The sequence below is a fragment of the Numenius arquata genome, chromosome 7 (assembly GCF_964106895.1).
Source record: "Numenius arquata chromosome 7, bNumArq3.hap1.1, whole genome shotgun sequence".
Lineage (NCBI taxonomy): Eukaryota > Metazoa > Chordata > Aves > Charadriiformes > Scolopacidae > Numenius > Numenius arquata.
In genome coordinates this window covers 13,553,778-13,697,956 of record NC_133582.1, presented here as the reverse complement: position 1 = coordinate 13,697,956, position 144,179 = coordinate 13,553,778, and the positions used below count along the sequence as shown (strand labels likewise).

At 40.4% G+C, this 144,179-nt stretch overlaps 1 protein-coding gene across 1 annotated transcript; it reads left to right on the top strand.

Annotated features, from left to right (window-relative positions):
- The first annotated feature begins 48,154 nt into the window (after window positions 1-48,154).
- Window positions 48,155-137,860, top strand: PREP (prolyl endopeptidase). The gene is made up of 15 exons (XM_074150427.1): window positions 48,155-48,384; window positions 49,687-49,761; window positions 57,250-57,383; window positions 60,338-60,468; window positions 63,220-63,429; window positions 64,665-64,786; window positions 76,433-76,538; window positions 90,128-90,319; window positions 98,528-98,725; window positions 102,363-102,466; window positions 120,951-121,087; window positions 127,026-127,120; window positions 130,098-130,229; window positions 134,743-134,899; window positions 135,952-137,860. The coding sequence occupies exons 1-15, from the start codon at window positions 48,166-48,168 to the stop codon at window positions 136,244-136,246; spliced, it is 2,307 nt and encodes a 768-aa protein (XP_074006528.1). The 5' UTR covers window positions 48,155-48,165; the 3' UTR covers window positions 136,247-137,860.
- Window positions 137,861-144,179: the final 6,319 nt, after the last annotated feature.

Genomic DNA, 144,179 nt, shown 5'->3' with positions numbered 1-144,179 from the left:
GATGCAATCTCGTCTAATCATTTTCGCACAGCCATACATTGCAGCTTGTGTTTCCTGAGTCCCATGATCACGTCTCCCCTTCCTTTTTTATCTCCTTCTTTCTCCCCCTTGCTTCCTTTTCCCATTCAACTAACTCCTCTGCAACATTACCATATCCCCCTGTTCTCCCAGACGCATATTCATCAGCAGGGGTAAATCAGCATCGGTGCACTGATGTCAAAGGGAGCTATGTCAGCTAAAAACCTGGCTGACAACACTTGTTTGAAATGCAGAAATTCAGTCTTGCACCCCTGTCCCTCCCGACTGTGAGCGCTTTGCCTCTGCGCTGGACGTCAGCCCCTCCTCACCACCTCATGCCTTTAAAGCGTGAACCATTCGCAGGGCTCTCTCTCTGATAGCAGGAGTTAAGGTTCTGGGGCTGACATCCCAGGAAGAATAACTTTGTGGTGCTGCAATATTGCTGCTAGGGAATAACAACAACTGAGGCTGTTGTTCTGGAGTGGCAGAGTGGCTACAGCAGGGACTTTAACCCCTCACCACTACTCAGCAAGATGCCCAAGCTCTCAGTAGTTTTGCTAGCCTGGCTATAATTTTTGAAGTCCCTGGCAGGCCTCTTTACGCATGCGCATCAAGCACTGATTGCAGGTTGGCAGTCTTGTCGTGTTAAGAAAACAATGGCTTAGGTCCAAGCTACAGTGTTTTTCTTTCTGTGGGATGATCAAAGGGCTATAAACAAAGGCACAGAGAAGGTCTCGCAAGCAAGTTTCTGCAGTGATTGTACTGAGGTTGCAGACAATGGGCAAAGTACAGAAAAGTCAGTGAAAGTGAAAAAGGACTGCCAGGGAAAACGATGTTTTTCAGAGGCTCAGAGAACACAGTCGGCTGATGAAAAGGTGATTTAGTTATGTGTAACTGGCCGCCTCTGATTTCTGATTAACTCAGTGACAGGCTGCATCAAGAGAGTTTGGGTTAGCCTGTTTCATTTTGATTTTTTTATCTCTTTTACCTTATGACACTATTGTTCCAGTCCATGGCCCCAGAGGGAGCCCATTCGCTCCCCCCTGAAACATTATAAGAAGAATGGTGGATCCAAGGGTGTTGGAAAAGCCTGCAGCATTGTTTTGCTGTCATGCAAACCTGGCTACATTATCATTATTATCATAGACTGACATCTTTCATTGCCTTTTCTGTTTTCCAAGACAAAAGAGCCAGCTGAGACTGGAACAAAGGAGAATACAGGGAAAAGGAGAGAATATGTCAAGCAAGAATAGCTTGGAAAGGGCCAAAAGTGGAAAAGGAAGTCTAATTCTAGCCTCATCCAGGGGAAAAAAGTTTTTTGAGAAATGTAAACAAATCAGGAAATCCTGGCACTTACTCCAGTTCCGATTTGGCGAAACACACCAGCCCTTTCCCTGTGTGTGAGCTGCTGTTTGTGAATGAAATCCAGATTAGGTTATTCATTGAGCCCTGCCAGTCCCACAGTTTCCAGGTTTCCTTTTGCCTATGGCATAGCTTAAACCTTAAAATAATAATAATAAAAAAAACATATGCATGTTATTAACTCTCCATATTCAAATGGAAATACAATGCTATCATAAATCTCTTTTTTTTCTAATGTAAATTCCTTTCTCCAGCATGAAGCTGCAGGAAAGCCATTGTATCTGCACAATCTAAACTTGAAAGGGAATTTTTGTTAAACTAGTTATGATAGGGGAAACATGTTTTTCACTGAGTTGAAAGATTAAAGTTGGCCATAAAAAGGGGTGGAGGGGCTGGGGGAGGATTATTGGTTGCTCAACTAATGATTAGATACAGGACTTCAAGGACAAATTAAGGAGCACAAAAAGAAAGATTTCTGAAGATAAGTGAAACCAGTTCCAATAATATCAAATAAAAGATGCCTTGTTTATCACGGATTTTAATCTTCCCCCGTTCTATTCTACCCCTATTAGTCTAATTAGACAAAGAGAGTGTAAACCCCAAAAGAGACAACCAATCTTTTGTAGACCTTGAAGTCTGCCCAGCATATCTGTCTTCCAACTTGCCCTTCTTTTGCCCGTCTCCCAGTGTGGGTAATTTCCCTCTCTCTTGTGATTCCAGCTTAAACGGCTTCTTTGTAACATTTTTTTTCTCCCCTTGATATTATTTTTGATTCCTTACAGAAATACGACACCGGTTGCCAAAATTCCCTTTTTCCTGATTCAAAACGGTTTCTGGCTCATTACCGCTGTCTGTTTGGGGCAGGGAGGGGGAGCAGGAAGAGGAGAAGGGATTGAATATGGCTGCTCCTACCCCAGGCAGGGTTTATCTGTGCTGCCGTACGGGGACTGTCGGGGGCTAAACCAAAAGATACGTCAGAAGCCATAGAAATAAAGTACCTGGGAGAGGTGAAATTCTTCGGGTAGCTCTAAATGGCCAAAACCTGGAAGTGTACCTTGAGAAAAATGAGAAAAAGAGTTTCAGAAATGCCAAGTGGTAGCAATGAGGAGCTCTCAGTAAAAGTCTGTCTGCACAGTGAATCACAAGGAGTCAAAGAAAAAATCCCAATCTACCCCCAATGATTTGGGCTTTGCGGGTGGCTTTGGCTAAGGACTGAGGAAGCCAGGAGCCATTTCAGCCCTGCTCTGAGATGGGCACACATGGAAAGATGAGTTGGGGCCGGTTCTCTTCAACATCTTTATCAATGATCTGGACGAGGGGATTGAATGCACCCTCAGCAAATTTGCAGATGACACTAAGTTGGGTGGGAGTGTTGATCTGCTGGAGGGTAGAGAGGCTTTGCAGAGGGATCTGGGCAGGCTGGATGGATGGGCTGAGACCAACGGGATGAGGTTCAACAAGGCCAAGTGCCGGGTCCTGCACTTGGGTCACAACAACCCCAGGCAGCGCTACAGGCTTGGGGCAGAGTGGCTGGAGAGCTGCCTGGCAGAAAAGGACCTGGGGGTGTTGGTCGACTGTCGGCTGAACATGAGCCAGCAGTGTGCCCAGGTGGCCAAAAAGGCCAACAGCATCCTGGCCTGTATCAGGAATAGCGTGGTGAGTAGGACCCGAGAAGTGATTGTCCCCCTGTACTCGGCACTGGTGAGACCCCACCTCGAGTACTGTGTCCAGTTTTGGGCCCCCTACCACAAGAAGGACATTGAGGTGCTGGAGCAGGTCCAGAGAAGGGCAACGAAGCTGGTGAGGGGTCTGGAGAATAAGTCTTACGAGGAGAGGCTGAGGGAGCTGGGGTTGTTCAGTCTGGGGAAGAGGAGACTGAGGGGAGACCTTATCGCTCTCTACAAGTACCTGAAAGGAGGCTGTAGAGAGGCGGGGGTCGGTCTCTTCTCCCAAGTTACAGATGATAGGACAAGGGGCAATGGCTTCAAGTTACGCCAGGGGAGGTTCAGGTTAGATATTAGGAAATATTTCTTTACTGAAAGGGTTGTCAGACATTGGAATGGGCTGCCCAGGAAAGTGGTTGAGGCACCATCCCTGGAGGTATTCAAGAGAGGAGTTGACATGGTGCTCAGGGATATGGATTAGTGTTGGGTGGTGTTTTGTGTGTGTTTTTTTGTTTGGTTTTTTTGTTGGGTTTGGTGGTTGGTTTTTTTGGTTTTTTTTTTTTGTTTTTGTTTGTTTGTTTGTTTGTTTAATCGGTTGGACTAGATGATCTTAAAAGGTCCCTTCCAACCTAGGTGATTCTGTGAGATGTTGCCTCTGTACTTTGTATGCTCTTGCTCAAATCCTTGTGAAATTAAATCATCGGAAGAGCTGCTTGAATTGCTGAGGATCTGGAGCTGTTCTTGTTTCCAGCAGGAGCCTTGCTTGCACATTTATTTCTCTGTGTGTGTGTGTGCTCATGTGTGGGCATGTGCACTGTTTGAGAGAGAAAACACAGGGAAGGTAGTATTTGCGCAATCTTCTTTACTACATAAAAATGGTTGCATTTTCTACCTGGAGATAATCAATGGCTGCGAGCCATCCTGAGCTAAAATCACAGTGAAAGCAAGGTGTCTTCATTTTACTGTGATATTACCACAGCATAATGAGCCTCTTTTCCTTGTGGAAGCTGGACCTTACTGTGATTCACGTGGTGGTAAAACAAAAGTGACACTGTTTGGGTTTGGTTTCTTTTTTCAGGTAGATGTAATGTCTTAGTGGTAGGAGCTAGGGCACTACTTTTAAAAGTAATGTGGCCTAAAATACAATTCTGTAAAGTTTTTCAGATTTTACTTTTCTGTCAGTTTTTTTCAAATACTTACATTTTCTTAGCATAAATATTTCTGTGGCTAGAAACTTGAAAATGTTGCTACCTAACCAGATTTCCTTAAATTTAGAAAAAAAAAAAGATGCTATAAAGCAGTTGGTGTTTTTATGTTCTCCATTGGTTTAAAACCTGTTGTATTTCTTCATTTAAAGACTGACTACAGTCTACAGCACAGCATGAATGGGGGTTACAGCTGCTGTGTCAGACACAGTCCTCCAGCCTGCGAAAAATCTGTCCTTTCTGTATGGTTTGTCACCCACCTGGACCCACAAAGGCTGCAACCAAGTGCCTGCTCTTCTTCCCTCGCTGAAGGGCACTGTTTTTGGGGAGCAGGAGGCGGGAAAAGGCAGAGCTGAGGCTGGGAAGGGCTTGTTACACACCAGTGTGCTGGAGCCTGGAGTTCCCAGCTGAGCTCCTGCCTCCCAATCATGCAAGCCGCGGGGACTGTCAGACAGAGAAAGGAGAGCTTATTGAGGGTTATCATTTTGGGGATCTTTCTGGTAGGATTACTACTGCCTTTCAGTATAGGTAGGATCCCGCCCCCTTTCACATCGGTAGAGAGCTTTCCATCACCTGCAGAGGCAGTACTAGTGAGGTAACTATCCTGAGCACGATTCTGTAACTGCATTTCTGCATCCAAAAGAGACATTTTGTAGAAACTGTAAAAATAGATATAAAGTACATACTAATTTTTTGGATTAACTGTACTGCCATCAGGGCTATAAAAACCACCTTTTTGTTGGTGCCAAGGCATGGTTAATGACAAATATAATAATGTGGAGAGAAATGAAGTTACAGACCCATCTCTGATTGCCTTCTGCTGCTCTGGAAAAAAATAATAATCCAGCACATGTGTATGAGCACTCGGAGGAGTGCTTGCAAAAGCCGTAGATGGTACATCTCTGTTACCCTGTCAAGGGAAAACTGCAGCAGCGCTATTAATTTCAGGCTGTTTCTGCAGCCTGCATAGTGCTGTATTCTCCAGTGCAGAAAAGAAGGGAAACAGGTGCTCCATCTCCTCAGCATCTGGTTTGGATGACCACAATACTCCAAACACCTGCACTTTGCAGTCCCGCCAAGCCTTGCCTGCTATTGTATTAGGCAGGACTGGCTGCCTATAGCAATAAAATACATTGTTTATCAGTTTTACCAGAGGAACATGGGTTTTGAGGAAGGGATAGAACAAACAAACCTGAAAAAAAACACCTAATAGGAAAGAAAATCTGTTCTGTAGCTTGAAAGCTTTTGACCATGAGAGGTCTTTTCCTTTTTTTTTTTTTTTTTTTTGTTCAGACTGGAAAAGGGAGATCAGCCTTGTAGCAGGTTTTCCTGTCTGAACAGACAGTTGGCACTTGTGTTAAGAGGGTGATAGTTTTTTAGTATCAGGTATCAGGTTTTAGGACTTGAAGAGGAACTGTAGTTTCACATTTTAATAGAGAATTGTTTTTACAGACTGTGCCGAGTTTTATCTCTATAGCTCTGACTATAAACATGATGATTCACATCTTACTAAGAAGGGATTTAGAGCTATTTAGGATTTAGGGCTATTTAGGATTAAAACTGAAACTTTGCCCAGAACCCTAGATGCTGCAGTTTATTCTATTTTAGGTTTCCTCTTCAGGGCTGGCAAAGCCATCTCCCTGAATGTGAACAACTGATACGTTCAGAAAACCAAGTCGGGGCAACACATTTTAGAAGATGCCGTAATGTGAGCTGTCCCAGTGAAGTCAATGGTATCACTTACACCTTTAAAATCACACACAGATTTTAGGACCGTTTTAAGATGACAAATTATTCTGTACAAAAACAAAAGGATTGGCAGATGGTCTACCTAGATCCTGTTTTGGAAACCTGTAATAGTCTTATATTTTCTGCCCTTTGTGAAAGCTGCTTTATTTGGGGGCATTTTGCTTTTACTTGCCTGTCAAACCAAGATGGTAATGGTGAGAATCATAGAATGGTTTAGGTTGGAAGAAACCTTAAAGATCACCTAGTTCTAAACCCCCTGCCACAGCCAGGGACACCTCCCACTAGACCAAGTTGCTCAAATCCCCATCCAGCCTGGCCTTGAAATTTCCAGGGATGGGGCATTCACAGCTTCCCTGGACAACCTGTTCCAGTGCCTCACCACCCTCACAGTAAAGAGTTTCTTCCTGATACCTAATCTAAATGTACACTCTACCAGTTTGAAGCCATTACCTCTCATCCTATCACTACATGCCCTTGTAAAAAGTCCCCCCCCAGCTTTCTTGTAGGCATCTTTCAGATACTGGAAGGCTGCTATAAGGTGTCCCTGGAGTCTTCTCTTCTCCAGGCTGAACAACCCCAACTCTCTGAGCCTGTCCTCATAGGAGACGTGCTCCAGCCCTCTGATCATCTTCATGGCCCTCCTCTGGACTCGCTCCAACAGGTCTATGTCCTTCTTATGTTGGGGGCTCCAGAGCTGGATGCGGTACTCCCGGTAGACGGGGACTATCACCAGGTTAGCTGGCTCCTATGTTTGCTTGGTTTTGTGGGAGGCTCACAGAACCTTTGAGCTCCTCAAAAGAAATTCTTTCCAGAAGCGGGGATGCAGCACCAGTAACCCGCTGCTGCCCGGCGGGGAGGCCGAGGCCGGGACGGGCACTCCCCGGGACGGGCATCCCCCGGGACGGGCATCCCCCGGGACGGGCATCCCCCGGGACGAGGACGCCCGGGGCCGGGCTCGTCCCTTTGCCGTGAGCCCCAACTAGCGACGGACCCGCGGAACAGCAGCAGAGCGGCCGAAGCGAACGCCGCTATCGTCAGGCAAAGTCATTTGTGGGGAGGAAAAAGCCTGCCTTGCCCCCTTGAACTGCGGCTGTTCCACTGGCCTTAAAATATCCGTGACGTCGGACTTACATCCCAAGGCAGATGAACATCTTGCCTCTCGGCTTTTTGAAAAACGTTGCAGGATGTTCATACTTCGCAACGATGGCTTTGCTGAGAAAAAGCTCTCCTCGGACTGGCACGAGGAGCAATTCCCTGGCAGGAAATACTTTTGTGGAGTGGTGGACATGACGATATAAACAGGTAAAGAAAATCTGACAGTGCTTATGCAAAAAGTAGAGCCATTAAGTACTCAGCTTGAGAACATAAAGGGACACCTGCAAGACAACATATGGAGCACTGGATTTTGTTAGATAACAGCTTTTTTCTTTTTGTCTGCAATGATCCATCTAACTTCCCAGTTTACTACATCTCACACATAAATGCCAGTGTTTAAGATCCGCAGCTACTCGTTCAGATGAATGATGGCGTAAGATATAAAGCTGAAATAGGCTAAAACACAGAGTGGGAAAATGCGAATAGATGGGAACTATCATAATACTCGTCAAAGGGTTGGTACATGGCACATACACGCACCCACTGCTGCACTCCACAGACATGGTTAAAGAGATAAACTCATGCTCAGAGAACTTGGGTGTTGCTACACTAGTGAAATTACATGAGAAAGAAAGTAATTCCAGTTCCTTGGGACTTTTTTGTTTCTGTCTAAGCAGATGCATCTTCTCAGATTCACTCTGGTATTACAGTAACCGCTATGACTAACTGCATATTTGGATAAAGAATGGGGAATCTTATTTCCAGCATATGAAGTGTGGTAATTAGCCATTGCTGAATTCAGTCCCAATCCTGGATTAAGTTATGCTCTTGATGGCCCCTATGTACAAACTATGAAATTTAAGGCTAAGAAGATATATATCCATACATTATACATGGAGAGAGACGGAGAGAAAGAAAGATACAAGAAGATGTACATTTAAGTGGTAGGAGCTCGGATTTTAAGCTCAGCAGCTTGCAGAATGCTGCTGATAATAAAGTTGTGATTGGAGGCTGATAAATCTGCAGCATCATTTTTCAAATTGGTTAAATGATTCAGTTGCGCTCAAAAAAGTTGTTAAACGAAATTCTGATCCCTGGGGATTGAGTACACTGACTGTCACTTGTGCAGCCGGGAAAATTCAGTTCTTATTCCTGGTAATGATTAAATAGGTTCCACAAGATCATTTGAAAAGTGGTTTGTTTAAATACCATTCGTTTGAAGGCCATTAAGTCTCTGGAGTTCAAGGGTAGCAAGGGAGATAATGTCAAGGCAATGATATCACATCTCCATTTTATGACACCACCTGCACCATAGATCATACTTTGTACATGATTTAGGTGTGGAGAAAAGCTATTCTATTAATCCATCTTATCCTTCACCTTCTATCAAGACAGTTCATATTAAGAAGGGAGGTTGGGAGGATAAGGAAGTTAGGACATTAGCCGTAAGCAGTCTCTTTGTCAAAGGCTGCAGTCACTGCACTGCAAAAGCTTCTCTGCAGAGTGCACTTTCTTGTCACAGTGCCATTATATCACACACCCTTGATTCACCATCTCCTAAAAAACAATTTTGTGTATTTCCTTAAAATCAGTCACTGTTGTCTGGCGATATGTGGATGCTCTTTCAAGGCTCTCTCCAGATACGCTGTTCTTAGAGGTACCACAACTTGTTTCTTTAGTAAAAAGCAGAACGGGTGGAAGCCCGGCTCCGCGGAAATGGGTGGCAGAGCTCCAGTTGAATGAATGGAGGCCAGGATTTTTTTCCCATAATGTTCCCATAAAGTGAATTAAAAAAAAAAGTAATGTGAAAGTAGGATGCAGCAGAGCTCTCCATGATCATAAATTTGCACCATATCCTGCCATTCATACACAGGCACCAATGCCTTTGAAATCACTGAGTCAACGGGAGACTCGCCTGACAAAGAATTACAGGATTACATCCTCAAATTGTTGAAGTTTCATGTGCGTAACTGAACAGAATTTCCTTTGAAATGAAGACAAAAACCCTTGTAAGGTTAAAAAGTGAATCTGAATTTTGTATTTTTCTGAGTCTGTATTTCTTGCCTTGGGTCTCATTTCTGGAAACACAGACTTGGATGTGACCCAGAACTTTTTCAGCACCTCATCATTATTAACTCAGTGTTTCTGCTTGAATGTAAATTTTCCAGTCCTCACTGACTAGACAGGCAGACAAAGCAAAATCAGTCAGGGCATGCGTGACACATCCACTACAGCAAAGGAAGAACTGGACATCAAAACACAACGTAGTTATAAGGAATGCCCTCACCCTACCAGGGCAGCATCAGGGAACTGATTATAATGATGCCTGATAAGAAGTCTATAGGAAGCAGCAGTGAAAATAAGACATTTAAAAGCAATGGGATTTACTATAAAACAGCGCTTGAGTTTACCAGAAGCCATGTGAACTAAACCAGCTGCAATGTACGAGAATGATACTCATCTAAATAGATGGTTTACCATGGGGTTCCTTAGCTTGCCAGGATTTTAGTGTGTTTATTGTTTCTCTGTGGTGGCCATATCATTTCTGACCAGAGCATCATACAGAGTCAACTTTAATCCCCACAAAAAGATATTCACCACCAGCTACCTATTTCTGGCATGCTGACTCAGCCAGGCGTAAATCAGCATCTGTTTCTCTTTCACCTCCGTGTCTTGCCCGTGTCTTGAGCTTGGTGGACCAAGGCACAAAGAGGTCTGGCAACTTAGGCAATTGCACAGCGAGTCGTTAGTTTAGGTGGGATTATGGCCTGAAACTCTCCTGGTTCCCACCAGTTTGTTGCAACCACCAGGTTTTACAGCCTGCCCTTGGGACGAGGTGTATGGAACTGAGCAGGGAGCGGGAGCAGCAGCTAGTGAAAAACCCAACAGCTGCCTTTCAACACTTACTCTCCTTTTTTCAACTCTTGCCACTTAGACTTCCATCTGCTTAAAGATGCCTTTATCTGAGAAGAAAACAAAGCCTTACATGTCCATAAGGAAAGGTCTTCTGTGCTTGTTATGTTCCAGCTCTGGTAAGAACGTGTTTCCTATCAGAGAAACAACCCCTGCCCCAGCCCAATCCTCGTACCTATTGGGTAGCCACAGGCTTGCCCATGAATGCGTGTGAACACACACTGCCTGCATTCAGCCAGTGAACTTCGTTTGGGGACTACCGTTTACCTCTTCCAGGCGTGTTTTTATACTGAAGGCTCACTGCCGGCTGACAGAAGGCAGCCCTGCTGCTGGAGGAAGCCACTGAGCTCCCTTGCTGCCCCAGACCACTGTCCATGCCCTGGGCCTGCCCCCTTCCTTCTGTTGGCACAGGCATTTGGGGGGGGAAACTGGTTCAGGGAGCTGGATCATGTCGTAATTGATCTGGCCCACTCAACAGCTTTTTTTAACTAATTTTTTCAAGACAAGTCAGCTCTCTGCTGTGGTCCCACAAACACCTCCAGGGTGGGAAGGAATGATTGGGGCACATGCACAACCAATCTAAACCAAATACGTTAGCTGCAGAGAGGTCTAAAAGGATGTGGAGGAGGGATTAAAGAAAAGAGAGCCTATTTTTGCCAGTTCCAAGAAATCAGTGCAGCATGAGTTCACACTTTGTGAAGCATCAGAGAATTCACGTGGGAGACAGCAATAGTGAATGAATGCTCCTCTTGCATGTAAAGCTTCAAGCAAAACTCACACCTTCTTAGACATCAGACATCCCAACCACAAGACACAATTCCTCGCAGGCCAGGCTCCATTGGCTCTGCTCTTCACAGACCTACTCATTTCTTTTTACTCTTTGATAAGATCTGGTGGTTCGCTGCAGTCTAACCTCTGTGCAGCGGATGACTGAAAAGGAACCAGGTGATCGGAGTATTTTCTGCTCTTGAGTAATGAAGTGCAGTAATTCCTGTAGAGATGTCAGGACTGGTAACCCTAGCTGTCAGGCTGCCACATCAGCAGTTTAGGAAAGATCCTGATAGCACCTCCTACCTTTGTTTTCCCCTATTTCTAACCTGTGTCAGGTTTGCAGTGCTGGTTCCTTGCTTCATTTTGAAAGCAAAATGAGCTCTTTATGAGAGGAGACATTTGGACTCGATGATCTTAACAGTCTTTTCCAGCCTAAATGATTCTATGATTCTATGAAATTTCATGAAAGAAATAAACCAGGTTGATCTTGAAAATCAGTATTTTGAAGATGCAGGGTTGCCCTGGGGTCTGATGTTTAGTCAGATCTAATCAAAATGACAGTATTTTTTCACAAAATCCAGTGGGATCCACAGGGAATTGTGGATCTTACTGTCAAGAGATTTTCCTGCTTATTTCTTCCTTTTTTTGACATACATATTTGCACTACCTAAAGTTCTCAATTATTAGAAATGGTGCTGCTATAAAAATATATTACTGCCTCTAATCTGTAAATCTCTCGTAAATTAATTCTTTGAGTTTGATCCAACTGCAGTATATATTTTTGGTTACCAGAGAAAGGAGCTACTTCAATGACATCTGTCTGTGCCCTATGGACAAAAATTGTGTTGGTCCTTTCTTGTGACCCTATTGTTGCAAAATTGTGTTTAACATTTTGTCCATAAGAGCTGGCCAAAAGTGGTAGCAGTGCTTAACGGCAACTTTGGGGAAGGCTCTTCTCCTTTCCATCTCTTGCCTTTTTTCTAAAAAAGAAGATAGAAAGGGAAGAAAATTTGTGGAGTGACTTAGTTGTAGTGTTGTTGCCCTTGCCTACCTCAGAGGGTCTCAGTCCAGAAACTGATACTAGAGTCTTCTTTTTCTCCACAGTTGTAGTTACTAAACCAAATCAATTTTACCTCTACAGCCTCTTTAAAACTAATTTATTATTCTCCATGCTCACTAAGAAAACCTTTCACAAGCCCAGACTATTTTTCTCCCTAGTTTCTACAGTCCTCTCCTTCCAGATCTGCCTGACAGTCACCTTGGCTTGTTTCAAATTTCCCAAAATACATCCAGAGGACACATCAAAAAGTACATGGGGAATTGAAAAGCTAATTATAAGTATGAAAAGTTTACTTAATACTACCTGAAAATGACAGGTTCCTGTTCAAATTGGCAAGAGAGATGACAGATATGTTAATCAGGGTGCTAGAAAACTGGTGGAGAAGTAAGCAAAACTGATGCTGGCCTGCCTCATGAAACAGGCTAAAGCCAACACTGCCTTGAGTCCTTCTTCAGTTAGTGAGAGGTTTGGGCCATTTCAATTAAGCCTCAACTATACAACTAAAATGCAAAAAAGTTATTCTTTGGGCCTGCTGAGTTCAATAGATGCATTTGGATTATGTGTCTATTAAAACACCCGTTGTGACTGCCGATTCCCATTATGTTCTCCAGAACCTGGCTGTCAATCTGGGGAAGGAACTTAGTTCAACCCTGCCTGCTTTTTGGTATTGGAGTTGTCAGTCACAGGCTGGGAGATTTCCAAGGAGGACCTGTAGCTACTGTAAAATTTGCTCATGTCATTTTTCCCTCCTGTCTGCACCTACATCGTGGGCTAGTGTGGGGTCAGAAGCAGCTCTTCTGCTGGAGCTTGCACTGCCCTGACCATCTCTGACAGTAAAAACTACCAGAACGTTTTGTGCAAAACATAGATGTCAGCCAAGATTCCCAGCCAGAGGCTTACTTCACTTCGTAAATACTCTATTCCCCTTCTTTCTGGTTATTCCTCCTGCCCTTTCATTTCAATTATTGACAGAGGGGGAAAAAAAGAAAAAACCCAAACCACAAAATCAAAACACCTACAGTCCCCAGGAGAAATGCAGCAGACCACATAAGCACTGCCTGACTCACAACATTATCCACCAGTATCTTCTAGCAAAAGCAGGGGTTAGGGAAAAACGCAACCAGACAGGAGAGCTCTGGGCCAGCCGCCTTCTGCACCCTTTCCCCAGGGCTGTCTGTGCCTCTGCCCAGCAGCCCACGGAGGACACAGCAGCCAGACTCCACCTACACAAAGTTGGCCTGCCTGGTTGTCTACATGCACTGAGGAAGCTTCTCCCCTTTCTTCCCTCCAGGATTTTGGAGCCAGGATGCAGGCCATATGAAATGAATGAGCATGGACTCTCTTTCGGCATCAGCCCTCGCTGGGACTGGGCACATCTTGGCATGAGGGGAATTGTGACTTGTCCTTTCCCACGTCACCAAGTCGAGAGACAAGACGCAGGTCAGCAATGTGACATAGCCTCACAACCCGGAGGCAAAGCATGTTATTACTGCCTGGAATAAAACACACGTGTTCTCCCAAGTCATGCGGGCTGTGAGCAATGAACCGGCTTTGTAGCCTGTTCCCATGGGACAGGACGTTTGTGAGTGATGCCTTGCAGTCCTCCAGGATTCATATAAACACTCAGAAACAGGGAGGCTGCCCTCAGCTCCCAGGACCCTCACGGAAGAGCTCCATGGAGGACATGCATTTGCAAGGGAAACTGTTCTGCACACTATCCCAACTGTGTCACAGCATTTAATCTACTCTTTCCTTTCAGGACAGCCTTCAAATCAGGGCTGGCAACTTAGCCAACAGAGCTGGAAAAAAATGTGTTAGGCAATGCATCTTTGAATAGGAGATCCCTCTTCCAAAATAGCATCCCTGTGCCCTCCCTGTGACCCATGTTGTTGGACCTGCTCTCTTGACCGGCTCAAGCTCCTACCCCATTGAAGAACTGGGGTGTGCAAAGAAACTCGCTTTGCAGATGGTCTGAGGCAGCTCCGGAAACATCTCAGACACACTGCAGAACAAAATCGGTAATCATTTAAATTATTCCCAGAGCAACATTTGTTCCAAATACAAGAAGCAATGGCAGAAGGGATGCGACTCCCAGTCTGTTGCCTGGGCTCAGGCTCTCCCTCTCTAAGACAACTTCCCAAGGCATCTCTCAGGGTGTCTCCCAAAAAACGTTTATTAGAAACCTTCTCTTGCCAACACAGCAGCCTGAGTGGTGCTAAGTTTAGAGGCCCTGGGACAGGGCAATTCAGATGAAGGTATTAGTAACAGGCATCTGGGGAGTGTTTTGGCTGTAATTTTAAGAAGTGGAAGAAGTGGCGAGAAAGGTGAGGCCAGCAAGAGAGCAAAAAATAGGGCTGGACCAACTGCCTACAAAGGTCACAGCACTTCTGGAGCCTATTTCTCAGTCTTTTTAGATCCTCCCCATGCTCTGAGCACCAGGTGTGTGCCCCAGCATGCTAGTCCTGGGAGTTTCTAGGAGGAGCTGAGACCAGCCTCACCATGCTGGCGGCAGGAGGCCAGCCAGCTTGTGGCTCACCTCTTTCAGATGAGTCTCATATCTGCTTCAGCCCCAGCAGGGCCTTTCCAGAAATATCAGCATCACTTTTGCCTCCTCAAGACCTTCCAGCCTTGGCAAGGCAGATACCTGTGCTATGCCTACCCAGGTGCAAGCAGTGCAAGCTGGGAGCCACCTGCAGCGCCCTGCCCCACTCCCTGGAAGATGTTCTCCTGTCCAGCCCACCATCTCTCTGCAGCGCAAGACAGCCAGCTTCACAGCCTCCTTTTCCCTAAGCAGTGGGCTCTGTCTGAACTGAGACAACCAGGCAGGAGGCAGGAAGGGGGAACTGCTTCCTAAGAACATTTGACAGGACCTGGGGGAAAAGGAGGAGTGCAAAGGTCCTGTGCTGTCTGGCAAGGAGTGATGGTGTCAGGTTTGGTGACTCTGGCATGTGTTTGTGATGAATAGTTGACCTCAGGAGCTGAATAGTCAGGCTGGAGCATGCGTGTGTGGCCACACATTGTCTCACCCCCTCCATCCCATCTTGCTGCCTCTCTGGGGGTGAGCTGGAGGGAAGGCAACCAGCAAGTCAGGACACCACATGTCCCGAAATGTGTGCCTCATGGGGAGTATTTTGCATCCAAAGAAAGACCACACCTATTCATGCATTTTGTTTGCTGCCTGCCTGCTTGCACATGGTGGCTGTAGACAGTGCTTTTTCCTATTCAAAACACCAGGCTGATGTGACCAGCATCTGCTGGCATGTGAGCAGCACCAGTCCATGGGCACCCTTCAAGGAATCGCCTTTGTCTCCATCCTGATGTGGCCAGTTACTCATCAAACATGGGGAGCCTGGCACCCATGCAGAAGGGTGGCAGGGTGTCTTTGCCGCGACAGAGTCCAGGAGCTGTGCAGGTTCCACTGAACGTCGGTAGGGGTGAGGAGAGCTCTGCCCCTAAACTCAGGTTGCTTTTGGGATGTGGCTGAGGGTGCAAGAAGTAAAGGGGGCTCTCGGGGTGAGAGTGGTTTCTGGGATGCTGACAGGGACTCTGTAACAGGACAACATGGACAACATCTGTATGGATGAAAATAGCCAATGGTGGGCATGAGCTCAATAGCATCTTGGCCATGAATTCACAACAAATAAATCTCCTTTCACTCAAGGGAGAAGCTCTTTTGTTTTCAGCCTCTGGCTGAAAATCTATCTATAGCTAAGGCCAAGTAAATATGCATTGACTTTCTGCTTTTTAAAAAGATATTTCAAAAATCATGTTTGAAAGTACCCAAGAACTTGTGCCAAGAAATTTCCATGGGAAAAAAAATTACTTCGCTCATTCTTTCAAATTCTAATAAGAAATGTGCCATAAATTTAATTTATGAATACAACTGATGAACATAAACATAAAATGATGTGAACTTTGGCATATGTCTGTTGGCGAGCTGGAATTTAGTTCCTCGTGCTAGGGATGAGCGGATTGGTAAAACATTTAGGAACATCCCTTCTTATTACTTCACACCATTACAGAACTTCTGCCTGGATTACCAGCTAATAGAATACTCTAATTGCTCTGATGACTGTTGGGGGAGAGAACAGAAGCTGACAACTGACTCATCTCCTGAGATCCCTTTTCTAGGTAAGTATTTATCTTGTTCTCCAGTGACTAATTGCCCACTGAGATCAGGCTCTGAAAATAGTAGATCCAAGTGTAACAGCGCTGTTTCATTTTTGTGTGGATATACTGAGGTCAGGAAAGCCTCTGTGCATCCACCAGAGCTCCCCACTACCCCTCCTGGCAACAGCTGAGCCCAGTCTGGCCTTTGACCAAAGACAGAGCAAACAGTTCCCAGCATTCTGGACCAAAAAGGAAGGCTAAAGTCATGAAATAATTGGCTGATAACGCTTCATGTTGACCTTGCCCTGACTTGAGACCTAAAAAGGCTTTTTGAACAGGGAGGGGTCTAAATCCACTTTGGTGCCCAAGCTCAACCAAATGTTTTGATGACAGCAAGGGGTTCCCGTGAGAGCCCCAAGCAAACCCATGCTGGGAGGCAGAGGAGGCTGCACCTCCTCTGCCCCCCCTTGCAGCAAGGAAGGTCTCAACACAAGCGAGGCCAATCAAGCTCAGGTGGGTCCCAGAGTGCCCTATAGCACTATCAAACAACCCTGCTTGGGCAAGCCAGCATGTGTGCTCCTTGCTGAAAAGGCCCATGAAAAGCCAGATCCTCTGGGGAAGGCAGGGCGCCTGGATGCTAAGCTTCCCTGAGAACAATGTGGGTGCCTGACACCCACACCTTGGCATCCCAAGGCCCAATATGTAGCCTTTAATCATCCCCTGACCTGCATCTCACCTTGCAGCATGCATTTACCTAGAGAAAATTTGGTTTGATCGGCTAGGACATACTATACCTGGCTAAACAACTGGTGTCAAAATAAATGCAAACTCTTCTGAAGGATTTGGGGAAATCAGGGGTGAAATTTGTTGCCAACCTGTCAAACAAAGAGTAAACACTAGCTTATTTGTATGTATCTGGATCAAAAATTTGTTAGTTTAGCCCCCGAGGTTTGTGGCTAACTGTTCTTTCAAAGCAGGGTGAGCAAATCTCTGAAGGTTAGAAATTGCCCATATGGATCCGAACTGGGAGGTTATGGACAGTCTGAAGAACAGTACAGAGAGTTATACCATCTTAAATGACATGAAGTTGTACTCTTTGACTTATGTATCCCTATTTTTAGCAATCCCTCCAACATTTACTTGCCACACTGATGAAAAGGTTTTCAACAACCACAAGACTTAAAGCTGTGATATGAAAAAGTTGAGTATGTCCAGGGACATACATGAAGTGGCCTTAGGAGGGAGAATCAATGAAGGGAAAAAAATGTCTCTGGTATAGAAGAGGAAATAGTTTCTGACAAGCAGCCTGTGGTGAAGGTGTAGATGTTGCATCTGGAGCTTAGAGTCCTTCTTGCTATGCATTGCCAGTCTGAAAAGCCTGGGGTGTTTAATAATGTTATCCCTCTTCAGCAGGAAAATAATCTGTCGTTTCCATTGAAAGGCTGAACTTGTGAGAGTTTTGAAAAGTCCTTCTGCAGGGAAATGAAATAAATCATAGATGGAGGCCGGCTGCTGATTTGGATTCAATTACTTTTATGTGCACATACTTTGGTGGTAGTAATCCAGGAAGCCAAAGACAGGAGAGGCTGTAGATTAATACACCTCATTCAAATGTATTTGAATAACCTTCTTTGACCTCTATATATTTGTAATGAGAGAGATTCCTTAAGCAGACTTCAGCACTGACAAAGAAAAAAATATATTTGAAATATGCTGGCTATCAGGATTATCTGGTCACCAGTAAGCATGAAAAATTAAACACGAGACCTCCATTTTCCATGTAAAGGGAAATAGGAGGTGCCTTTATGACATGAAGGTTGATCTAAAAATCAAATATGCACCAGGGGGCATATGGTTGCTGCTGGCACCTTATAAACCCACCTATTTGCTCATTTCTGTGCAGCCGAGATATGTTAAAGGTATTTCTTCAAAATAAAATAAACCCCTCTTTCAGCAGGTTTAGTCCTTAAGGGTGCACCAGGTTAACTTGTCTGAGCCATTGCCGAAACCTGCTGCAGATCAAATACATTTACTTAACAGGGTGTTTCACAGAAGAGTTGTGCTAATTACCAGATCAGACATAGGGAACTATGCTGTGTGAACAGATTTTTTTTAATGTTTTTCTTTCAAACTCGTTGAGAAGTGTCTGACGCACCACAATCGGTTTATTCATTTGGAAGACTTAAGTCTCATGCTGGACGGCTGCTGAAAACCAAAAATGCTTTTCTTAACCTAAGACTGGGCTGGCCATTTTCATGCAAATGATCTGATTAAGTAAGACACATTGGACGCAGACACAACCATCCTCCATTGCCTTGGAGCTTCAAGCAGGAAGGAGATCTTGATGTCTAAGACCTCTTCATCATAAGGAAGATACTTTGGTTTTGCCATTTAGGAGGAATTGAACACCATTGGCTTGTTCAATACCACGTCAGTGTACGCTGGTTCAGCCTGACCACTTTTAGCATATAAGCGTAAAGCAAACAAGTTGTCCTGGTTTGAGGTAAAACAGAACCAGTTTTCTGTTCAGTAATTTTACTTTTTAGCTAAGCCTCTTCTAACTAACTAAACTCTCTGAAATTAACATCATATTGTGGAGACACTGTTTGTTCCCAGAGTGATAAAACCTGATTATTTGTAATATATGCCAAGGAATGGGATGCAGAGAGGCTCTTGCTTATACTTACTGCTATAACAACCAAGGCCAGCTAACTTTATTATTTGCTCCATTGGAGAAAAGCATAGAGGGGTCTCAACTTCACAGACAGTGTCTTTTAAAGGCCACTTAGCCAGCTTAATGTCCCTCATTGTTTTTCAAGTTTGTTCAGAGATACTCTTAGGTGGGAAAGCATTGCATTACCTTCCTGGTTGTTCTCCCAGCAGCCCCCAATAAATTAGCACAGTAGAGGCATACAGCAAATACTAGACAACTTAAATTATTTGATCTGTCTCCAAAATCAAGATTTTGCAGTGGTGTCCTACAAAGTGTTAGGCTTTACTATCCATAGGCACACATCTCCACTTCATAGGGTGGCCATGGCTCCATGTGGCACTCCGTTCATTAACATGCTATAGCATCTCATTGTTACTTAAACCAGCACAGCCTCTGTGTATTATCCAGCCCAAGCTGCACCCATTAATGAAGGTGATTGGAAATCACCCCACCTAAGTTTACACACTTGCATACGTAATTCCTCTGTCCTATTTTAGACACGTACCTCCAAATGAGACGAATTGAACCCCAGGTGTGCCCATTTCTCTTCACAGCTTCTAAAAAGAGCCTTGAGAGCTAACTCAGACATAGACACCTACATGATAGACATCCAATTTTGGACCAGAAGTCCAGAGTATAGCAATGCAGCAGATTCCTTCATGGCTCCACTCTGAGCTAGCCGGGCATACATAGACCAGGTCCACTCCGAAAGCCATGTAGCTGTGCTATCATGGCAGCAAGCCCTGGCGAAAAAACCATATTGCTGGAGGAGTATGTGGCAATAATAAAGTGGCTACCTGACTTCTAGAAAGGAGTGAGCTAGGTAGGGTACAGTCTGCTGTAATTATAAACAGAGTGAAAAGGCAGCTGTCTGCACTTGTTTGTGTACCTTTTCTGCATTGTTTAGTCTTTATAAAAACTTGTGATTGGCACTGGATCTGTTCTGGATTCCGGATTTTGATTCAAGCCTCTGAATCAAATGCCTTCCCAAATGTGCTCATTAGGTAAATTCTACTGTATCACATTAGTACAGAGCAAGTCAAGAAACTTAGACCTTGCCAACTAAAATGTTATCCAGCCTACAACTTAATAACTCCTAAAAGTCTTGCCAGCTTTGCTATGAAGTGTGAAGAATTCACCTGAAGCACGTAGTCATGCCAAAAGAACTCTAATGTAGATATAATTATATCAGCAAAAATATCCTTCAGCTAGTGTAGTTTATTTACATTAATAAAAATTATGGTTGCTTATAGCTATATTTAATATGAATCCTTGTGTATGCAGACAGACTTTTATATATTGTGCATATACCAGCTGCTATCGAATAGGTAGACATACAGCGAACTATCATTAGTGAATACAAAGACTCTGCTGGAGGAAGATTTCTGAGTATGCTTTTTGTGATGTTTGAAATGTACACTGTGTCTGTGGAAAGATTGTACATTTTTCCCATTCTTTCTTAACAGGATATAGGTATAGTGTTCCCAGGGTAGGTTTTTAACTTGTTGGGGGAGTTTTATACAAACTAATTTGGTTAAATTTTCCTAAATTAAGAGATGTAAGCTATTCATAGCTTTTCTAGTAAACTTAGAATGAAAACAAAGTATGGTTTGAGACTCAACATACAACAATTTAAGTATCTGAGTTTATTGGTTTGCCCAAGGCTAATTAGGGCCTGATCCAAAGCCCATTCGAAGACAGTGGGAGTCTTTCCATTGGCTTTAGTAGATTTTGGATTAGACTTGGAGGGCTATAGAAAAAAAAAAAAAGAGAATGTTGTCACAATTCAGCCAAATAAATGAAAGCATCTGTCACTTATCATGATTTGAAACTAATTGCATGGAAAATTAGATTTATGCCCCTAGAGATCAGATGGAATCTGGATTCAAGCACTTTCTTTCTCTTGTATTTTAAAATATTTCATTTTCACTTTGTTAGCTCATTTTCAAGAAATTATCTCAGCCCCTTCCTGTAGAAAGAATAGCTCCATCCTATAACAGCCAAAACCAGAGCTGATATTCATGGTTTCCCAGAAAAGAAATTCAATTTCAGCTTTGTTATTGTGATAATTGCAAGCTTGGTTTTGTGCGTGAAAAGAGAGAGAGCGAGAGCTGAGTAAACGATAAACACGGATGGGCTTTTGCTGCTTTTGGGTGCAAAGTGCTGGCCCTTCTGGCCACCTGCATATGTACCCCCTGCTCCCTCCCCGTGCAGGGCTTGAGGTGCTGCAGGCAGGGACCCCTCTGGCCCTGGGACCCGCTGCTGCTCCCCACTAGCTGGGAGCCCCCAGTTCCAGTGCTGCCTACAGCCCTGGCGCTCGGAGGGCACAGGGGAAAGTACTCCCTCCTTACGTCTCAAACCCCAGCGCCCCGGCTCTGCTCTTACTTACACTGTTTAAATGACTTGCTAAGTAAATAAAATACATTTTTGAGCCAGCTTGGAAGTGATTTTTGAAGAAAATAAAGGGATTTCACATGCCTTTCTTAGGCAGCCTTAAGAAATAGTTTATAAAAAGCAAGAAAGTGAAAAGGAAGGACTCCTTTCTATCTTGTTTTTTTGCTTAAGCAAACAAAGCTTTATTTGGTTGTTTGGAACAGATTTTCAACTTGGGCCAAGCAGATTTGCTGACTAGTCTATTCACTACCCTAAAAAATTACTCCACTTAAGCAATCAACAAGACTCATCCTGCCATTTCCATGTGCTCACTATCAAAGGAGGAGAGCTGAAAAGCCCTGTATACAAGATGCATGTGGGGGATCCAGGGTGTCCTTTCTAACAAACTGTGTTACGACAGGCTTTTTGGTACACGGCCACATTCCAGCGTTTCCCTTATGAAAGGGAGACATGCAGCAGCACATCCTCCTGCACACTAACCCGGGAGCTGCAGTGAGCTGCTCGTCAGGGCCCTAACCAAGGGATGGGTGAAATTGTTTTGTCTAATTTCCAACCCACTTGAATGTCATGGGTTTTAAAGTTCATCAGCCTTGAATGGTTATTTGGTTTGCATTCCTCCGAGGTGAGGCTGCAAAGGGTGGGGAGAAGCAGAGAGAGGTCCTGGATGAAAAATGGGGCAGAGGAGACAAACAAAAACAGAGAGACAATGAAAACAGGAGCAGAGAGGAGGAAGGAAAACAGTTAAAAAAATGAAGCGTGGCCTATAGGTATCCTCTGTAGGGCATCTTATTGTACGGGACTGACGTGTGCTTCAAAGCCAAATGCAGTTGTATTTATGTTTATAAGAACCAGGGCCTTAGGGCCACTTAGGGGGTGAGAGAGGGTAAGAAGAGGGGAAAGAGTTGGACTTTGTAGAAACATGGAATAATGGGCTTTCCCCACCTCAACAGATTTTTTTTTAGTGTATGTAAACAAACTAGAGATGGGGTAAGGGAAAATCAAAACATTTAAAGCTGGGAGAGTAGTGATTAATTGAGATGGGAGTTTTGTTCTTGGGATGGGATTTAATTAGGAAGAGATTAGTTACATGAAATGACAAGGAAGGGAGAGGAATCACAGGAGAAACTCCAATGGCAAAAAAAAAGAAGGGGAGGGAAGAAAGAGGGGAGGTGAAAATAGTGAGGGTACAGGCTGGAAGAACCTGCGGTGAATTGCCTGCCAGTCATTACAGTGTCCCCATTTCTCCTGCAAATTCTGCTCTCATGTAAAAGCATTGCCAGCTTGGGGGTATCATAAGGAGTCTTCCATGGAAGCTTTTTCCCTCTAAATCCCCGTCTTCCTCAGGAGGAACAAAAGCTTGTGCTTAACTAGATGGACAAACAAGGTCAATCTGTGCTTGCAGAAATGTGTTTTCAAATTCTAGAAAAGGAAAGCTCTAAATCAGTCTCTTGAATGAGTCCCAAAAACTAGCTCCTGGTGGCTCTTTTTCCCCCCCACCATGACCTGAATTCTCCAGGGAGCACCCCTTGGAGAGCAGCAAAATGACTTACTGCTGTTCCCTGGGGACTCCCGCAGACCCCAAGGGAGGAAGGCAGAGACAGGGAGACGGCAGAGCCATCCTTCTGTCGTCTTCCCCTTCAACTTTACAGTAGGGCAGCCCAGTGCGGTGGGAGCGAGGTGACATAGCTGCAGATCCTGCTGGGTCTCTGGCAGCTGCTGGAGGATCTTGCCCTCTCCTGTCTCCCTTCCCTGAGCTGCCCCAGGGCCAGCGTAGCTCCGCACCACCCTGGTTGCCAGCCTGTATTTAAAGAGTACATTGAGTTCCTAGCTATTAAAGAAGGGCCTGGAGGTGTTGTGTGTGCTGTGGGACACGTGCATCGTGCTAGATCACTTTTCAATAGAAGGAGTGCCACTAGCAGCTGAACGGGTGGTGTGAGGTAATGAAACATTGAAAGAGCGTACACTTTTTTGGCAGGGTCCCAGCAGAGCTCTTGCATCACTGGCAGCGTTTGCCCAGAAGGGCGGATCGGGTACCTTGCTGCTCTCTGTAGCCTCAACGGCAGCTTGCGCTATCCCTGGGCGTATGACTACCCTGGCTGCCATCGAGCCGCCGGCACCTTTCTTCTCCTCTACGCTTCTTGTGCTACAGTTACCAGCCAGTCTGTAGCTTTCTGGTAGGATGCTGATGTGAAATGACAGCAAAGTGGGTGCAGTAACAGAACAAATGTGAATGGGATAATATCCTATTTTCATTATCTCCACCTGCCTTCTATATTCGTTTACCTTCAGAGATAATCCCTGGCATTTAATTTAATGAGCTTTTGTGTAGGCTTGCTAGCAGAATGCTTTCAATTGTGCTTTTAAAGCAGAAAAGCACAGGCAGGATTTTTCAGTTTCTTGCAACTGCAATTAAAATGTTTGCAGAAAAAAAATGGAATAACTACGTGGTAAGTTTCTGATGACATGCTTGTGGTCTGCATTGTGTTCTGGATTCAAAAAACCCACCACTCTCGCCTCACGTGATAAAACCTGACAGACAAGAGGATCTACACATGAGGCCTTCCACAAATTCTCCAGACCAGAGGTTTGAAAGCACTTCATGGTTTTTTTATTTAGCCTTCTGAATGAAAGTTTTTATATTACCTTCACTTACTAGAAACTTTTTGGGAGGGCGGAAAAAAATGACACTGCAAAGAAACTCTCCCCTTTCTTTGTCCCACTTGATTAATGGATATTTGCATAATATATCAGTTGGCCTCTTGGCGCTTTCCGTTTCTGACATTTCTGTGCCTTCAACAAAGAACACCACTTTTTTTTTTTTTTAATCACTAACTTTTAATTAGAAATCAGAGAGCCTGGCTAATGTCTGTCATTAAAAATGAAACAATGATTATTGCACAGATGTATAGTTTGATAGATAAATGCATTAACTAGCAGTAAGGCAGATGGACTCAGGGGTCTCTCTTTGTTATTGTTACAGTAGCCTGAAATCTGGTATCGCCGTTTCACGCGCAGTACCTACACCCAACACTTTGACATCTTAAAAGCAGCCCTGAGGAATCCTGAAGGTTATCTGATGGTGATTTCTGCAGCGCCTGGTACCTCCTGGAGTTATTTTTTGACTGAAGGCCTTGCCTCAGACAACCCAGGGAGACAAAAGTGCTCGCTGCTCGGCTCCTCAAAGGAGCAGCCGTCGCTTACTGCTGCCCCCTCTGCCCGCTTCCTATTTCTCACAGCAGTCGCCGAGGATCGCTCCTGACCCGTCAGGATGTGTCTGTGGCGTCGTTCCAGGCAAGTAAACAACACTGGACAGTTTAGGAATACCAGACCGGGAAGGGTTTAGAAACACCATCGTGGGCTGTCTCCTTCATTGTGTTAGCGACTGAACCACCCAGTGCTTGTTTCCTCCAAATAGCAGCCCTGTAATTGTTTCCTCTTGTCTAGTTCATTTTTAGAACTGTTTTAATTTCGCCTATTGTTGACCCTGCTAGTTTAGTCTATTAAGCTTTACGTACACATGGAAAAAAATAACAGCACCTAACTTCCTGCCTTCCATTACCCTCCAGAGTAACTCTCAGGGCAATGCACATAAGGAACCGGGAAAGATATATTTTAAGCTGTGATACTACCACTGCAGCAATTCAGAAGGTTAAGCTGGGCAGGATTTAAGGTATGAAAGGGTAGCTCATCCCGTGCGTTGTTCACTCTTGTTGTGTACTCTGCAGGGCAATGAGCCTGGGCTCACGAGCTGCAGTTTGAGATGCTGCCCAAGGACTGGCTTGTTGCACCATTATATTACAGATATATTAATTTCCTCTGGTTTTATTTCACACTTCCTTTTTCCCACAGACAAAAAAATCCAGGGTCTTTGTGCAATTATTGGGAGATGCTGCCTATTTCAAGATGTTATAATATTTAATATTTTGATCTAAACTCTCTGATAATTTCCCTTAATATATGTTCTTATCTCTATGTTTAGTGTAGTGTAGTGTCTCCACCCCAAGCCATTTCAAAAGAATTTCATCTGATTTCCCAACAATCTTCATGCTAGTGTGTTATAAAATTTTAACAATGTACTGGCTTAATGTTGCTTTCTAGTAGCTGGCCTGTGCTGGAAAGAAGAGCTAATTTTTTTCACACAGATAATGGAGTCGCTCCTTCACATGGAAATACAGCAATTTCTGGTTTGACTCCTTTAAGCTGTGGACTGGGTCCTGGTTACTGAAGATCTGAGAGTCTTTCACCAGAGCTCTGTGGCCATCTGCATTCATACCTGGACTCATCCATACTCGGACTCATCCATACCCAAGTGCCTTCCCAGGTGACCTCCTGGTGACCTTCAGCACTTGATGGCATGTGTTGTCCACAACAGAACAAGAATGTACTGAAGCAGCTGGCTCACACCAACCCTAAGCATCTGTTACTTAAACAGTGTTAAGGCCAAGGTGCCAGAAGGAATGTCAGCCTTGCAATAACCCACACCACAGGCTGGAACACCTGGCTGGGGAGAGGGACTTAATAATGCTGGGTGAGGTACCTAGGAGGCTGAATGGAAGGAGGTGAGCCCCCAGGAATGAATTCCCAGCCGAGTGCTCTACTCAGCATGACAGGACTTCCAAATCAAACTATGATAAGCACTGAAAAAAGAGGAGTCAGGAATATTTTTCTCTTGCTTGGATTTGGCACCCTTGTGAAACTGGGCTTCAGAGCCTCAAATGCTTGTCTGTGCCCAGGGAAGCAATGTTCTACCCTGTATTTCCTTAAGCTTGGGTGAAGAAGAAAGTACCCATGCTCACCTTGTCCATGATGCCATAGTCCCCTCATCCAGGAAGCAGGAAATCTGGCTTGTATCATCAGCCTCAGAGGGCTTGACTCCATAATTCCCGCATCCCAGAAGAGCCCTGTAACCATCAGATCGGTTCTTCTGAGAGAGATAAACCTCCACCCTTCCTGCTGGAGATGAGTCAGAGTGAGCTACGACAGGTCAAGCCGGAGGTCCAAAAGGAGAGTAAATAAGAAAACACCCGACGCTATGCTCTCCCGAAGAGGGCATGCAGCAGGGGAGATGGGCTATTTCCATCTGCCAAAGAGCTTCAGGTACAGGGTCCTGCAGCAGAGCGCCCCGGCAGCGGAGGGTTACTGAGAGCCTTCCTTCTCTGCTCAGAGAACTGACTCCAGAGATGAAGCGTTTCAGTTGCAAACACTGTAGAGGGTTTTGTTTTCTTTTTCCAAGTAAAATCTGTTTTCCGTTAACTTTACATACAAATCCTGGAAGAAGCTGTAAATTTTAGGGGTTTATTATACTTAGACGAGCAAGCGATAATATATAGACAGAAAGAGCGGGAGATGATATATGATACATTTATATACTCAACTCTTTTGTTGACAAAGCAATTTTATCATCAAGAAGAACTGTCATGACTCGTAACCTTAATGACTTTCCCTTGTATACAGTAGGGTGACAAGAAATACACACAAACCCCTGTCTTTGGCTTTCGATACATATTTCTCTTTTCATCTTTTCATGTCTTGTTGCTTTCCCAAAACCAGAAAGCGAGCTGAAGTCTCCGGTTCTTTTCAACCACATTTTCCTGATTCCAATTTAATTTCTATTTCTGCATTTAAAAAGCAACATAAAAAAAGGACCATGAGCGTCTAAAAATAATTGAGGTCAAACAGCTCTGTGAGCAAAGGCACAGGTGGAAAAGAGGGATCCATGTCTCTTCCATCAAATGCCCCTACAGCTGGAAGCGTGGTTCAGTTGCAGTGGGAAGGAGGCTTAGCACTGGTGGCTGGGAACACAGAAAAGATTGTGTCACTGGTTTGATTAGAAAGGCGGCAAGTTTCATTCATGCCTCTATAGGCTAGCTGGCACTCTTTGGTTTGCTGCAGCTACAAGCTGTACAGTATTTTCAAAACACAGTTACAAAAATATCCCCGTGGAAGACAAAAGGGCACTTCTTTCATGTGTGCCAGTGGCACTGTTGCCAAGCTCTGATTCAACAGTAATGGATGCACATTTCTGAGAACTGGAGACTTACTTATTTCTATTTCAGGGTGCCGCATTAACTTATCATAAATATGAATCATACAACACCAACATTTACTTGAAATACAGGACAAAATCTCATAGTTCTCAATTGTATTGAGCTATCCTCTCCTTTTTTTCCCCGTGTTTATCTCACAAAACACTTCTAAATACTACTCTATACTTCTTCTAGTATTTGTACTGGAATGAAACATAGTGCTCAATATAGCAATGAAGTTTAAGTCAACTCTGAACATAGATTTTGCTGTTATCAAACAATACACTAGCAACAACAGCAGAGTGTCCCAACAATGAAACAAAAGTCTGGAAGCTTTCAAGCATTTTGAAAGCAAATTCATGAGGCCTCATATTAAAATAGGGACATATGGTTTCTCTGCTCACCAGGCACGCTTTTACCTTCACTGTAACTGCTTTAAGAAAACAAGGCCCCTTGAGCTCTTCATAAAGAGAATTGATAATAGGTAGATATTCTAGCTGTTTGAAAAATTGTGTTAACTGAACTGCAACTCCTAAAGCACTCCTGAAACTCCAGTTCTTTATCTATTATCCTGAACAATGTGAGTGATGTATCACGTAGAACAGAGTGATAGTGTTTGCTAACATTCCCATTTGTAGAAAGCAAGAGGAAACCTGATCCTAAAGGGATCCTGAGAACATTAGTTGCCAGACTTCTTAATTTTCAAGGAAGGGGGAGCCACTGGGTGTTAAATTACATATGCCTGCATGCTGCTGCTTAGAGAGTAATGAATAAGAGAAAATTCGTTTATCAAGACTCTGATTGCATGTTAGTGTGGCCTAAAAGTAAATACATGACAGCTTCTCTCTGTGCTCTGTGCCAGTTGGTGTGGCTACAATACTGTTTACCCATCTGCACGTGGCTCAGCGTGTTATATAGCCTATGCCATGATATCATAGCTAGTGCTGTGTCACTTGAATGCCTTTCAGTGCATTCAATGACACAATGAAATGAAGCAGAAAGGCTGATGTGATATTTCTCAATAGGAAGTGTTTATCTCTGTTCCATCAGTGTTTAATTGACTTGCAAACCACTCAGGACTCTACAAACATTAAGTGAAGAGATCTTCAGCAGACAGTAACACTTTACACTAAGTGTCTTTAAGTACACTTGTTCATAGTATAAATGCTCAATAGATAACATGTTTTAGATACACACACTGTGAATATTTACAATGATGCGTACCTTTGAGTTCCCCTATCTATATAATTTAAGGAAATTTATGCTTAGCATGCTGAAAATATTTATGATGATACACAGTGAAATCTCCACTTGCCTGTATTACTTTGCCTTACTTTATTCCAGTCTGTGCTTTAGAGTCTTACAGCTCAATCATCGGAATTTTGCAAGTAATTGTCATTAATGCATTAAGTAGCACGATTAGTGACTAGCATATGCTGTTTGTTTTCTTGTCCTCTCCCCAAGAGGAGAGGCATGCAGTGCGGTTTTTGGTTTTGGTACACAGTTCTGGACTTTTTTGGCCTTGCACTTGTAATTTTAATATACACTTTGCTAAGACTATCCCACAGACTGGGATATGGACAAATGGCTTAAAAGGATGCTGAGCACGTGTATTCCACGTCTCCATCTACCACAGGTTGTATATTTCCCAGCATGCCACCGAAAAAAGATTTGTGAAGATTCTTGCAGGACGATGTAGTGCCACAAGAAGGGAGCAAGAGAAATCAAGATCACTGACAAGGTCCTGTTTGTGTTTGCTGTTTGGCTTGCTCACAGCGACATAGGAAACAATTTATTTGCCCCTCTGTAAAGAAGCCCCTACTGCCTCCCAAATACCGATGGGCCTCACCAATTTGGCATGAGAGAAAATGTGTTCCTGATCCCAAATCTGGTGATTACTTTATGCACCCAATACAGCAGGTTGGAGCCCCAGCACATCCTGCATGACATCCTTGGTCTTACTGTAGATAATGTTTATTGCTGCAGAAGGCAGGAGGAAGAAATTATTTTAAAAACCAAACAAATTCGAAGTCAAGTTTAATAACAAAGAAGTGAAAAAAAATATCTTTTGTCTCTACGGGCGGCAGGCAGAAACATGAGGCGTTACATTAATGTGACACAATTCACATCTACTTTCAATGCTGATCGGAAGGTCCAAATATGAAACAGCCAAAGACTGATGGCTCAAACATTAATCTGTATGCTGGGTTCATCGTATCTTGCCATACAGTCTCATCCATAAATTTATCTTAGAAGTAATTTTGGATTCTTTCTCCCACTATTCTGTTAGGAAGGCTATTTCAGAACCCACTGTTTCAATGATTGAAAAATGTTTTCTAATTTCTGTTCTCAATATAAGTGATTACTGTAGGGCAGGCAAGGTAACCTACATGCTGCAGTGTCCTGTGCCTTTTGAAGTTTCTTCAGCATCAAGAGCCTGTGCACATCACATTGCTGTACCCCAGCAAAAGGACATAAATAGGCAAAGCCTATTTATCATCTACTGAGATTAGATGAAAACTCTTCACTGGCCAGAGATGACAGAAAAGTGACTGTGTTGTCATTTAGGATGAGCAGGACTTCAACAATATTTCTAGATCACAGTCCAAATCAACCTATCAAAGCCAAGAAAATTATTCACTATGAATACAAAGTCATCAAATTACTTTCCACCATCCACTCACACAATTTCTGTCATTTCAGATCAACCACTCTTTACTCATAACTTGACCTGTCCAATTAATAGGCTATTCTGGTAGTAATAGTGTAAAAGAAAGGTGGAAAAGATGTAAAGATTAGGAATTCCTCCAGTGAGATATCAGTTTAATTCATTGACCTGAAATCCTACCACTTCTCTCACTGGAGACAACAATGTCTTGGTCATAATTTTTAAATGCTAAACACAGGGTCTGGGGGACAGAAATGCATGTATGTCCCTATAAACACACCTATTCACTGGAACTATAGAATAATCCATAATTTTAACAAATTACCATTTGAAAAAGTAGGGGTTTATGGATTTTTAGGATTTCTAAAATATTACTTTCAAGTAGATGAATTTGTAAATGGCATATAATTCCTCCAGATTTGCAAGTGGGGTGTTTATCTAATGATATTTGACTGTGGTATAGCGAGATGTCTATGCATTTATTACGGGCAAGGAATACTTGTTCTCTGAGTGAAACATTGGCAATTTCAGTGAGAGTTCCCTCAGAGGAACTTTCATTCACAAATCAGGAAAGACACACCATGTCTGTAAGTCTTGAGCCGAGATTTGCTTTGGGTGTTAGGAGCTTCAAAAGTAAATTAAAGAACAAGCAATGCAAATGAATTGCTGATTAATTAGTACCAGGCTGTTTGAGAGGGCAACTTGCATATGTATAGTATTTTTTACAAAGATGCTTAATATTTGTTCAGAGCACTCCTTAAATGCTCAGTCCTGCAGCAGGCTGCGGGTACAGGGCTGAGAAAGGTGCTTCTATAGGATTTGGTATTTTCAGTAGAGTGGATATAAGAATGCTCCTAAATTGTAATGTAGCTGTCTGTACAGCTTACATGTCTTTTTGGATTCATGAACAGCATTGTGGCAAATTGCATGCAAGTTTTTAGAAATAATGTCAGTCCTAGAAACATTTTCCAGCTATGTTACTACAATTACCTTCCTTTCAAGTAGGCGCTACTGTCTTCTTTGTTTGAACTAATCATAACTGAATTTCCTTTGAGACTGTGGTCAAATAGTTCAGCAGGCACTGGGGAACGGTTAATGACAAAGTCTGTAAAACTCTGTGCACTGCTATTCATATTGCTATTATGTTAATAATCTTCACCTGGCTTGCTTTTTTTTCAAATATGAAATATTCTTTGCGTAGGCACGTGGTTTGGGTGCCACAGATTTTTCCCTGTGTTTGTGCTGAATTGCAATTAACAAAACAATTTAGAAAAGCAAGGGAGAGAAGAGGTTGTTATTACACCTCAACAACATCAGTGTGGTGGTGTGACAGTGCACATGGGGCACTTGCTGCTACATGCACAGTTGAGACAAGGAACTCAGTTCTGACCCCAACACGTGTATCCCTCTGCAGACGGTCATTTAATGACTGTGGCCTCAGGTAGAGCTCTTGCAGCAGGGACACCTTTCTCATTTTTGAAGGGAATTTGAGCAGAATTTTATGTCCTAAAAGCATGTAGTGAATTGTTCTTCTACCCTAAGTTCCAGTTCCAGGTTAGTGAAGTTTCTTAGTACAGTACGTATTTTTTCATACCTGATAAACCACATAATAGCATCTTATAACAGCAATGTGAACTCTCATTCTATCAGCTATGCAGGACCTTCTGAAATAAGTTGCACTTCAAACATAAACAGTTACTTTTTTATTACTTAAAACACCCCTTTCAACTTTCATTGTCACCAAGACAAAATGGCTTCAAACAAAAAAATCCCTCTAAAACAAACAAACGAATGAAGGGTCACGAATCCTCAAAAATAACAATGCCACAGGTCTATTTTGGTAGTTCTCTTGGCAGAGCAATATGGAAGCTTCTCTCAAATGAACTGCTTCCAAGTTTCAAGGGAACAGGTCATAAATAGACCATTCAGGAAATTCACAAAGTTTGGATACGATAATGAGAAAGCAGCTGATTTAAGGCAAATTTTGAATTTGCCTATCTGACTAAGTTACAGCAGCAGTGGATTTGTCCCCCAAACAGGGCACCAGCTGTTTTTTGTTTTTTTTTTTCTAAATTAAATCTCCATCCTTTTCTTAGCAGAGACTTTATCTCTGGAGCCAGAGATAGCCTTTGAGGCAGGCAAGGAGAGGACACAGTACAATAAAGGACATAGAGGTCTTTGTGATGACAACAGGAAAAGCTCAAGGAAGAAAAGAGAGTGGCGCTGAAGGATGTGTGCCAGAGAGGGACTAGGGAGGGAGGGGATGCTGGGGCCAGAGAGGGAAGAAGGTGAAGGAGTCCTGGAAGTCGCTGTTATTTCAAGAGATGGCACAGATAGGCAGAGAGCAAACTACAGAGCGCGGCCGCTGACCTTTCACGAGCTTCATGTTACAGCAGCCGTCGGCTGCAAGCACCGACAGAGCTGGTCCATCTTCAGCAGTACCCCGAGACATCCCCTCCCTGCGACTCCTCTCTCCCTTACGGACAATACTTGCTTTCCACAACTTCCTATTTTAAACCCCTGTGAACCTCCCCATTATTCAAGCAGGCTGCGTTCGCTCAGCGTAGAGTTGGCAAAAGTTTGACACGGCAGGATGGGGAAGGAAAGGACGTTTTGATTTCTTCACCAAAGCACACCAGTCAATCTGTAATCATTGTGAAAGAAATCAAAATGGAAGGCTGAAGCATTTCCAACTTTCATTTTCTTACCAAGGGGAAAATATATATAGGAATGATTCCATCATCAGCAAATAACTTAAAAGGGACAGAGAATATGTAGGAATACTTTGTCTTCCTTTTCAAAATCTTTTTTTCTACTGAAGAAAATAAGTCTACAGATTTTAAATTTTTTTTTTTGTAAAAATATGGAAAAATAGGCATTTCTCAGTTATTCTTCTATTGTACATTTTATCTGAGTAAGAAAGATTAACTTTCTTCTGGTCATCTCTCCCTATATATGTATATTAAACCGGGAAAAGATGCGAAATGATTGGCATTGTAAAGATTTTACATTAGTCATAAGAAGAAAACGGCACATTCAAACTTGCCACATTATTAAAAGGAAAAAATTTATATTAACCAGGATGCTTTCTCCCAAATGATCCTAAAGCATGTTAGAAAAAAATTTAAAGGATACAGTGATGTATTATTGACAGTCAGTCACTCTTCTGTTGAAGAAGCAATACTACCCAGTTATTTAAGACAGGAAGTGAGATGTATTTCATTTAATTGCAGGAATAATGTATGTGGCTAGAGTAATACTTTGATTTGGTATTTGGTCACGTCACACATTTAATAGCTGTGTTATTGTGACAAGTGCTATGCAATTCTCCACAGCCCAAGTGGTCAATGTCATTTCATCTGAATGATGGCATCTTCAACAGTGTGGCACTACCCTAAACATCAGTTGGGACACTGATTCAGTGCTGACTCAGAGGGGATACACTAACATGCTAAATTACAAACAACATTCTCTACACAGTGTGTTACCTGGGCATTTTTCCCCTCAAAGCAGGATCCTTGTTAAACTAACTACTTTTGAGAACTGAAGAAGAGGTCGCACGTAGAGTATTAAACCCTCCTCCAGAGAACTGGAGTTACTATTCATACTTAGTTTGCTATTCTGATCTAGGAAGGCTGCAAAACAAAAACAAAATAGAAAAAGGGTGCAAGTTCTGTGAGATCTCAGCACACATTTTATTGTAGTCTGGATATATCCTCAAAATAACTTTCACTCTGTTTTCCAGAAAAAATTTTACAGAGCTTGCTTTCTTTAAAAGTGGGATAAATAGCAAGTTAAATCTGGCAGCTAGACGTGTTCAAACTTGTTTGTGACTGATCATTTCCAGTGAATACACGCACGGGCACCACAGAAAGTATCACATCAAGAAGGTGCAAGACAGCTTCTTGTGATCTCAATCAAAAGCCTGTTGTGCTTGTTGTTTGGAAGCTTTTTCTATCTTTTGGCCGTCCCCTTGTCCCGGAACTGTTTTCTGAGGTATGTGAAGAAGTATGGCCTCTTAGTTACCTCTCCCTAGCCCGTTTTGTGAGAGTAAGACAAGTTAATTGTGCTTGACGATATGGATGACCCTTTCAAGTCATGTAAAATGATACTGCTCTGCTTATCACAGGTAGATAACCATTAATATTGCCCGTACTCTCTATGGGAAGAGAAAGGGTCTTGTTTGTTTTGGATGTTTTCAAAGGTAGGAAACAAAGGGTCCTGTGGGGACACCAGCACATGGCAGACAGTGCAGCCATACAAATCAAAGTTAAAAGACAGGAACCTGCAATAAAAATGGGTGAAAGACAAAAAGCTGGCTGTTTCTTTATAATAAGGCTAAGCTATTTCACTGAGGTGTACAGCAGTATAGAAGTAGAATAATGTCCTATTTAACTCAAGCAGAGCTCCTGGCCAGAGCTCCTTCTTGGTCAGTCACTATTTTTACTGAATGAAATCCTCAATTCTTACTCATTTTTAACTGGCTTCATGTGTGTTCATAAAATCTCTTAAAGTAATGGGCATCTCTCAGAATCTGGGCCAGAAATATTTTGTTCAGACAAGACCCAAAGAAAAGAGGGTCTACAGCCTGAAACCTTTGAATTATTGTAACATTAATCCTTACAGCTCAGGAGCACAGATCACAGTCCTTGTAACTCTAACTATAAATAACATTATCTCAGTACAAGTGCAACCACGGGCACCACTCAGCTTATATTCAATAGAGGGGCAAGGCAGGATGAGGAGGAAACTAGTTGGCTGGGTAAGCGATGGGAGGGTTTATGAGCTTGATTTTATCTTGGTGAAATATTTAATATCCACAGAACAGAATTTTCAGCTTGATTCAGCCTTCTGAGACCAGTGGACTTTGGAGCCAGTCTTTAAACTGCTTGTTTAAAAAAACCAACAAAACCACACCACAACTCCCTAAAAAGCCTGAAAGCAAAACGCACCTATTTCTTTCTAACATGCAACATGCATTGCACTCCAAGAAATCACATTTCTAAGTCAGTGGAAAATGTCTCATTAGCTTGAGCTGGCTTTGGATCAAGCTCCTGAAGGTTTTGAAGAGACATTGCCAGTGTCTGACAGCTTCAGCCAGCCTCATTTTTGGAAGCAGAATAAAATAGTTTCTAGTGCTCTTTTAAAATTGTATAGCATGCACTGGGTCATTTGTGGTAAAACAATATGATAACAAATATCAAGTTTATATCTCACTTGACAGATGTAAAGTATAGAATTGCTGGGCAGGCGAAGGGCTGATTGAGGAAAGGGATCTCTCAACAGAGCTCAGTGGAAACACCCTGTTTCAGAGAATAATGAAGATCCCAGATCCCCAGTGCCTCAGTCATTTGGAATAATTAGGGGTTCACTTACTAAGGGTCAGATCATCTTGTTGACCTCTAAACTTTCTGATCTCTAGGAGCCTCCTCAAAACAGGCAAAAATCAAAAAAGAAGGTAGTATCTACCTTTTTAAGTGAGTATTCAGGAAACTAAAAATATATGATTTCTCTGAAGTTAATTAAAACATTCTGAAGCTTTAGTTTCCGAAGCCTTTCAAAAAGGCAACTGTGGCCTTGGCTAAGTGAAAACATAACATATTTCTTACATCCTACAGAGAAGAAATGCATTTTTAAAATTATTCTAAAGGAAAACTGCCATTGGTAGTTATAAAATAACACTTTTATATGACAAATATTTTTACATTTTAACATTTGTTTTTTATTGTGAAAAGCTGTCAATTTGAAATTTCTTGGAAAAACAGAAATTTGGGGGGAAGCAATCAGAGTCATGGCATTGATTTGGTCTGAAAATACTGCTGAAATATCACAGTATTAGTTATTAGATAGATTTGAAAGAGGAGGCACTTATAAATATAAAATGTATGGTTAATAAAATATGCCATGTAATGAAAATTAATTATGATGATGAAGCGGGAACAAATGGGTGAGTCAAAAGATTCAGTACAACATTTGTCTTGAAAATACAGTCATTGAAGTGCTTTGAATCCTTTTCATTTCAACAAAAGACCTATCATTCTTTTTTACCAATAATAGAAAATCTCAACCTCATGGTGTTTGAAACACTTTCATAGCATGTCTGTGAACAGAAAGACATAAAAAATAAATGTTGAAAATGAATGTTTCTTTAATGCTACAAATGCAGAAATAAAATTATTTGTTAATGAACACTATGTGTTCACTTGATTTACATAAGGTTGCAAAAAAACTATCACAAAGGATTTACAGGGCAATAGAATTCAATATGATACTGCTGTGTTGCATTTGAGTGATAACTTATTATATAAGGGCTACATGATTTTAGTTCACTTGTAGCATGAGACACTAAGCATTTTAACTTGAAAGAAAGTTATACCATTGTATGCTTATATTTTTCCCTCTGTTTTACAGAACAATGGATCTTCTGACTTGGACAATACTGATACTACCATGAAACATCTTTTTTAAATGTTGCATGAGAGCTTTCTTCTTTAAAAAAAAAATACCGTTGGAAGAATTGCTGTAACAGTGTTTACCTTCTTCTGCTAATAAAATAGAATAATAAACTAGCAACTTCAGAGAAATTAACAATTTCTCTGCTACTCTGAGAAAGTTTCTCTCAAAAACAAGAAGTGCCAGAAACATCATGAAGTCCCCTTGACCTTGCAACTGCTCTTTATTTATGTAGAGGTCACTAAGATTTCATGCACCCAATCTCTTTGAAATCAAGCTACTTGTTAGGTACTTAAATACCTTGAAGTAATTAAGCTTTACACTACAGTGACAGGCTGTAGCGTGCAATTCTTAGGCAGACAGCAGTGCTCTTCCAAATTCATTTTGCAACAGTAATAGGAATACTTGATCACTTTAGTATTCTGAAGTAAAACTCCTCTTTAAAGCAGTTTTCATGTAAAGCTTAATTTTATCTAGATGAAAATCCTCAGATATTTTGCTGAATCCTTTAGAAAAGAGTCTGTTGACCTAGATGGAAAATAATTTGTAAGAAAACACTGTGAGCATAAATTTTAGAGCTCTCATAAAACATTATGCATGGGACAAGTGAGACCATATTACGTAGAAAAACGGACTCTGTCCATAGAGTTATCAGTTAGGTTAGTGGTTAATATGTAATCTTCAATCTACAAACCCTGAAAAATGAACTCTCCGCACTCTGTATCACCTCAAAAAATGTGTGGGTATAGTCACTTTCCATGATCTCATAAATTTATCACGGTTTTTGCTAACTCCACACTATTAAGCTGAATAAAAATTCTCCTTCCATTTTTCTGCCATACAGAATCTTTTCGTGCTAAAAAGCTACTTTAATAGTTCTACTGTTACATGAAGTTTTATTATAGCATTTTACCTAGACAGAGCATTGAAACTATTTTATGTTTTCCTAAATTATATGATCCAAAACCATAACACAGAAGTATATGAACATCTAGAAGATGTATTTTATTTAGCTTATTCGAGGATCTAATTTACCATCTTACATAAAATCCTTACCATTTTAACAAAATCGATCAAGCAAGGTGCCACTAACTTTAAAATTTGGTATTGATTTTTTTAGTTAATATCTTTTTTAAAAGCTAAGCTCTATTACATCAGCCAAGCCTCTATGCCAAGCCTGATTTAAACATTGAGATTTTTTTACTGCATTCTCTTCTCCTCACAAACTATGGGATAGATACATGTAGTGCAGAGTTATGCAGATACCTTTATAACTTTTTTGTTCGTTGCTACTGAACACTAGAAGTCCCACAGAAATATTATTTTTGCTAGGCATGAGTGGATTTGGCTACGCTATTTTCCTTTAGTATCATCCATACCCAGAGGAAACTGTTACTCAAATAGAAATGAGACACATACTCCAAGATTCATGGGGACATTGTGTTCCCTAAAAACCCTAAATAAAGACCTTTTCCCTAAATTAAGACCCTATTCCCTAAATAAAGACCCAACAAATCCTGCCTAAGAAACTACGGAAGTGACTGAACTTTTATTGAACCTCAAACTTTTGGCTTATCTCTTGGGCAATGGCTGGGCTGGTTCTTATTTATATCCCTATTTAAAACAAGCAGATTAATTCTTGGGTTTGCTTTCAAATTTAGTCACACACGGAATGTCTTAATTGTTTGTTAAAGGAACAGCAGGTAGTGGTCAGGGTCAAATGCCCCTGTGCTCAACAGATTTTAACTTTGCATAGTACTAACTCTTTGAGACTATGATAAGCAAGAAAAGCAAACCTAGAGGAAGATCTTCATGCTGTATGTGAGGGAAGCGCTGAGTGTGCAGGTATGCAAGGGCAGGGGAAAGGGAGGAGGGGATCTGAGTTCATGGGACTGGACATTCTTTACCATACTGGACAGCATAGTATGTACTGGTAAATGGGCTTTGCGTGCGTGTCGGGGAGTAGAGGATTCTGCAAAATTAGTAGCAAAACAATGCAAGATGTCTCCACTGCAGAATTAATGTGGATGTTGGCAGAAGGGTTTGGGTATATGGGCTGGAAACTTGGTTCTGTGTTCGCTCCTGCTAGTACCTCGTCACCTGCTTTGTAGGTGCAGGCTGGACCACAGACCTGCTGATGGTTCTCCAGTGGTGACATTCCAGAATTCCTTGTTTTCTTGGACCAGGTGGGGTCCTCCCTGAATCACTGGAGAAAGATCTTCAAGTAGTTTACTCTAACACAGCATAAGGTATCATGATATTTCTGCTCACATATGGTGAAGATGTCCTTCACATGTACGTGAGGAAAGGTGAGGGCTTGGTGGACTGACAAAACCATGAGGTACCACAGAAGATCTGCTTGTAGGCATGAGCCCACTAGTTGGACTAGTGCAGTCATGAGAGCCATGGGTTGGGTTGGATGGTTTCTAAGGCAGACTCCCAGGAAGCTAGGGAATGAAGGTTGTCCTCATCACTTCCTCACTGTCCTTCCAAACCTGATTTGCCCATTCAGGGAGAGTTTATGAGGGGGATTGGAGGGGTTGGATGGCAATGGGGAAGATATGGAAGATACTCCTTTATGTGACCTGTGAAGTGTCAAGCTCGGGTGTAGTGCTTCCTGTGATCACTTGAGTCCCTCTCCCTGCTGGTGAGCAGGTCCTCCTGAAAAGGAGAAGTTGGCAGGAATAAACAAGGGAGGCTTGACCTCCCCCAGCTGCGGTGGGCCGGAGGAAGTGGATGGCTCAGCAGGCAAACTGCCTGTTCCAGCCCAGTGGTTGGCACAGCGTCTTACTTGCATATCAGGCAGCCTGCAGGGAAGTAAAAAGGGTTATTTTAACTCAGTCAAACACAGTTTCAGCTCTGTGCTCTTCTGCAAGGAGAAAAGGGAGGGCTTTCCTGTGTTTGGGACCAAGGGACTAGTTCTGTTTGGTTTCCCTTGGAGAAGATCGATTGCCAATTTTTCCACTCACTCCCTGGAACGAAGTGGGCTGGCTTCATTTATTTTCAGCACCCTCCAGGAAATGAGGCCGTTAGGTTTATTATCCTGAAGCTAGAAGGCCAGTTCAGTTTCTTTAGTAGGTGTAGGGGCACAGTTACTAAATTTACTGCGCTTTTTCCAAAGGGCTGAGCCTTGGAGCAAGTCTGTTATTCCCACCAATTACCCGATGCCCCGATGTGTCTTTGGCTGAAATGCCAGCTTGAATTGTGACCTGCCAGCACAAGCAAAGACCTTTCATAGGCAGCAACCTGAAGTTAGCTCTGGTAAAAGAGAAATCCTAAAAGCTGTGTAGAAATGTGTCTATTTCCATGCGCCTGCAGTTGTGTGTGTATGATACCGACTGCAGTGGTGGTATCGGTTAAGGGCAGTGAGTGCGCCAGTGATTAAGAAGGCTGGTTTACAGCAACATGCCAGTCTCCTACAAGACAATAAGAAAATCCAGGTAGCATTACACAAGAGAAAGGTACATTTCTTTCTCTGATCTCTTTAGTGCTTACAAGATTTAGATAACGTGCTTATCATGAAGCAAAAGGAGATATTTTGCAAGTTTTACTTGGTGTGGTAACAACTATTACCCTTTATACCTTTGTAAATACCCTGAAGTTTGCAAGAGTAAGGGCATAAATAAAGTGAACAAACACAGCCTAACTCCAAATACCTCTTGGCTTTTCACATACATCTCTAATTAAATGATGAGGATGAATGTTTTTGTGAGGTTGTAATAAAATACAATTATTTATATAGATATCTGAACAAAATAGTCATACGGCCAGAATAAACTACCATCATACTTTTAATTACTGAAGTAAGTTTTGGTGGGAGGGAATGAATAATATTAAAAGATTTAATTAGTGAATTCAGAGAGGGGTTATTTACAGCACTAACATCAACAACATAACATCTAACATAATTAGGGATCAAAAAAACCCTACTACAACACTAACATCTAACATAATTAGAGATCAAAGAAAGTCTACCAGGCAAGCAAGACCCTTCATGCAGAAGAAGATGTGGTCTCCCAGTCTTTAATTCTTGCTTTTCTCTCCTTTAAGCTTCTTTCCCAAGTACTTTTATTTCCTCTAGAATATTTAGCCATAGATAATTAAATAATTTTTGTAAGGGATCAAATAACCTGCAGCGGTAGCCTGTTGGTTCTACAGAAACTAGAAGTCAGAAATAGCTGCTGAATACAATACCACTACGTACGAGAGGAACGGGGCAAAGGGAAGCAAGACACATCACTCTTATTTAGCAAAAATGCTGATTTAAATTTTTTCACAAGATGCATAAAGGGTCCTTCTGACTTGGGTAATTTCAGCAGTGCTTTGGAATAGTAGGTCTATAATGTTATAGGGTTCTGCCCTGCTCTCCTTGTTCTACCTTGGCCTTGTCCTGTGCTTTTTGACGACTCTCAGGCATGGGCAAGGTTTAGACGCCAGGAGGTAAAAATGAATTAGATTAATTGGATTAAATGAATTAGAGGAAAGTTCGTGAGGATTTTTTTGCAGATTTTTTTTCCATCCAAATGTGTCATACTTGTTTCTGCAATTTCTTTGACTTGCCCCATGGTTGTGCTCAAAAAAACAGTTCCAGCCAGTGAAAAGGATGCCTCCTCTGCCTATACTGAAGGCAAAGGGAGAACATCTAATAAAAATGTTCAGGTAGAGGAATTTATTTTCACAAAATTAGTCTCAGTTTCTCCTTCCCCTCATTTTCTGTCAGAATTCAAAACCTTATGCATAGAAATGTAAAAAAAAAAAAAAAAGACTGCAAAAATTTCATTAAAATTTCAAGGTAAAGAAAAATGTTAAACTTGTTCTAATATCTATTTGATCTTTAAGATTTCTTTTCCTTTGAAATTCCTGCACACTCCTCCAGGAGAAGGAAATAAGAAAATACATAAAAGGCATTCATTTTCAGTAATATTGTTGTGAACTGAGAAACTTAAAATTGATCTCCAAAAGTGACTATTGACTCAGTAAACCATGTAGGGCTTCTGTACCAGCTCTACACTACATTAGAATTTGTGTCTTTAAAAGTTTTGATACTGGGATTTAAAAGCTCTTATTATCATCAAATCACATGCCGAAACAGGAGAATAATATGCCCTTGTTTTTCTCCAGCTTTCTGTGGGCTCCAAAGGGCTCTGCCCTTGGTCACCTTTCCTCCTCTCTCTGGAGAGGGCACCTCCTCTCCAGGGAGGTTCGTCTGTAAACACAAACCCAACTGCTCACACTGGTGACTCAAATCCACCCATATGCTCCCTTCTGTCCAAGCCCAAAGCTCAGCCTGCTTCTCTCTGAATGTCTCGCCATCAGCTCAAGCTCAGTATGGCTCACTAGGGCTCTTAATCTCTCTTCTAAGCTCTCTCTGCTGTTGCTTTTTCCAGTCACTGTGGCTAACATCACCGGCCCGTCTGCTGCTTGGACCTTGAACTTGTCAGCACCTTCAGACTGACTTTCTCTGCCTTGGCTTTTCATATCAAGGCTCTGTGTAAAATCTTGATACATAAAACTTCAAAGCTATGACCTTCCTCATACTTCCATACAACTAAAATTACCAGTCTGGCTTTCATCCTTTTGTCACAAGATGCTTCTCCCTGGTTTTAACTGCATGTTTCCCGCTCTCTCCTCTGTGCCCAGAGCTGTAAATGGGTTTCCTCTCTTGTCCCATCTTCCTACCAGCTCCCCAACATCAAGCAGAATGTACTTCTCCATGCAGATTGCAGCTCCACTGCCATCTCCGACAATCCATGGCACAAGCTGTCATCACACATTTCTAAACCTTTCCCACCAGCAATGTCCTCTTCCTACACTGCCCTGCCAGCCTGGGAGGAGCTCTCTGTAAAAATACACAGCACTCTGCCATTATGCACCTTCAGAATTTCCCTGGGAGCTTTCCTTTTTCACATTGTCTGCAAAAAACAGGTTGCTGGCCAGCTGCAAGTGTTACATGCACGATGAACAGTAACGTCATATTATTTTCCTCCATGTCCCTGAATGTAGCTGCCTGTTGTTTCATGTCCTTTACTTTGATTGTAAAGGTTAGATCATAAATGCTAGATCATAAATGCATCGAGCGCCTCTACCACTTGGGCGTGTGTGGAAAAGGGCACAGCAAAGCCCTGGGCCACATCAGAATTGCACTGATGCTGCAGTACTAGAAATACAGCGATTTATCATTCAACTACATAAATGTTGGGAATGTGTTATTCAGTTACAGGATTAGGTTTAACTCATACTCCTTTGGAGAAGAAGCTGAAGTTATCTCTGATGTTTAGAAAAAAAAAAAAAAAAGAAAAAAGAAAAAGAAAAAGAAAGGATTCTTTACAAATACAATTATTTAGCATCTAACAAAGTTCGGCGCCTTTCTTAAAAGGCACTTCTGGAATTGAAATCTTTTCTTTCTTCTTATTTTTGTCTCTATTGTGAAATTGTAGCGGCAGTATTTTAAATGAGGGAAGGCTAGAGCACTACTGCGTGTGATAACCTTGTACATTGTCCAATGTTGTTTGAATTTCAAATTCGGTGGTCACTAAATTGCATACAGTTTTCTTTCTTTCTTTTTCCCATGTATCAAGAGGTTCTTCTCAAAAGCATGTGCAAGTCTCTCTGGAATCACATTTCTGGTGCTCTCACTCTAAAGTTTATTTTTTGTGCAGGGATCTATAGTTTCTACAGTGTTATAACCCAAACCAAATGTTTTCTGAGGCACAACAGAAAGCTCTATTTCTAAGCTGTTTGAACACATGCATTCAAAATGTATTAAACATGGGTAGACGATGACTGCAGAAGAAGATATCTCTAGATGTGGAGTCTTTTAAAAGGAGCTAAAACTCTTCCTTCCAAGAAAAATATATCAATTTCCCTATGTTGAGCATATTTCAAATTCTGTCAACAAGTCACAAGCTGCTAACAGGAAGCTGCCTTCTGTTTTGCTCACTGCCAAGTGAGCCAAGATTAGGGGTGACATTCCTACCCTCTTGAAATCAGTGACAGAACTTCCGTTGACTTCAATAGGGAAAAGATTTCATCCAAAACAAGAAAATTATTATCCTTGCATTTTCAGAACTGAAAAGAATAAAAAGCCTCCTTCCAATTCATAGCTTTCTTCATTTTCAGATACTGCCATATAAGAATTATTTATACTGTCAATATAAAGATTATCTGAGTTGGTTTTGATGCTCGAAGACATGAATTAGCTTATAAAGTATTTTTGCAGCATACAACAACAACAACAAAGAATAGTTCAGACAGGCAAAAGCAAACACATAAAAATAAGCCCTTCTCTCTCCATTTTATTAATATGGATTTGCTATCTTTCCACACAAAAGAATTAATATCATTGCATTAGACAGAAAATGTTGCTTATAAAGATAGTTCATTTTTCAGAGTGATGTTTGGTGGGATGAGATGGAGAAAGGGTTAATTCAAAGATCAGTGAAATAGGTTGGGGAAAAAGTAGACAGAAAACTTCTAGTGACTGTGTTGGGCTTTATGTCACACCCTTGTCTCCTGTTAAATGCTGCGTAGCAAGCAAAGTTCAAACCCTTCTAACTTTTCTGCAAGAGCCTTCTTAAGAAGAAGAGCAAAATACATGAACCATGGAGTCCCAGCTGAATTGTATAAGATAGGGATACATTTCCAGAAATGCTGAAGTAAGTATAATCTAGGTGTCAGGAATAAGCAGTGATCTGGTGCATAAGTAGACAGTACCTAACCTTGCAAACACTGCATGTCTCCCTGATAACTTATTAAAAGACCCAAACACACTGAACTCAGTGAAAGCTGAGTATTGACTATCTATGCAGGGACACAAGGGCTCAGATTTTCCTACGTGATCTCTGATATTTGGCAAATCCTTCTTTTAGTGGCCAACTGTTATCAGTTAAAAAATGAAGAATAAGAACAAAGCATCAATTAAAAAAATTTCCTCATCAGCCCCTTTTAGTATTAGAATTTTCTTCTTCACTTCACAGAGAAGGTCGCTGCAGAAAGAAAAGGTGAGCCTAAAACACCTTAACTTTCATCTGTCTGAAAAAATTCCTTCAAAGAAAAGTTATTTTTAATTGGGTGTATTTATACTATGATCTGCATGTTGATACTCATACGTCAGTTTAGATATGTTCATCATGCCATAATCATGGTTTAGATTGCCTACCTGATGAAATGCTTTGAAATACCACTTTGTAATTGCTGTTCCATACTAACTCCCCATGTGGACATTCCTGCATTTCTTAATTGACTTCACAGCACCAGTAGTGTAAGTACACCAATGCACAACCCCAGGGCAAGCTAGAGTATGATTCTGCGTCACGCCACGGACTTCAGTGCACCCATCCTATCCCACGGTGCACAGAGCAGTTTAGCACAACGAAATATGCTTTGCTTCATTGTACTTTGAAATATCAACCAGACCTACAGCATGTATGAATTTCTGTAACTGAGATAAGAAAACCGTATTTTGTTACATAAGCTACTTCATAATTCATCTCACAAAACAAGCAACCCTTCAATTATCCATAAACAATACACAATTTTCATAATTAATAAGTACAGTAGATGAACATAATTTAGGAATCAAAGATTCACTGAAAATCAACAGGACTTAGGCTCTTGAGTCAGTGCTTCCAAAATAGAAATCCAGCAGGGCAGACACTTTCAGTCACATTCCTCTGAAACTCGAGTTATTTATTACAGCTTAGCACAGGCTCAAGACAGTGAAAGACTGAGGTTCTGCTGACACCTGTTGATAAATGTCTGAACAGCGGAACTGCTGTCTTACAAGCAGGTAAATGAAATATAAAAATATTTAAGAAAGCAGGAGTAAAGGAACATATCTGCCTTCTTTCTGTAGCAGAAAAGTTTCCCGTCATTGCTAAATCATAATGGTGGAGTGAGGTTGGGGGAAAGACGAAAAGGAAAGGTAAAAACAAAATTTACTGCTAGATTTTTTTTTGTCAGATCTTCCCTGACAAGGATGATGAGGTCACTTCCTACTGAGTCAATACACTACTTGCAGTGAGTCATTGTGGAGATGCTGACTAAGCTGAAAGAGATTTGCTAATGACTAGATGATCAGCAGAAGTATAATTAATATCAGCAGAGACCAGTATCTCTTTTTCAAATGATCAGATTCATCCTAACATGGGAGTGTGATGACAAATACTATCAAGAGATTTAAAATTTTTATTTATTTTTTTTCATATAGGAAGATAATTTTTTGCTTACTCAGCAGCTTATCCTCAAAACTCAGCAAATATCACATCTGAACACTGCTGGGGTTGGTTAGGCCGGAGAAAAGTAAAATTTTAACAGAATTTTACTTGTTACAACAGTAAACGATTAAGATAGGCTTCGAATTTTCAGTTACGGTACAGTCCTAACACTAATCACTTTTAACTTTGTGTTAAGCAAACATGCGGAAAAAGGGACAAGATTGCTACACCTTTCATAATAAGTATTTCTGTTAACAGACTGCACACAGCACTCCCTTTCATTTGTACAGAGAGTGCATAGTCCCTGGCAAGAAAAACATGTTTGGGGCAGCGTTTTAGACACTATGTAACCTATGTTAACTGCTTTTCTGATAAGAAAAGTTGAGACAGTGTAGATTTGCTCCTTTTGCTGTTGTGCACGTGTGATCCTTCCCTCCCCACCCCCCTAAAGAAACAAAGGAGAAATTTACAGTAAAGAGAAAATTCACTTTCTGTCCGTGTTGCTCACCTTTGAAAGAAAATTACTGCTTGTAAAATACAGGCCCAAAGATCTTATCTTGGACAACCATGTACTTGGGTTTCTTTGTATATTCCCGCCTTCTCTGTATCCAGGATGAATTGGAAGGTATTGTAATGGATAATTACTGTGATTACTGGATGCTTGCCAGCCCATTCAGGAATTACCATGCCCTGGATTGAAAAGATGATTGCCGAAGACTGAAACAAATACAGGCGCCTGCACAGTGGCGTGCAGTCAGGCTGCCCTCTCCCGGCAGCTCACATCTCTTCGTGGGTGTAAAGCACATCGGCCCAAAAGCTACACCGCAGCTTGGCTGCCTTTACAGCATGAACCTGACCTACGGACAGGTTGCAGAAATACCCAGGAAATATTTGGATGTGCAGCTGCTCAGTCAAAGCTGCTTGCAAGTCTGATCGAGCTGCTAAACATTCAGAAACTGTGGATAAATCTGCAATACATTCATCCAGGGAAATATCTCCAGGCTGAAAAAGGTGAATTTTCTAATTTTCTTCAGGTGAATTGCAGCTCTGAATAAGATGCAAGGCCTCTGCTGTGTATGAAGTGAATTTGCAGTTGAGACTACTCAAAACTCTCAGACATACAGTACACACACAGCAAGTTTGTGTAGCACACAGCCAAGCCGAATGCTTTACAGAGGTATTGAGCTAATTCTCCATATGATACCAATTCATGTATATATGTACTTCTGTCTGGGAAGCTCTAGACAGAAACATGGCAGCCTTTGCCTGCCAGTATTTACCTGAGCAAGTTGCTCAGACAATTAGCAAGCTTTTATCAGCATTGGACATGTCAAGGCATTGCCTTTAACCACTTTGCTGGTCGCAAGTTCTCAAGTCCTGTAACAAAAAGTGTAGTCGGCAGCTGTGCTCCAGCCTTGCAAAGGGAGATTAATAGAGAAACAAGGTAAGAAGGAAAAATGACCCAAAGAGAAAGGACAAGAGAGAAGAAGCTTCATAGGTGTTGTTTAGGATGTAAATGAAGCTGATGAATGCAGTTACGTCAGTTAGTAACAGTGATCATTATGGGGTTGGCTTATTTCCTCATACGCACACAACCCTCAGCCTCCCCACAGGATGCCCAATTAGAGATGGCAACTCTTCATTAAGCATAAGCAATCAAGGCATATTTCTGAACTGGTAACTATAAATGTTTTATGCCATTTCTGAAATGTTTTAGATCATTGTCATTCCAGGTGGTTACTTTATTAGCAACTGTGAACGCTCTTTGGGCTGATCGAACCTTAAAACACTGCCACATGCAAACCTCCTTGTCTCCAGCTGGTGCCACACACCAGACGTGCACACTGGTTTACCTCAGATAAGCTGTGGTGATGTCCCCCTCAGGCTGACAGGATGGCTTGGTGAGGGCTGCTAGCGGCAGCGCTGAAGCGACAACTGTTTGGAAGAAAAACAGTTCAGCCACGTTGCTAGCCAAAGGGCAACCCATCCTCTGCGTGTTGCCAGCACTTGCATGATATAGGGGCCCACTGGGTCACTACCTGGAAGGAAAAATGGTTGTAAAGTTTTCTGACCCAGGCAACCCTGTTGTAAAATAAACACCTGGCTGATGAGCCCGAGGTCACCCACCTGAAACACCTTTGGTGGGTGTGCTTTCACCCAGCCTGGCCGCATGGGCGGTGCGGGACCGGAGCCCCTGAGGCCGATGATGAGCAAGAGGAGCGCCAGCCAGCCAGGCCAGCACGCTGGAATGGCCGTCCTCACCGGGCCTCGTTGGCCAACGTGGCCTTCACTTTTCGGGTGAAGGGGAGTATCTGGCAGATTGTGGAGAAGCAGGTTTGATGTATATCGCACTAAAGGTTTGGGTAGGCCCAGCCTCGAGACACCGCCAGCCCCGACCCCCGCAACAGCTGCTGTTTTCCAGTCAGGGCTGAGGGGAGCTCGGGCCCGAGCCTCTCCCCACATCCTGTGTCCAGGCAGGGGAGCCGAGGGAAAAAAAAAAAAAGAATAAAACCCACGATTTTTTTTTTCTTTTAACGTTTACTATAAAGAGGATGAAACCCCTTGGCCAGGTGATGAGAGAAAAACAACCCCTCCGCCGGAGCATGGTGCGCCCGGAGGGGCGAGCGTAGCCGCCTGGTCCCCCCCACCCGACTCGGCCAGCCGGCGCCTGTGCCGGCGGCTCCCTGCAGGGGGCGCTGTGGGGCTCGGCCCGCCGCCGCCGGCCCGCTCTTGGCTGGGGGCGGGTCTTATGGCGGCGCCGCTCCGCCTGGGCCGCGCTGCACGCCTGCTGCCGGCTGCTGCTGCTGCTACGGCCCCGACCCCAGCCCCAGCCCCAGCCCCAGCCCCGCGGCCGCCTCCGCGCCTCTCTTTATCCTCCTCCTCCTCCTTCTCCTCTTCCCGCTGCTCTCCGCCGCCGCCCGCCATGCAGGCCTTCCAGTACCCCGAGGTGTACCGCGACGAGACGGCCGTGAGTACGGCCCTCGCCGGGGCGGCCCGCCGGTTTGTGGCGGCCGCCGGGCCCCGCCGCGGGGGCAGCCCCTCTCGCCAGCCCCCTCGGTGCTGCGGGCGGCCGCCTCGGCGCGGGGTGGGGGGGCGTTATTGCTTTCTCTGCTTTCAGGGCTTTGTTCGGCTCCGGCCGTTAAACGTGCTCCGATTAAAGGGTCTCGGGTTGTTAACGTCCGTGGGCCGCGGCGGCGGCTGGGGGCTTGTTAGAAGCCGGGTTTGTGGCCGTCGTGCCTGTGGGCAAGTCCCGGGGCTGCTGCCGGCTGGCTGAGGCGGGGGGCGGCCGGGGGAAGAGCGGGTTGTCGCCGCCGTGCCGGGTCGGGGGCGCAAACCCCGGAGCTGCCGGTACCGCTGCGTGTCTGCGGGAAATCCAGGCCTCCGCCGGGGCTGGGGCAGCGGGCAGGGGAACAAGCAGTCGTATTTTTACGTGGTGGCACATCTGTAAGATCCTCTCCTTCCAACCGTAAATTGATAGGCAAGGATCGCTGTGTAAATTTGGCTAAAACGGGTTCGGTTTTTCTTCTCCTTCCCCAAAGGACTGCGCTTTAGGCGCCAGCCCAGGAATTATTTACAGAACTAAACATCACTTTTAAACCAAAACGTTTGCAGACATGAGCCAACGCTGGGAAAGGTGTTTTTTTTTTATTTGCTTTCATAGTTGAGTGAAAAGCTGAACTATGCAACTCCTAACAGCAGGTTATTTGTGTACTGGAGGAAGGAAGCGGATAAATTCAGCCACGTGGGTTAGTCTTTTGTGTGTTGTTTTTTTTTAAATTTATATATGTACTGTACACACATGTTTGTGAGCAGCAATAGTAGGGAGGGTTAAACCGGTTTTGTAGCCAGAAACTATATTTGGGGTGCATCCAGTAATTGGGTTTGTGATTTGACAGGACCACCTGGACTTGGAAGAGGTTGGGGTTATTTGGGGGTGATTGGGTTTTGTTTTGTTGGGGGCTTTATTATTACTTTTACTAATCTATCTTGTAGAAGGAATTTATGTTCATGTTCTGCATTTCTCTGGTGCTTTGGTTTTTTTTCTGAGGACACCTCTGCTGCCTTGGTTCCCTCACCAAAGAGTGGTAATATTAGCAACTCACCTGGGAGCAAGGTGCTGCTTTCCTCTTCCTTTGCTTTTTACCACTGTATGCTTTTGTGAAGTTCCAAATACCCTTCATCTTGATGACTATCATTCCTTGATGAATAGAGTTTGCTTGTGTGCATATCTTTTTTTCTTCTTTTAAAGTATTGTCTTTTTTAAATTCAGGTGTTGGATTACCATGGGTGTAAAATCAGTGACCCATACTGTTGGCTTGAAGATCCCGACAGCGAACAGACGAAGGTAACCTTTCTTTGTACAGGAATGGCTGTTTTGACATGGTTCTCTTTCGTAGACTGGGTGCATGGATGCTCTGTTTTTGAAGTACCTGCCGATACTTTTTAAAAACTTACATAGTGAATGTAGGCGTAGTTGACGTGATATCTTATGGTGCCAACAGCAATGCCATTATTTTGTATCTTTGTGTTAATGGGGGAAAGACTGGAACACTTGGTGTAACCTAGATGACAGAATTTGGAAAACTAAGGCCTCGTTTATCTTGCACCCATTTTTCTTAGAGAATTCGAATGCTCAAGGTGGTGGTGTCACGCTGAAGAGAACCACTCGGACTTTGGAGCACTTTTTCTGCTGCCCTAAGTACATCTAAAATTGACATAATAAAATAAAGAGGGGTAGAAAGGAGACTCCTTTGGCTTGCTTTCTTTATACAGTGACAAAGTGAGTGAATGCAACTTTTTGGAGGGGGGGACACCCCTTTTTTAAAAAACACAAACCCAATTTCCTCCTGAAGTTAGGCTTTCTTAGTTACTCTTATTACAGCTTGCGGATGTTGCAGTGTTTTCAGCCTGCTGTGTGGTATAGTTAGACTGTTCTGCTTGAACTGATCTTTCGCTCGGAGAGAATCCTGAAAAATAATAAAGTATAACTGTGAGCCAGTTCCTCTGGTACTTATGGCATAGGGAGGTGCAGGGGTGATGACCAGAAAGTGGTAGGTGGCAGTGTGGAGGGGGTTTCCTCTATAATGGCTAGTAAATAATAACTTTGTGATAACTGTAGTTCCAGATCTAGAACACTGGCATCTATCTAGTATGCGTGATTGTGTCAGAAAGATGATGGAGGGCAGGATCTCCATTTAAAAATGTCCTGCAGGGTGGCTTTCCATTAGTGAGATTCTTTCTAGGTTCTCTCATGTATGTGCTTATGTCATACATGTTGATGAGCTAGAGGATGGTCGAATAGAACTTACTGTAATTGTCAAGAGGAAAATAAAATGTGTACAGTTAGGATCCCATTCTCCGCTTACAAATCTATCAGCGTATATAAAGGTACTTGTGGATTTAAAAGGTTCATTTGGGATCAGGTTTTAGTGAAAAACTCTGCCATGGATGTTAACGCTGAAAATCAGGTATTTAGCAAGTTGGGAGTGTTTTGATTTTTTTGATTCTGTCATCTGTAAGAAACAGTACACATAGGATAGTTTTGTGCCAAATTCAGAGGCATATATGAGTGGGGAGGTATGGTCATGGCTTTCTTTTATAGAGGCCTTACAAATACCTATTAAAGTGGTTTTAGGGATCCTTCAGAAGTGTTGGGATTGAGAAAATGCCAACACCTGACTTTGTGTCCCTGTGTTCAATGCTCTTGCCACATACTGTGAATAGGTTGTGTGGGAACAGTTGAAGGAGGGTGAATCTCATTCTCCAGAGATTGTAGGCAAAATAAGGAATGGAGGATTAGAAAATCCTCATAAAAATGCAGCAGCCCAGACACAAGATGTTACATTGGTGGAATGAAAATACTGTTAAATCTTAACTTGCCTACACTTGTAAAAAACACATGCCTTGGCAGAATCTTGCAGTGCAGTAGTAATACGATGCAAAGAGTGGAGAGAGTTCCTATGTGTGTAGCTGTATGAGTGTGTCATCTTTTCCAAAGTTCCAGGAGTTACTGAACAAAGGGAATCAAAGTATTTTGCTGTTTTACCTCTTTAGTAGAAGAGGCCAGAAAAAAATAGTCTTGAAGTGTTAAACTCCTTTTGTCTGCTTTATCACTCACTTTTGTGTTCCACAGCAAAGGTTGCTAATGGCCACTCTTTCTTGCTAGCTTTTCTTATTATTTTTATCTCGAAGTTCTTGAGATAGTTTGCAGGACTCCTGCAGAATAGCCATTCTGCACCTACTAGATCAAAGAGTAACCAGACGCTGGTATAGAGGCAATTGAATGACTGCGCAGGGTTCAGAGAGAACTTGGAGTGTGCTTTGTAGACTTTTCAAGTCTTCAAGTCACTAGTCTTGAGACTTGTGTCCTTCCCAAGTCGCTTCCTCCAAGTCGCTCGCTCTTTATGTACTCCTTAATATCCCAAACCTCCATTTGTTTGCAGAAAAGTTAAAATATCCTGTGTACACCTCCAACAATAGACTATCTTTAATTTTCTACTTACTAAGTACAGAACTAGAATTCTTTGGACATCCATGCTCATCTGTAGTGAAAGAGCCCCTCTTTGGTTCTTGTTTACAACATGCTTGCTTGGTTTGAGTAGGTGTAACAGTGAAGATTCTGGTTTATGCCAAGAGCGAAGACTGAACATCATTCATTTATTAAGTTAGGAATCTTTTCTCACATGGAAACAGTCAAAATAATTTGGTGTGTGCTGTTGAATAGATACACAGATATGTTGGAATTCTACCTTTCTAGACATAGCAGAAATAGTCATGTCAAACATTGGTGTGGCCACAGAAAATAAATGGGTAGGCCTCACTGTTTTTATGTTTACATGAGTCAGTGAAACATCAAGTTTACTATTTCTTGAAGCATGGATAAAGAAGTACAGGCAAATGTGATTGGTTTTAACTCTGGAGTTTTCATGCTAGTTTCACCTGATGTCCACTGTAGAATTAGCAGGACTGGGACTGAAAAAATTACCCACAACAGCTATGAGTATAAAGAATTGTACTTGTTTTTCCTGTGGCTAGTCCAAGTGATCTTGTGGGTTCTGATAGCAGCTTACAAACAAATGAATGTAGAAGGGTGGGATTATTTTTTTTTTAATTGACTTAATTGGGTATTTTTGCAGTGATAGTAGAGTGCAGATGGTACTGTACCTGATCCACAGTAGTTTGCAAGTTTCTGTTAAGTCAGGTGGTTCTGTGGTTTCCCTCTGCCCTCCCTCCCCTTCTTGCACTGACCTGAATGCTTCTGTCCCTCCCTTTGCATGGGTGTAGTCATCACAAGGTGATGTTCTGGGAGAGAAGCCTTTGGATTCGTTTTATATTGGCACACATGCTTAATCTAGGTCACCCCAAGGCCACATGATAGTTGGATCTAAGATGGTTCAAGAATGGGATCTTTCCTTTTCTAGCAGCCCACAGCCTAGTTTTAATTAGGTGATAGTCAAATAGGTCTAGAAATTTTTCAGCCGTGTGACCAAGATGATCTTATTCTGTATGCAGTGTATGTATCTGCTGTAAAAAGGAGGGTAGTGAAATCTGCAGGTAGCTGAGCAGGACTGTTTCCTGTCAGATAGGCAGTCTTAGAGATGATTAAGCCAATCATCAAGCCACATGCTCAGTCTCATGTGGGAAAAGCTGCTGTTCAAGAAGTATGTGCTTACATGTTCATGATCTATGTGCTTTACTATATCGCTTTTTCCCTGCGTGTTGCTTGGTAATGCACAACTATAAGCAAACAAAACTCCCTTCTCCAAGTATGTAAATAAAAACTGAGCCCCTGGTCAGATGGGGAAGTTCCTACCTCACTGTGGAGAGAGGGAGTGCAGAAGGTGGCTCTGCTACTGCTTGGCCATTGACCTTTAAGACAGACTGAGGAAGCATCCCTGGCATAACTGAAATGTGCTACACCAGTGAAACATGTCCGGTGATGACATGGACCGGAACTGCAAAACCACACTTTTACTGAGATCTTGGGTTTGGCTTGGTTGGACTTTTCAACTTCTTGGTTTGTTTTTTTCACTTTGTGGGAGATGAGCTCTTTTTTAGACTGCAGCAAAGTCTTTTGCTACTAAGTATGTCAGTACCTTAACTCACAGCGTAGGCAGTAATGTGTAACTGGTTTCAGAGTGAGGGATGGACAAGGCATGAAAGAGCAGGGTTCATGTAGCATTCACAGTTCAGTTGAGGTATTATGAATAGGTGTATGTTTGGATTAAGGCTAGAACTGAAACCCTCAAAACTGGAGTCAAATGGATTTGTAGTTATAATAGACCAGTGTTTCACTCGCATGTTTTGATAAATTTCCAATTGCACTTTGAATCTTGCTTTGCTAAATACTAAGGTAGATGTCAAGAGACAAGGCACCAGAAGTCTGCTTCAATTTATTTTGTAATACTTAAAAAAAAAAAAAAAAGGTATATACCCTTTCATACGAGTTGCACTGAAATACCTGAGAATACTGAGAAGATATATATGAAGATTTAGGGGGTAACCATTAAGCAAACTGTAAGTATTTTACAAATTAATAGTAAAGACTGGTAACATTGAAACAATTTATATCCTAGGACTTTTACTTGGAAAGTATGCTGTGAGTGAAAATCATTATCTTGAGAGAATAGCTTAGTGGCATGTAGAAAGCTGCTATGTTGTAACAAAGCATGGTTAAAAAATTTTGTGGAATGGGTGTGTTAGGTGGAATTTAGTTATACTTCTTTTTAAAATAGCAATTGGCCTGCTCAAGTGATGGCCAAACACTTCAGCCTTGAGTAGAACATCTCTACTCTTAGTACAACACTTGAGAAATTCTTTTGCTTTTCAAATTGCCTTATTTTCTGAGATACCCACGAGCATATGTCTTACTTGGACCCATATTCTATCCGTTCTTCTGCTAGCAAATTCTGTCCTGGTTCAAGTCTTATGATAGATTGTCATGTGCAGATTTCTACAGGTAAAATAAGAGTCTTTCTCTATAGGCTCATGAAGATCTACAGAGTTACTGTTAGTCCTGTAGCCTGGGTGGCATCTGTTCAGCTCAGCGTGGTGGATGGGGGTTGTTTACTGTGAGAGTTTCTGCTGACATCTGTTCCTGTACTTTACCTAGAGCAATATTTCAATTATGTATTGCTTTTTGAAGATGAATGTAACCTCGTGCTCAAAAGTGTAAGAACAGAGAGTTTCCAAACTGAACTGGGTTCTCCTCAGCGGAACTCTTTCAAAAGCCTGTAATTCCTACCTGCTTTTTCGGATAGCAATGGCATGCCCTTTTACAAATAGTCTTGGAATCTTTGGTGCATACTAAGTGGAAATGGGAAAAATTTATTAAGTTGCTGTAAAAGCAAAATTACTAGTGTTTCAGTTGTGAGTGCAATAATTAGTATGTAAGCATGCTCTTGTGCAACAGAAAAGTTTGTGTCTCCTCTTTGGATACCAGTAATGAAAGCAGATGTGGTAAGATGTGACTGTGCAGTTAAAAGTGAATAATGCACAGTTCAGTTCCCTTGCAGCAATGTTACCATTTTGGTCCTGTTGTTGGTAGCTGAAACAAAGATATGTGCCAGTTTCTGTCCAGTAAATGCAACTGAAACGTGCTTTTGCTCCTCCAGTACAATGGATGGTTTTATGCATGTTTTTATAAGACCTCTTTTCTCTGAAAATGTCACAGGGCTTTGAGTAGTTAGTTTATTTGTGTAGCGTGCGCTGTCTAGATTTTTGTGTAGGTAGTCTTTAAAATTCCTGTATTTCCATTTGGAAAAAATAAATTCAGATATACATAATTCTTGGGTAGATTTGATTAAGTTCTTTCATCATCTGATGAGGAGAATGGCTGTAGTGGTACGATGTGGAGGCTTCATGCCATTTTGACTTACCATTGGGATGTGCTGTGCTGGGTGTTGAAGCTTTCTGTGCCAGTATGATCGTCAAAGGGGAAACAGAAGCAAAAATCGGCCTTCCCTTGGCAATGCATTCACCTCTCTCCTTTTTTTTTCAGGTGATGGTTTCCTGACTATGTATCCTTTCTGATACATAGAGTCTAATTTTGAGTAAAGATCCAGAAGTCATCGTTGTTAGCCTTCTGTAGCTGTTCCTTTTCAGTGCTGTAGTGCTTGCTTTCTTGTGTCATCCTTGAGTGGTGACTTGTGTGTAACCAGCCCATGTGTTCTTAAACTAGTATGTTTCAGCACTTAGCCAAGTGCTCTTAGGGCGTTACTGATTTTGCACTCACAGGTTTAAAGCTTATCAGTTTCTGGATGGTTTGTTAGGCACGAACAAATATCCCTCAAGTGGAGACTGACCATAATGTGCTTTCTCCTTTACTTTTTGGCCCAAGAAGTCTCTGAAAACACAGTTTAGCATGTAATGCAGCTCTTGGCTATGCGCTGCTGTGGCAGTGACACAAATGGGAGGGAGAGTGTCTCCCTACTTGCCCCACATGCTCACTTCTCACCACATGAAATATCTGTAAAATGCTACTGAAAGAGTTTTATGTTCTATTATTTCCTCTTTTTCACCTGAAGAATTAATAAATGAGTCAATATTGATAGCAGTTGGTAAACGTGTGCCAGGTGTTCTGTTTGTACAGCAGCTGGCTTTTCTGAAAGTTGTGAAATAATGGATTGTAGCCCTGCCTTTCCTGTGGATCATGCCCTGCCGTGAAGTGTAGCTCGGATGTTATCACGTGTTGATCTGCTTGCTGTGTGACAGATTCAGGACAGGTAGAAACAATAGCCCCTTTCAAAGCAACTGGGAAAAGAGACCTGGGTAAGCAAGAGATGAGTGGGCAGGGTTTCAAGTTGGAGGCAGAGACTGGGGTCTGAGAGTGATGCTGCAGTTATCACTGCAACAGCTGGCTGTGAGTTACAGTCACACACACAGTGTCCTGTCCTTCCTGCTCCTTGTTAGAGAAAGAAAAGCCTGCATGTCTTCTTCTTAGCAGCTGTTGTTCACCTTGAGACACTTAGGTATTAATTTTATGTTAATATACCATGCTATAAATAGGGATGGTGAAACACCAACAGAGCACTGTATTTTCTATGCATGTCATGGGAGTGGCAGCCGCTGACAAACAGCTGGAGTGGGAATGGTTTTGGCCACTGTTCTTAAGTGTTTGTGACTAGGAGGTGGAGTGTTTTAAAGAAACCAGACTCCTCAAAGTTCTCTTCTCAAGGATTAGGTATTTTTTCCCTTTGTAACTAAGAACTGATCTGTGGACAGTTCTTTGGGCTTTCCAACAAATACTGTCTGGGACTAATCCTATGTGTTATGTTAATAGGATCAACAGATGGTGCACGTGATGTTTTGCATCATCTTCCAGCCCTTCACAGCACCTGAAATAATCGTGCTGTCTGTGGGCAAAAGGGACTCTGTTCTTTATCCATTTCCTATTCTATTTATCATAGAGTATTGGGGTATCATGTATTTATGGTGAAGTAAAGGAAGATGGTAATTCCTAGGTATGTACTGTAAGTTAGCTTTTCTATGCCATTTAGGCAAATATAAGGAGAGGTTTTTAAAAGCATGAGGCTTGGTTATTGGGTTTTGGGTTTTTTTTTAAAGGGGAATGGCAGGAATCTTGCTTGTCTTTGGCCAAACCACTGGTTATCCCAATGCCCTGGACAGACTTTATTCAAGATACATCAGTCTTACTACAGAATTGTGGCATAATGCAAATAAGTATGTAAGACTATTCAGGTGTGATACTACACAACCTATATGGGGGGAAATATGTCTGTGATGCATTGCTTCAGAAAATAGTGCGTCCTGTAGGAAATACGCATTCCTGCTTGAGTTCATGACTTTTTTGGGGGGTATTGTTTTCTTTCAGGCATTTGTGGAGGCTCAGAACAAGCTTACAGTACCCTTTCTCGAGCAGTGTCCTGTCAGAGGACTGTTCAAAGAACGAATGACTGAACTCTACGATTATCCAAAGTACAGTTGCCACTTCAAGAAAGGAAAAAGGTATGTGTGGAATGTCTTTGTAGGTGGTGATGAATGTGAAGCAAGTAAAAAGCAACTACTAGTTAGGAAAACAAATTATAAGTGATATTTGTATTTATTCCTGTATAGTTGGGAAGCAGGAAGAGTAAGCTGATGTTACTGTATATGGTTACATGATGCAGAGCACAAGATGCTTGACTGTCTCCAGTTCCCAGTCACATTATCTTCTTGTTCTTTTGTTGTCTTTTTTTTTTTTTTTTTATAGGAAGAATTGTGAGTTTATCAAAACTCAGACAACTTTTGTAGAATAACTGTTGTAAAAGTAAAACTTTGGGGAGTTCCTTTCAGGGTTGGTCACAGTCTATATAGCTAAAGGCACCTCATCCTGAAAATAGCACAAGTCTGTCATGTATATGTCGTTCTAAATATTTACTAAAATATTGCTGTTATGTTGGTCATACTTTGAGCAGCTGGTGGGATTTTTGTTTAGTCATAGCCAGTGAAAAGCAGTGGGAATTCACTGGTGAAAAACAGCTCCTGTGTCTGCACGGGATGGGGGAAATATCATTTGGTGGACTTAGGGCAACTGATGCAAAAAGATTTGTCTTCTAAGAAATAAAGAAATCCTGATGTATGCCAATGCCTAGATTGTTTTAATTCTTTAGCTAGGTAAAGAGATGGTGGTTCTGCAGCTTACCCAATGTCTGGAGACTGCAGGTGCTACTCAGTTTTATGTGACCTCTTTCAGAAACTGTAGCCATCTCCTAGAGAGAGGGAGTAAAGGGATGAAACTGCTGGTTAACTTAGTAACATCTAAAGATTATTTGAGCAGTTGAAAAAGAGAGTGCAAACAACCAGCCATTCTTAATCATGGGAAACACAAATTGTCTTTTTCAGTATTTTCAATTTGTTTGATCCTTATGGAGTGGGCACCCAGATATGCCAGGTATGTTTTTCACTGTCATCTATAGGAAAGAACAGAAGATTTCTGCCCTAAGATATTGAGGGGCATCTGCTACTCTTTAGCTACCTGTCCTGTGCTGTGAGGAGGGTGTGCATAGTTGTTACTAAGGGGGGGAAAGTCTGTACTATGTGGGTTTTTACAAAAGTATATTGTGGGGAGTGAGCCCCAAGCTGATGTTGATTTAAATTGTCACTGATGCACAGCACATCAATGTATAGAGGTGCGAAGTTTAAGCCCAGAAGCAGTGGAACTGTGTAGGATGGTGCTGCATTTGGGGAAGTAAGTGTTGTTGAGCGATTCAGGCTTATTAGTTTGTATGTGATGTTCATGCAGACGTAGCTGTGCTGAATCTGGTTCTGGAGCAGGCTTTGTCAGTGACTGCTGTGGATTCTCTGACCCATTCTCCCTGTGCAAACTTGCCTGGGTGTGGTTATCTTCAATGCTGATAAGGATTGATGTTGCAGAAGTGCTCGTGGCACTCATAGTCTCCACCAAAGATAAAAAGTCTTAATTTGATGCAGCTGACTGTTCTCCAGGAAGGATATTTAAGCCAGGAGCTTAATGTGCTTTAACTTGTGACACTGATTTTTTTTTTATAGATGTCTCTTCAGCTTTTCTGAGTGTTACTCTATTTCTTGGCATGTGTTGAACTTAAATCACAGTGGTTTAAAAATCATACCAGAAAAACATTATGGTGTTTGAGGAGATCAAGAAGGCTCTACCAACTAAAGTAACACTTAGTAAGGGGTGGAGGGAGGAATTATTCTATCTAAACTTCCCATAACACTTAGAAATTCTTGAGTTTAATTACTCCAGTTTTCTGCCAAAGAGTAGCTGCTAAAGGACAGTGTCTGAAGAGCTGTTCTGTAGAATCTGCAGAAAGGAAGAGTGCCCAGGGAGGTGCTGCATCCATCGCATTGTTTGACCTTTGCTTCCCAGCTTATTGCCCAGCATTGCAGAGGTGAAATTGGCTAGAAAATGTGTGGTCAAATGGAAAATTACATAACTTTTTCTTCTCTTTGAATCTTTTGATTTTGTCACTCATGGAACATTTTTGTTAATATTTGAACATACTGCTACTTCAGATTGTTAGCTAGGCCTCTGTGAGTATAGTTCCCCATTCTGGGTTTACCAGGTTCTCGTGCTCGTATCCAATATTGGGAATTCTTAGGGAATATGTGAACTTGTGTTTAGGTTTGAACATTACCTCATAAATTCCCCTCTTTCCCCAGGTGAAGCTGCTATTTGATTTGTTAAGTCACGGGTTTGTGTAATAAAACTTAGAAGTCCTATGAAGGATTATGAATTGTGTAGAACACAGTTCCTAATTTATTTGAACTCTGTAGTGTCTTATGATGTTAAGAGTATCCCTTGCTAATGAGAATTCTGTAATTCTATGTTCCTATAATGTTTTCAAAACACATAGTTTTAGGGACATTGGGAAATACAGATGAAACCATTTGAGTTCTGTTTCATTTGAAAATCTGTTAACCGCCTGATACAGATTGAAAGCAGCTTTATGAATTACGAAGTTTAGAGCATAAAGGATGGGAACCTGTGCCAATACTTGTAACAGAGAAATGCTAAGGTTGCCAGAGCTGTTTAACATTGACAGTTACGTAGAGTTAGTAGTATACTTAGCTTTGTTTGAAATGCACTGTGGCAAATGCAGCTTTTATGTTTAAAAGATGTTTTGGATGCATTCTACAGTGTCTTCTATAAAATCTATATGACATTGGGATGAGATTCCTCTGGTTTTTAGAGGCCTAGAAATTGATATCTGGGCTTCCTCTGTAGTAAGGGGGAGAGAAAGACACCTACAGAGGATGGTTAAATCCCTAATGGCCACAGAGGAAGCCATGATTCCTTGCTCTAATGTCAAGCTTGTGTTTCCCTTATGTATTTATCTGTCTTTTATTCACTTCATGACAATCCTGTACAAGTTCTTCTTGCTTGTCTAACTGAAAATCTGAGTTCTTCCTACTTATTTTTCCCTCTTGTGTTTTTTTAGGTATTTTCACTTCTACAATACAGGACTGCAGAACCAGCGAGTTTTATATGTACAAGATTCCTTGGATGCCGATGCCAAAGTTTTTCTTGATCCAAATAAGCTTTCTGATGATGGCACTGTGGCTTTACGAGGTTAGTGAGACAGCAGTTACTGCTGAATAAGTCTGGTCTTCAGCAGAAGCTAGAAGTGGTTTTCAACTCTTCACCTGTAAAAGTATGGCTACAGTGGCTTCTTTTAATCAAAGTAGTCACAATAGCCATACGTGGATCTGTATAGTGTTTCAGAAGAACACTTCTAAATCTACATTGTATTCACAATTAACTTGGTTTGGTTTCTCAGTGTCTTTTTTCACAACTCTGTAACAGGTTTCTGCTGAAATATGAGCAGATCTTGAGGCTGTCCATAGCAAAGATACATACAAATTCTCTCAAAATTGTATTTTGCATCTTTAACACAAGCCAGCAAGTTAGAGACTGTGAAGAATGTATTGTTAGCTTTTATGAGAATCACAAAGTTACTTGTGTTCACTAGGGCTTTGACACGTGTTAGCGTCCATTTTCCCACTCTCTATCAGCTTATTGTAGAGGCAAGACTCTTGGACCTGAAAGTGCTTTAAGTCTGTTCAAGGCCAGTTAATAAAAGCAGAGGACAGAATTAATGAATGCTTCTTTAAGTGTGACCTAGTTGACAAGAATCAATATGGCTTTTTTTTAGTGAGAAGTCCTGCCTTAAACTGTGGATAAAAGCAATTTGGTTCATATAATCTCTTTGCGTTTCTAAAAAGCTTGACAAAGTCTCTTTCTAAATGCACTTAGGAAAACAACAGCCATGGAACAAGAGGGAAAACACCTGATGTTAATAAATAATTGATTTAAAGGCAGGGACAGGAATAACTGGCTGTCAAAATGGAAATCACCAATAGAGTTCTGTGTGGGACTGTGCTAGGACTTGCACTGTTCAGTATGTTCAGTATATTAGAAAAAGGAGTGAGCAGTGAGGTAGCAGAGTTTGGTGATGATACAAAGGCATTCTACGTAAAGGCTGAAGGGTAACTGACGAGCTGCAGGAAGACCTTAGTGATAGTGAGTGAGCATTAAATTAACAGGTGAAAGTCTCTGTGCAGATAATTTAAGTGATGCAGAGGGGACAAGCACTCCTAACCTCATTTGTAGAGGAACAGATGGAATGGTCTCTGAGCTGACCATGACCACTTGGGAACAATTCTTAGGCTGTGATAGGTAGTTCCGTGAAAATGTCAGCCTGGTTCTTGGTAGCAGCCAAAAAAGCACATCAAATACCTGAAATGATTAAGGAGAAAATAGAGAACTAAACAAAAAACAGGATTACATTAGCAACCCAGGGGTTTATACAGTAGCAATGAATACTAAATATAGTTCCAGTCCCCTCAGCTGAAAAGGGGCTCTGAAGTACAGTTCAGAGGAGGGCAGTGGCAACAATGAAGGGTATGACGCAGAGGTCAGAAACAACTGAGTGTGCCTGGATCAATCGGCTTGGAAAAGGGACAATTTAGCAGAGGTATAATAGAGGTCTACAGAATCATTTGTGGCATGCAGCCCCACATGCAGTAGTAGTAGGGGCTGCTTAGTCATCATTTTTTTCTATTGCAAGAATGGGGGGATATCAAATGAAGGCAGTGGGAGCCAAGTCCAAAGCAAACCAAAGAAGGTGATGGTTCATGCCTCAAGAAGTAGGTCTGTAGAACCCCTTATCAATGGATGTTGGTGGTGCAAAAAACACTTACTGTTTAAAGGCAAGCTGGACAAGATCAAGGAGGAGGGAAGCATTGACGATTATTAACGAACTACTTCATGGAAAAGAAGGCTCCTAGGCTAAAAATGGTCAGATGTTGTAGGGAGTACTTGAGGGAACTACTACATGTGCTTGTTCTTATTCGTGTAGGCATCTTGTTATGGTTACTTCTGAGGACAGATAGGTGTAATCTTGTTCTGAATCAGAATGGCCACTCGTGTTCTTATAGGGGAGAGCATGTTAGGGTGGCATAGAGGTGCATCTCAAACCTGCTATTTCTATGAAATGCAACTTTTTTGTATTTTTTTTTTTTTCTGTACTTACTTTCAGGCCTATGATAATCCAGTCTATTCCTTGAATTGATTTGCAAAAGTGAAACTGATCTTATCAACTGTGATGGAGGCTCTTCTGAATTTTTTCCAGAATCATGTTTTCCTCACAGTTTGGATAAAGTGACATAAATACCCGAGGTCTTAGCTGAGAATACTAGCGACTAATCCATTTGTGTGATAGTGGCAAATTTGCCTAGTTACTTCAGTTTTCATGGCTTTGCAGGGTCTAGTTTCAGTGACTCCAATATTGAAGTGGTACTTGCTTTATTTCAGGATGCATTGCTTGCATCTCAATTTCTGTTGACTTCTTTGGTACTATTTCTCTCTTAAAATCTCACTTTTAAGTTCTCTACCTGTGTGCATTGTCAGTCTCCACCTCTTCCCCCCAAACTCGGGGAAGTAGAAGAATTATTACTCAAATCATAATTCAGATGCTGGGCATAAGCGATGTTACTGAACATACTTCCTGAGTATACATGCCTAAACTCACATCTGTGAACTACTTGAGACGTCCACAGAGACTGGAAAAGTGCTGTGAATCCCAAATGATAGCACATGTAGTTGCTTGCACTGTCTTTTAGAAAATAAACCCTCTTCTCTCAGTGTTCAGTGAACACAGTTCTTCTAACTGCTTTCCCAATTTCACCTCTGTTTTGTTGGGATTTGGCTAGTGTGTAGTAGATAATAAAAAGCTGTGTGGCAAAATAACAAACACTTTTTGGAAAATATTGATTCCTTGTGCTGGTTCTTACTTCATCTTGTTTGGTTCCAATTTCCTAGGTTATGCATTCAGTGAAGATGGTGAATACTTTGCATATGGCCTGAGTTCTAGTGGCTCTGATTGGGTTACTATCAAGTTTATGAAAGTAGAAGGTCCTGAGGATCTTCCAGATACGCTGGAGAGAGTTAAATTCAGTTGCATGGCATGGACCCATGATGGAAAAGGCATGTTCTATAATTGCTATCCAAAACAGGATGGGAAAAGTGATGGTAAGTATGACTGTACTAATTGTGTGCCTTGTGGAAGCGAAATGACCTTTAAGTAAATTGGTGCAACAAATAATTAGCTCTACTAGTTTATACTGAAATAACTAGCTATTCTAGTTTATACAATTGGATACCAGATTATGTCTTGTATGACCACAGCCTATATTCAGTGCGAGTATCCTCTTGTCTGCCTGTCCCTGTCTTTCCCTTAAAAGTTTGCTGCTCCTTTTCTTTTTCTCTGTGATGATTTACTCAGCTTTCATACGGGGTGTTATTGGCTGAAATTTGATGTCTGATGACAGCTTACTTAGATCTCTTCCCGTTTTGCATTTGTGTGGGCAGAGGTGAACTGGCTTGGGAGGTTGACCTGATGAATAGCAATCTGGGGCATGTGGTTTTTGTTATTCAACCAGATTAATTCATCTGTGGTTCACAGCACAGCAACACAAAATGTTTATGCTAGCAAAACGCAAGGAGCAGCACACAAAGTGGAATAAATTGCTGAGGAGCATCAATAGGGAAGGAATTTAGCAGCTCTCAGTATAAGGCAGTGCTACTGAGAAGTTTATTCTGTGGCTATGCTCTTTGTTAAACCTTGGAGCCTGAATTTTGCTTCTGTAGTGACTTTTGCAGTCTGTCATTTTGCCAGACTTGCAAGTTAGATACACACCTTGTGTTTTTTACCTTTAAACATGTTTGTAGGTCAGAAGCTGAAGTGTTGGAAAATGTTGAAAGAGCAAAATTTTTTAAAAAATAAAAATTAAGTAGCACCTCATGTGATGCTTTAAAATACTTCTTTTTTTATTTTTCAGCAAATGAAAGTATGAAGGTTTCTAGGAATGATAATTAGCAATAAATCTCCCCTTAGTTGCCCAGGGTGAAGGAGGAGTAAAACATCATTAGAGGGTGGCAGGGTTTGTTGTTTTTCTCTGCTTGCTTAGTATTTCTAGAAAGCAAAGCTTGGAATGATAAGTTTTCACATTTGAAGAATGTATTATCAGCAATAAAAGGAAAGGGTAACTGAACAGGTTTGCAGTGTGGTTTGAAGTTTTATTTTGTTTTGGCAGGGGGTGTGTGTTTGGAGGGGAATGGTTGTATACTCAGACCATCCTAATTTGCTCTGCTGAATTACTCTTCTCTTTTATATGCAAAGGGGTATAGAAGTTTCTGCAGGTTTTATTTGGTTATTGTTGGATTTCTTTGAGAACTAATTACTTTAAATATCCGCATTTCACTAGGTACTGAGACCTCCACTAATCTGCACCAAAAGCTGCATTATCACGTGTTAGGAACTGACCAGTCAGAAGATATCTTGTGTGCTGAATTTCCCGATGAACCAAAATGGATGGGTGGAGCTGAGGTACAGTAAACACCCTGAAGCTTGTCATCATTATGTTCAGTTTTTCAGATTCTTACAACTGATAGTAGGTATATCGTTAAAAGAACGCTTTTTAGTAGTGTTGCAGAGTTGACCATTGAACTAGGAGTCATTGATTAAGAAACGCTGAAAATCAGGCTGTTTCGTTTGCTTTAAATCAATCCTTAAGACTGTAATGACACAATTGCATGTCATTTTTCTTCACTGAGGGCATTCTGCCTGATACGCATTCCAGGACAGAGAAGGATCATTTGATAGACAATGCGTCATTGTTCTTGTTTCTTCTTAGTCAGTGTTGAGCCCCAGCCTTCACTTCTGTGCAAAAACCTTATTCCAATAATCAGCATGTCTGGATATTCCCTGCCATGTATATATTTTGTTCATATTTATTTTTGTGATTTCTTTCTCAAACATAAAATACGTCTATTCTACTTACATGAAGAGTGGAGACATGCAGGTTAAAATCTGTTAATACTGTGTGCACAGTTGGAGACTTAAGTTTCCCTACAACAAGCTTTATTAGAACAAGTATGGTGTGGACTGTGGTATTGGAGATGGAACAAGTGACTGCCAGAATTGCTTTCTTAAGCTTATTTTGTTGAACGACTACTACTATATTGTGCAAAGTCCCAGTGAACCAAAATGATAGGTAACCATGGTCTGTTCTTCCTTACATGAATGGTTCAAAAGACCCTAAGTTTTGTAATTAATGTGTGTTTTATTCTTCATGTTAGATTTAACAATGCTTGATTGAGTGCACTGTTGTAAGTGCTGTTGGACTGTAGTGGTGGTCGCTCTGTTTATCAGGGAAGTGATGTTTTTCCAGTGGATAAAAACCTGTTGTAGTTCTTTGTACTCTCCAATCTGCTGTGTTTAGTCAGTACCTCTTGTTTCTATACAGAGTCTCTTTTTTTACAGCTCAAAAACGAGTCAGTTCTGTTGAGTTTAACTGGCAATAAAATGGAATCGTTATCCTTATTTTTCCCTAGTTCCGTAAATAAATGGGCTTTCTGTTGGTGACAGATGTCTTACAGTGATGTATCCACTGATTCACGAGTGATGCATATTATTATTATTATTGCTTTGCAGTGTCATGAGCTAAACTACACATGTTGTTGTGAAGACAAATTCATTTTTCGTGAGGGAAGGCTGTTGCATTCTGATTCATCGGACTATACAGTTTTTAGGCTAGTGAAAGTTTGCAATCTCAGATACCATTTCCAGGGGATTTAATATTATCTTCTGTATTAGGCGTAGAGATACGCTTGTTTTATAGGTAGCAAAACCTTCTTTGAGATAATAGCACACTAACAGAGCCTTTTCTTATCTAAATTGAAGAAACAGGGCTGGAGCATTTCAAGATCAGAAATACAGAACCGAATATGAGGGGGACCATGGAAGGTTATTCATAGTATGATGCTTGTAGTGAGCACCAAAGAGTTTGCCTGGCTAGGGTGCAGAGAAGCAGCCATCCTGCATCTCCTGGCTCTTCTATTGTGAAAGTAAAGCTTGAGGCAGCCTTAAATGTAAAAAATATCTTTTTTTTTTTTTTTTTTTTCTGATGCCAAATGTCTCAGGTAATTTTTGTTATTGATGAGAATATATAACTCTTCTATCAAATGATCAAAAGGTCTTTGGGGTGTGAAGAGGGGAATGGTAGTAGTAACTCTTGCTGTAGAATAGGAAGGCAATAGAATGTAGCGCAGCTGCCAGCTCTGAAGCCACTGGAATTGAAACAGCCCCATAAGTATCAGGAAAACAGGGAAGGGGGTGAATAGAGAAACACCCCACTACTGTGGGTTCTTGTTTAATAAATTTATATGGCTGCTTATGACTTTTTTTCTTGACCTCTAGGAGGCATAAACTTCCAGAAATGTTGATATTTAAGAAGTGCTATTTTAAGGAGGAGTGGTAAAGCAGAGATCCACCTTAGATAAGCTCATGATTACTTACCAAGTGAAAGTACTTTAAAGCAGCTGATATTCTGGGGTTGTGCTGTGAGCTCCAGCTGTAAAATGTGGCTCTGTCATCCTGACACTAATGAAAAATGGTTTTTAATCGTTGGGGAAAAATACAAATTCTGCAATTAAAAAGCCAAAATAAAACAATGCAATTGCAAAATGTGGTTTCTTCCTTGTGCAATAGGTCAAAAATCATCTTTCAGGCCATTCAGACAAGTTTTCTAGTCAATTTTTTTTGAAATATGTGTTTGATAAAGTGGAAGACCACAAAGTAATGAGGGAAAAATTAAAATATATTTAATAAATAATCAAATTTTATGGCTTATTGGCGCTGTCCTGAATAGTCTTACTTAGTGCTAATACACTGCCACAGATTTTAAAATACAGCTTTGCACAGCTCAATGTTTTATGGAAGTCTACTTTCATGCATTCCCGTCATTAATAAAGAAATTTTTTTAATTTACAGGGCCTTGCTTGGCCAAATAGGTAGAGACATTTGGGTTCTCTTATGTTTTACACAAGCTCCAGTGAAGACAGTTGGATTATGGTGTGAGTGGTCTAGTCTCAACTACAAAACCTTTCTCTGTAGTGGGGGCAGAACTTGAACTTCCATGCTCAGGTTTAGAGCAGAATTTGCAGATCTCACAAGCGTTGGGTTGAGGGAGAGAAATACCTTGCTTGCGAGTGAAAAGCAAGGAGATCCCTCAGAGACTGCAAAAGTAGTAATGTTGCCATGATACTTCAAAAAAAAAAAGAGTAATCTCGGGTGCACAGTAGGGAGTCAATGTGGTATGTATTTTCAGTGGAGAGAAGAAACTAGGTCACTGATTAGGACAAAAGAGGGTTGTGTAAAATTTTGTCAGCTTAATACATTTACAAGACAATATGCAAGAAAATAGCTTCAGGGTTTGTCTTTTTTTCGCTCATTACACATTCAACACCAGCCCCAAGTATGCTTGATTTAAACAAAATCTGTGGTGCTGAAAATGGTGTTGGCATAGAAATATAGATGCATTTCCAACTTCCTGCTTGAATGGATTGCTTGTGAGGAAAAAAAATTTGTTTATTGTTAGTCAAATATATACGTTTTGAAAAAGAGGCTATCGAATCTTTTCATTAGTCTAGAAAAAGCATACGTATTTCTGATGCAGATTCTAGGACGGTGGGGGAGTTGGGAAGAGCAGGGATGGAGTTTATTTGAATAACATCCCAGTAGAGGGCAGTCTGGTATGAAGGTTTTTAAAACCGTGGCAATGTCCTAGGCACGCTTGGAAAGGAGGAGCTTCCTGTGCTTCTCTGTTTAAATGGCATGTTCTTGCTTCCTCTCCGGACTCACAGAGCATATCTGTCTCTCGCAGCCAGACTGTTGTTCTCGAAGTTAAACAATAAGTTACATAAAAGCCTTTCACAGTTGGTGGTGTTAAAAGTCCCTACGGTACCTGCGGGAAAGTAAACAGGAGAGAAAGGAAAGGGTGAGAGGAACCCTCCCATCCCAGTTCTGCCAGCAGTAAAACTGCACAGTCCCTGAATTGACAATTTTTTAAATTTTTTTTTTTTTTTTTTTTAATGTTTAGAGCTGTCAGTTAACATCAGTGGTTCTCAGCCAGGGAGTTGATCTTGCAAATGAAATTCAGAGCACAGAGGAGTAAGCTGTGCCAGATGTGTGCTGGCTATGGTGTGTTTTCACTGTGGGAACGTGGAAGTGCAGCATCCACAGTGAGCAGCATGAGGGGGAAGGGCTCTAAACATTGTCAGTTTGCTCAAGTGAGACTTGCTGCTGGATAAAACAGGGCTGTAAGAATTTTTCTGAAGCCTAACTCTTATCTTTGTCAAGGCGGAATCTGGAATAGAAGCCTACTATGTATATCTTCCTACAGCCCTGCCAATAGGTCTGGAGAATTTTACCATTAAGGAACAGGCAGGCAATCCTTCTGGCTGCACATGGGGCTACGGTAGATGGCAAACTAGTTCCTGATGCTTTGGTGCTTTTATTGCACTCAAAAGCAAGCTGAAACCTACGGGAAAAATCATGTGTATGATGTTTGTCTGTCACGTCAGAAGCTACTAATTTTATTCTGTGGTAAATTTAAGAAAGCGAATGCATGTACCTATTGCTGTGTTCCTCTTCTGAACAAGGCTGTCTGGTGTCCTGTTGCAATTGAAGCAGTCATAAGCACAATGTTCTAGGGTCAGAATCTCAGTTCTCTGGGTTTGGTAGGTCTCCTTCAACCCCAAGCTTAGCAGAGGCTCAGAAGGAAATGGTCAGAATAGAAATGCTCTTTATACCAACATGTTGTGTCTGAAATCCAAGAATAAAAATCCATCTGGAATAAGGAAATTGAATTATTATTGTTAACACTCAAAGCAATTTTTCTAACCTGGGGAATGGATGGAAAGAACACATCAGCATGTTGTTTCCATATAACCAGTCATGTCCTGCACAGAGTACATCAGGGCTGCTCCTCAGAGTGTGGTAAGTAGTTTCTGTTGGACCTGATCCTGAAATTATGCTTTTCTGTGATCGCCCATCATTAGCGCTTCTGAAATTTGGTTGATTAAACCAGTATGATGCAAATAGAGAACAAAACAAAGCATTTGCAGCTTTAGAGTATCAGCTTTCAGAGTGGGGACTTGGGTTGTGCAGACACTCCCAAGAGGTTGCTTAGCAAAAGGGAATTCTTGCCCCAATCCTCATGTTCTCAAAAGACTGCTAGACTGTAAAATGTGATAGGAGCTATATGCAAGCTTCAGTGACTTTCTGGCACCACTGCAAATATAATGTCAGAACACAGCTTTGTGTTCCTTTCATTACAAAAAAAAAAAAACCAACCCACCCCCCCAAAAAAAACCCCAACCCTTCAGGATCATTTTATCTAATGAAAAACTGTTTTCTATTCTAGGAAGGGAAATAGCTTTGCTTTTTCTAACAGTGAGTTGTTAAAAGTGGAATTTGAAAGGCTGAGAGGTTACAGTGGGAGTTCTTGACTTTGTTGTTGTGCAAGCAGAACTTTGTGGCATGGGGTCATGTCCGCATCTATGATGTTAGAACACTTGAGGCTGTTCAGACAGTGTAATTGCTCTCATCTTTTACTGACCAAATGTTTTGGCAAATTCTACAGGAACTTTTATTTTTTTTCTCTGTAGAAGGCATGTTTTTTGTGTTCAGTATTTTACTTTACTCATCTGATAGGAAGCTTTGAAATATTGATAAATAATGGAAGGCAGGTAATTTCTTCATCAAACTGAAATGTCTCTTGCATGTAGATTCTTCTTAGTCAAGTCATATTTGGGTTCAGTGGTGTTATGTAAAAATCTTTGTGTGGCATGTACCTAAAGTTTAGGAAGTAACGGCTGTCATCAGTCTGTTTTATTGTGGTGACTGGGTACATTCCTAAATGAATATTTAAAATAAATAAATAATAAAAATCTAGTCAATCACTCTGGATCATTTTAAACTGTTACATACATAGCATATGGTGAAAATTTTATCAGTGTTAAAATGCAGCTTATTGATGCTACAAGGTTTGAAATCCTAGTTATTAATGCCATGTGTTGCACGGTTGCATTTTTATTGCCACCCATCTTGTCTTCTACGGCAAGATCTTCCCATGACTAGGTACCTGGAGTCCAGTTACTGGTTTGACCATTTGGCTCCGCTTGAAAGCTTTGATTCTGTCTGATTTTTGTGAGCTTTGAAATTTTTTTTTTTTTTTTTTGGTATGTGATTCATTTTTTCTGTTTCATTGGAAATGCATTAGATAGCAATGGCGGTTGCCTTGTTCCATATGCGAAGGGCACTAGTGCATGAGGAGCAGTAGTTTTTAAAATAACCGCAGAGAAAGATCAGGTTGTAGATTATAACAGTGTTAACGTCTGCAGTTAAAGGAGTCATCGGTTATCTGTTTCTCAACACAGGCGTATTATCTAATAACTGGATTTTACTAATTTTTTTTAATATCTTGTTATGCAGAAACAAATTAGATAGTGTTTAGGGTTTTTCCACCTTGATAATAAAAAGGGCCAAGGTGGTAAAACTTTTCATTGGTTAGCTTAAAAAGGAATGATGTGTATATATAGTTGTGTTAATATAGTACTATGCATTCAAAGGGCCCCTATTTGTGAACTAAAAATAGAGAGCTCTTCCTTATCCTGAATCTTGCAGTGGTGACTACCCAGGTAGTATTCAAAGAACTAGCATTAATATTCACTGGGGTTGCTCTCATGCACTTTGCTTGGAAGCAAAGCACTTTAATGTGTCTCCTATTGATATTTTAGTTGAGGAGTAATATATAAAGCCAGGAAGTCTGAAAACCAGACAGCCTTCTCCTGTTCATTCTTTCTCTTTTCTTGTTTAATTATGTATGAATTTTTGGTCTGAAATGTGCTGCTAGTAGACAAAATATTTCACTTCACTTTTGCTGTGGATCCTCATAGATGGCTACTGCTATTATAAAAGCAGAAGGCATAACCCTTTGGGGTTCTTTATGTGGCTTGTATGATGAATTAACTGCATTTTGTAATGAAAGAAAAAAAATAAGTAGATGGAAAACTCCTTTTACTAATTAGGCTTTAAATAGGTTTTTTTTTTTCTTTTGATATCCATTTATTGAAGTTACAGGTAAACCACTTCATCTCTTAATGTTTTTCTAGGCAATGGTTACTTTTCATCAAAATGGAGAGAACAGGTAACATTGAAACAAAATTGCTAGTAAAAACAAAAAAAATACTCCAATATAAATAAAAACTTCTCTATAAAGATTTTACTTTAAAGAGTTTCATCCTTGAAAGACGAAATAGACTAGCACTTGGGAGCACAGCTATTGTAATGATACTTCTGTGTGTTTGTATCGTATAAAGGTGGTCACAGCAAATATTCCAGAAATAACAGATCTAATAAATTCAAAATTGCCAAGTGACTGAATGGCAGCAAACTACAAACTATATAACAACATCAGCTCTTTGAAATAATCCTTTTTTAGTGCTGAGTTAGGGATCAGTGCTGTGTTACTGTGCCAATAAAATCATTGTTATGCTGAAGGTTTTTAAAAGCTTCAGTTGAAAGGCTACAAGATTTCTTCTGTCCTTTTTTGACAGGACCTAAAATTCATGTTAAGTTGTTCACTTGCTTTGTAACGTCCTTACCTTTTACCAGTGGATGTTATTTGAAATGATAGAAATTATTTCAATGAGAGAAATGCTCACTAGCTAGCATTCCAGGTCTCTCCCAGAAACTGCTGAGATGCGTTTCCTTTTCAGCTTGGATGTGGGAAACCAGGAGAATTTATTTCTGATCCAACTGATCAGATTTATTTCTGATCAGTTCTGATGTTAACAGCTGTCTTCCTTATGCTGAACCATGAACGCACTCTTATGATTTGAGTGAAATACTGGTATGAAATTTCAGTTTGCAAGTTTGTGGGCCAAGAGCAAAGATTGCAGTGCAGCTCGTGAAGATGCTGTAGCAGCGTAAGAATAACCCAAATGATAGTTAAGAAATCCTATTTCCTTTTGCCATTCTGAAGCCCAGACTCTTCTCTGCTTATGGTATAGAAGAGTCAGTGCATTCAGGCAGTGTTTGCACATTTGTCAGTACTGCCATCTGAGCTGCCTTAAGCAATCTCTGCCCCCGTTATTCATGTTTCCAGCTGCTTAGTGCAGTGTCTTAGGCATTTGTGCAACTGCACAGTGAACTGACTGAGATACTAAACTGGCAGAGGGACTTTTTCTTTTATTCTTTTTCTCTTTTATTGTTTTGGGGTTTTTTCCCCTCCTGGATTCTTCTTTGGTTTTGTTTGTTTGTTTTTTCCTGGATTATTATTTTTTCTTCTTGTTTCCTTTTTTTAATTCTTGGTTTTTGCTATAACATGCTGTTTTTTCAGATCAATCAGCTCCCCAGTCTGGCTTACCACACAAATGGTAAATGCTTGTACTGACATGACTAGGAGAATGAGCTTGCTTGGATCCAAGCAACAATAGCAGTAGGAAGAGCTAGAGGTGGAGACAGCATAAGATGGTACAGCTACCAATATTTGCTCATCAAACTGTAACTTTGCTATGTGGATGTCTAAATCCATGGTATAATACTAAGCACTTCAGCATGCAGCAGTCAACAGTGTCTTGTCCTGTTTCTGTCAAATTCCTTTGGCTTATAGAACTCACTGATGTAAGAATAGCTTTAGTGATAGAGGCAGACCTAATTGGCATCCCACCAGCAATATGCTTTGGGAATTCCTACTTCAAATTAAACATAAACTGCTATCAACTCCTCAGTAGTACAGCTGGGAAATGTGGAAGGAACAACTCTTTAGATGTACTCAGATTTGCTGTCATCAGACATTCTGAATTGCTCTTGCAACAACACCATCAGAAATTTGCATATAAGTTTTCTTTCTGGGGTAAAGCAAGCAGTCTTCTGTTAACCATTAACTCGAAACATCAAAGAATAAATTTATGTGCATTCTGACTATGGCTGAAAGAATTTTGTGTGTCATACTCTTGAGTTTAACTGAAATTTATATTTGTATATACCAGTTGCAATTATTTATCACGTTTTATGAGTCGCTGAGGAAGAGAAGGAAACTTAGTGCTTTTACAAGTATGAACAGTTGTTTAAGCAGCATATTGCAGTCACTAGTTTAATTAAAACTGATGCCCGCAGTTAATGTTTGTCTAAAAACACTGAAGATGCTTCTTTCAAAAAAGATCGCCTGATCTTGGTTTCCATTTCTGCTTCTCCTTCCATCTTGGAAGGAGAAGACAAAATGTCTGAATTTTGCAGTCTGTCCTGTTAAAGCTATCTGAACTGCTTCATATAATGGGTTCAGTTTTTTTGTCTGGTAGGAGTCTTAGGTATTTTCTATTTGCCTTGTGAGCTTTCAGCTCTATGGACTTTTCTAGCAGTATAATTAGTTGTTGAGAAAATGCCGGTAAAAAATACAACTTGGAAACACTCATTTGGGTTTGGGTTTTGGTTTGGTTTTGAGGGGTCTTTGGTTGTTGGGGTTTTTTTATTAGCTTTCATATACTGGGATATTCTATTCTGGTATTCTATTAAGTTTCCTTTTTGTGTCTTCAGAACTGTGAAACTGTTTGAATAGCAGCATAGCTAGGACCTAATTCTTCCGAAGTTTATTTTGCATAACTAATTCTACAGATATTTTGCACAACTAATGTTATGAATGTTAACCAAAGTAAATCTAAGAAGTAATTGCAATATATGAATAAGAATTATTTTTAAAAGACGTGTTTAGAGCCCAGTGGAAAGTTTCCAGAACTCAGATTCGTATTTTGTGAGTAGGGGTTTAAATTTCCATTAGATATTGTCATGTAAGAATGTGGACAGGAAACAGCCTTCTGTATCAGCTGTTAATAAAACATCTAAATCTGGTAATTTTGGAATATGCTCAAAACAGCTCGGTCGGGAGAGGGAAACTAAGTTGATGAGTTACTGCTACTTCCTGCCTTTCTTTGATGGACTTGCACTTCCAAAAGCTTTGCCAGGAAACAGAATATGTTTGTGAAGCCTGAGTAGAAAGAGGGATTCATTGATGACTTTATCTACCAGCAGACATAGTTTTGGAAATCTTATTTTGTGTGTACATGCATGTCCAAAAGCAAACCAAGAAGCTTCATCAGAAAATTTAGAATGTGGTTGTGTCTTATAATGGTCATTTAACAGCAGCATTAGATTTTTTGTGTGTAAACCTAATGAAATTGACAAAACTGAAAACTCCATAACCATCATTTAGTTTGCCACAATTAAGCAAAAGTACCATTAAAATTACCAACTTGGATGATTTGGAAGAAATTTCATACTGCTTTGTGACAGAAAACACACCTTATTAATTCTATCACTTGAGAACTTGAGGGAAAATTTGCTGTGAATTTAGTGACCATCCTTCAGAGGGACTAAGCTGCCAGCCTTTTTCCACATCTGAGGTGGGCTTGTGGCAGATACCTTAAGGCAGCCAGAAATCCAGAGCTAACCTCTACCACACAGGTAGGTTTTTTTCTGTTGTACGTCATACTGTGAATAAGTACTTAGCTTTCACTTTTAAAAAAATAGATTGACAGAGCAGCTATGCAGAGCGAGCACGTTTGCTATATGTCAAGTGCCGACTTGATGGTTTTCACTGTCCTGCCATTGTGAGCAACTGCATTTTGGTTTTCCCGTTCAAACAACGGGTATTGTTCTGATGAAACTCTACTGCTCTGTACATAACGCTGTGACGGCATGTGTGGAGGTGTGCGTGCATCAGCAAAATGATCTTACAGGGCTTAATTCACCAAGACTGTGAATCGAGAGAGTTGTTTGAACCTGGATTTTGGCATATCTAGGATATTCACAGGCTCAAACACTGACCGTGCTGGAGAGAGGATGCGTGGTAAAGAGTCCTCTTGTGTAGAGGAGGCAGCGGTCAGTTTATGTAGACCTGTAAGATGCACCGAGGGCCCATTTGAAGAAGTTAGTGACAAATTCTTTTCTATAGGTTCAGTTTAGCTGACAGGTTATGCAGTATAAAAGGATTGTTTACACTGGGATTAAAATGGAAGACTTGACTGAAATAAATGCCTCCTTCACTTAAGTATTAGCAGTTTCAGCAGCATGGTTTTTCCGTTGATTGATGAGCAAGTGCATCCCTGATATGTCTCTGCATCTTTTAAAATACCTGAATTAATATGTATATGCCAAATTACTGATTTTTCAATGAGATACGTCACTGCAGGGCTCCATTTATTCCCATAGGATTTGAGGGAGGGGAGGTAAATTTCCTTTTGCATGGAATTGTTATCTTGATGAAGGAGTTTGAAAGTTCAGAAGTTTTCACGTCATCTTCACAAGAAACTGACTTAAGGGGATTTTTTGGACAAAAGCCACTGGTCACTCTGTTGTGTCTTTACAAGGATGTCTAAGTCAGCAAATACTCTTGCACAATTTAACGTTGGATTTGAATGCTGACATTATAGTCAGTGACTAGAGAGAAACTGGATACTTGCATCACCAGATGTGGCTGCCTCGTGGTTTTTTGAGAAATTTCTGTTGAGCTAAATAAAGCTACGTTTTAATTGTTGTAGGAGGGTTCTTTTTGAGTACTGTAGTTCAGTGAGAGCCTGGCAATCCAGTTGATCACAGGACTAAACAGTGTTTTATATGCAACATAGTGGAACTTCTCCATTTTCAAGGTATCCACTGCAAGTTATTTTTAATGTGGCTTGTGGTTTTGGTAGTTTTGTTGGGTGTGTTTTTGGTTTTTTTGTGGTTTTTTTTTTTTTCTTCTTGCCAGCAGGTTGTAGTTTTAGACTGTTGTATACCGAGTCTGTTCTTAGTTACTGAAACTTCAGGTTAGTGCATTCATTAGTTATTTTGTTGGGTTTATGTGACAAGGTAAACTTTCTTTTTTTAACTCATGGTGGAAATAAACAGATAATGGTGTTTAGTTTTGATCTCCTGAAATGTCAGCAAACTATATTTATGTTAGTTGTTGATGTAAGCAGTGAGTGTGGGTTCTTGATGAGTTCTCATGTTCCATACATGTCTGTTCACTCAACTAACTAGCATCAATTTATTTTTTCCTAGGGCTTTAGGGTCTAACTTCTCAAGTTGGATTTTTTATTTTTTTTTTTTCCAGAGGATGACTTTTTTTGATTTTTGTGTAACTTCTTACAGGTATCAGACGATGGTCGATATGTCTTGCTGTCTATTCGAGAAGGGTGTGATCCAGTGAACAGACTGTGGTACTGTGATCTGCAGACAGAGTCTCAGGGTATATCAGGTATGTGTTTTCTTACTTTGTAAGTTTTGCTTCATTTTAAGACAGTGTAAGACTTGAAATGTTATATTTATGTTTAAATAAATATATATTTAAATGTGTATTGCTTAACCTCTTTTTTTTTTCTAATGCAGAGATTATGGAAAAAATATACACTGCTTCTGCTAGCGAAAACTCTATTCTTAGTTCTGTAGTTTGTTTAAAAGGTCACACAGAAAAAATGAGATTACTATAAGTAGCCTTATCAGTATATGTTCTGTTTCTTTCTACTCCACCAGTACTTTTCCATGTTTTGTTTCGTTGTTTTTCTTTACCTTTTAAAAATTCATGTGTCTCCCTTCAAGCGCTGATTTCCCTTTTTTAAAAGAAGTACCTGGTTTATTGGTAACATTTTTTTTTTCTCCATATAGTACTAGGAAATTAATACAAATCCTAATATTTTAGTAATATAACCTTGCTTTGTAGCATCATTGTTTTCACACTAGAAGTATCTACTTAAATTTCAAACTCATGGAATTCTCCTTCCTTGCCTTCTAGTGGGATTAGCCTTTGGCTTTTGTGTATTTTGCTTTTTAGCCTCAATGGTATGGGCTGAAAATATGGTACTTTGCGCCATATGGCTATTGTTGATGGTTGGCATAATTTGCTGTTTTACTGATCAGGGGGTTTGCATTTCCAGAGTACTGGATGATTGAAATCTCTTCCTCAATATGTGTGTTGTGTAGAACACGACTTAGCTTTTCTTGTCGCTTTGCAGCTTCTGTCTTCAAAAACTTCAGGAACAGAATAAATACTGTGGTAGCTCCTTGTTAAATATTGGATCTCAAGAAAATTGTTCTCTTGCCCATAAGCAGAATATTCAAGTTTTATGAGTGTGATGAGAATTGAAAGTAACTCTGCAATATGGGGCATATAGTTCTGTTTCTCCCTGCCTTTATTACACTGCGTGGTTGTATGGTCTTCCTTTAGTTCATCAACAAGTCTTAGTACAATATTTTGAATTTTGGTGAGTTAAGTGTTAGTGATGATAGTTAACAATTTTATACTCCTTTCTGGGGGTTATTAATTTGGCTTTGTGCGCATGTCACCTTTTATAAAGGATATTTCTTGATTACTTCTAAACTTGTCTTGGACAACTAAGTAGTAGTTTAATGTCCTCTTGAATGTAGAAAATGGCAGGCCTAATAAAAATTTTTACAGATGTTTTCCATTCAACTGTAATACAGACATAGAACTGTGTAGATAGAACTGTTTAGCACAGTGAAGCATTTTCGTAAATGATAAATTGCATTGTCATTCCAGTTGACACTTTTCAGCTAGAGATAGAATACATAAAAAGCATAGTTCTCTTCCCATATTCACCCTCCCATTTATAGATACACTGGACAACCTTGAATCGAATACTAACATCAAGCTTTGAAAGACCATGGATGACATAACGAAGCTTCTATTTTGTACTACCTGGTATAAGGTAAACCTACAGTTTAACCTTTTCCGGGCTTGGAAATGCTTCTTTGAAAAAGTTTTTTCTCTGAACCAGTCTTTGACTTGCTTTCCTATTTGTTTGTTGTTGGATGGGAGTTGTTTCAAATTCCAAATTCTCCCTTTTTGACTGTAACAGGAAAGATCTAACTTTTTGCTTGCACAAATTCTCTATTTCATAAACTTAGGAACTCTCCATATCTGTCTCACTAAGTTGCCAAATGCATTTTCAGTACAAAGACTCTTATTTTTACCCATGTCTTTCTACCTCCATGTTAATAAGCACAGACCTAGCAGTTAACATCTCAGATGTTTCCTAGAGTTGATCTTTCATGCAAAGATCTGCGTAAACCCCCTGAAGCACTGGTCCTCTAGCCTTTGGTGGCCAGAGACAATAAGCTGAGCAAGCAGTAATATACGTATGCTTAATTCTTGGCTCTCTCAATCTAGACCACAAGAGGTGTAATTCCGGTTCAACTTGTAATTTTCTGGGACAGCAAGCGTAGAAGGGGTTACTTGTGAAGTTAGGGGAAATAAATGCAGATTTTATTATTTAAGCTATTCCAGACAAGTAAATAAGCAGCTCTAGAATAACAGAATTTAATGGCAAGTCTATTTCTTGACTTAAGATTTGTATTTAACTGCCAAGTTGTACAGACTGCTCAGTAACATCTCGAGGTACGTTCAGATGAGGTAAGTTTAAGTGATGCTTAGAGAATTATGTATAACAGAAGTACATTCTTAACAAAACCACGAGATATGAAAATACTGGCTTTTGTTGTGCTGTCTGTAGAATGCAGTGTTCAGCACAAGGGTCTATAATATCAAACTATACCACTTGTTACAAAGTGTTAAAAGAGAATCCAGTCTCTTGGAAAAGTATCTGTACTTTTAAACATACTGCATTATCCTTCTGTCTTTTAGAGCAGACTTCTTTCTGAGTAGATTGCACACCTTTGGTGACATCTAAGATACTTCTTGCCATTTTTGTCCTTCAGAACTATTGAATGTTTAATCTGAGCCTTTTTATTTGACTTGTTTACAATGATCTGTTTGTTCAAAAATCCACTCTAGTGTTCAGAATACCTCATCTTAGTTTTGAAAAAAATATAAAGAAAAGTAGGGTAGCTAGTGTTTTTCCAGTGTCCTAGATGGTAGTTGATACGGATAAATAATTAGATTTTTCAGAGACACTTTTTTCCTTCCCTGCTTGCTTTTTTAATCCAGGTTGTCCAAGAATACAATAGGTCTTTAGAAAATTTGCTTCTTATGCTTTAGATCTTTCAAGTCTCAAACTTCTTTAGATTTATTCAGAGGGCATCAAATGCAAAAGGCAATGAGGCCTTTTCAAAAGGTAACAGGCAGTAATAATTTATATGGCATCCATTACTATGCCACGTATTTCTTTGTGTGAAGGTCCCAGTCAACATACCCTCTACTCCCTTCTGCTGCTGCTGAAACAGAGACCTGGCACAGAATCCGCAACCAAAAATGGGGAAGGAGCAATGTAGCCGTAGTTTGTATCTGTGGTGTTCTCAGTACCATCCTCCTGCTGGAAGTCCTGAGCCCTTCAAATCTTCTGGCTGATCAAAGTGTGTGTTCATGCTGTAGCAGGGAGGATGAATAGGCAGATCTGACTTCTCTTATCTAGCCAGGGCAAAACAAAAGCTAGGGCTTCCCTTAACTACAAAGGGATCAAGGTATTAAACTACTCCTATCCCAGACATTTTCTAGGCATGATACATGTTGATAGCTCTTCTCGTGCTGAATAGTAACGTTCTGGCTTCTAGGTTGAGGCCCTTGTATTAAACTGAAAGACACTTGTGTTGCCGTGAAATGATTCATAGTTGGGATCCCTTTGATGGTGTGCCGTACAGCTTATTTAGAAATAGTTATTGCTTTTATCATTCTCCCGTTTTAAGAAGGCCTTAAGAAAAAATTTGGAAAATTCCATGCAATATGACAATATTACACTGGATATAATTAAAGGTTGGGAAGTGGCAGATTTCATAGGAGTATATACAACTTTAAGTCTTCTCTGTTATGTATAGAGTTTGATATAGTTTTTCATTATTATATTAATCTTTGGGGGGTTGTTTTAGCTGAAATAGTTTAATTCAGCACACAAATGGGCGTATAGGAGGGGAATATTTCAAGTTTTGTATCAACTAATTTCCCGTAGTTTTGAATTTGTTTATATTGCAAAGTCATAGTTCAGAAACTTACATCACAGTTTCTTATTGCAGAAGAGTAAATATGCTGTACTTAGGGAGTGTTGAATTAAGGTTGACTAGCTCATTTGTGGGATTTGTTTCTAACTTAGTGTATATTAGAAATGTGGTACAATTTTTTTTACCTATATGTTAAAAGATCTGCTTGCTCAGAGTAAAGTTTTCTTCTGTTGATCTGAAAGACAAAAAAAAAAATCATTTTCCCTCAAACAAAACATTATCTGGTTGAATTATTTTGCTTAAATTCACAGGATAGAGTGGAGAAGCAGGGTGGGGGGAATCCACCTTGGGAAAAGAAAGAAGAAACAGGAATGCAAGATGGAACAGTATGTTTCATGCGTGGAGATGAAAAACACTTATCAAATATCTGCCTGACAGAACTCAGAAGATGACTGTGAATTCAGGGATGAGTCAGCTACTGTGGGAATTATTGAGTAACACAATATAGATCATAACAAGCTTACAGGAGTTCAGATATGTCTTTCCCCAGCAGGTGGAAGGAATGCGTAGTCTTCCTTTTTAACTTTTCTTTACATGTAGCATGTTTTTATAGCAATAAAAATATTTCCTTTTTAATTTCAAATTAAATCCATTAGTTTCTGGCTGTTTTGAAAAGATTAATGCAAGAGGATAAGCATATCCAATTGAAAAAACAAAGCTGTAAAACCTTTTTTGCCCCCTTAAATTGTAACCTCTTCCCATATTTATGCTCAATTATATGCCTATGCTGTCTTTATTGGATATCTAGACAATACAAATAAATAAGTAAATCTGCAGCTTTTCCATCTTAGAGGCTGAAAGGGAAGATTCAGATTGTCCACAAGAATCAGTGAGAACCAGAACAGAATGAAATAAAAAGTTCACCCCTTTTTGCTAACAATCTATAAGTAATAGGAATAATGCTTTGCCTTCCAAAGCAGCACAGCAATATTGTTGCTATTCCTCTCTGTCATCCCAGATGGTGTTGGGTTTTTTTGTGTGGCTCCTCTAAGCTTCTCTTTACCCCACCAGTCTTGTTTTCTGACTAAGAGTCTGGTAAGCAATGGTACTAAATCAAAATGCCATGTTGTTTCAAGGTGCCTGACTTAACTAAAAGTAAGTGAGCTAAAACCTATCTTTGTTGTTTTAAATAATCTCAATTTTTTCACTGAATGTGATGCTTCCATTTGCAAGAATGGAAGTCATCTGCAGTCATCGTGCTAGTGAAGAAGGATTGCTGTACCAGCCTTACAAATAAGTAACATAATGTATATTTCTATGTTTTGTCCCGTACTGGATAGATCTATAACAAGATCTGGACATTACAACACTGAAATATTTCAATATTTGTCTTTCAGATTCTTTGCTACCACATGGAACCTGCAGTCCTGATCTACATTTCCTTTCTATAAAATTCAAACAGAGACAGGGACCACAGAAAAGAATGCATGATAACTTGCCTACTGAGCTTCTGAAATTAGGAAATAGGCAGTGTTGAGGTGAGAGGGACAAAGTTTTCAAACCTACATGGGATGTAGATACTCTATGTTCAATAGGTAGCTACCTCTCTGAGGTATCATGAAATATGCAGGGAGGTGGTGTTTTTCCCATGATGATGTAGCATGGAGAACACACACTGTCTGTGCTCTGATTGTGGATGTTGTCTCTGGGGACGAGACTGTGTATTCACTCCATAATTTGCCTTCAGCTGAGCTACTTAGCTTAGATATTATATATTTTAATCAAAACAGAATCTAAAAAGTGACATTTTAAGTACTCGGGGAAAACATGTTCCTTGTGGAAGTCATCTACTGGGATCTCTGGCACTTCTGTGCATTTCAGTACAGTGTTCTAGATGTCAACCAGTCCAAAGTAAATTCCTTTGATGTAGAGGGAATCTCTGGCTTAACTTCCTCACAAGTTAACTTTTGTGAAAAGGGGTTTGCCCAGTGTTTGCCACTTCATCATTGCTTTTGTAATCTTGATTTAATGCATTTCATTAGCTTCCTGCACAGCATGAGTTGTGGCTTCTCTTTGCCATGTACTCACTTTAAATTATAAGTGAGGAGATAATGATATTATTAAAGACTCTGTGCAAGCATGACGTTTTGTTAGTTCTGCTGCACTGAGAGCAGTTGTAGCTTGTGCATTCATTGATTCTTCCTATGTTTCAGTGGCTGTGGACCAGTGGAAGTTAACTTGCCCCATGTTGGGCAAGAAATGATCTTGACTCTGAGTGGAGATTGCATCTAATAAATGGGAGTAGACTATTTCTAAATGCTTAAGAAATTTAAAGGATTTGAGTTGCTGATTTCTAACTTGAAACTTTGTGTCAGATAGCTCTTTCCCCCTTTACGTGATTACTTACAGTATTTTGTCAACAGCCATAGGTTGACTGAATTTGTGGTGCAATCTTCTGTAATAATCCTTGTCAGTTTGTTTTCCCCAGAAGATAATCTACACAGCAATGTTTCCGTTTCTTTCCATGAGCATTAAAGGGAGCATCTGACTATCTTTTCTGTTTTCCAGGTTAGCTAAAATGTTCTTCATGCTTCCCTTCCCCCTTTCACAGTCTTTATACTGTGTATACAGACTGAGTCATTTTCCTCCTCAAATATTCAGGTTGTTTGCTAGGTTTTTAAGTGGGCCATTGTGAGCTATTTGTGCCAAGAAGGCACCTTTTTAGAATAGAAAATCACTGTGGTAGGTAACTTATACAAATGCATAGCTATTTTTTAAAAGAATTTTAAATTAGTCTGAAAAGATAAGAGATTTGGAGGATATTGTTTCCCCTGCTCCCCTACTACCACATGCATGTTGTGAATCCCACCAGTTTAAGCCAGTTTGTGGCTTTGTTTTTACAACAAAACTCTTAGTGTTAGAAATGACCAGGTTTACCAGTTGGAATTTCATGTTTACCGCTAGCTTAACCGAATGCACTTAAAAAAAAGCTTTTATTATCTCGTATCAAAGTGTTTTGCAAATACTCCATTCCTTAAGACCTCAAGATACCTGTGGTCATAATTCACAATATACTGGGCAGACAATACTGGGAGAAGATGGCTGTTCTTTAAGATTTTTTTGGAACTCCCTTACTATACTCAGCTTCAGGTAGCTGTGGATATGGGGGCTTTTCCTTTCACACTTGCCTCTTTGTTTGCTTATAGGGTGGTGTTTAGAAAGATTAGGGAAAATTAAAATGATGGGATTCTTGTCAGGATTTCACCAGTCTTTGTCAGCCACTGAACCTACTAATACAGTTTAATTTTGCTTTATGGAATTTCAGTAGCAGAGGTGTAGCAACTGTACATTGTGTCAGGAAGGACAGCACTGTGGGTTTGTGTCCAGAAGGTTATCCCTCATTCAAGTCTCCAGATTTCCCTACTTGGCTTGCCAAACTGCAAGTAGAATTTTCAAGCCCTCACTTTTATAACAAAGATTTTAAAGTGATCTAATGCTAGCTATTTCTTTAAAAAAACAACACGCGTTTTCCCAGTAGCTGAGCATTTTTTAAGGCACAATTTTTAGTAGCTATTTTATTAAACTTCCAGAATACAGACAGCAGTCAAGTTTGCTTGTATGTTGAACCAGTCAAACAATTAATCACTTTGCTTAACTGTTGTTCATGGTATACCTGAAAATGCCTTATATTAGTGAAATAGCTGGATACACAGTATACAAGTATACACTGTATATTAGCAAACCATGTTGTACACCTTACAAAAACAAAACGCAAAAAAAAAACCAAAACCAAACAAAAAGCCATCGGTGCTTTTTCTGTAGCATGTCTCTTACTGTTTCTGTGCCTGATAATAATTTTGTTTTTCCTTTTTTTTGAGAAATTAGGTTGTGGTTTTTTTGACTGGATTGTCAGCCTTGACTATTCTCTTGAACGTGTGGTTTGGTGCAGCGAAGAGGGGATTTAGCACAAATCCATTACTGTGCAACAAAAAATAAAGGAAAACTCTTTAATCAGCCTTGGCTATGAACTTAAGCCAACATGACATGGCCAATTGGTCTTGTTGAAGTTGTTCTTAATACTGACCTTTGTCTTTATTTTGTATTATGGTAGCAGCTACGAAGCCTAAAAAGAAAATCAGAGTCCTCCTGTTATGAGCACCATAGAGCTCATTTATGAGTCACTGACTCCAGAGTTCTGGGCAGAGTTCCCCTTTCCTCTTCCTGGGGGAGCTGAAGCATGAGAACAGAAGGAAAAAGAAGGGATATAAGGCAGCATGGGGAGCAGAAGAGGTAGCTGCTGTTACAACCTGTGGGCACATTGAAGCTGGGAAAGGCGGCTGTGATTTCTGGAATGCAAAAAGTTGAGAGGGGTGGCTGGTTGGAAAGCACAGCCTGGGTTGGAAGGGATTGCATTGGCTGGAAGTTAAACACAGATTTTTATAAGCTGGAGGTACAAGGAGTCTGGAGAGAGAGGACAGTGGTAGGGACTCTTATGGTTGGGTACTGGGCTGCTTGGAGATTGGCAGTTTGTGTCTGGTGGGAAGAGTGGGATGTGGTGGGAGGACAGGTATACAGGAAGAGGAGGTAGTATAAAATATTTGAAAACCACTGGCTTGGAAAAATGCAATAAAAATTGAGCCAAAACTGAAGTTCACAGCTTGCTGGTTGCTTAGTCATTATTAGCTGGAACTGCATTGTACTAGGCTGGCAGAGACAGGTTGCAAGAAGGAATTTAGGAGCAGGGTTACCAGCCATAAGAATTTTTATTTTGTTCCTTTGTTAAGAAGGTTGTTCTTTTTTTCCCCACACTGAAGAAAGCATGTATGTGGCTTGAGGGCAGGTAGAAAAACAAAGGTGGTGTTTGTCCACTTCCTGTAGAAAGGAGGATTGTCTGGCCTCTTGTATTTTAGTTTACTCTTGACTTTACTCTTGCAATTTATAAGGCTCTCTTCTCATAAAAAAAAAAAAAAGCAATGAACAGTGCTGTATACAGTAACGTCAAAGGGATGAGTCAGTATGTGCTGTGTAGCCTGAAAAAGTGGATCAAAACCTTTGTAATGAAAACGAACAAGAGAAAAAGGATAGTGAGGAGACAGTAGACATCAGCTGGAATGTGGTGGGAGGGAAGGTACTCTTTTTTTTTTTTTTTTTTTTTTTTAAAGACTTCTCTGTGATTGAAGTAACTTTAAAAAAGAAAAACGCTTTCAAATACCAGTATTGAAACAAAGCCATTATATACTAGTTGCCTAATAAATAGGGAGAAAATAATCAGTTGAGTCTTGGAAAATATATGGAACCCTTAAAAAAGTGTTTACTTTAAGAAAACAGTTTCAAATCCCTTAAATGGCAATTCCAAAGAGTTTTGCTTTCAAAGTAATTTTTTTGAGGCAAATCATTAGCAATAAAATTAAATAGCTTGCTGTTAATTTACTTTTTAGATTATGTATTTATGCTTTTTATTGTGTATATTAGAGAAAGCATGTTATGAGAGAGAGAAATCACCTTTGTTTCCTGTTTTTCTGTTCTGCTGCATGAGGACATAAGCTATAACTCTCAAAACGAAGCATTATATATTCTCTTCTCCTGTCTTTTGAGTGATCATCCAAATGGAAGTAAAATGGAAGCCTTGAAACTGAGAAATCTCTGCTCATAGAAGTGCTTTAGTTCTTTCTTCTGAGTTAATCTTTGATATCATAGAATCATAGAATGGCTAGAGTTGGAAAGGACCTTAAAGATCATCTAGTTCCAACCCCCCTGCCATGGGCAGGGACACCTCTCACTAGAGCAGGTTGCTTAAAGCCCCATCCAGCCTGGCCTTGAACACTTCCAGGGATGGGGCATCCACAACTTCCCTGGGCAACCTGTTCCAGTGCCTCACCACCCTCACTGTAAAGAATTTCTTCCTTATATCTAATCTAAATCTCTTCTCTTCCAATTTAAAACCATTGCCCCTCCATATATCTTGACATGTCTGAACTTTTTAACTCGAAGGAATAAATATTGCCTCTTTCCACTTATTTATTTTTTAAATTGCAAATACATCAACTTTCCATGATTATTGAGTAGCCATCATCCATCATCTGCAGGATGAGTGGTACCGAGAGCCTTCTCAGTATAAACACAACAAAGTTGTATTCCTTTCAGGGACATCTTAATATCTCCTCTTCAGTATTCCCTCCCTCAGACGTTCCTAAGTGAAGTCAGGTCCCAAGAGATTAAGATATCTTACTTTCAAAGAGAGTCCAAATTGTTTGAAAAAATCTCTCATGCCTTTGGAGACTAGAGTGACACTTAATTAAATATTTGTGGCTGTGAAGAAGGAAAAAAAAAAAAAAAAACCCTGAGTTCTTTTGTGTAGCTGCCTGGCTAAGAGCGAGAGTTTGAGAGCAAGCTGAGTATTCCATGATTCAAAGAAATTAGATTCTGATGTGGAAGCAGACATCTGAGTGAAGGGCTGTGCTCTGCCATTCATTTCCCAGGATACGTTACGAATGTACCACTGAGGACCTGAACGGTCTCTTCCAGTTTGAAGAACACTACATACCATGAGATTATCTCTCTTCTATTGAATGTGAAAACTATTGTAAAACTCTTCTCGTAGAGGATATTTGAAATCTGGAAGCTTTTGAGTGTATGGATTTTCAGGGTCTGAGGAGTCTCTTAAATAATAAGTCTGATGGATCTGACTTGCGTTAGTGAGCCAGTATACAGCAATGGAAACGTGCTTCTCCCATGCTGGCAGTACTGAATGCATTGATCATTCAAGTTTAGGAGGTGGATGTGTTATAATTCTGGTGTAAAGCATACATAAAAACCATATGCTCTGAAGTTACAGTTTTGCGTGTAGATACTCATTGTGGATGTGGATATACTCATTGTGGATATATATATGGAATCGCAAAACCAAAATTACATTGGTTTTAAGGCTTTTCTGTGAGAAGATTAGACTCAAGGGGTTTTTTGTTTGGATTTTTATTTTCACTTTGTTTAAAAAAATCTTCCTTATTGAAATGATCCAACAAATTATTATCTTTAAGATGAAAGGCAAACTGAATTTCAGGTAACTGATGAACAGCTGTCAAAATGAATTCAATTTAGAAAGTCATACCTGTAGCTAAGTTGGAGGCTTACTTTTTAAGACTGAAGATGACTGGCTGGGTTTGTTTGGTTTTTCAGGTCTTGTTAACATTCCAATTATGATTCAGAGAGACAAACACATTATATGCTTATCTTCTAGTACTTCCCAGCTGCATGAGCCTGTCCTTCCATTGTGCTGCCACTGTTGTGACCTGGGGATAAATGGTTCCCCCCCCGCGCTCCAATCAGTTTTCAGCCATATTGGTGCCCAGTGAGCTGGTTGTGCTGGTCACCAGACTGTTACTACTAGCCCAAAGGAGAGAGCTAAGCAGGGTGATCTAAGGCAACACTAGAACATCCCTTTCAATCGCGGGCCACAACTGGATCAGCTGCAACCGGCCATAAAGATGCATCCTGTTATGTCTGATACCTGTCTCGTTGCAAAGGGTTTCTTCCTCTCACTGGAAAACCCCAGCACACGCTCCCTACAGTAACAAATGTACCTGATATAAAGGTCTCCTTCAGCCGCCTGTAATTGCTTTGTTACCATCTCTTAACTTAGACTTGATATTGGCCCATTTAACCACTTCAGTGGGACAATGGTTTGGAGGTAATTCGTCTGCAATATTTGTCTTCTAAGGACTATATAACATCCACTTTAACAAGATGAATGCTCATGATTTTGTAGTAACAACTTAGTGTATTCCTGTAGACCATCAACCCTCTTGCTGTTTTACTAGCTGTTCATTTGGGAGTGGATGAATGAGTTCCAAGGCAGCAATGTAAATCCCTACTGTCACATTATTGTCCTTTTTTTTTTTTTTTTTTTCCATGGAATCCAACTTTTGTTGCAAACATGGAGACTACAATTATTGTGCACATTTGCCATTAAAAGGTTTTTTTCAACAGTCTGGGGATTTCTTCTTATGAAAGCTTGTTCTTTAGTAGGATGGTTTCATTCTGTCAGATACTAAAATACAAATGTTCCAATATTGTGATGGTTTTATACTGCAGTTAAGTTTTTATTTGCTAAAACGCTTGTGCATGGGACTTGAGATCTTAAAACAGTTTCACTGGTGCATATCAGAGTTCAGTGTAGGCTGGATGTTCTTTGTTTTTCTGGGCATCAAAGCAGGTTTTCTCTATAGAACTCTGTGCAACTGGACGGACTTAGCAGGACTTTTCTTCACTGTGAAATCTCTTGAGACGGTCAAAACTTTGTACCTCAGCAAAAAATCAAGATTTAACATGCAATTGGTTCACTCGGAGACAGGATACTAAGTTGACTGGATTGTCTGGAAAGTCTGTATTACACCAATATGAAAAGTAGAATTTAATTGGCTAATCTATCATTTTGCATTAAGAGATAGGGACGTTCTTTTTAAACCAAAACAGCAATTAAGAGATATGAGCTTTATGAATGTACTAGGCCTGGCTATACTCTCTTATTAGATTTAATGGGTTTAAAATGACCTTAGCCATCTTGCTGCTTCCTCAATTATTCTTTTCTTTTTTTAAACTTAGAGTAATTACAGCTCAGCTGTGATCTACTTCCATTATTCTGCTCAGCTTTTAATATTATAAAATAAGCTGATGTGCTGTTTTATTGGCACGAACATTCTATTGCAGAGTTCCATGAACAAATTTATGCAGAGTTTATTTGTTTATACTTAAAAGCAAAGACCCAACCTTTAGTTTTAGGAAAGAGGCAGAGTGTGTGCCAAATCTTATTTTAAGATGTAAAAGCTTTTATTTCACGTATCAATAAGGATTCTGATATTTCAGCATTGCTAATAGATGATGCTTATAATAGTAAGTTCAGTTGATAAACTGGGTTGTAGATATAATAGCATATTAAATATCTGATTTAGCCTTGCTGCTTTTTCTTTCTACTAGCCTCTAAACCTATTGCAAAACAATAAAATGTGACTAAAAAGTAGTGTAGTCTTTCAGTCCCAGCTCCAGGTTGAGTCAGTACGAAGACTGGTACAGAGTGAGTAAACTGAGGCAATTCATGTTTGAGAAGTGTACTTCTGTTAACAAGTGTGATATTCTAGAAGGTTGATAGAGAAAAATACAACTTCATTCTTCGCAAACCCAAAAGTTAACATTTTAGCTAACTGTCCATAGTTGTCCTTTGGTGGTGACAAGCTTCTGCAGAACAACACTTCAGGAATGTTGTTTCTGAATTGACAGGGAAATTCCTGATATTGAAGTTTATTGTACTCATTTGAATAGGATCATTTTATATCCTGTGGGAAGTTCCAGGAGGATGGAAAACTTTCCCCTTTAAGAAAAAGTAGCTTTTTTTGCAGAAAGTAAAATAAATAAATAAATATTTCATACTTAAATAGTAATTTTAAAAAGTTATTAAAAATAAAATTGAGCTTGAAAGCTTAGCGCGGAGTCTTTTGACTCAGCTGTGATTCCCCATTCCAAGAAGTCTGTAGAAGTAGGGGTTTGTGGCAAGAACCTGATGTGCTTGGTAGCGTTGGCTCCATGGCAGTTGACGTGGTAGAAGCAGCTCCGTAACAAACATCTGAGATTTCCAGCAGCCCCTTAGGAAAACTAGTGAAACACTAGCCATAGCTCTGTCAGTGTTCTGCGTGTATTTTGCTAGAAATTCCTCAAAACCAGTATGTTAACATGGCCATGACTGGCATTTTTCCACTATAATCCATTAATCTGGAGAATTCTGTATAAGTTCTTAATATTTACTACGTATTCAGCCCTTTCCATAGCCGTACCTCTTCTGGTCACCGTCGTTGTTCAAGAAAGAGCCTACACCAATTCCTTGCCTCAGGTGTTAAAAAGTTTTGTTTCAGGAGGTGAAGAATTTATATTATATGTTTGATCTTGCAGGAATTCTTCAATGGGTGAAGCTGATAGATAACTTTGAGGCTGAGTATGAGTATGTCACCAATGAAGGAACAGTGTTTACTTTCAAGACAAACCGCCATTCTCCAAATTACCGGTTAATCAACATTGACTTCAGTGACCCAGAGGAATCCAAGTGGAAAGTTCTTGTCCCTGAACATGAAAGAGATGTTCTAGGTAAGAGTTCATGTCAAGTAAAAGACTTTCAATTCTGATTTTTTTCAAATTAATTCAGTAATTAGTCTATTGAATGATCTTGTACAGACCTTCTTGCTTTTTCCCTGTGTTTAAACTTTGTTTAGGATTTGTGATTAACAGACATGTTGAGACTCGAGAGATCCAGAATCCATTCTCTCTCACGTCCTGTGTGGCCATAGTGAATTTGCTTCATCTGTCTTGTTTTAATTCTGTGTTTGTAGCAAATGAGGGGAAAATATTTTCCTGCTTCATGTCAGTGTAGTAAACATTTACTAGACAGTAAGGGATTACAGCAAGAGGGACTTTGTAAGCAGAAATGAGGGAAGAGCAACCCTGGCAGTAGCACAGCAGACTATCAACAGAGTTGGCCAGAATTTGAGACAGGATTTTCTGTTGTTCCTGGGATAAGAGGAGTAGACAACACTTGAGAAAAAGCCTCGGGAAAGTTGAAGGGTATGGAATTCTCTTTAAGTATAAAAGCGAGTTCAAAACATAAATATTCGGGCTTGATAAATTAAAATAAAGGTGTATTTTTTTAATCCCATCATTTTTTGGGGAAAGTTCTCTTAAAACTTAGAGTTAGATTCAGGTAATAGAGAAGAGAGACAAGAGGAAAAATTGTGTGCCAGTGTTAACTTCTGATCAGGTGCCAATTTGCTGACAGTTTGTGGAGCTGTGCTTAAGTTACAGCAATTTATAAAGTGGGACCAAGTTGAAGAATTGACTTAGAGATAGTGAGTGTTCAAACAGAATGGGACAAACATGTGACTGACATGAAATGTGGTTACTGTGTGTGAGTTTACCTGAAATGGGGTCTAGGCAGCCAAAGAAGCTTTGACCAGTGGTGATGCAGGCACTGGCTATATATTCCTTCTCAGTAAGATAAAGGCCCCATCTGCTCTTCACTACACTCAGTATTTAGCTCAACTCTATTTTGGTTTCATTCTAAAGGCAAAGTTGTGCTGAGTTCATGTTTGTGCATGAGCAAAAAAAATTTTAATGCATGCAACACTCCTTTAATGGCTTATACATGACAGCCTCGACTATACAAACATAACAAGAACTGCATTTAGAAAACTGAAAGTTCAGGTAAATGGGTTTGCTGAGGGCACTGGCCTTCAGACTGTAAACACAACAGGCATTCAGCTCTTAAACACTTAAAGGCAAACATAATCTGTTATACGAAACCATCAGAGTGACTTTCGGGAGTCTGTTGTGTGTCATTAGACTTCTACTGTATTTGAATGTGAAGCTAGAGTAAGCAATCATATGTCCACTTCTAGCTCTAGCTCTTTGGAGAGGTACGTAAAGGAAGATTAATTAGATAATTAACAAATGAAATTGTCTCCATAGGATGAGTTATAAGTAGATCTTAGTGCTATAGTAAAGTAAATAAGAATTGTTCAGTTGCTTCTTTGTGTCAGCCACTTGCAAATTAATGTTGTATCATAAGCACCAAGGGAGTTTTATCAGGAGACTGTAGCCCCAAATAAATTAAAAAACCCCACGCCTTCACTTGATGAAGTCAGCAAGCAAGCCAGTCTCTCTATTTCATGTTGTTCTAATCATTCCAAGATTTGGTTTAGAAAGACATAATTGTAGCAGAAGGCAGTTAGTAATTCATTGTCTTGAAAACCTTGCAGTCAAGTGAATTTGATTTTGTGTGATCCAGAGATGACAATGTAATGAAATGCCTTCTGCAAAAGCTAGGACAGCAGTGATTCAAAGGCTAAATGAGTATTGTTGCTTGTCCAATTTTACGTATGTGTGGGAGAGACTCTTTACCAAGATGTAATTAGCTTTGTTAGAATTTCTGTATAAACATTATGGTTAGTGATGCTGTAGGTCACAAATGTGTTTTACTGATAAAATATAGATACTCGGCTGAGAAGTCTCCTACTCTGGTGTGATCTGCCTGGTAGCCATAGCTGCCTTCATTTCCGTATGTTAAATTAGATTCAGTTTCATAAAAGCTGCACCATGCAAATACAAAAAATAGATTTGTTTATGAATAATAAATTCAGGATTAAGAATTATGAAGCCCTGCCAGTGTCCATCAATGGCAAAAAAAGAGAAATTCCACAAAGTATCATAATGCCTTTTTAGGGAAGATGCCATAGCTAATACAATCTAACCAAGAAATAAACACACATGCCTACAAGGCGGTGTGAATGTCATTCGGTTTCTTCAACATATTCTTCAAGATAGACTTTTTTTTATTGGCTTTGACCTTTTTGTTTTCAGAACTGTTTATAAATGAGCTAATTTGGGAAAGACAAGGGGAAAGCAACAAACATTCCTTCAATGGGGTTGTACGCACACCTCATTTTACAGCTCTCAGCAGGGATTTCATGCAGAGTTGAGGTAAATTTAGATCTCTACTCTGTGAGCTGAGAGGAAGAAATAAATGACAGCTATTTTAGAATTAAATTTAAGGGGTGCCTCAGAACATGTTGGAGTGTGATGAGACTCATTTCCTCCCCTTTGGAGTTTGTTTATAAAGTGTTACTTTTAATTTTCAGGTAGTCTAAAATAGAACCACAGGAGAGATTCACGTCTAATGTTGAACTTGTGCTTTAAATGACCACATAAGCTGCAAGTAGGTGTGCTGAATTAGTTAAAAGGCAGCTGTGAAACTGTAAGTGCAGACTGATCAGTACAGACGCTGCGACCCTAGTTCTAAATTATAGAATAAACCTGCTGTCTTTGGAAGGTTAAATAATTTTGAGAACTGTGACCTCCCCCCCGAAAGTGCCCAATACTGGTAGAGGAGGACAACTTGAGAGTAGCGGTTAGATCCAGCCCTGTACTCCTGACGAAAAGAAAAATAGAATAGATCTCCTGAGTAAGGAGGGCTGAGAAATACCACATATTGCTGAATGTGTCGTAGACGAGGTGAGTGATCTTGAGCAGTTTCTTGCATCTCAGTTGGCCATTTAACACGCAGGGGCAAAGCTTCTGTACCTTGTACACATCTGCACACCTAAACTCAGTGCGTGTAAGAGGCTTCCCTTCCCTCGGCTGGAGTGTGCACTCCAAGTCAAAAGTAGTATTTTTCTTCATACTTTTAACCTGCTGGGTTATTCATAAACACTTAAGAGTTTGGGGAGGGGAGATACTGCAGCTGAAATGTATCTTTTGGTACGGTAGTCAGCCCAGGAGGGGAAGTCTGGAATGAGTACCACGAAATTGTTGATCCTGAATGACAAGGATGTGCATGGGTGTGAGTAATCCCTCGTGTTCTTCTCAGCTGTCAGGAAGCTTGTGGGCCCCGTTACACTGTGGTGTTTTTCAGCGTAACCGTAGCTTTACACCCTTGAGAGTTCTGGGTGTGAAGCGGGTGCCTGAAGGATTGTGTGACTGCTCTGAGGAGGCATCGTGTGACCTTGTGTGTCTAGCCCAGAGGAGGCACCCTGCGGAGATGGCTACTGCAGAAGTGTGGCAGAGAGGAGGAAATTGGCTGCAACGCAAACGACCAGATTGATAAGCTTCTGCTGTGAAATGTGGGGAAAAAAACCAAAACCAACAAACAACAAATCAGCTGGGATGTGGCTTAGCTCCAGTGTTTCCCAGCAACAAAAAGCACCCCCTAAGATCTGGGCAAGGCAAATGCAGTCCCTCAGTCACTGGGGGCATGGGGAGAGGATCTGGTCCAGATGCATGTCCCTGACTGAAAGTCTTATTCTGCTCCCCTGGTAGGGCTTTTGTCGCTCTGTTTAACTCTGTTTACCATGGAAAACTTGCATCAGTCACAGATGACTAAAGCTGCAGGTTACTTAAGGAAGCGTTACTCCTGATGCTTGCAGCTTCAGAAGAGCTTTGCCCCCCACACGCTCTGTCTCTTGTTTCTATGTCTCATACTGAGAGGATGTGGGGTATAAAATTCTTGTCTTGTTGAAATTGCTTGGAGCTTTTCCATTAACTTAAACATGGCAGGCTGTCACTGAGGATGGTGTCTCAGAGGGAAGACATACGCCTTTTCATATGTTCTGAGGGCTTATCAACATTTACTCACGTGTTTCAGAATGATTCATGTTTTATTCTGTAAATTGCTCATGCTTTGCTTGCAGGTCTACCCATAAGTAGCCTTGAGTAAACGGGTCATTTTAATTGAGATCAGCCTGAATACCTGTTAGTCTGCTGAGACACTGAAGTTTATGGTCACTGTCTGTGATGACCAAAGAAACCAAAATGACTTTCCAGGTCTATTTTCCTGCTAAAGCTTTGACAGTCCATTAAAATATACCCATTATTTGTTGAGTGGGTGCACAAGCACATTGTACAGCAAGTAACTCAGCAGTTTCTGCTGAAGACTTATGGCTACCTACCTCTTCTAGCTTGGTGTGTTCTTCATCAACATTTCAGCATGCATCTGTCAAAGCATGTTTGTACAGTTGGACACTTAACATGTTGTAGCTACTGCTGCAGAAATGAAAGGCCAGGACTGTCATTAGCAATTAAGGTTAGTGGCACAGATGTTTGGTGTGAGGATTCAACCTTTTTTTTACTGAAACTATTTCCAAAGTTGTTCATAGCAACATTGCTGGTGCCAAGTTAGTGGCATTCCTTTGCTACTAATGAAAGCTGTCAAAATAAAAGTTTTTGGAAAGTAGCAGTATATGAATTTCTAAAAGGTTGAACTAGAACTTTTAGAAATGGTTGAGCTCAGTTTTATAGGACTTGTTAAGAAGTATAATTCCTGTAGCCTGAAAACTAGCTATTGAAGCATTGTGGGTAACCTGTTGTAGTCATCAAGGTCATCACTGTCATCTTCAGAGAGAAATGGGTAGTATTAAAGATAATTCTTCCTACCTGCTTTGTACCTACAGATGTCTCCAAGCGTGTCCATCTCGCTGATGTCTAAGCCAAGTGGCTTAGGTTGGAAAAGGCAACCTCCATGTGTTTACTGTTTAGTAAAATCAATCCTTTGCCTGAGGGGTATTGTAAGTGGGTGGATTATAAGTATGCTGGAGAACAATTCATTAAATTTAGGTGTAACTGTCAGAATAGCTGCTCTTTTCATTGGCATTAATTGAAAATAAACTGACCCTGTATAATGAAGTCTTGAATGGTTAGTGGTTTTAAAAAAACAGTTGTGTAGTGAAATTGCTCAGCAAGCAATTCACAGTATCCCAGAACAAGGTATCCAAAATAATTGGGTGAACTGCAGTCTAAAAGTGCCCATTGTCTCTAAAGGGAGTCTACAGCAATGGTGTCAGGCTTAGCTTTTAGACACGTGAAGCTTGCAAGCACATACTTTTAAAAGCTTGCAGAAGTACAGGGGCGTGCAGGATGCGTTCTGCAAATCATGGGCAAAACTAAGGAGGCTGACTGCTAATGCAGCAAACTCGACAGTGTCTGCACTTCTCAGTGCTGAGCATGGGAGTAGCAGAGACTCAGCTTGTAGCCTGCAGTCAAAAAATAACTCTTGTTAATAATTCAGCATTGTTTTGAGCTTGCTATGTATATATGTGTTGGTTCTTAGTGTCGTCTTCTGCTGTTTCAAGTCTGCTTCAGAGTTTTGCTCTGTTTTAATTTTTGCATTTCTTTGTAGCTTCCATTACTCTACGTTTTGGAGGCAGTTTGCAATGCAACAAAACCAGTTATAATGCAGTTGTTATACACAGAAGCTGTATTCCTAAATCTTATGGAATGTTTTAAAAACATTTCGGGTTGTCTTCACATCTGTTATCCTCACCTTGCTGAGAGCATCTAATTTGTAAACCGAAGAGGTGATGGAGAGTTAATATTGCTCCTTCCTAGGCAAGTTGTTCAATAGCAGGAATCCCCACGTAAGCCAGCCTTACCCCTGGGCAATTGAATCTTTTTGATAAAAGAGTAATATCTCTTTGTAATATGCAAGTTGAAGTAATAATGTACTTTGCCTTTTAATGAAAACATCCATTAAACTGCAGTGCTTCATCAAATGATTGGTGAGGAATTAAGAGTCATCAAAATTTATTTTTAAAATAAAGATTGCTTAAGTAGTACGCTTGCTGAAGCAAAAGTACATATTATAAACATTTGAAGTTAACCTGAGAGTGTCTATAATCCATTTTGTGGTGATAAAAAAAAATAATCAGTGGTGATCTTTGGGAAGAGAGGAGGATTAAGGCTTTATTTTGGTGTTTATGTAACATAAATTCATATGGCTAGAAAGTCAGACCAGTGTTAAATTTCACTGGTCCTTCAGGAGCAAGTTAAAAGGAAAGTAGACTCTATCGAGCTATTTGAAGGTCTTCAAGCTGTAGGGGGTCATGACAGACTTGAACTGTATATGAAAGCATGGTCTGCTAAAGAAGGTAATTGTTACAGAATAATGAGTTTTGACCTTCAATTCAGAAAGAGCTTGTTACCCTTAATGGAAGTGGCACCTGATACAACCTTGAACTTTTGTTCTGGAACCTGAATGTGCCAAGATGCATTTATAAGACTGTCTTCAGTACCACCCCATGAATTCAAATTATTTGGTTTTATAGGACTTTGGGGAAACTGAAAAGAACTGATAAAATGTGAATAACGTAAAATAGTGTAAAACTGCAATTCAGTCAATTTTGACTTGCTTCTGTTTTGTTTTTGATGTTTTTTCCTCCTCATCTCACAGTACTACTTTGACATGACAGCGTGCCCCAGTCAGTCCTACCTGATTTTTCTTGGTCATTTGATTCCATCTATTTGGGTTTTGCTTCCAGCAGACAGGAGAAGGCATTGTCCAATGTAGGTGGTACCTTGCCCATGATTTAGGTTTCCAGTCTGACTTGTCAGGGGAGAAGTTGCACATACATAGTTGGAAGAGGACAAGAATCAGTGTCTCACCTAGTCCTACAAACAAAAGAATGTCCCTCATTCCCTCCTTCCAGATATTTTTTCTTGACTTTTAACCTTTTTTTGTACTTTGTCTTGTTTTTATTTGATTTGTGAATTAATGAGAAGTTGAAATACTTTTGTTGCAAAATAGGGTCACCGGTTTCTTAAATGACAGAAATACTTAGAGAGATGAAGATGTTTCAGTCTTTTTTCCTGTCTGTATGAGTAAATAAATAATTTGTCACCAAAGATCTAAAGCCGGTGGCCCAGGAGACAGGAGAAAATATGTTACGTGATATGTTCTGGGTGAACTGGAGCCCTGAAGAGTTTCTGCATTTCACAGGACATAAAGATGCGGATTGGAGTGAGATGGTCAGTAGAACTTCAGGGATTTTTGTAGAAATTGCCAGCCCAGACATTTTTTTTTTTTTTAAACAGTTGAATTTTCCAATGTCCAATTAAAAAAAATAGCATTCCACAAAAAAAAAAAATCACATATCTCTGTTCTGAGGAACAAACTGAGAATATGAAAGGTTCTGTGAAGCAGAAGCTCTCATTCCTGTGCAGCTGAGGTGGGCAGCTCTGGAGGGGCACAGGACTGCCAGGAGACACATAAAGGAAATGAACCCCTGCAGAGCGCTTTGTTCCTGAGTCCTTTTGCCAGATTGAGTTCACTGGGCCAGGTCCTGTTCCTACTACCTTATAGTCTCAGAAATGCTGTTTAGCAACACTAACATCTGGAATAAACACGGTGTTTTTTGAACATGGTGTGTTGAGGAATCTATCACTGCCCTTCTCTTATACCCGCTAGAGCTTGATTGGAAGAGTAGCCTCCTGAATACTTAGGCAATAAAAACAAGATGAATAATAACTTCTAGGTTCTATACTTTATTGTGTAATACAGAATCACATGTCTTTTTGTTCTTATTAGTTTAGCTTGAGTCTAAATTATAATGATTGATTTGATTTATCTTTGCCAGCAATACTTACGGAGATGCATGAAAAACGTTTGCTTGGGTTTTGCATTGAAATATGTGATATTTAAGAGCAGTATTGCTCTTTAAGTACCCCAAATGCGTAAGCATCTTGGTTAATCAATTCTTTTTTCCTTGTGTCTGCATAGATTAGCTTCAAGTGGCAAGGTTAGTGCCTTTCCAAAGAATGTCAGTCTTTACTTCTGCGTTCACTTTTTTCTTTCAGAAGGCAGGTGACTTCTAAATATTTAAAGAGTTTAATTCAATGCATGTCAGAAATTTTGGTGCTTGTATTTAAGTATGCTAAAGAACTTTAGAATCAGATTATGTCTGATTATTTTCTTCCTTTTTTTTTTTTTTTTACTATATTTTCTGTGGCTTTGTTTTTCTTTTCCACACTCTGCAGAGTGGGTTGCTTGTGTGAGGTCCAACTTTCTGGTTTTGTGCTATCTACACGACGTGAAGAACATCCTGCAACTACATGACCTGGCTACTGGTGCACATCTCAAGACTTTCCCCCTAGAGGTTGGCAGTATTGTGGGATATAGTGGCCAAAAGAAGGACACCGAAATATTCTATCAGTTTACTTCCTTTTTATCTCCAGGTAAGATTGGGTGTTTCCCTTAGTTTTTGTTCCTGGTCCTGGTAACAGTACCTTTCTCGTTTCCTGTTGTTTAGTAGTTATTAAGTATGTCTAAGATGCAGATAAAACTGCTTCCCCCCGTGTAATGAGTAGTGGTTGTACACTTCAAAATGTACCAGTCCTTGATTCATGAAGCCTAAATAATATGCCTACTAATATTTGAGAGACCTGCATGGAGAAATTAAAGACTGGCTTGTACTAGAGATTAACTGGTAGCATTCTCACAGCTCTTGCTTCATACAGCAAGATAAAAGTTTACAAATCCTGTTGAAGAAAATTGTTAATGTATTTGATGGGATTTTCATCACCGTTATGAAGAACAGTAATAAAAGTCACAAAAATTCTTTCTCTGACAGCTCTGTGATTCATTTCTGGATAGCCTCATTAGAGCACCCTTACTTTCTGTCTTTAAAACACTTGGTGGTTTGCACCAACACTTGGATTGCTGGAGGAATCCTCTTTGTACAATCCTGCAAAGCCAGAGCTGTCCCAAGCGTTATGTAATATGTGTGTGGGACACCAAAAAGTATTCAGGATTTTGAACAGGAAGGAATTTTTTATGCAATTGTCAAGCTAGTATATGACAATAAAAAGTATTTGCTGTTCTCTCTCCTCTTTTTGTTTCTGGCCCAAACAATCAATAGCTGATACAGGACAGGGTTCAAATATGGACAGGGAAGACAGGCTCCAGAACCTTTATCTTCTTCCAGGTTTGTGAGTGATCATGAAACATAAGATGATCAAAAATGTTCTTACAGCATGTGACGTATATTTTTGCTCTGTTTCAGTTAGAGCACAGCCACACAGCAAAATGGCTGTATAATAGTTTTGATAGGTTTGCTGGTTTTGCTGGAAAGGATTGTGTCAAATTACCAAAATTATGTTTCAAGCTTAGCAGATAAGAAGTGTGATGAATTTCCTATTATTATCTTAACTGTTTACATAACCAGAAATAAGATATATTATGTTTCCAGTTCCTCTTTTAAACAAACATTTAAACAATGTTTAGATCCTTGGAGCCTTTGCAACTGGAGAGGAGATTGCGGACACTGTTGCATTTATCTCTAACTTCATGGTTCAGGTTGTTCACTTGCTCGCATCCCACCTCATGGGCCAGAAATTGCCAGTCTTCTCAGCTGAGCCAGTAGAGTCTCTGCAGCTGCTAAACGTATGGAGGGGAAGAGCCTGGAGCCCTGTTTCAGCCCATGGCTTGCCAGCCAGCCAGCAAAGGCTGCTCTCACTGCCTGCTGCTTGCTTAGGTTGACTTTTTTTTTTTTTTTCCTCCTTTTCATCCATGCACTTAACATCTACAGGCAATTTGCCATGGCTTAGCTCTGTTAACTGGGGCGGAGCAACCTGGAATCTAAAAGAAAGAGGAAGGGAAGAAATGGAGGTAGACTGTATGGGAATAAGGAAAGGGTGGGGAAAGCAGACCAGAGAGGTAATTTGTAGGTAGGTGTGTGGATATTTTATTTGCATGCAACCTCTATTCACCCTATCAAGTGAAATAACCACACAGAAGGTATGGGGCTGGTCCTTGCTTAACCTCGATCTTACTACTTTGCTATTAGAAATCGATATAATTTGCACTTGTGTATTAAGTTGCACTTTTTTTTTTCTTAAGGAGAAACAAATAAACCTATACCTACAACAAAATAGTAAACATATATACGAAATAATGAATAAAGCAGTTCTAAAACCGTAGATGCTGACACCATAAAAGTAATTTTTGCTATTCCCTGAAAATTATGGTTATCCCTGTTGTCCACTCCAGTCAGACACTGAGGTGAGCACTCTTGTGTTTTGTATTTATTTAGCACCCAGCAAAAGAGTGCAGACCTCACATTACTACGTTTTTGCATATTAGCTGCCATGCCACTAAAAATATAACAGAACAAGAGATGCAGCACCAGGGGTTCAATTGCATATTACTGTAATACTAGGTTTATTGACTCCCAAAATGCAGTCTGTGACTGTGCTTATGCTTCACAATATGGTTTCCTAATTCGCAGCTATTCAGCTTGCTCTGTTTGTAATGTTTGCCAATACGTTATCCAGCTTGGGCAGCTGTGTGTATGTCAAATGACTGCTCTGCCTGATGCCGCCTGGTGTGCTTCCCTTTGTGCTTTCGCATCACTTTCTGTATCCTAATCTTTAAGGGAAATGCCACTTTAATGCTTGTTTGTACCTGTCACCCTGCATTAGGCTTGCTAGTCACTTTGTGACAAATGAAGAAAAAGAATTCCCAGCAGATTAGTCCTAATTTTAATTTACCCCTATTAATTCACTGTTACGGAAAGAGGCTTTATCAGGTATTAGAAACGTTGGCTTTCATCTGTGTTCCTTTGCCAATCTGTATCTTTTTGATTTTCCACAGTCTATAAAAGTGATTTAATGAGGCAATTCCCTTGTATCAGATATGTTTCCTCATTATTTCACCTTTCAATATAATTTTTTATAGCCATAATCTCTGTAATAATTGCTGCTGGTTTCCTGAAAGTATCTAAAACATACACAATGCAGCAGTATTTCAATCAAGTCCTGTCCATCTTCATTAATTTTATTACATTAAGGATCTCTGTAGAGGACTTGTTGCCTTAACTTTTAGTATTCTTTTCCCTAATACACGTTTAAAATTTTACAGAGACCAGTTTGTTGTAACGCAGAAAAAGAATAATTAACGCTGAGGTTAGTTTTATGTATCATATGTATCTGTAGTACATCCATTAGTAGTAGGATTTTGTAGTATGATAGCCAGTGTGCAAACACAACAATAGTCACACTGTATGGCATGTCCTCAAGCATTATTAGGGTTGAATGACAGGAAATGTGATTTATAGTCTAAATGCAAAATTCTTCTTGGCTAATTACACATCTATGTAGTGTCTAGATTGCTACAGTCTCTGTGACTCTGTCTCTGCTGCAACCTAAAAGTTTTATACTGCTTATAGATGTATATTTTCTCATGTGCACCATCCTTTGGAAATCAGAGGTGCAACTCAAGCAGGTGAAGTTGCCTTCAAACCTGCAGGATCAGGATGTAAAACAAATTATACAAGACCAAATTCTGTTCAGTTATGTAAGTAACCTGTGCTAGTCTGCCACAATTTCAAGTGGATGCTCACCTCTTTCCATTATCTGGGGGTCTGTTTGATTTGTAATTTCAAAATATTTTATCATAAAGAGAAAAATGTTGACCTGAGTTAAATACTTGATATATTTCTTCTCAGTTCAGTGGCTCTAGAGGACAGGTTTTAAAATTGACTTTATACTTCTTTCTTCCAACATTACCTTTGTCAATAAGTGCTATGTAACTATGAAAACAAATCTTCCATTTTGCTTAACCCACTTTGGATACCTGGCTTTGTATGGGTGGTGGGAATTATTCTTGCTGTACAGAAAGCCTTTGCATCCTTCCTAGATGAAGTGCACGTATGTATCTGTTAAATTATATGTTAACTGAAAGATTGTGTGTGGAGCTACTGTTTTCCTCCATGGGGAGTTACCCTTGCCATTCATTACTCCATCACACTGCCTAAACCGGCATCCTCGTAAGGGTGGACATGCACTAATCTGACAAACCTGAACTCTGTTTTAGGTATTATATATCACTGTGATCTGACCAAAGAGGAACTGGAGCCGAGAGTTTTCCGGGAGGTGACTGTGAAAGGATTTGATCCTTCGGTATACCAGACAATTCAGGTAATAAACATGAATCCTGCTGTCTTGCTGTAATCACTTATGCAAGAGTTTAATAAAATTGCGCTTGGCTAAGGGCAAGAGTGCTTTGATTAGCTCCTGGGTTGCAGGTCTGCGTGCACTCTGGAAGGAATTCCACCAAGTCTTGTTAGAGAGGTTGGAAGATGCCGCTGCAAATAACCGGGGCAGACTCAATCCTCAGTTGTCTTACATTATGAAGCAATATGTTCTCTAATTTTTTTCCCATGCTATGGTATTCTTTGATGTTTGTTTTAACATCAAGCTGCTGCTTTTCCATGTTTATGTATTTCTTCCACCAGGGCAATTTAGCATGGCTTCCATAGGCAAGTGTGTTAGGGCAAGGCTTAAGATGCAGTGGAGAAATAGAGGAAACTTGGCATAGCCAGTCGTCTCCTCAGCACTTCCACCATATTCCAGGGCCCACTGTGGGAAGTCCATCTGTTTGTCTCTGCAGCTCCAGACAGAAATACATGTTGTAGAGGACAGTTTGTGGGAAATGTTCTCACAGAGAATGTTTTCACTCTTTCACTCAAATTCATTAGGGACTTCCACATGATAACTTCAGGGCACAGTGAGCTGAGAAAGAAAATAGCATTCTCTTTAGGAAACAACTCAGTATGATTATAATGTTGCCATGAAATTCTGAAGGGTAATCATGGAACACAAATATCCGTGTAATTAAAAAGGGTTTAGAAGGGGTTGCCATAAATTAGAAATAATGTACTTTTCTAGTAAATCAAATTTTATGAAATAAATGTCTGGAAAAACAAATTCTCATTTTACATTTAAATCAATTACATGCTAAATTAAGGTGAAGTAGAAGAGTAATACAAAAAATTTCAAGGAGGAAGCATGCTGTTGCTATGCCCTTGGAAACCTTCACTTTGTAAATCACTGGCAGAGCTTCACCACTAAGCTGTAATGGGGTGGAAGTCAATATCACTGTTTCTGGTTTTCTCTTCTCTAAACCACTGTCTCTGGTTCTCACTCCTGCTCTAGGGAAATGCAACCTGTGTAGTTACACTGGGAAGAGCACCCTTGGCTCACCACTCATCCAGTTTTGCCTTTTGTCAGCAAATGATCTCAGTGTGGTGACATCTGGGAAGTTAGTTTCCCGTATCATTCAGATCTACGGAGAAATCTCAGCTGAGCTGTGAAAGAGGCTGTTTGTCAGGGCCGGGGCTGGGACTGCCTGGTCACATTTGTCAGGCTGCCAGTCCTGCACACTTCTGCCGGACTCCAGTCCTTGTTTCCATTTGTGGGGTCCTACTTGGACCCTTGATGGTGCTTCTGCTTGGAGGAGGGAAAGGGGGATGGCAGCTTATCAAAGCAGTTTGTAAATGACTCTCGGTTGAGATGATAGATGGTAGCCTTACATAGGCATTGCAAAACTCGGGCAACATTGCAGGTAATTGTGAAAGAAACTCAAAATTAAGAATGCAAGAATTATACTGAGAATAGGCAAAGATTGCTGATTACAGGAGAATGAACACCACTACAGAATTTATTTAATAATTTGAATTTCCATCAGAATTACAAAGTAGTAAAGAATGTTGCTGGCTCTGCCCTGATCCATGTACCTTAATGAAAGGCAGGTCTCCTGCCAAGGTTCTTTATTCTTATATACCTGAAGAAATACCTACTAAGACTAGCAATCTTCCTAGCTTTGTCTGTGTAGCATATGTGAAACTTTAATGAGTTGTGGTTCTTTAGCAGTCTTTGAAGATAACTGAGTTAAGAAGACTTGAACTGAAGTGTAAGGTGTCATATATATGTATGGAACCTGAATTAAAGGCAATTGGAAAATGCCACAGAGCCTGGTTTTTGCTCTTTTGGATCCACTTTACAGTATTTCATAGGCGCTGTGCAGTGCAAGTGTGGCTCAGTGATAAAGTTTACTGTGCTAAATAAATTTATGGTAGAGCAACTGCTTTGTAGTACCCGAGGTTAAGCTTTTACCCTTTGGTAGCCCAAAGTAAGAACAAATTTGCCAACTTCCCTTGCACTGAAGGGAGAGCTGTTTCAACATACCCGACATCTACACCAGGGTAAGAGCATGCCTGTAGGTTGTTGGCTCTATGTGACACCCTGCAAGTACATAGTCCAACTTACTGTGCAGTAGCTTGTGCATATGCCCTTACCTTGAAAGACTCTGTGTGACCTTCATGAAAAAGTCAGACTGATTAAAATGTTTGCCACACATCAAAAATTTATCCTGGCTACTTTTGTTAAATGATACATTAAGTTGGGTTAATAACTTTTCCTCCTCCAAATGCTTCTTGAAATTTGTCTTTGCTTCCCTGCACGTTTCCATCCATCACAATGACAGACTTTTTCAGGAAATAGCCTGGGGTGGTTTTTACAGGAGGAAAAAACACTTTTGCAGGAACTTAAAAACAGCACTTGCCGTTAGCTGTTTACTGCATAAATAACTCGATTTCTGCTTTAAATTAAAAGCCTTTATTTTATCTTTATGAAGTTGCAAACTAAGTTCTTATATGCCTCCCATATTAACACCTCACAGTGACACTTAATCATGGATAAGCAGTCTTCTGGCCTGGCTCACAGCTCACCTACTTCTAGGCTGATATGCAGGATTATAAGTGTTGAAATTGCAACAATAAAAATGTTATTTGGCTCCTTTTGCCATTTTTTGAATACCTTCCAGTACTGTCCTTAAAATAGTTTGAGATGAACCAAAAATAGATGTTGCTATTGACAGATGCACTTTGGATTAGCTCTTGTAGAACGGTGATGTTCATAACACACCTTAGTTTTTACAACTTAGTTTGATTAAAAGCAGCTGCTGCTTAGATATTATTGCAGAGATGAAAGAAAGACAAGTCTTAAAAAGGATATTTCTTTTCTTGGACCTGGGATGAATTTCCTCCTCTTTTGCGGAAGTTATGTTATAGGTGGAGTAATTTTCATGAGAAGTTTATTGTTTTATTGTTCAGTCTTAGACCCTCATCTTCAAGCCCTTACAGCACAGATTTCAAGTCATGAGTGATTGATGGGGAAAATTTGTCTACAGTCATTCTAATTCCTAGTGGAACTTTACACCGTACAGTTTGGCACAGCAGTTAATCTGTTTCAGGAAAATACAGTGTTGAGAGAAGATGAGTCAGGCTTGAAGTTGATTGGCAGAGTTGTGGGAGAAAGTTGTGCACAGCACCTGCCCACGCTATTCCTGGATCTTGCCATTGCTGGTTCTGTCATTCCATGAGCGTTAGATTCCCTCTTTAAAATAAAAAGTAATGGCAGCAGAGGAAAGCAGCACCCTGGGAAAGCTGTAGTAAGCTCAACCTGCTTAGCAATCCAAGAGTTGATATTATCACTGTTTTCTCACTGTGGATACAGAGATGGTTTTACTGTTGTTTCTTTCCCTTATCTAAGTATATATGAATAGATCACTGGAGTTCGGAGAGAAATTCAGCAGCTCTGAATTTATCTGTTGAGTAAAAGCACTCTCATACCAGAGAAGAGAAGCATGCACTTTTTACATTGATTCTGAGCAGAGACAAAGAATTCTTCGCTTTTCTTCAGGGCACTAAGTTATTTTCTTCCCCCTCCTGAGAATCCAGCACAGCCCAAAGGGGTTTGATTTTTGAGGAGCTCGACTTTCTTGCTTCTAACAGTATTTGGGATTTGAATCCTACCTTGATCTCATGGGATGGGAGGGTAGAATTAATACTTGGGGGAAACAAGTTGCTTATTGTTTTTTGTTTCTATTTCATTCCTTTTAATTCCTTGTGATTCCATATTGCAGTGAGGAGGAAATAGAAGAAATATTGGCAGGAGGGGCAGAATGTGGAGAAATGCCCTATTTTTAGTGCTTGCCACAGTGTGGCAGAGACCTGCCATCTTACAGGGGAGAAGTGAGCTTTGAGCTGTTTCCGTCAGAGCTCCCATGAAGAAGACTGAAGTCTTCAGCTCTGATCTCTGCCAGTGTTTTGGCAATAGCTGTGGTTTTGGCACCAAGACAACAGTCTCACTGTGGAGGACATCAGCAAAATCGCAGTGACAACTGTGGTGGTACTGGCTGTTTGCCGATGTGAATTTAGCATCTTACACCCTTGGTGTGTGGCTGTTACAAACATGACTTTAATCTGCCATTACCTCTTCTAATTGCAGGTCAGTGAAGGAACATTTAACTGCAAATGTAGTCCTCTAATTTTAAGGCCCTGTATTTCTTGAAAACCAAGAGGTTGTATATTAAATATATTACATGTTTGCAGCCACGGTACACTCCATTGTAAGGGGGGGAAATTGTCAGCGAGAAGGACTTTCTGTCTAGAAGAGTATGAAGTGAAGGATTTCCCATAATGACCTCACGTGCTCTTGAACTTTGAAATCCTTACGCCTGAGCAGAGAAGTAGCAGTTGGCTCTACACCCATTATATTTACGCAGCCCCATCCAGTCCACTTCAGATAATTCACACTAGTAATTCTGGCAGACCATTATATTCCCAGAGTGTCTGGAGTAGGAACCAGGTCCCCATATCCAAGTAAGAGGATGAAGCGATAGGATTTTACATTGCTTTCTTCACCAATCCAGTTCCAATTCTGTTTTAAGGTCTAAATGTCTGGGATTGCTTTATCCCCTTATTGCATACCACAGAGGATTGCTGCGGAGTTTAGGATGTTGGGAGCTTTTGTTCAGCAGAATGCAGAACAATGGAAATGTGGTTTGGGATGGAGGAGTACACAACTGCTCTTATGAAGAATTAGCACAATACCAGACCACACAGTGTGAAGGGATAATATAAAAATACCAGTCCCTGTGTTCATTTGAATCGTCATATAGACTTTGTGATTCACTAGTTCCAAGCTTTTAATATTAGATTGTTTCTTTTTCTGCTAAGTGTGTAGGGAATTGAGAGTTTCTTAAAATGTTACTCTGTAGAACCTTCATACTCAAGACGTTATAAAAACATTCACTTGTTTTAAGTGTGCAAGTGAAGTGATTGCTTAATAGTTTAACTAAAATTCATTGTGAAATATTATTCTTATGCCTTACCAGTAGAACTTCTATTTGAGCTTGTAGTGATTTTCCACTTTTCTAAGGGAGAGAGATGTTAGTCGGTGTTATCCTAAGCCGCATTCTGTGTTTCATTTCTCTCTCAGAATTTCTTAAAAAACAAGGTGAAAAACATAGATTAAAACAGAGCTGTAACCATTGAACGTAGTGTAGAGAAATCCTTTTTACACACAGGAGTTTTAAACAAGAGCTTAAAGGATTGTTTAACAGCCTCCCAGGTCTTAAATGATTGCATTGCTAATTGTGAATAAAAAATAGTTTTGATTTTTTACTATAAATGGCTAAATACATTTTACCATCAGGAAAAAGTGATATAAAATGTCATTTGCTTGGACACCTTAAATGAACATGTGTTTTTAAACCCTCAGGAATCTCAGTAGATAGATTCTTTGCTGATACAGAGATTAAAATGAGAATATTGTCAGAGTGAAAATGCTCATTTATTGTCTTCTTTCTAAAGAAATCACTGAAGACTTTTTGCCTTCTCTTTTTTCTCCAGCTTTCATATTCACTCCCATGATTGATCTCACCTCTAGTAATTAACTATGAACACATTAGTATTTTAATTAACTCCCTTACAAGATAAGTAAGAATTCTATTTAATGATTCTCAGTGGGAATCTTCTTTCAACTTTTCCTTTTTGTATAAGCATATCAGTGTTATTTCTCAAAAGTAGTGAGTATTATTAGCTTTATTCGACAGAAGCAGAAACATTCAGAATGAAATTTGTCCATGGTTGCACATTGATGAGGTGTTGCACTTTTGATGGTTTGCTGTTCTAATGGCAGTGGTTTGCTACTTTTCTTTTTGCTGAATCTGAGTTGAGTCTTCAGATGTGGTATGACAACTTAAGCTAGTTATTAAAGTCTTACACGAGTAGCAGTTCATAAAACTTAAGCATTGATAAAAAGCTCCCAATATTTTTGATAGTATTAATGCTGACAAACCCCTATTTTTTGATTAGTATGGTGTTTGTATGTCTTGTGTAGGTCAGATTGAACAGCCAATTCCATCAGTGGTGGAGGATCAGACACGCAGGATGCTTCCACAAAAAACAGCTCCAAAGCTGCTTTGTGGCTGTTCAATTCTTGCTCAGACCAACCAGTAACAAAAATGGAAAATTTCAACACACTAAGAACTGCATATATAACCCTCTGCTGAGAGAAAGAAGTGGTAGCTACCAGTTTTCTTTTCTCTGTGCCTTTGTTGAGGCTAAATGTCAAGCTTCGGTGTGCCAGCATTGTTCAGAATGAGAGCGGTCCTCTACAAGTGTGGGAATTTTTCTGTCCGTCTGCTCACCCGTTACTTTGCCTTGTGGGCCCTACCCAGGAGGGTGTTAAATTCTGGTGATAATGCTGCATTGAGGACAGATCACTCTGGGACCATGAACATCGGTTTTGTTCACACAGCTGGCAAAAGACGATTGCAGTTGTTGGTCATCATTCGAGCCATCAATCTAGCAGGGAAACACATTGAATTCCTTTACCAGGCCACCAAGACAACCAGAATCTTCTGGTTGTCTTTTTCAGTATTGTGCTAGCAGTGTCATGAAGTCTGTTGACAGTCATTAGGTTTCCAAAGAAGGGGACTTAAATATACTAAGAGTTATACACACAGGTATGTATCTGTGTCTGCCACGGGGTGGTTTTTAAATTGCAGAACAATAGTAATTATAGTTGGTTACTTGTTAGTGAAACCCATGCTACTTGAGAATAAAATATTGTACATTCTGTTTATAGGTGTTTACACATCTGTAATACATATATGGACAAGTTTAAAAATATTTTCCTTTTGTTTTTGACATTTGCTTTTTTAATATTTAAAAACTTAAACCATTTCCTGAAATTTAACTAGTACAGATTCTCAATGCAAGTGGTGGATTTTTGAATGAATCTCTATTCTCACCAGTTGTTCGTGTAAATTTTATTATATATGTGAACTCCCTGGATGGCCTTTGCACTTCTCAAACAATTATGGTTTTGTGAAAGGGAGAAGGGAGGCACTTGTTCTCTTTCAGTCCCTTTGTCTTCTCCACTTCTACTTTTGAAGCCTCTCTTCTTGAAATCGTATAAAACAAAAGCAATCTCAAAAGATCATCTAATCCATTGCAGTCCAAGAGGCAGGATACTGGCTTGTTCTGTGAGAAGAGAGAAACCAGCTGTTACTGCCCAGCAGGTGATGTTGCAGTTGTAGAACAGAAAAACCTGTGGCAGAGCTGCTGTAATATCCAAAGAACTGGGAAAGGGAAGAACTACAGTGACTGAATGTGTTTGGAGGTGGTGGCAGCGTGGTCAGGTACCTGTGTCCCAGAGCTGGCCATTGTGGCTACCAAGGCTAGTTTATCTTTAGACATAAAAAAACAAAAAACACTGCACTCTTGTTCAGTTTTTCTAGTGAATTATATTTTCTGGGTCTCCTATCCCTCTATTTTTCTTTCCCTGGAATCTCTTTAGATGGGCAGCATGTGATGTGCCATGGTTTAAACTGAACACAGCACTCTAGCTGAGGCTTTGCAAGTGTTGAATACAGCAGAAAGCATTACTTCATAGCTCTTGCGGGTGATACTTTGGATTATATGTCCCAGTCTGGAGTTTTCCTTTTCCCTAACAATTCAGCGTTTGTTCAAGTTCAGTTTGGCATCTACTCTAACTCCAAGGTACTTTTCTGAATTATTTTTTTTGGTCAGTTGGTCCCTATCCTGTAGTTGACTGAGCCTGTCGGAGTATAGTCCGTTGCATTTCTGGCCTTACTGGATTGCATTTTGCTTTTTCAGGTAGTTTTGCCTTCTGTTTGTTTCTCCTTCCAAAAAGCACTCCCTTGTCCCCTCTTTTCTGCAGCATCTCACTGTTTCCTGTTAGCAATTAAGCTTCGCCGCAGCTCCTTATTCTATTTAAATACTTTACAGTGGATGCATCTCTCATTCCGAATGGTGTCCCTGTGGGCTACCAGGGAACTGAGGTGTTTTCAGAATAGAAACGGCTCTGGCAGAGCTGGGAGGTTTGTGTTTCAGAGCTGCAGGCCTCCGAGCACACAAGTTGGTAACTAGTTTATGCAGTCTTTTATTAGGCTTGGCGTACAGCTGGTGCAAGGATGTTTAAGGTAGTACAGCAGCCTGTAGAGAAGAAAATAGAAGGTTGTTACTCCTTTATTCACTCATGTTATCGCAGCGCTTGGGAGTCTTAGTCCCATTCGCCAGTGTGCTGGGTAGTGTACAAATGCAGGCCATCCCCGGGTCCTTCAACCACAGCTAGAAAGCAGGGCAGAGAAATAAATTATACATTTGGAAGATTAATAACGATAACTATGTATTAACTACATACAGGAGACAAAAATTATAATTGGTAATATTTAAAACTAATGAAAAATGCAGATAAACTTCTAATATATATCACAGCAGCCCAATAAAATTCTACTTGCTCTCTTCACCCAGGGCCAAAACTGCTTGGTAGATTAGGATTTTTTTATCGTTGTTGTTAATTAACATTCATCACTGGTGGAAAACAGATTAATAGAGTTGAGAGTGGTGAATATCAATGGAAAATAGCAATTTCAGATGTTGGTGAGATCTTACATAGACTTGATTCAGGCTTAGTGTAGCCAAGTTGTTCATAACCTAGCAGCCTCTGCAGAGTAAATGAGGTTGTGTGGCCACTGCTTGGAGCAGATTCCGCAATTTTAAGGAAAAAAGGGAAGCAAATGATAGCATATCTTGTAAACTAAAACTATGACTCTTGCTTTCACTGTGAATGTGATTACCTTAGAAATTATGCGTATTAACCAAGATGATCGTCTAATAGTTATGAGCAGTTCAGTTTGTACTGAGAAAATAATTTTTACTAAATAGAAGTGAGGGGTTTTTGGAGAACTTCTCAAAGGCTTATCTTTTATCAGTGTTCTGTGGCACACTCAAACCTCTTAATAATTTGTTGGTGTTGCTGGATGCTTTCAAACACATAGCCTCTGTTTATACCAAACAGAAAAGATTTGCACTAATGACATGTAAGACAGAGCTAAAAAAGCTTCTTAGTCAGTAGTTTTTTTATCTAGACAGGTTTGGCATTTTGGGGCGGGTTTTTTCCAAAATTGCCATTCGCTGGTGAAGAGATAGGACAGACTAACACAAAGTGCTTCAGTAAGTGTGCAGAGATGCAGTTGTCAGCTTGTGTATGTGGAACACTCACATCATTGGGATCATTCAGGAGACTCCTCTCTTGTTCCTCAGTATAAGATCAGAAGTAGTAAAAATTTAGAAGTTATGAAATCTTGGGGCATTCTGAAAGAATGCTTTTTGCCAAGGAAAATGAAGGGAGGCGGCAGTTCTATTTCCATCCAGAAACATTTCAGTCACTAATTATGGGAGTTTTTTTCTGTGAGCTTTTGTCTGCCTATGATCCAGTACAAATTCATCAGTGCACAATTTTATTACGGGTAATCTAGTTTGCATCTTCATTTAGCAGTTGATTTGATTTTATCAACACTGTCCAGAGGTACTGATAGAATATCATCTTTCTTTAGATTAATTATTTCTGCTCTGTCCTTGAGACATCTCCCAGGAAATTTATGGGACAAGGGAAGCCTCCTAGAAATGTCATTATTATTCATAGTAACTAGTTTTTCAACTGCGTAGATGAATGATAGAAAGAAATAAATGATTTCCTTAGTTTTAGTGTGCTGTTCTCACGGACAGGGAAAAATTGCTACATAAATTCTCCCTGACAGCTCTCTGAACTGCTTACTTTTCAGCCAATTTGTCAATTATTTTTGAAAGTAATAGTGCACAGTTATCACTGCTAATGGCTGAAAATAGGCAAGATGCAGAAAAGCTTCAAAGAGTAATGGTTGAATGCCTAAAATCAGGGACTCTTGCCAATAGGAACATCCCTGACTTGTTCCTTCTACTTACCGGTGTTTTTTGAACTGAAGTTGTTTTGATATTGTTAGACCTTTGATCTGTTGATTTATTAGTAGTTAATTCCTCATGACTCTGATATGTTTGTTGAATTTTGCTGTCTTTGTTTTCATTTTCCCCTAGAAAGGAAAAGATTGCTGCAAGCTGTCCTTAGTCTTACGGCTGTAAAACAAAGGCATTCCTCTTTTGTTGTTCGTTTTTCTCCTCCTTGTTCCAACAGTACTATAGGGATGCATCAGCGAATTTCTTGGTGTTCCTGTTATGAAGTACCTTTAAAGTCTTGGTTATGATGTCTGTCTGGAAATTGCACTAAGTGAAATTTTTTGTCAGATTGTTTTATACTAGTTCTGGTTTATTTTTTTTCCCCTAAGTATTGTTACAACAGCGTCACAAAAACTTACTCTCATAATTCTCTTCTACTTCTTGCTACTCGCTGGGTGATTTTTCTTTATGTACAATGAGTACTGCAAATCTGAAAACAATAGATGAGCCCAAAGTATTGTTTCCACAGCAGGGAGGTGGTCACCAAGACACAACTGGTGAAATCTAATCCTTAGAATTATTTTATTCTAAGATTGCACCCGAAATATTTTCTAGGACTTTAGTTTATCCCTGACCATCCTCAAGGGAATTTTTTTTTCTTCTGCTGCCATTTTATTTTTTTTTTAATCATGTAGGGGCACAAATGGGTAACTTTAAATTCAAGCTTAAATCTCAGAAATTAAAGTATTTGTAGCTGTAATTTGAGGAAGTGCTTCACAATACTTTTAAGTGACCTGTTTGTTTCAGTAAGTTTTTCAGACTAAATATTCACAGGATAAGTGATCTGGGACTGACTTTGAAATATGCATTGTCCGGTGTAAATGATCTCTGTTTCTTTTCAAACCAAAAAGTAGGAATAAAGAGAATCCGCTATTTTTTTTCAATAATGTACTAGCCACATGGAAAATATTTGTAGGTGTTTAGTGATTTATAGCACCTCTGGTTTTGGGTAGCTAACTCAACATCTATAAACATGATAGGATTTCTCTAAGGAAGAGAGAGCAGAGTGCTCTGAAATTATCCAGCTATTGAAAGTCATAAATAAAGCTGCTTGGCAATGAAAGTGGAATATGTGGGTCCTCTTGGGACTTTGAGACAAGCTGGGCACTTGATGTCACCAGTATCAAGATTGAATTTGTTCTGTGCAAGAAATTTTGGATACAGGTTTACAGGTGAAATTTGAGTACCCTAAACCGTGTAGGTGCCCCAGCTTTAGGGAGAAAAACCAACAGGGGTTGTGTCATCTCTTTGAAGCTTGTAAAAGCTCAACAGTGGGCCTGTGTTGAGGTAACAAGCAAGTTTTAAGCAAGGTGGAGTCAGAAAGAGAAAAGCTGAATTAACCAGTTAGAGATATTCACTCAAACAGTTTCTCAGCATGTTGAACTAGATGTGTGCACCTAGCACAGCGTAAAAGCATAAATAAGAATAGTTATTGTGGAGTAGTTTGCATAAGGTAAGTTCTCCCCCTTGCTTACCTCATAGTAAGTTGCCTCTACATTTTTATTTTTACAGTGTTTATCACTAAAATTTGAACTGATTTCCAGCATGGTAAAGATGAGTGCTGTTTGCTTTCTAATGCCTCCACACTAATACAGTGAGTTGTCTCGTGTCAGAGCAATTTTCTCAATGAAATAAAGCTTGATTTAATGAAAGAAATTGCACTAGCCAGCAGCTGTTACTTATGTTTTTATTTATAACAGTGTGCTACTCCAATGAGACAGCCCTTTGTTTATCTCATGCTATACTACTTTATAGTAATATATTTCTTGAATGTGTAAGCACAGAGGTAGTTCAAGAAAGAGACTGTAACTTCATCCCTGCGACTTTTTTCTGTTTAACATGTACAATGTGTATTTAGCTCAAAAGGTAAATGTGGTATCTGATATTTGTCTGTCTCTACACTGTACACTAAGCTTTCTGTAAGGCAAACTGATGAAAGAAAAGGAATAAGTGTACATGGCAGATGCTAATTATTCTGCTCCAGGAAGCTCTGAGATCACACTGAAAGAGACAGAGGATAAACATTTAGAGAAGAGGCAAGAGGTCTCTAGGTGGCAAAAGTGGAGTAGAGATCATTGGATCCCATTTACCATTAAAGTTTTGTGTAAAGGGAATACTGCCTTTTAACTAATCTAGAAAAGTATGATTTAAAAGCAATTTCTGCCATGGCGGTACTGCACTGTTTTTGAACTTTCAGCTGTGTTTCTCTTTTGCCTTCCTTTCCCTCCTCCCACCACCCTGTGAGATACCTCCCTGCAGTCATTTGCAGCAAGGCAGCTGGACTTAGCAAGTAGGCATTTCTTCTAAAAGACCATCTCCTGGCACTTTGCCTCTGTCAGCATGAGGCTGCTTTTTGTCCCGGTGGGTGGGTGGTGAAACAATTTCTTCTAAAAGGTTTCTTGATTATTTTCATAGTGCTTTTGCAAATGTCTGTAGTGGATGTTCTTCTTTCTGGGTTTTACCTGCATGAATTTTTATCCTACTGAGTTGCTTTGGCCCCTGTCCAGTTCTGTATTAAGCTTTGCAACCCACACAGAATTGCTTTGAAGCTAATTTAAGAAGCTTAAAGAAGATTGATGAGGATTCCCCTCTGAAGAAAGGAAACCTCAGATGCTGTGGATTTTCTGTGTAGTGGTAACAGTTCTCTATGACTCCTCCTGACTTTCTGGTTCATCCTGTACATAGGAATACAAGAACCAGTGGTCAGTAAGAGCTACTCGTACAGTGGCCGTTGGCTGGCTGCCAGAGCTGTCTATGGGGCCACTAGTGGTCTTATACTTGGGTCCGTGCCACTGCTGCAACAAGTAAGGCATTTTGCTTGCGATGTGCTACATAGTCTTTAGCCCCAGACTAGTATCAGGGTTTTTTGTAAGGTCAGAGGCGATCAGGGACTTGAACGGGCTGTGGGGAGATGGTGTGCAGGGCAGCGCATGATTCTGTTTGAATCAATGAGATTTCTGTGCTGGCATCTCCAGGAGAGGTTTTCTCCCTGCCTGATGATGCTGAAGTGTTCAGACTTGCTGGTGTGAAGGCAGGGTCTTTGTGACTTGCCTTTCTGAAGCACTGAGTAGCAGCTATTATTAGGACTTGTCAGCGGGAGGTGTTGCTGTGTAGCATTGTTCAGCCTCAGGTGCTATTATCTCTGTATCCAAATACAGGTTTGAACACTCTGATGCCTCCCTCTGTGTAAGAAAACTTTCTCCAGGGACTGCTCCCTTAAGTTCACTCTTCCAGTCATCTTTCAAAGAAAGTTGTGGGGGATTTTTAAACTGATGAGCCTCTCACGAAGCATTTGTGATGCTTGGAAAAATATGAGTGGCACTAAGTGATTTACTATGAATTCCTCCCCAAATCTCAAAACACGAATGTTGGTATAAGTGTGATGAGAAATCTTCATTTCACACTTAATAAAGAAAATACTTGATGTGAAACTGGATGCTTGAAACGCAGTTCCAGGAAATAAAAACTGAAGTAGTCGATCCCTTTGGTGGACTGCTCAACACAGCCCTGTGTGCTTCACTCCTGCCTGTGTCTGCGGGGACTCCACGGGGAGCTGTGCTTCTCTGGCGCTGCCTGTAGCTTTGCGGTGGCTGCTGCCAAGTGGCATCGCAGCAGCCGTGTGCGAGGGCAGCTGCTCTTACCTAGAAGCAGAAAACAATTGCTGAATTTCACAAGACTGCTACATCCTGTATTTGTTTCACATGAAAAGGAATTATCTCAGTAAAACTAATACAGAAGACATTGGAATAAAACTAATTTTAAAGGCATTGTCTTGGTGTTATTTAACTTAAATTATTGAACGTGCATTTTTAATAAGGAGTATTCTGGCATGACCTACCTTTTTAGTTGCTCTTTGTAAAATTCTTTGGCATTTCACACAATGGATGTCAATCTGATGATATGTGTAACTCTTACCTGGTTTTGATCAAGCACACAAAGACATGGAAAGAATTGGTATCTCTGGTATGTAGTACCTAATCTTGACAGAGAGGTTGAGAGAGACATTTTTGGAATCACTAGTGGCTTTCTAAGAATAATTAGCCTACTGTGACTTAGAGGGTATTTTTGTGTCCCAGAAGTCAAAGTTTCTTTTTATATATAAAATTCATGTATTATCTGCAGGAAATAATTCTTTCTGAAAAGTCAAGCTAAATACTTGGATTTTAATGAGTGAGTCATAAAAAATTATAAAAGGTTTCTAGGCATTCAGATATTGTTCACAGCTTAAAAATACATGCATTACACCTGATTGGATAAGATTATTATCTGTACAAGTTTGGGGTTGTTTTTTTGCTTAGAAGGACTTTTGGTTTTGTAAAAGTAAGATGATTTCAGGCGTGCATGCACTTTTTTCCCCCAAAACAGTTGTAATTACATACATCTTTTAATCTCTATATAGATATCTTTATATCTATATATATATCATATATAAACAGAGAAGACATTTCTGAAAGTGAGAAAAAGTGAAACTGCTCACAAATTGCTGAGTAAAAATGAAAGTTTCTATTCAATTTCAGTAGTTTTAGGTATTTTTAATTATGTGGCATAATGTGAGTATTTAGGCAGGTTAGTTTTATTTCTTTATTTGTTGTGATGATTATATCACCTCCTTTAATATCCAGATATACTGATTCCGTATTTACTCACAAGATAAGTGCATAGTGGATCATTGCCAAAACAATTTTTAATTCTATGTGTAAGTCTCAGTGTCTGGCTAGATTATATCTATAGACAAAGGAAAGAAAAACTTTGTCTTCAGTCTCTCTCTTTCAAACCCTTTTAGCTTTTCAAAAGCTAAAATACTTACTTTTGCCTCCTGGTGACTTGAGGTAGACAGGATGCTTCTTGTCACTGCAGAGGCAGAAGTGGATAATCTTAGAGTCTTTCGGAATTAAGGTCTGTCTCTCCAGTGTTGGCTGATTGTTCATCTCTTCCCAAAGTGAAGATTCACTTAACATAAATACAGCACATTTGAAGCAAATCGTAATTAGGAGGACAAAGACCTCCCCAGAAGTGAATGTGCTGAACTTTTTTATCCTACTTAACTCCTAAGTAAATTTACAAATCCTATCACAGAGTCATTAACTGTTTTTACTTGTAAAACTTACTCTGTAAGTTTTCTTCCAGTTTACTGTCTTGGAAGTAAACGTCCATGGTCTTTTTATGTGAAAATGGAGTGTAAATTGCTTTCAAATGCCAAGTTTAAAACAAACAAACAAACCCAACACTGTATAAATATATATGTATGCACTAAAGAAGAATGGCCAAGATTATGTATCTTATATAGCTTAATCTTCACATAGTTTATAGTAAGGAGTAATAGTGTGAACAGTCTTGCTTTCTCCCTGGGTCATAGTAAAAAGAATAGGGGCTACAAATTTATGCCTCAGGTTCCAGCATCTGAATTGAAAGTGATTTCTTTCTGGCACGGAGACCCCTCTGCCGTGTGACAGATAGGGGCATTAGTGCGAGCTGGAGTTAGCTACAACTATTTTGGGACTGCTGTCCTGCTCCAGCGTTACGGTCCTAGAATAGCACGAAGGGTTGCCTGCAGAAGGAGTGCCCTGTCAGCCACACAGCATTGCTGGTGCATTCCTAGAGGCTGAAAATATTTATTTTTAGCGTGTCCCTCCTTGAATGATGAGTTTCATCATTCATAACAGTATGTCTGAAGCATTGTCCCCAATCCTTTTCCCTCCAAAATCACTATGCTAATTTGTCCTCTTCTTAGATGTGCTAATGGCTGTAGAGGTATGAGAGTCTTTATTTGAAAATATATGAGCAACGAGTAATATAATGTGGCCAATACAAGTGGATCACTCCTAGCTGCGATAAAGCAGAAAACAGTAGTACCCTTTTATGAGCATTTACTCACGTAAAAGCTGACAGTGTCTAAAATTAGGCATGAAATACCATCATGGGAAATTCTTCTATTTAGGGCTTGCCCTTTCCAGTTTACCTTAATCTTGGAGATAGAAGCACGTCCCTTTATTGGTTACATGAATAAGCCATTGGACTTGCTTCAGAGATAACACCTTATTTAAAGGTGAGATTGAATCAGTTGTTGAAAATAGTCTATTTGGAGAAGTATCTCGGTGTCTCACTGAATTGATTTCCACCCCCCAGCCCCCTCCTGTTTGCTCATCTTGGAGGGAGAGGTAATCGTTATTTTAGCAAAGATAGGAGTGAAAATTGCAAATGTCACCTTGACGTGCATCTTTTCTTTGGTTGAGTTTTCATTTAATGGTGTGTTATTTAATCTTAACTGATGATGATAAAAGCCCTACTGAAGACAGTTTTCAGAGAGCTGTTTAAAAAAAAATCCCCTTGTGCAGAAAGAAGTAGGAAAATTAATGGCATCCTTTAATCATTGGGAAAGGACTGGCCAACAGCAATAAGTGACTGGAAACATAGGAGGGCCAGGTGTGTGTGAATTGCCAGCAGCAACTGGAATTGCTGGATAGCATTTTAGAGAGGAGTCTCTCTGTAACTCCTCATCACCAGCCTCAGTAGTTCTTCTGTCCATCAGATAGTTTATTTGTTTATAGTATTCAGCTAAACGCTAAAAATGAAAATCCTTTGTATTCTACTGCAGGGAGTTCTGATGACCACTTTGTCAGTTAAGATATAGTTGTGGCAGTAGTTGGAAACAGTGATTTAATCTGTGTAAAAATGCCTTCAGGCTTTTGTTCTGAATTTTTCCATCTGCTAGGAACTGAACTTTATTTGGAATATGTCTACAGGTTTTGTTGAAGTCTTCAGTAGTAGATACTGTTTCATTTGAAATTTCTCACATTTCCATAGCAGTGATTATACTAAAATTAAATGTGACTATTTTGTTTTCAACATGCCATGTGGATTTGCATGTTTCGCATTGCTCAGAATAAATGTGTTGCACAAGGTCATATTACTGTTGAGATTCGTGTGCTATAAAAATAGGTCCTGTTCGTGTGCTTTATAAAGTCTGGTAGGTCTATTTCCTTTAAAAGCACAGAGGTTGTAAACAAACAACAAAATTATAAGAATGGCATTCTTCACTTACTTCTTTATTCTAATTGGACTAGAAGCTGCAAATAATGATGCTAAAACCAAAGCAATGAAAAGTAGTCAACCAGAACTTTATGACAAGCAGTAGACTGCATTCACACCCACATGTTTTTGCTTGACTGGCAAAATAAGACACGCTGGATCCTAAATTAGAGCATGCAGGCAGATACATGCATCAAAACAACAAGATACGGGAACTGTGTTAAGCAATTACAGTCTATGTTTGCATATATGGAATTTAGCTTTTAAGTTCACACAGTGCTGTGGCAGTAATAGACATATCAAAGCATGTGCTACATGGATTATTGGTGTTTTGGGAGCTGATTTCCCATGTCTTGCTGCATGGACTTAGGGGTTCTGCAGTGTTAGGGCTCCAGGTTTTAGCTGCTAGGTAATGCCTGAAAATGCACCGAATGCTCAAAAAGTTTCTCTCATGACTTATGTTACCACCCTGATGAGGTGGAGTGGTCATTGAGACAACCTAGAAGGACTTGACCAATGCTTAGTCCACTTTTGCTGGATACACACTTGCTTTGGTGAATTCATGCTGCAGCTTTTTGCTTTCACAAGGCTGAGTAAGAAACAGTGTCTTCAGCTATTCAAAGTCTGCTCTTTTGACATGAATCTGATGTGTGGAGTGACTCTGTCAAGAAATGTTATTAATGCCAGTGTATTAATACTAAACCCAAAATACTCTGACTTCTTAAATATCTTTGGCCTTCTGCTTGTGATTAAATTTATGTTTTTACAACCAAAGACTGCTGCATCAACTGCTATAAAGGAATTCTCTGATTTCAGCTGTACAAGACCAGATCTTCAGAGAGTTTTATATATTTATTTGGTAGTAACATAGCTCTCTGTTATCCAAAACAATATAATGTTTAGTGCGGTCTCGCTAAGTCACCATCCAACCATGAGTTTCTTAGTATTCACTGTCCACTCTTCTCTAGCGTCTGAAATTTTGAATTTTTAAAAAATGGAAAATTTTTTAAATTACAATTTTAGATTGGAAATCTGATTTTAGTTCTGTTCATTCTCCTTGCCAGCTCAGTCTTTGCTACTTTCATATATGATGGACCATGCAGTTCTTGCATTTTCACAATGTCAGTCTTCCTTTGCAGAGAATTGTATTGGTTTTGTAGCATTTTCTTAAACTCCCTTGTATGTAGAATTGATGGATAAGATACGTAAAATTGATAGGGTCATACCCTTTGTATTGTCTCATTTTTGATACATTTTCCAGAGCTATTAAGCAACCAAGCAGGTGATGGCCATTACTGAATCTGACCTGGGCAATTGGTGCAGATCACTTTGAAAGTTCTATGCGTTGGACACCATGGAAATGATCACCTCTGATTCTTGTTAACAGCAGTTGTGGAGAGATACAACAATAACAGCATTTCAGATTTCTTTTTCTCTTGTCTTAGGTTTTCTACCCTAGCAAAGATGGTACTAAGATCCCAATGTTTATTATTCACAAGAAAGGAATTAAATTGGATGGTTCTCATCCCGCCTTCTTGTATGGATATGGAGGCTTCAACATATCAATTACACCAAGCTACAGGTAAGCAGGGTAACTTAAGCTTTCTTCTGAAGTATCTGGTATTAACAACTGTCACGGACTGAGGGCAGGGTGGGCTTTGGATCTGACAGAGTAATGCATTCTGGGTCCCTGAGGAGCAAGATGGGGGGCTTAAGGACAGCACATCAGTGTCCAGGCATCATTTGTCTGGTTTGTTAGTTCCAAATTCAAGGGGTTTGCCCAAGGTCACAGAAGAAATCTATGTCAGAGCAGAGAAGTGCTGTGCTCTTCTGAGGTTTACAGCAGGTACCCTGGCCTTTGGATTGCCCCTTATCCTCTTCCTGCTCTGTCACTGAGCTCAACAGAACAGCATATGGACATATATTAAGCAAATATTTGAGCTCTTTGCTGAACTAATAACATAGGAAGTTTTCTTTTTTCCAAGTTGTACAATTATCTGTGTCTTAATATTATAGAAAATCAAATATTTGTTTAAGTGAATGTAAATAATTAAAACTTGGCTTTATTTTGATTTTACATTTTTTAAGAGATTACATCAGAAGTAAAATCCTACTGTGTTCTTTTATGGTCAGGGAAGAGGAAAGAAGAGTATGTCTTGAGATGCACGTGATACAAGCTCTGCATATGCAAAGAAACCCACTGTAGACCAAAAATGCCATGTGCAAAACAGGATTTGTAGCCATCAAAAGCCATAAGCTTTATTGAATGGATGATCTCTTTAAAGAAAAGGCTTATTTCTCCAGCGAGGGAATTTGAATAGGCTTTCCCAAGAGGCAGTGATTGTCTGTAGTATGTTCCTAGGCGAGGCAGGGCAAAACAGAAATACAAAGGACTGAACGGAGAGCAGTTTTTCAGATAGTAGAAGAGCAGCTCACCAACACAAAAATAATCTATTATGAAACCATCCTATTCAATTTAGGTGCTACCAGTCTTGCTTGAGAGTCAGCACATTTCAAGAAATCCTTTGTAGTGCTTGCTTTTCCAGGTCACTGTGATTTTATTTTTAAATAGCATTTACAGTTTCTCGTCCTTTCTAGCAAATACCTTGTCTAACAATGGACCTCCCATCTTGTGCTCTATGATTATTTGAAAGCTTTTCATCTGCCTTGTAAAGCTACATTTTTAATTTCCTGTGGTTTTTGAGAGACAATTATATAACCAGAATAGTTTTTTAATTCATATTAGATTAGGCTCAAGCACTGATTTATTACAGTTTATTGTAGATGCTGAAAACTGATAAAACTTATCATGTTTTCTTTTTTAAAGTAAATATTATGTATCTATTGATTTAAGGTAAAATTTCACATACTGCAGAGCTGACATGAGCTGGCTGCTGGCAGAAGGCGAAGGTATCTCACAGTGCTTTCTTCCACCTCCCATCCATTGGCCCTGGTGCTTGCTGGAACCTTTGCTAAGCTGATTTACTTTGCAAGAATGGCAGAAAACTATCCCAACAAAACAGTGTGGGTCTTTTTCTGCCATTTTGGCAAAAATTGACTCTCATAGGAGTCCAGGAAACAGTAGCAAGACAGTGCAGCTGACAGTCATAAGAGAGGAAGATGGGAGGTGGGAGCAGTGACCTATGTCTTCTTGAACCCTATGAAACCTTTATAACACAGTTCATAAAAGAAGAATATGAATCTGTAACAGTCCCTTAAAAGTACATGCACAGACAACTATCAGTCGCCTCCAGATTAAAATATGTTATCCCACTGACAACGTAAATAAAACAGTTGGCCACACCTCCCTCATTCTCTCCCTGTAATATCAGCGTATGCCTTCTCAACCTTTCTCCTTCTGAAAGAAAAGTTAAGAAAAGCCAAAGTCTTCAAATGCATGTTTGTGGTTAATAACCTGAGAATTGAGTACTCGGTGAGGAAGCGTGTTCCAAAAGTACGCAGGCAAGATCAGGGAAAGAAAATTGTGATAGAGAATTTATGCCAGAAAGGCAGGATGTCCAGTTCTCCCTTTAGCTGGCAGATTCAAGTAATGTTTGAGTACATCCCTGTTACTATATACTGCAGTATTCCACAGGGGTTTCCCAGGTCCAAATGCTGTTCCAGCCACAGCCCAACACCACAAATTTTTCATTTTTTTGTGGATGACCATAGGCACGAGTGCTAGAAAGCAGCCCACAGGATGGTCAAGGCTGAGACTGCCACATTGTTCACCTGACCCTGAGCTGAGACATAGCTATGGAAACGCAACCGAGTAGTAGCCTGCTTGGCTTTAAAATAACAATCAAACAAAAAAGTTTCTGGATAAATATTCCTGATTTTTTTTTTATCTGAACTTAAGGCTCTTACAACTTTTCACAAAGCACTCCATCTTCTCTTTTTCAGTGGTTCATTTCTGTCCTGTATTTCTTCAAGCCAGTACAGGGTTTTCTCACTGGTATTTCTCACCTATTAACGTGAGCCAGCTCTCTGGCTTGGGGAGCTTATTTCTGCTTAATTCAGAAACTGCTGTTGCATTTCATTTTTTCTCCAACACAAAAATTGAAAATAAAATCTTTTTCACTGAAAGCAATAGAAGCAAACCCAAAAGGTTAGAGGATCCAGAAATAACTACAAGAATGATAGGCCGAAGTCATTAAGTCAGTTACAGTAGTGGTTTATTTTTGAAGGCAAGCATGCATCTTTTATATGCTCCTCTGGACTCAAGAGCTGCAATTGGTAACATTTTAAGTGTGGTGCCCGCTATGGCACTGTCATTTATTATACAGCCTGCATAACGAGCGCAAGTGAAAGCTGCTGCAACCCACACCAGTGGTTTGGCACAGCTGCTTGGGAAATGCCATCACAAACCCACCACTAATGCCTCAGATTCGGCTAATTGCCCTGCAGGAACCAACGTGTTTCCCTTCACTGTTCTGTGTGTGCCCTGTGTGGGTACAGGAGAAGCAATTTCTAATGCATCCTGGAATACAGCTGATTGTGAAGCAGACTGTGAAATTGCATTTCACTGCTACAGGGCCAGGTTGTACCAAGCCTTTAAGCAAAGAAGTGGCGCAGGGAGAGACTGTTAGCCCAGAGAAAGGTCGGGCAACACAGCAGCCACGGGTGCAGAGTGCAAGATTACTATTTTCAGTTACCACTCCCTCCTGCTCCACAAAAGCCAAGAAAGCAACCAAATCCAGTGACTCAGTAATTTTTTCCGATCACCAGTGCCCTAGCCTGCATTTCCCTGTCAGCTGTAATACCTGACAGCAGAACAGTAATTCTGGGAAAGCATTCTTGCTCCTTGAAGCACCTCTTCTCATGTTGTCCTGTGCTGTAAAAAACAGTAGCTATTTCCTTAATTTTTTGTGTTACGCTCCTTAAGAGTGATAGGGTCTGGAAGGAGCTCTCCAGGGAAGGAACTATCTTCTGCTTTGTCCGCTGGGGCTCCTTCCTGATCCTGTTGCCCCTTCCTGTACTCTTTTTCTTCACCCTGCTCCCGGGAGAGAAGGAAAAACAGGGATAATGGGCAAAAGGCTATAGAAACTGTTGGGAAGAGCAGAGAGCCAGACTTCCCTCTGCAGAATGAGACATTTCATAGGCATTCAGGGTGACTGGACAGTTTGCTGTGACTCAGACAACAAGCTGACTTGAAATCAAATCTGGAAGCAAGAACCCACCTGGAAGAACACAGGAGGCAGTAGCAGGGTTGTGTATGAAATTTGGATTTTGGGCTGTCTGATCATTTGGAATTTTTGCTTTTTTAAGAAGTTAATGAGTCCTGATTATATACTTATAAAAACTGGTTCCTTGAACTTGAAAGTCACTTTGAGGGAGTTTGCTAAAAACTCTAGGCACATCTGCCTCAAAGTTTTAGTTCAGTTAAGGTCCTGACTCACTTTGACCATACCAGAGTGGGTATTAATTAATAGTCATTGACAGTGACATTACTAGATGTATATGTTGAGGTATATGGGGTATTGTTTTCTGAAGTGCCTAAATCCCAGTAATAATGCTGAGAGATTACCTGATTTATAATTTGGGCAATGTAATGGTTGTTACCAAACTCTGGAGTTTATCCTGCTGAGGGTGTGACAGAAAAATGGTTTGCTTGTGGAAATGGGGACTAGCTTCCTATAATAAGAGTACTGCATATCCCATGGGATCCTGAGTCACTTAGATCCCTCCAAAATTATCATTAAGGTATCATCTCTGTTAGAGGAGTCCACGGACAGGATAGGATGCACTCAATACTTTGGCTTTGCATTTCTCACAAATTCCTTGTGGGTTAAATATGCTGATTCCTCAGACGGGCAGTTTCTTTCGGCAGATGAAAGAGGATTGACTCTGTTCTGGAATTTTTTAATTTTTAAATATTCTTAGGCAATATATTTGGGTAGCAAGCTCTTACCTTACCTGCGATTCCTCTACTTGCAACCTTTGATTACTAGGAGATCAAGTAAGTTTAGACCAAAAAGTTTCTAGTGATTTTGTTTGGGACAGAGACAGGGAAAAGATGTGCAGGGAAGTTTTGTGTCTTTAACATACCAAAATTTAAGAAGCCTCAATCTCATGAGGCAGCCTACTGTCAGGCTACTCCATACCAGCTGTCGAAATTAGGCATCCTGGAGTTTGACAGTATAATGCTCTCTGACCTTTGCACAATGTGCTTATAGAATATCAATCTTGTGTCTGATCAGCATGTCAGAGCAATCTAAGAAAAATACAATTCACAGCGATGGACTTCAGAATTGATTTTACAGAAACAGAGATAATTCGTGCTGCCTGAGCCATCTGATTGCCACAGATAACCAGCCTAGGTAGAAAGTTTTTCGTTTGATGGACTATGAAAATACAGAAATCTCTTATCAGTTATCCTTCTGCTTTTCTTTTTTGTTTCCTTAATCCTTGGTATACTCTCAAGAACAAGTGCAAGTACATTCATAATTGCTTTGGGAGGTATGAAAAATTTACCTTTTTTGATACTACATCCACATCAGACACACTGTAGGACTAGTGTCTTTCAAGACATTTCTGATAAGCAATGGGGGGACTTAAAGGTAAAAAGTTCCAGTCCTTGCTCTTGTGGTTGAATAGGATTAATTTCTGCAGGCAGTGGTTTCTTCAATGAGCAAATATTTCAAGTAAGAAAGAAATTAAAACCTAGTAGAGAAAAAAAAAAAAGACTTGTAAAAGATTAAAATTTAATCCCAACTGGTCTCATTGATAGCAATAGTTTTGATACTTTTGCAATTTGGCATTTTAAAAAAAAAACTATTATGGTACTTTAGCTTTTAGCCAGGTTCTAGAGATACTAAGGAAGGCAGAACTTATAATTTTATTTTTTAGTATTTGTTTTCTATTTAGTGGAAAATAAATAAGGGCATTGGCCAGAACTTGACTGCAGACCCTGGCACAAAACGGTGGTAGAAGTGGAGTTTTTCTTTGCAAACAAAGTTTTATAAAGATCCAAAAAGGTACATTAAGCAGAAGTTGAAAATATCTGCTCATAAACAAAGATCACAGGCTGTTCTGAAGTCTTAATTCTTTGCTATCTTCATTTGGGCTAAGCTTTCCTTTCCTCTATCAAAAAGCAGAGGACCCACGGGAGAGGAACAGTTCAGAAAGCTATGGGTACTGCATATGTGATACTGCATAGCTCTAGTCCCCATGCTGAAGGCTTTGAAGATAATTAAAAAAAAAAACAAAAAAAACCAGTGACATGTCCTGGGGGGTCATCTGTTAGGCAGAACGACTGGCCACCCTCCTAAATGCAGAACTAAAGGAGGAAGAATGGACCAGCACTGGTTCCTTCCTCTTCCGAGGCTGCAGAGGGTTTCATTTCCATGGGTAACCATTGAAAAAAGCCTGGCTACTCAGGTTTGCAATCAAGGGGGACTTCATTCACGAATTCATCATTGATTTGGGGAGACATCTTTCCCTCAAAGTATTTTTTTAAAAGTGGTAGGGATATAAAAATTGGAAATTTAAAATAATCCTCTATCTGTTTGCTTTTTCAGTGTATCAAGACTTATTTTTGTGCGACACCTCGGGGGTGTTCTAGCGGTGGCAAACATCAGGGGTGGTGGTGAATATGGAGAGACCTGGCACAAAGGTAAATCAGTCCAAGCAGCGGAACAAAACTGCAGGCTTAGCAATGAAAATTGCAGCATTTTCTCTTTACTCCCTCTTCCATACTCACGTCTCCTTTTGCCTTTTACTTACTCTGTAGAAAAATAATTGTTTTCCTTACTCATATGTATGTGATCTGTACGTTTTCCAGTGTTCTGTGATGGTTTTCATTAGATGGTTTTAATTTTTGCAACATAATTAAAAATAGTTTCGCAGAAACACAATATTTTCTAAGAAAATAATTGCTTTTTTTTAAGCAAGATCAAGTTCCCTAGACTTAAGGGTTTGAAAATACAACTATTTATCTTGAACTGATTTTCCAAATAATATCTGTCTATATTGAAGGAGACCTGGGTGGCTTTCACATGCCTTTCATCATTTGCAGGTGCACATAACCCCTCAATTCTAGATCCTCAAGACAACATCACTGACTTATTTAGACTCTCTTGGTATCACACACAAAAAAGAATAAACCATTTGCAGAACCTTACAGACGGTGTGAACTTTTGAGTTCAGAACGTAACTCTTCCAGGTTGTTTTTGCACGATTTATGAATAGACACTATTTTATATTTAGTGAATATGATTGAAGTTCATATGAAAACAATCAGCTGCACGAGTACAGTGAGTTGTCATCCCTTCCACACTCTCTTAGGGGGTCCAATTTTTTGTAGGCAGGCATTTGAACTTTGGGGTGTTTTTTTAAGCTGACTTTTCTGCTGCAGGAAAATCAAGTCTCTCGCTACAAAACCCTGTCAAATCTCTTTCCCCCTTTTCTTAATATCTTTGATGTATTTGTCTCCGTGTTTTTCCCATCCAATCCTTGTCTTAATCCTTTGATTGTCCACTTGCCTTATTTTTGACAATTTGCCTTATTTTTGTCTTATTTTTTGACACTTTTCTGCATCCAGAGGAAAAAGCTGGAAAAAGCCCTACTCATTTCTGTAACACACCCATCCATCATTTCTTAATGGTGACACCTTACTCATGTCCCAAGAATCTGCTGGAGATGTTGCCAGCAAGGCAAACGCACCAAAACAACGATGTTTATGATGCAGCAATTTGCCATGGGAGTAATCCATAATAACTTTTTATCAATCCATAATAACTTTAACTTTTTATCTTGCCAAAATGGTATTCCCAGATCATTACATCTTGGTTTTATTATTTCATCTGCGGCAACTTTTTGTCTGGGTCATTTCCTTGCAATTGAGTTAAATATGTAATAGTTTTACAAATAGAAGCAATATATGCTTGCAGATACAGGATGTTGTTGCTAAAGATGAAGTATCCTTCATTAATTTTAATTTGCCGATTGATTTGTAATAGGTTTTAATAAAATTTATCTTAATATGATAATGCTTCTTTGGTCTACCTATTTCCTGCTGAATTTTGACCTAAGTTTTTTATTGCAGTTACATAATAAGATACGTGTCTGTTCTTTGTTAATTCTAGAAGCTCTTACAGAAGTCTGTTTACTTAGGTTTAATTGTATGGATAGGATTCTGACCTTATACTTGACCAGAACTTTGAGCAAAGAGTGAGATTTATTTCTCCTTTATTGCCACGCGCTTGAAGACTTTTTTTGTTATCCCAGTATTTCTCTCTTCAATGGTCTTGTTAATGTGAGAATGATGTGTATTTGTTTTAAAAAAAAAAAAATATTAAAAATCTACTGGTCGCTGTGCTGTAAGATCTGTATGACTAAATGTCAGAGTTAGCTTACCAAACTTTTGCAACATAGAAATGAAGCATGCAGTGTAAACTGGGCATCTAGGATCACTGGGGACAAAGGAGATAAAGAGAAACCTCCAGATAAAAGCTCATCTCACTTATTTTAGGGTAGAATTAATTTCCTGGAGGTTCCTGGACCATAGTGGGAACCTTTAGGCAATTAGTTTAGAATGAACATACAGCTATAAAACAAAAGTAGAAGGAAACGGAGTTTCACTTCTGCATCCCCTTACCTGGCTGTACCACAGCCTTTGCTACAGGAGTATGAGGATTTTCTTCCTACTTCCCATTTCTTACTATCATTTAATCGGCTGAGAAAGAACATACCAGGTCTTAAGGTAGGATAACCTTTGAGGAGAAGCCAGTTTTAGTCTCTTGCCAAACAAGCACCTAAAGCAGGAAGATTATGAGATTTGGTCAACTGTGACTTCTCTGGGTTGATATTCTTCTGCTCAAATAGATGAAAGATTGTAGGGCAAAACCATCCTTTTCCTTCCCTGTCCCACCCTGCAAAAATTTTTTGTTTTGAGAACCTGGAAGTCTTACCAATTATGTCATCTGGACCTACGTCATGATTTATTCCTCATACATCTGATGGCATTTGGAATTTTGTTCAATAGGATAGCAGCATCTTAAGCATTTCCATACTGATAGTTTGTGAATAAAATTTCAAACCAAGATGCAACTCTGAAGTCCCTTTTTGAACATAGCCATATATCATTAGACTTGAAGACAACAAATAGAAAAAAGTAAATTACCAGCCATGTATTCTATGTCCAGGAGATAAGAAGTGCTTATTTTATATAGCTTATTTTTATAAGTTGAAGCTTTACTGCCTTAAGAAACTGTCACTGAGTTTAATGCCGTTTAAGTCCCATTAGATCAAACCTCAAGTAGATTGTATGTGGTCATTTTTTATATGTTTTGCAATGCAAAGCTTTTAGCTTTAATTTTACTGGTTAGGAACATTACCCGGCACTCACTCCACAGTATAGGGATGTATTATTCAGAGTTTCTGAAAGCATTAGAGTTATCAACAGAACCATCTTATACACTCTTTGTGTTGAAAGAATCTCTCGTTTTTGCTGTCTTTCTGAGCTGCGTCAATTATTAAAATGTTCATGAAACTGGAATTGTTCCCAGGTATTTTTGCACACGTTTTTCTGAAGAAAAATGGTATCAAATGGGTTTTATGGCATCAACTGATTTGTTTTATTTGTGTGCTAGGTGGTATCTTGGCCAACAAACAAAACTGCTTTGATGATTTTCAGTGTGCTGCCAAATACCTCATCAAGGAAGGCTATACATCCCCAAAGAAGTTGACTATTAATGGAGGCTCAAATGGGGGCCTCTTAGTTGGTAAGAACTGCTCCTGTATTTCCTGGGTTTGGTGCTGGGTTTATCAAAGTAACCAGACAAAAATTTATGAGATCCTCTTTTCAAAAGTTGCCAGAATGTCAATGCATTAATATATACCAGGTGTGAAATATATACAATGGTATTTCATTTGCTGTTTACATAGGACATCGTTCTTAAGGCTAACCATTACAAAATAATTACTGAATAACCAGAAATTAGTTAATGTAGCATCAGGAAACTTTGTGTGGTCTGTAGTGTAAGCCAGAACCCCGTGTCCTGCAATCCTCCATCAGTGGTTGTCGTTCGCTCTTTCTGTAGTCATGCATTCTTGTTCTTAGATGGCAAATGAAACCGTGACAGGTCTGCATTTAAAGCCTTTGTACAGGGACATGTAACAATTTGACTCTACTTTCATTGTGTAGCTAAAACATGACCGCAAATAAAATCATGAATGTCTCTGGTGAGAAATGCCCAATTGCAAGTGCAACTACTTGAAAAAGTCATGAGCTTTTGAGGGACTGTGTAAATGTAGCACTTTGTTACAACTGCATCTTGTTCACATATAATTCAGTGCTGTGTTCTTAAATTCAAGGAAATTAATAGCCTCCTCTTAAACAGAAAAGCTTGTCTCAAAAATGTCTTATAGTCTAAGGAGTATTTAAAGAGCTACGAAATTTATTTCTGATTAAATCTCTGTATCTTAATGTAGTAGAAGAAAAAGGGAGGTGATTTTGTTCAGTTTTGAAAGGAGAAGGAAGCACAACTGAATAATATTGGGGTTTGCGTTTTTTTTGAACAGCATGAAAGGCATGTGACAGTATGACAGAGTTGAGCTACTCATGTGAGAAGAAAAAGAAAAGCATTTCAAGTTCATAAACCACTGATTTATAGAAAATGAACAGATTTATGAGGCCCGCTTTTTGTTTGCTCTTCTTTTTATACTTCTCCTTATTTATCTGCTGCTGAATACTGGCTCTATTGATTTTATTTTATTTTTCAGTGAACTAGCATCCAGTATAAGATTTGAAGGATTTGAAGTTGTATAGATATTTGGTCTAATCCATGTTGGCTATTCCTGCATTCTTATTTTTAAAAAGCGGTTGTTTTAAAGATAAATAACAAGTACATGCACAGTTATATTCTTTGCTTTCTGCTTATATACTTCTTGCTTACAGGTGGCAGGAGGTATTTGTGTGCTGTAAATAGAGCACCAATAGAAATGGGAGAATATGGTAAAAGATTAAAGGGGTTGCACAAGCATTGCAAAAGTCAATTTTATGTGAGTGTAAATACACATTTGGAAATGCAGTTAAACTTTCAACATGTTACATAGTTTCTGAGCTTCTGAAAATACTACTTTATGGTTGCATGGACTTCCGTTTCAGTCAGGATGAGATTCATCCTACCCAGCTTTAGTCATCAAAAAGCCTGTGTTTTTGGCTGAACAAGTCAACTGGGCTCCTTGTTGGGGTAAGGGGAAGCGAGTGACATCTGCAGAGTGTACGTCATTACCGTGGGAGACAGCTGTGGGGAATCCAGACCTCCCTGCTCTGAAAAATCTGTTGTTAGAAACCTTCCCTTGCACTTGCAGATGGATTACAATCCAACTGGATTTCCACGCTCTTGATGAGCCTGATAGGGATTTTCTTTGACTGGGTAGCATTAGGCGAATTTAGGAAATCCTTGGAAGTGCATTTTCATCAAAGCAGAACTAAATTTTGCAATAGCTTTGCATGCAACACTGGAGAGCATAATTCATACTTCAGGTGCAAGGACCTGCTGCCAGGTCTCATAGTTCTCATTTATTGAAGAAAAAACTGACAAGGAAGAGCATTGTCGCTCTTTGAAAATACTGATTCCTTTCAGTGTGACTCACAGGAGGTGTCTCTGAGGAGCGCAGAGCCCCCAGCTCTTGCCTCATTCAGCTGCAAAACAAGACTTCCTTGTGCTGCAGTGGTTCCCAAGCTGCGCTGAGCCGTGCAGCTGTGAGCTGAACACCTCCTTCATCCAAACGCAGCGTTTGACCTCTCGTGTTTGCTTAGACAGACAGTTGTGAGGCTTTGAAATCTTACCTTTGCACTGAAGTTTAAAACTCAAAGTATGTGCAGAGGATTAAAATTCGCAAATAAATTGGTGTTCCAGGTTACAGCTTATTAGTGTATATAATTAAGTATTACGGCTAATTAAAGGGGTGCAGTGGGAATGGATGAGTGTCTCCATAAGTGATTTCCTACTGAAGTAACTAGGGAACTAGGAGTAGTAATTTTTATAAAATGCTGAGCAACACAGTGCTTCAAGAGACACTCTGCAATAGAGAGTAATAAAATTAAATGTTATGATAGTTGGTTTGGCTTTTTTTCCCTACTAGAATATAATTATGAAAATGACTCAGAAAGGACCCTGGAAGAGTTAGCGTAGTTACATATCATAGATGACCAGAAGCAAAATAGCATCCTTCAGAAAATAGAAATTACGTTCAAATGAAGAAAATAGGGTAGAGTGTAAACTCTGACAGGGACTGACAGTCCACAGGAGACTGCTGAGCAAATTGCTTCTGATATAAAGATTAGCAATGAAAGCTTTCTATGCACATCAGAAGCAGGAAGCTGGCCAGAGGACCTGTGGGTCTTACAGGTTAGTGAGGTGTAAAAAGAGCACTAAAGAAACATAATGGCAGAGCAGAACTAAGTGGTCTATTTGTATTGATGCTCCCTCCTGAGGAGCGTGGGGAGTTCCCCGCAGCAGAGCCTGTCTTTGGAGGGAATACTCTGAGGAGCTGACTCAAGCTCCTCATCAGCAGAAGAGGTTTTGGAATAAATCAAATCAAATGAAAAGTAGTGTGTTGCCAGGACCAGATGGTGCACACACAAGAGCCTGAGTGAACTCCGATATGAAATTGCTGGCTACTAAGCCTGAATATATGAGGAACAGAAGGGGGCAGGTGTAATGCCAATTTTTAAATGGTTCATGGTGATCCACAAGCTGCAGATGAGTAAATCTGACTTCTCTAACGGGCAAACCAATTGAAACCAATAAATAATAGCTGACATGTAAGGAAGAATTTTGCAGGCTGAAGTTGCATCTTGCAAATATATTAGAACTATTTGAAGGAGTCAGGGAGCTTTTGACAAGGTCCCTCACGTAAGGCTATGCAAGAAAATTCTTGCTGAGCTGGAAGCAAGGTCATGTCATAACAATATTCTGGTTAGCAGGAGGCAAAGAATGCAAATAACATCCATTTTCACAACGGTCAGAAAGGAGGAGATAAAAGAATTTGGGAAAGAATATACGTAGGTGTGGATGGATGCACAGTGATTAGCTCTGAATTAAGAAAGGGATTCTGGGATTCATTGTGGTAGTTATGTGAAAATCTCAATGCTCTTATTTCTTGAAATTCAAAAAAGTAGGGGAATTGGTAAAATCACCAGGCAACAGACTTAAATCAAGCAACAGAAATTGCAATTGAAGAACTTAATGCTACAAGATATGATGAACACCAGATGAATAAACATTAAGAAAGGAAATAGATGTATTTACAGAGGACGTGTTTTGATGGCTGTTTAACAGGACGGCTGGAAATAACTCCCAACTCAGGGAAAACCTAAACAACTAGTTCAAAAGCTGATAATAGGAAATATCTCTGAGTATTTGCTTAACGCCTTTTGCTAGAGCATCTGCCAGTTGCTACTCTTGTAAACTGAACACTGAGCTAGATGGGCCTACTGTAGTTATTTTTAAAAATTTGAGGCAAGCATTATTCTTAAAGAAATTATCCCTTCCAGTAGTAGGAAGATGAACATCATTAAAAAAAAAAAAAGAAAATAAACAGTAATTTGCCGTATTAAAATTATTTTTCCTTTGATTTTGTAGTAGTCTGCTTTTATCAAAACTTTTTTCATATGGGTTTACGTAGTAATTATCAAAGAAAACTTTCATCAATAAATGGAGGGGTTTTGGCCCTTGATGGCTTTTTCTTTGTTGATGCTAATATTGAAAGTTTAGAGAGTGAATGGTTTAGGAAACTTCAATTCATTAGTCCAAAAGCTCACGTATTTTAACAGTGCATTTCTCCTTTAAACCCATTTTGCTAGTTTGGAAGGCAGTTTTCAAAGAACAGCATGTTTGGTGCCTGAAGAACAGGGAAATAGCTTTAAAGCTCTTTTGAAAATGCCATCTTTGGGAGTTTTTAGCCACTTGTGTATTTGCTTTCAGTTTTGCTTAAAAGTCTATTTGACTTCATATTCACTAGCGGTCTTCTCCCAGTGCAATTGGGTTTATATCAGATATTTTATACTCCAGTTTTTTGGCTTCAGATGTTATATTGTAATCTATGTTTCTTCTCATATTGTTTTAACAGTTTTACATTTGTTTGAGTTTTCTTAAAAAGAAACTTGTAGTTTATAATAGACAGCTTTTTGGAAGTTGGCCTTTCATGAACTTGGCAGTGGACCTTTCACTGCTGAGCTTAATTCTTTAAGATATGAATAATAATAGAGTTGTTTTCCTGTCAAAGCTGCCTGTGCCAATCAGCGCCCCGACCTTTTTGGTTGTGCTATTGCCCAAGTGGGAGTGATGGACATGCTCAAGTTCCACAAGTACACCATCGGCCATGCTTGGACCACTGACTATGGTTGCTCCGACTGTAAAGAGCAGTTTGAATGGCTGTGCAAGTAAGTGCCTTTCAGTACTTCTGTGATTGTTAAAATGCATAGTCTGCCCCACAGTTCCAAGTTGTCATGATCAACAGCTATTCTAAGAATTATTTCATCCTTTCCCACACTGGATTTGGGGAGTTCAGTGTTTCCTTAGAAGTCAGTTTTGCATGAAAGACTGTCTTCAAAGTCTTGTTGAGTCAACTGGTCATATTTTCAAAAGACCTGGTTCTGCTAGCAGCTTTAAGAACTCTTAAGGTTTTCTTCCTGAATAATGACTCCTTTAGGCTGTTACAACAGAATATTCTGAAGTGAACCACTCCATAAATTATTTTTTTTTTTATGATGGGGAAGAGAGAATCACCATTGTGAATTCTGTTATACAATGTGGATGAGATTTATTTGTTGAATGGCCTTAGACCATAACAGGATATTAATTCGTTTCTTAACTCCTTGCTGAGAGGTCTGGAAAGATTATTTAAAAAATAAAAAAAGAGATGAGAGACAGCTGTGTGAGAACAGAAATGATCTGCACATTGGATATGGCTAATAATGAGTATGTTAGAATAAGTGCCATCATTTTAAAATACTTTTCTGGAACCTCGTCTCGGAGGGAGCAAATTTAATGACTGTACAGAACTTGTGACATCAGATACTGTTTCCAAATTTGCACGGGAAGAAGCCATCCACACGCAGACCTGGACTACATATGAATGCCAGGAAAAAGTCTCAGTTTCTGTATTTCATAGCAGGATGGATCCTGCAATGGACTTGACAGCTTTTGCTGTAGTTTCCCCGTTGCCCGTTCCCAATATTTTTGGCATTTCTGTGAGATGTATGCATATGCCTCTCTGAAATTAAAGAAATGTACTTGCTTCACATTTGAGAGACAAACATCTGTGGCCGCTACCACCAATCAGTTGCCAGTAGTGCAATTCTGATCTAGGCAACTGAGACCTGTAGTATTCTGAGTGCTGCTGTCAAATACCACCGTGACAATTCCAGTATGAGAGGACCTTCTTGTTGGGTCTTGAGGAAAAAATATGTAAACATTTGTGTGCTCTTCTCAGGTACTCTCCGCTTCACAACATCAAACTACCAGAAGAAGATGGCATCCAGTATCCCTCTACGCTGCTTCTCACAGCAGACCATGACGATCGCGTGGTCCCTCTACATTCACTGAAGTTTATTGCTACTCTGCAATATGTTGTGGGCCGAAGCCGTAAACAAACCAATCCACTTCTCATCCATGTTGACACCAAGGCTGGGCACGGAGCAGGAAAACCAACTGCTAAAGTTATAGAAGAAGTGTCAGATATGTTTGCTTTTATAGCACGATGCCTAAATCTTGATTGGATTGAATAGGCAAAATGCTTATTACTGTCTCCTTTAGAAAACAAGGGCTTTAACACCATTTAAAACCAACCAGACTACTACTTGGTGTAGTACTTACATTTAAGAACTGCAATTTAATATTTTATTGATTCAACCTGCTATGGAGTTTTGATCTTCTGTGCTTCCCTTTTTTCGGTGTTTCTTTGAATTTCTTTTCTACTGCGTTCCAAAGTACATTTTGAAAAGCATGTTCAAATGAATAGCTGAGCTACTGTCAGTGCTGTTTGTGAACATTTAGGTTCCAGAGTTTAGTGCTAGTTGAGCTTATTTCCTGTAAACAATTTTAATGTATTTTGCACCTATAAACATATCCAGATCATCTGTAATTAAATGTAAGTACTGTCTACATACAAGAACTCTGAGCATACTTTATTTACACAGTAACTTATTTAAGAATGTAAGTTGAAGGTGTTCAGTGATAACCATGAAATACTGATGAGACAGTAATCTGGGTAATTAAATCAAATATTATTAAAAATCTTATATTACATGCTGTTCATTAGTGTGTTACAGTCTATAATAATGATGTTGCTAAATTGTTTTTTCTTTCCAAAGGGACTTCAAAATGTCACTAGTTTTCTCTCCTGTTATTTATTTCCACACAGAAGAGAAAATCGGAGGCCGGAAAACTTTAAGAATTCTTAGATTCTCATTGTAATCTCAGTCAAGATATACAAATACTCTTAAACTTGGCTGCTGTTAGCTCTTTAACTATTTCTGAAGAGTAGACCAGACACTGGTTTTAAAAGAAAAAAAAAAAAAAACAAAAAACAAAAAACAAACAAACACAAAATCTCAGATATGTCCAGATTGTTCAAATTCCGTTTTTCCTGATGCCTTTGACAGAATGTTCTCTAGCAAGCCAAAATCTGAACATAAGTATATAACCTAGATCTGGCTGCAGAACAAGAAGAGCTCGTCGTCCGACTCCGTAATGATTAGACACAGACACAGTATTTGAACTGCCATTTCGCATCCTTCCCAACCAGGCTGTAGAGCTATCAAGTAGATGTGAGTATGCCTACGATCTGTCTAAGCTCTGACGCACTGCAGCAACTGGGGTTTGATTTTGCAGAGGAAAAAAAAGGCACTTTACCAGTTATTATTAGTCTTGTTGTCCCTTCAGAAAACACTGCTGCTTCTCAGTTTTGGATAAACTGATATATTCTTAGGGGATCACGCTCATCATTATGCTCATACTTAGACCCTAAGGCCTGTATTTTAACTCCGGGCTCACGAGTTTCATCTCTAAGCCAACAGTGTCTCAGCCCAGGAAGAGGAGGGAGTGGTATTTCAAAGAGGAGTAGGCTGCTGTAAACAACAGCAAAATTAAAAATAAATTTACACCAGATTCACTCTGTGTTTCCCTCGTGCTCTGGGGCTTCTGCGGATTCTCTCTGCAATCCAGGAAGGATCATCCTTCCCAGGCCCTTATGTATAATTTGATTTTGGATGGGAGGGGGGGTAAGATTTCTGCTTTCTTATGAAATACCACACCTGAAACCTAAGAAGTCCTGTAAGAGTTTTATGCTACATGAACCCAAATCTGTTTTTAAGTGGAAATAAATGAACTTTTTACATATTGCTCCTTCTGATACTCTTCACAACTGATGTAAAGGTATCTTAGTTGTCTTTGCTCCCACGAGAATACATTTGCATCAGTGTTGACTTATGTGAAAAAGGTCAGAAGTATTTTTAAAAGCTGAGAGTCTTCATATTTTTCACAGAAATAAATACTTGAATTCCCTTGCATCTGAGTTAATTTAGCTTTTAGTGGCTGGAAAAAAAAAAAAAAACCAAACCAAAACCTGGCATTAGTCAGTGCTGCACACCAGTGGAAGAAAGGCAGCTGATCTGGGGATATGTCAGAATAAAGGACGTGCAAGGCAGAGTTTGGGACACCTGTTCCTGGCACCTAGGACTTCTCCGGTTTCACCAGGATTTTCTTGACCTGACTCTGCTTTGCCATCTGTCTGAAGGAAGGCAGGAACACGAGCAGCAGCGCTTTGGATTCGATACGGCACGCAACAGCTTCCAAACATCTACGTTGTCAGGTAATTTATTTATTTTTACCCCGAGGTAGCCCCTCAGGGTTGCCTAAAGATCCGCTTATGGACTCTTCCTGACAGCCTCTCCTGTAAAGCGGTTTTCCAAGCCCAATAGGATTTAGGGGGAAGGGCCGAGGGAGGTATTTGGAAGCCAAGCTCATCCACTTTGAAAATCTTTAGCAGACAGCTTTTGTGCAATTGCCTCTCTGTGCAGACCTCTCCAGATTTGGATAGGCCATGCTGTTTGAACAGCCAGGTTTGGCAACTTTGTTCATTTCTCCATGTGTTCTTTTAATTACTTCTCCCTTACTGTTACTGCATGCCAAGAAAAGAAAAAGCATCCCTCGGGCTTTTTTTTTTTTTTTCCCTTGCAGGAAGGGGGAGGTGGAGTAGCCTTCCACTTCTCACCTCTCTGAAGAGAAGCAAGGTGTGTCCTCAAGATAACATTTTTCCTGAATAGCCATTTCTGAATAAGCTCACATCTTCAGTTTATTCACGGCAGAGAAATCCCAGTAGAAGCTGGACTAGCTGCTGGCACCTGCAGAAATGAACTGAAATTCTCGACTAGGAGAAGGACTGTGATTTGGCCATTTCTCCTAATTTTCCATAGGAAGATTAACTGAAAATTCAACATAGGAAACCAAAGCTGAGCAATAACATGTCAGTGAGGATCTCTGTTCTGTAGACGCCCCTCTGCCTTGCTAGCAGGAGTAACAGGCAAGGAACAAATCTGGTGCTCATGCCCTTACCCCATATCAGGGTAAGTTTAATGCTGGAAGTCCGAATGGCAGGAGTGAATTTTTGGTGATTTTCACTGAAGGTTTCTAGCTTCCCCAGCAGATGCAGCGTGAGAGCTGGAGTCCATTGATGGGTGATGTCTCTGCAAATGTGACATTTCTAGCCTGCTGCGTGCTGCTCAAGAAACTACAATGTGTGCTTGTGCGCTACTTTCAGTGCCTCTCAGGCCTTCTGTGGGGAAAAAAGGGAGGAGATGTTCTTGAACCCCTCAAAGAGGGGATGTACATGCTATTGTAACTAGCAGCAGTACTGGGTAGGTATCTGATAGTGCTAACTGAAACACTAAATTAGATGTTTGTAACCTAAACATGGCAATATTAGGCCCAAATATCATCTATAATTTTCATCTTAGCATCACTGTCAGCATATAGGGGAAATAATCAGAAGAAAAGCAATAGAAAGGGCTTGATTTTGTAGTATTCATATTGATCTGACCCTTTCAGTACTTCAGGAGGCTGGATGAACGTTCACTGTATGGGTTCTAAAATAAGTATCCTGTTTTGCAGCATCCCTCCAGAAAAGGGGGGGGGGGGAGGCAGAATTTCCTGGTTTTAAGAAACAAGATTGTATTTGAAATGTAGGATTGCGCACAGTGAAGCTACAGACCAGCTGTAGGTTGAGCTGCCTGAAATACCTTAATTCAGCAGGGGCACCTGGACTCATAGGTGGTAATTCCATTTAGTTCTTAGCACCATCGTTTTCACGCTGCTTTTCTTTCCGTGCAAAGAACTATACTTAACCTCTGACATCTCCTCAGGAGAAGAACAGATGAACATTAAGATATATTGCATTTCAGTGATGCCATCAGATATATTCTCTTCTCCTGTGGGACTTTGAAAGTGTCAGAAGACAAAAGCAAGAGTGAAAAAATTAATGTTTGCTTTGCCACCTAGCAGTCATTGAACAACTGTGAGCACACTAAGTAACAGAGGAATTTATTTATTAGTTATACACCAGTTAAAGCAATTTTTTAGAAGTTTGGATGAGAATGCTTAGCTGGTGAAAAACTGCTTTCTACCCTGCTTTGTGCTTTTAGGCTGTTTCCTGGTGTGCAACAACAGCATGTCATTTTGACAGCAAGTGACAAAGTGCTGTAGCATGGACTGTTGTTTCCTTCTTGGGGAAAAAAAAAAATAATGAAAAGTTCAGGCATTTCACTATTCAGAATCCTTTGGAGCTGTAACAGGAGCAGATAAACAATACTTAGTGTCTTCTGATTATTTCAAATGGAACAGTGTTGTTTCAGGAAGCTCTGTTGTAGTAGAACAAGCTTTGAAACGTAGGTATGTGCCTATTTCAGTAGCTTAGCCAAGCTGTTAAGCACTTCCAATTTCATGTATTTAGGGTTAATAGTTAACATTCTGCTGCTTAAATTGCTTTTCAGTTAGTTTAAAGCTTCTCAGTATGAGAAAAATGTGTTTTCGTTATAAATATAGAACGGGCATAAAGCTGTAGACCTAAGGCCATTCATAGGGACCCAAGCTTCAGCTCTTGAACAGTTTACCTTTCATCTTGAATTTCACTAGGTAGACAAAGGTACTGAGAAAATTTTGCATTACAGTAAAAAAGTGAAATAAACATTCATGATCACTGGCTATAAATGGCAGAGCTTGGGAAACCTCTATATTTGACTGTACAGAAACAAACCTCCAGCTGTACTTTGAACTTAAAGGCATTACTTTTCCTGATTAGAGATGCTCAGACCTCCTTGAGCTTCCAGATCCAAATCTGACCTTTGCAAGAGCACCCATCACTCAAAACGCTTAAAAGCCAAAGTCCTTGAAATTCCCCATATTTGCAATGTGGTTATCCTCCAGCAAAGCTTGGGCTGCCAAGGACAAACTGGAAAACATCCTCCTCTCACAGATGACAGTCACTCGCACAACAACCCAGTCATTAAACAGTTTGCTGCCGTGGGCCTGCTGCCCATCCTTCCTGCCTGGTGGAGCCTTCCAGGGCCTTCGTGCTTGCCAGGGGAAGTCGGTTGAGGGGGAAGGGTACCAAAGTTACAAAATCACTTCCAGCTCATGAATTGGAAAGCTTTTTGTGACCATTTTGTTAGGGGTTTCGGGCAGCTTTTGTTATTTTCGATGCTTGTTGCCTTTGGTGAGAATTAGGCAGCCTGTTCTGCCAGGCAGGGACAGCAATACTGGGTGAGAGAAGGAATTCTCCTGGGGGTGGACATCACCTGGAGAGGCATTCTGGAAAACAGGCTTTCTGGTCATCGGGGCTTAACACAAATGTGTGCCGATTCCTGCTTTACTGATCTATTTAGGTGCAATGGAATACCCACCACAGCATTAACTGCAGAGCGGTGGTGTGGCCTTTTCAGTCCCTCAGAGTGGCTGTGGCGGGGCAAGGCGCCCATTATAGCAGTACCATCAGGAACACGGGGAGCAATCACCAGCCAAATATAGATGAGTCCAGCTGCCAGAGGCTGGGCTTGAGACGTGCTGACTGTAGCTCACCCCAAGCTCCTGCAGCAGCCGTCGGGTTGGTGCTTAGCTGTAGCCACCGAACCGCCAAAGTTCTCAATTTGGCTGGTCTTTTGGGAGCCAAGGATAAAGCACCAGTGACTTGAAGAGGGATGTGATAGATTGGGTCATTTAACCACTCAGCCACTCCACCCTGCTCTGTAGGCCTTGAGGCATATAGGCTTTTTGGGTTGCCTCCAGGGCAGGGTGCCTCAGGGTGGCCTCCACTAGTGGCTGAGGGCAGCAGAGTTGAAATGGAGGGCAGATTTGGTTGGGAGAGCTGGCCCTCTCTAGCCAGCTGGAAAGGCATGGCAGCCTCTGTCTGAGCCTCCCTTTTGGCCACCACCAAATGGCTGACAGGGGTCTAAACCCCTGCAATGGGTGAATCCTGCAAGATTGGGACAGTGCCCAGGTTCCACCCCGTCTCAGGCTCCCCTGAGGGTTGTAGGTCCTCAGTTTAGCAGCTCCCTTGTCCTGCCTGTCAGCTGCAGCCTGTGCCAGGTGATGTGGTCACCAAGGCCAAGTCCCTGCGGGCAGCCCATTTTCCCTGTGTGGCAGCTGGCAGTGGCCTCAGCTGTTAGCCAAGGGAGCTAGGAGCAAGGGGGACACCGGCACAGGCCATGCCCTCACCAACGGATGCAGTCCCGCAGGGTCGGACCATGGTGGGCAGAACTAGGAGCTGGTGATGGAGCCTATCAACAGCCTCTGACACGGCAAGCAGCGTGCCAGGTCCAGAGTCCGGCCATGGGCTCCAGACAGGAGCAAAAGGAGATGGGGCCAGAAACAGGGCTGGAGAGAAGCTACGGTGCCCATCTAAGAGGTCCATGGAGGAGACGGGCTGCCCTCAGCACAGATAGGGTAACAGGGGCTACCCAGCGCTTAAGATGAACAATTGCAGGCTTAGTATAAAAAAAAAAAAAAAAAAAAAAAAAGGAGATTTATTTCCCAGGCACTGGGTAAATAGAGGCTCCTCCTTTCCAGGAGCAGACATTGGCTCCTCTCCTAGGGAAAAAATGGGGTATTCAGATGTCACTGTAGATGGTGGTGCTGGTGCCCTGGGTACTGCAGGTCTTCAGACCCCCAGGTGCCTTGTGATGGAAATATAAAATACTAAGGCAAGGCAAATATTCTAGGGATCGCCCATTTCCCAGTAAATACTAATCTACAGAGTTGCGGTCACCTTCTTTTTGTTTATCCTTCTGGGTCCTGAAATGCTTTATTTGTCTCACATCAGAGGCTTCTTTGAGTATCGGGGAAGGAGGAGGGATCTCAGGCTACACGTACACGTCGGTGGGTTTGTTCAGCCAGGCAGCTAGAGGTTGTACCTCGCTGCTCCTGACTTGGGCCTGTGTTTAGCAAATGTGGCCCATTGTGAAAAATTTTGTACCTCTTTAAACAAATAAATCTCTCTTCATCAAGACAGCTTCCAGCGTTGCGGACATCTGGTCAGACTCAAACAGCTGGTGATAAATCATTCGGGGGAAAAAAAAGGTATTTCTTCCTCTGCTTTTTGCCCAGATGTGATATTCTTCCAGCTGACACCAGCCTCAAGGCAGAAGTCTGGCATTAATCATTTTTGCCTGCCTGCCGTGGTAAAATTCATAGGGTCCTGCAGGGCTGGGGGCGTGCAGCCCCACGCCAGCCCCACGCGTGTCCCCCCTGCAGCAGGCAGCCCGGCGACACCGCACCAGCAAACCTCTCCACAGGCGAAAACACCCTGCGAGGTGGAAGGGCTGGGAGGCTCGTGGCTGCCTGTACAACGCAGAGCCCAAGGAGGACTTCTCAGAGAAGGGCTGCCGGCTCCGTGGCCCTGTCTGCCAAGGCTGGAAGGGCGGCTGGTGCCCCAGCTCTATTTAATACCTCTGTCGCCGTCCAGACTAATGCGCCGGCTCGCGGAGAGGCTGTGCTGTCTGTACGGGTGCCAGGGCAATGCCGACGCGTGACGTAGGTCTTGGCTGCTGAGGAAAGTGGGCTTGGGAAATATTTACAAAGCAGGAGGTCTCCAGGACCACCTGCCCTGCCTCTCATAGGGCCTGAATGCTATCAAATTACTTTCTCTTCCTTTAAGTATAAACATCTCCTGCAACTCAAAGCGTGTTTTTTTTTTTCCAGGTTTATTAGCATACTCATCTCATTTGTGGGTTTTCTCCACTATTCAGCATGACAACAGACCTCTAGGGAAGCTAATCACTCTTACATTCAAGCCCTAGAAGACTGTGCAAGCCCTTTGGGAGGGCATGTCATCCTTATCTCCAGCACAAATTTTGTTGAAAATGCCAGTTTAGCCTGGAAGCCAGCTTCCCAGGAAGTCTTCCTCTTTTACAACCAAAACATAGAGCTGATCTTGGTTTGCCAACCCAAGTCCCTCACAGACCTATAGATAACTGAAGGGAGATGCAGGGAGCAAGCAGACCCCTCAAACCAGTAACAGCAGCCAGGGCGAGGCAGCTGAGGAGCCCCAGCCTCTCCAGGACTTACCAAATCCTTCCACTGTCATTTGTTTGAGCCGTCCTGCCGTGCTGTAAAGCATCAGGCTGGCAGGAGAAAAAGCACGCAGGGGCCTGACCCTGCCATCGAATAACC

Bases quoted from the DNA above. Each gene is read 5' to 3' on its own strand.
- PREP (XM_074150427.1), top strand. From the start codon at position 48,166: ATGGCGGCGCCGCTCCGCCTGGGCCGCGCTGCACGCCTGCTGCCGGCT. The intron at 63,430-64,664 runs GTAAGTATGACT...GCATTTCACTAG, and splicing joins ACAGGATGGGAAAAGTGATG to GTACTGAGACCTCCACTAAT. The intron at 102,467-120,950 runs GTAATAAACATG...CTCTTGTCTTAG, and splicing joins CGGTATACCAGACAATTCAG to GTTTTCTACCCTAGCAAAGA.